Below are 144179 nucleotides of genomic sequence, written 5' to 3'. Positions count from 1 at the left end.
CCCGAGCAGTGATGGTGGTGATGATGATGATGATGGTGGTGGTGGTGGTGGCGGTGGTGGTGGTGAGGAGGATTCGTAGGCTACTCTTAGCTATCAACGAAGGAAGAGGCAACACTGTTGATTACCTGCAGTCAAGACACATAGGCATACAACACACATATTTCTTTCTTTTTGTTGCTTTTATTGTTTTTTATTTCTTTTAGCATCATTTGAATTCAGTTTGAGGCAAAGAGTTGTACTTAAGAACACCTTTTTAAATTTATGCTTTTAATTGAGACTAGTACTTAATTTACAAGATATATGGTTAATTGTATGTTTCCATACAATATTGCTTCTTTGATGCTTGAAATCTTGTGCTTGAAATATGCCTTAACTGATCCTTTAGGTCCTAGGAATGCCTTGGAATGGAAAAACCATGCTTAAAACAGGGGAGAATGAATTTTTACCAAGACCTGTGCGTACATGGGGATAGGCCTGCGTATGCAGCTTTGGCTTCACATACGCGGAGTTAACCTTGCATACGTGGGCCGTGAATCAAAGGAAACCCTAGCCGCCCCAATTAACTATAAAAGTAGCCATTTGGGTCCCAAAACCTTCACCAACATATTTTCAACTCAGAGAGCCCATTTCTGAGGTCCCCCAATTGCAAAAAACTCTCCACTCGATGTCTCGGCTTGGATTATGAGGCTTGGTCTTGATTTCAAGGATACCATCACCCCTTATGGTCTTTCTTATGTCTTTCCATACCATCAAATAAAGGTGAATGAGCCTCTTCTTTGTGATGTTGCCAACTATTTGGTCCCTACTTGGCATTTTTTCCGCTTCAATGGAGTAGAATTATGCCCCACTATCGAAGAATTTGGTGCCATCATGGGTGAATCAAAGATTGACGATCTCATCTTCCCTACCACGGGAGGGGATCTCCCCTCTTTCCTATAAGTTATGTTGGGCGTCCCTCTTGCTACGGCAAATAGGTGGTGCGTCTTTGGCAAACTCAACCTTAGCTTGGTTTTTGCACACTTTTCTGACTTGGACATTCCAGTAGATGAAAGGCCACATTCATACTTTCTTCGTGCCTTTTGCTTATGTGTTCTTGCAAGGTACTTCTTAGTCCAAAGGTCATATTGTGTGGACCTTCAGATGTGCATGGTGGTTTTTTAAGCTAAAGAGAGGTAACCTAGTGGGCTTGATCTTGGCAAAAATCCTCAATGATTTGGATGCCTTTCATAGGAAGGAAGCAAGCTTCTTTGCGAGAAGTCCTCTTCTTCTTCAAGTATAATCCCTAACTTTTGCCTAGGTTCTCAACTTAGCAGGATTTCTTTAATTTTGCATGGATTGCCTTTCAGTTTTCAACCCATTGAGTCACCTTATTTTGCCTTTCATTATTATTTATATTTTTTTCACTCATGCTCTCTCTTCTTCTTTTTTGCATTTCTTTTCTTCTTCTTTTTACTCCCTCCTCTCTCAAATATGGCTATAAGAGAGGCTTTGGTTGCTTCAACCTCCTATCGTACCCCCTAGCACATACCTCCCTAAGCATTTTAGGGACCATCGGCTTTATCAAAATGACATGAGCTTTGAGGCATACATGGAGCTTATAGGTCACATTAAGGAAACCGACATTCAATGGGTCGTGGAATGGTGACACATCTCAAGCATGGTTCACCGTTGCTGCAAGGACTATTGTGTGCCTTTAGTTGGACTTCGTTGCTACTCATATTACTCCACTTGTCGTATCTCAAGGCAAATTGGAGAGCGTCAAGAAGCTCCAAGTGGTGAAGATGTCATCCACATCGAGGCATTCACTAATAGGATCTTGGGTAGGCTTCGTGATGCTTGGCCATGTCGTAGGGTGACTAAAGGCATTGCTCCTCCTCAATACATCTATCCCACTGTGAAGTACAAGCAATGGTTGGAGGATGACATGAAGTGGATTCTGAGAGATGAGAAAGCTTAAATGAAGACTAGCAAGAAAGCAAGGAGGGCTGAGTGACCACCTTCATATGCCCCATATTTTACTTTTTTGTACTTTATGATTCTCAGGTTTTTGTTTTCGAATTTAATAAAGGATTTGAGTGTTCCAAATCTCCTATGAAAACAATCTTGTTACCTTTTAATTTGAGTAATAAGAGAATCACTTTTTATTATCTTTGCTTATTGTTATCTCATTCCTTTTTTTTTTCTTTTCTTTTTCCTTTGCCATGTAATTGTTTCCTATGATGTCCCTTCAGGAATTTTTGCCATGCCCATGGTCTTTTTCCCTAAATTTTTCTAGACTAGTCTTTCAGGTTTTCAATCTAGTGGGGTTCTTTTGGCTTAATTTTTGCCTAGGCCGCTCTTTCGAGTTTTCAACCTAGCAGGCTTTTTTCTTTTCTTTTCTTTTTTCTTTAAATGTTGTATTTCCAGTCTATCCATCTTAATTGGGTGAAGCATCTCTTCCCTATCCAAATCTGTGATCTTTGTAACACCTCCAGACATGATCTTCTTAATGATAAAAGGTCCAGACCACCTTCTCTTCATCTTCCCTCCTGGATCAAAAGTCTCATCTCTAAGCACATTTTGGACCAAATCCCCTTCTTTAAGGTTTCTTGGTTTCACTTTCTTGTTGAATGCTCTAGCAATCCTTTTTTGGTACCCTTGTGCATGATATTGTGCCCTAGCCCTCTTCTCATCTATCAAAGCCAATTGTTCATATCTTGCCTTAGCCTAATCCTCTTCTAGGACCTTGGTTTCCACCAATACCCTCAAAGATTGTATCTCCATCTCAATAGGAAACACTGCCTCACTACCATGAACCAAAGCGTAAGGTATTGCTGATAGGCCACAAACTGAATGACCCCTTGTGATAGAAATTAATTAATTAATTAGCCAAGTTATTAATTAATCAATTTATCATGCAAAGCGTGGTAGCACAAACAAATCACCAATAAACTAAATACGCAGCGGAAAATAAAAGACACGGTGATTTCTTTACGAATGGGGAAAACCTAACGGCAAAAACCCCATCGGGTGATTTTCAGGTCACCACTCCCGAAACTCCACTATTATCACAACAAGCGGTTACAAGTAAAGGAATCCAAGTACCTTACCAACCTACAGTTAAACCCTTACCCCAATACCCAATTGGACTTGTTCTGTAATGACAGTTCCCCTTTCAGATGCACGACTCCCAGTACGTGACTAACCAATTGCGCGGATCCTAGTACGCGACTTCAATCACCAACTAAGAAGGTTGTTGGTTGTAAAGTTCTTCAGTTCATCCACACGATGAAGATCAAGAAGATGATTGGTCATAAAACCCTAAGGTGCACATACACAACAACTTCTTCAAGAGAAAGAGATGAACTAGGGCAAGAGCTTCTTCTCCGGTCACAATTTGCTTGAACAAAGTTTACTCAAAGCTAGTGCAACTTGTGAACACTTTGACGGCCCTTAAATTGATCCTTTTATATATCTAGGTTTAGGAGAAAAGAAGGCCCAAAGACACATTCACGGATCTCAAAAAAATCATATTGAAATTATGAAAATCTTAAACCTCGACAGATAGCAGCTGTCGAGCAGGTGTCGAGCACACCGAATGAAGAACAGCTTCCTTAAACTCAATAGATGCAGCTGTCGAGACAGCTGTCGAGTTTTAATGATTTTGCACTCTTAACTTGTTTTCTTGAACAGACTTGAAAGCTTCAATACTTGATCTTGACACAAGGTTTCTTGAAGTATTTAAAACATCCTAAATCTACCCAAATACAAGTAAAGTGCGTTTTGTCAAAGGATAAGTCAATTACATAAAATCATGACATATGTTCTTAACAAGTGAAACACATATGTCCTAACAGTTTCCCCAGTCGATACACGGATAAAAGTTCTATAACCTCATAAGGCAAACGGAAGCTTCTTGGCCCAATCTTTGTATGTCACTACCATCTTAGCTAGGATGTTCTTCACATTCTTATTAGCTGCTTCTACGGCCCTATTAGCTTGTGGTCGATATGGTGAAAACTTGTGATGCTCAATGCTATATTCTTCCATGACTCTCCAAACTTCACCCTCAAAGTGGGAACCATTATTGGAGATGATCTCTTAGGGCACCCCAAACTGACATATGATGTTGTTTTCTAAGAATCAAAGAGGACCTCAAGTGAAGCATTTTTGCCATCATTGTGGTATTTGTGGTCACACTAGACCAAATTGCTTCAAGCTCATGCACCCAAGAGAGCCAATAAAAAAAAACGCTCTTCGAAATGGAAAAAGGGAGCCAAGAGGAAAGCAAGTTAGGGAAGAAAATGGTGGACCTCTCATTGACCATGTCGTGGAGATGCTCAATAGCATATCATCATGCCTAGCTAGCTTCGCCTCGAGGTTAGCTAGCTTCTCCCCGAGGTTAGAGCGTTATGTTTCACATACCCCACCTATTAAGGATCTCATTCACAACACCTTTGCGGTATGGGTGAAGAAAGGTACTCATGCATAATTTCTATGCCATGTCCAAGCATTAATTCTTTCAATGTTTAGGGACATAGTTTCATGCATGCTCTCATGTTCATTTGTTTTGGGCAATATCTTTTGTCTATCATCTTCCCTCTAATGTGTTTCTTTTACTTGCTTTTGTTGAAAAGTTTTTTTGTTTTTTATCTTACTTTATTGCATTTATTTTTTGTGAGTAAAAATCCAAAATCACATAAAAAGTATAAAATCCAAAAAGTTTGATCTCTTGTGTTTATGTTCATATGACATGTTGAGTTTGGCCTAATACCTTTGTACTAATGTAATAGTGTATTTATGAGATTAGTCTTGTTATGTATTCACATATATTGAATGTGAGTGAAATCTAGAAATCTATGTTTGATTGTTGTAAATAGATCTTCAAGCTTGTCATGCATATCTATTTAATATTCTAGATTGATCTTGATACATTCGTAAACTTGATCTTCTATATCTCCTCACGTTTAATTTTCTGTCAAAAAATTATTCAAACGTCAATCTCTAAAAAGAGAAAAAGCTGAAAATTTTTACTTTGAAAAATAGTTAGACTAGGAAAAGGCGGAGCAGAATGTATTCAAAAATGTATGATGCCAAAGCCAAAGGCTTATTCTTCAAAGGAATATCAAAAATTTCATGGCATCGATGCTCAAAAACTGAATTGTGTTGATCAAATTATGAAAAAAAAAAAATTTGAAGCCAAATGAAAAATTTTCAATCAATGTAAACACTTTGGTGAGGAGTCATATATATTCATTTCTATTCATGAGATAGGTCTTTTGACTTAGTGCTATTTATGTATGTCTTAATCGAATTGACTAGACTATGGACTAATTCATGCTTGATACTCACATACAACACACAAGTCTAATGTTCAATGAATATTTATTTCATTTATGCGATTTGTTAGGACATATGTGATTCACTTGTTAGGAACATATGTCACTATTTCAAAATCAAATGTTAAAACCATGCAAGTCTGTCCAAGAAACAAGCTAAAGAAGTGCCTGTCATTAAAGCTCGACAGCTAGCCATCTATCGAGCTTAAGAAGCTGTTCCAACCCCATGGCTTGACAACTGCTCAACAGTAGCTCGACAGATAGGCATTTGTCGATGTTTATGAAAAACAGAGTTTCAGTTCTATTTTGACTCCAATTCGTGATTATGTGTTTGGATTTTCTTTTCTCACAACCCTAGACATATAAAATGATTATTTTAAGGGCCGTCAAAGTGTTCACAAGTTGTAAAAGTGTTGAGCAAAGTTTGTTCAAGAAAATTGTGACCAAAGACAGAATTTGTCCTAGTTCATCATTCTTGAGAAGAAGTTGCTGTGTTTGTACACCGTAGGGTTTTGTAACCAAGTATCTTCTTGATCTTCATTGTTGGGATAAACTAAAGAACTTTGCAGCAAACAAACTGCTCTAATTGGTAATTGAAGTCGTGTACTGGGATTCACGCAATTGGTTAGTCACATACTGGAAGCCGTGCATCAAAAAGAGAAACTGTCACTATAGATCAAGTCCAATTAGGTATTCGGGTAAGGGTTCAACTGTAGGTTGGTATAAAGTATTGGGATTCCTTTACTTGTAACTGCTTGTTGTGATAATAGTGGAATTTCGGGAGTGGTGACCTTAAAATCACCCTGTGAGGTTTTTGCTGTGTTGGTTTTCCCCATTTGTAAACAAATCACCATGTCAATTTATTTTCCGCTGCATAGTTACTTAATTGGTGATTTGTTTGTGCTACCACGTATTTGCATGTTAATTTGATTAATTAATAAACTTTGCTAATTAATCAATTAATTCATCACAAGGGGTCAATACGTTTTTGGCCTATCAAGTGGTATTAGAGCAGGCACACTCTGATTAGGGTTAATCTTTGCTGTGTTGATCCATTGACCCCTATTTGTCATGGATAGAGGATAGTCATTAATTATGCCTCCTTTATTTGATGGCACTAACCATGCATACTGGAAAGTACACATAAGAGCTTTCTTACAGTCTCTAGATGAGAAAGTCTGTAAAGATTGGTTAGACCAAGCTAAAGGAAGCGCCGGCCGATTGGGATGATGCCAAGATCAAGGCGGCAAACTTCAACAACAGGGCATTGAATGCTTTATCCAGTGCAGTCACTAATGAGGAGTTCAAGAAGATATCCTTTACTGAAACTCCTAAGGAGGCTGGACCATTCTCCAAACAACCTATGAAAGAACTTAGGCTATCAAGGATTCGAAGCTTCAGAGGCTCATTACAAGCTTCGAAGAGATTAAGATCGAAGAGGATGATTCGTTCGATGAGTTCTATGCCAAGTTCAAGGACATAGTGAACTCAACTTTCAATCTTGGGGAAACCATCCCTGAACCTAAGATTGTGAGAAAGGTGCTCAGATCTCTACTTGAGAGATTCCATGCCAAGATTACGGTGATTAAGGAATCAAAGGATATTGACAAGATTCCTTTGACAGAGCTGGTTGGCAAACTACATACCTACGAGCTAGGGTTAACTAGAATTGGCAAATCGGGTAAAGGCAAAAACATGGCACTGAAGGCCAAAAGTAGTGACACGGATGAGTCTTCAGACGATGAAGATTCTAAGATGAAGTCCAACATCACCAGGCAATTCAAGAAGTTTATGAAGAATGCCAATGGGAAGGGCTTCGATAAGGACCGTAGGCAATACAGTTCTTCCCAGTTCAAGAGCCAAGACAAAGGGAAGAAGTGGCGGTCAGTACACTGTTCCCGTAGGACCTAAGTGCTTTGGGTGTCAAGGCTTCAGTCACATGAAACAGAAGTGTCTTACATATCTTAAGAGCATTAGGAAGAGCAAGGCACTTGCTGCTACTTTAAGCGACACCGAGCTTGAGGATGATTCTGACAATAAGGATGACGGAATACTGAATGCCTTAACTGCCACTATCAATCCTACTGAGGGGATTGTTGAAGATATGGATGAAGAAGAGGAATTAGAGGAGTCCAAGTTTGAGAAGATGGATGATCAAGATGATATCCATACAGCCTATGAGAAATTATACAAGCTTTCTGAGAAACATGAGAAACTTTATAGGCTAGCCACCAAAAAGCTCAGTGATGTGGAACTTGATCGTGAAGAGCTTTCCACAAAGTTTGATGAAGCTAATCAAACTATTGGAGCATTGAGGTTTGAAAATAATTTCTTGGCTGAGAAGACCAAGAAGCTTGAAGCGGAGCTATTTTAAGTCAAAGCTCAATTGGAGAGGACTTCAAGTGCAAAACTTGATGAGATGCTTAGTCTTTAGAAATCTGCTTCTGATTGAACAGGTCTAGGGTATAGTCTCTCTTCTTCTAATATTGCTTCTACTAGTACTATTGTTTTTGTTCCTCCTACTAATAATGTTGAAATAGAGAACACTAATATTAAAATTGATTTAACTAGTGAGAACATAGACAAGGGTAAATCTATCTTAAGAGCACCCCTTAAGCAAAATAAGAAATAAGTTAAAAACCCTAGGGCTAAAAAGGCTAACTCTCAAAAGCCTAAACAAAAAAAGCAAAATCTCTGTCATCATTGTGGAGTTGCCGGTCATACTCGACCAAATTGTTATAAGTGGTTAGTCACTCAACAGAGCAACAGCATGATAGCATCTGGAAGCCAGAATCAGCTTCATTCCTCTCTTGCTCCTCTTGGAGATCTTCTCAAAGCCCTAATGTTCCTTTCGAACTTGAACGGTTTTAATTCTTCCCCCTCACCGCCAGTTTAAGGGTTCACTCAAAGGAAAGTTTCTTCCAAGGTGTGGAAAGGAAAAGGGCTCCAAGTGATTCTATCACTTTTCTTTTTCTCTCTTCTTGTTTTTGTGTGTGTATTACTTGTGTGTTTTGTTTTCAAGTTTTGAGTCACTTTAGTTTTATGCTTTGCTTTATTTAACATGTTTGTTTGTTTTCAGTTTTATTTATTTTGTTTTTCATATAATAAATAAAAATAAAAATAAATTGAAAAATAAAAAAAAAATACCAAAACAGTGTGTGTTTTGTGTACATTGGTACTTGTGTACCTTGGATGGCCATTGAAACAAAGTTTTTCTAAACTTTGTATCTCTTCTAGCTTAGATGAGTATCTCTATGCACAACTAAGCAAGTGAGCTTTGTGGCTCTTGTTTGTGATGAATAAGATTAAGTAATCTCTTGTACTTAACACTCGTATCACTCTTTTTGATGGGAAGGACTAGAAAATCCTAAGAGAAAGGCATAAATAACCATCTTACCACTGTTGCCCACCAATCATGAAATGACATCTGTATGCTTCGGCATAGTAAAAGTGCAATGTCAATGACATTTGTGTGCATCGGCATAGAAAAATTGGAATGTCAATTGCTTAACATAATTGGGTATTTCTTTTCTCTCTTTTATATGTCCATGCATGATTTGCTCAAAAAGAAAAATATGCAAAGAAAAATAAAAAGTAAAAAGATCAAAATGCTTTAAATATGATTGCAAGTGTGTATTCTAAGAGATGTGGGAGTTATAGGATGTACCTCGAAGGTGATAGTCCCCATCAAACAGTTATGATTGTGCGTGAGTTAAAAGTGATTTTCTCATATCTCAAATCGTCATAACATGTATACACTTATGCAATCTTGTGATGTTTTTACACACAATATTCTTTGCTACTCTTGATACATGTGCAGGTACAATGTGATTTGGCCATCACAAGATTTACATGTGTTAATGTATACTCACTAAACTATCTTAACTTGTTTTTGAAATATAAAATTGGTTAGACTTGTTTAGTGTGTGTGTGTGTGTATTTGGGATCCATATGCTAAAAAATTGTTGTTGAGAGATGTTTTTGAGAGTTTAAAATGTTGATTGGATCATTGGTTGAGTTGCATGCTTGATTGCATTCATATCTGTGTTTTTCCCTTCTTGAAAAACTGTTTTTAAGCAACCTCGACACCTCTTCGACACCTCTCAACACCTAGCCTATCTGTCAAGATCTTAAGCTATTTCTTATCACAATCTCATTAGCTGTCTCAACAGTTGGTGGATCGATCGAGAAAGTTCCTGGACCCTTAATAGCTTCTCGACAACTGGTGGATCAATCGAGCTTCTTTTTAGCTTTTGTTGAATTGTCCCTCGACAGCTCCACGATAGCTTCATCTGTCGACGCCTTTTTTCCTCGACACCTGTCTCGACACTTGTTTCGATACCTCTCGACACCTCTATCTATCAAGAATTACTGAGGATCTATATATAGGTTCTGTGCAATCCAAACTTCATTTTCTCGATCTCTCTCGATCTATCAGTGGTTGTTCACCTCCCAAACACTCTCCTCTCATCCTTAAACCTCTTCCTCAAGCATTTTTTGAGATTAATCAAGTTTTTCTTCACTTGATAAGTCTCTAATCCCTCATTTTCATGCATTTCATTCTTTAAAACCTAAGTTTTTGGGACTTTTGCAAATTTGGGGTTTTTCAAAAATTTTGAGTTTGTTTTTTTAATTTTTAGGATGGGTTTTGAAGATTTAATCTTAAAAACTTCATTTACTGCATTACATGTGCATTATAACTGTATTTTCATGCATTTAGTTGTGTGTTATACATGTTGAACTGTTTGTGTGCTGGTAGGTTTGGATTGGGCTGAACCCATGATGCTTTTACTTTGCACATCACATGCTTATGCATTTTCATGCATACGTACCTTACATTCAGTATATTTCTATATATTTGAATTGTTTGGAGCTTTTCTGATTGTTTCTTTCTTCCCCCTCTTTCTCTTGTTTACGTTAATGCGTCAATGGCACCAAAACGTAAGTCTACTCCATCCCAGAACCCTTTGCATTCTAGGGCCTCCACTTCATCCTCTGATCCTACCCTTTCTTCTATTCGGTTCCGTGATGAGGATGCCCGAAAGGACTTCTCAGAGAACTTTTCTTGACGAGGTGTTCATTCGAAACGCCAAGTCATTTTGGCAAACTTCGCCAACACTGACTTACCCGATGTCATTCACAGTCGGGGTTGGGAGTCATTATGTGACGTCCCGGTCACATGTCCTTCCGTGCTGATCCAGGAGTTTTACTCCAACATGCAAGGAATTCTTCAATACCTCTCTTTTATACTCGCATTCGAGGTACGCGCATTGTTGTCACATTGGAGTTGGTATCCAATGTGCTTCCTGTCCCGAGTGTAGAGTTTCCTAACTACCCTGGTTATGAGCGTCTGAGGACTATGTCCAATGATGAAATGATTTCCGCTTTCGACGAGCACCCTTCTGATTGGGGTGATCTTTAGTTTACACCATATAAGGCCTTTGCTAAAGGTCCTAGATTCATGAACATGGTGATGACTTTTGTTTTGCACCCACTCTCTCACTATAACTCTATCGCAGAGCCTCGTGCTCAATTTTTGCTTTCTTTGTTAGAGCACCTCACTAGATTTTCCTACACATTTCAGTCTTTCTTTTATAGATGTGTATAGGGATACGACTACCCGTGATAAGCTCATTTTCCCTTTGGCTATCACGCAGATTTTATGCCATTTTTCTATTCCTTTTCCCTCTTCCAACCACTTCCCCGTTATGTGTGCCATTGACTACGCTACCGTTAAACAGAGCGAGGCGCAATTTCGATTGAGGTGGTCCAGTATGGCAGGTCCTCCCACTCCTTCTACTCCATCCACATCTGCTCCCTCCTTTTCTATGAGCGGAGTGACTCTAGAGGACATCATGGCGCTGCTTCAGTGCATGGATGCTCGCCTTGACACTCTCAATGATAAGTTGTGTCAGGTGAACACTCATGTTGGATGCATTACTCGACGCCAGGCTGAGATGGGTGGTTATACTATGCCTTCCACTCCTGTGGCCCCTATGGATGAGAGTGCTGTTGATGATGCTGATTCTGATGATAAGGATGATGGCGATGCTAGCTCACCTAGCGATGAGGAGATGTCTACTTGACACTCTTACCCTTTGTCACTTATGACAAAAAGGGGAAGTAGTTTTGATTATAAGAGTAGTCATACTTAAGGGGAGGGTTAGTATAGAAGATTTTTGTTAGGGGGAGAGTGCATATTGAGGGATGTAGTGAGGATTACTTGTATCTTTTTCTTTTCTTTGCTTTAGATACATTTATTCTTGTACCTTAGGTCTTGTGACCGTTATTGACATACATTGTACTTATTTTCTTTATATGTTGATGTATGTTTCTTTCACCTATCCTTACATGTGTTGTTTCTTTTCTATCTTTATACACATGATTCTTATTACTTGTATGCAATCTATTACATCTGTTTCACACAAAGATGCCTTAATGAGTTTTGTAAAAGTGTTACAGAAATACAGGTTATCAAAGTTTTCTTCCCATAAACTCTCTTCTTGCAAAGTTTTTCAAGAGTTTGTGTTAGGATAGATTTTATTGTATTCAACAAGTGAATATGAGTTGAGTGATTTTTGACTTCTCCAATATCTCATTTGTTTGTTGTGGTTTTGTCACAGATTACCAAAAGGGGAAACTGTTAAAACATATGTGATTCACTTGTTAGGAACATATGTCACTATTTTATGTAATTGGCTAATCATTTGACAAAACGCACTTTACTTGTATTTGGGTAGATCTAGGATGTGTTTAATACTTCAAAAAACTGTGTTTCAAGATCAAGTGTTAAAGTCATGCAAGTCTATCCAAGAAACAAGCTGAAGAAGTGCCTGTCATTAAAGCTCGACAGCTAGCCATCTATTGAGCTTAAGAAGCTGTTCCAGCCCCGTGGCTCGACAGCTGCTCGATAGCAACTCGACAGATAGGCATCTGTCAAGGTTTATGAAAAACAGAGTTTTAGTTCTATTTTGACTCCAATCCATGATTATGTGTTTAGGCTTTCTTTTCTCACAACCCTAGACATATAAAATGATTATTTTAAGAGCCGTAAGTGTTCACAAGTTGCACAAGTGTTGAGTAAGGTTTGTTTAAGCAAATTGTGACCGAAGATAGAATTTGCTTTAGTTCATCATTCTTGTGAAGAAGTTGCTGTGTTTGTGCACCGTAAGGTTTTGTAACCAAACATCTTCTTAATCTTCATCGTTGGGATGAACTAAAGAACTTTGCAGCCAATAACCTTCTCTAGTTGGTGATTGAAGTCGTGTACTGGGATCCGTGCAATTGGTTAGTCGCGTACTGGGAGCCGTGCATCAAAAGAAGAACTTGTCACTACAGAACAAGTCCAATTGGGTATTGGGGTAAAGGTTCAACTGTAGGTTGGTATAAAGTACTAGGATTCCTTTACTTGTAATCGCTTATTGTGATAATAGTGGAAAATCGGGAGTGGTGATCTTAAAATCACCCTGTGGGGTTTTTACCGTGTTGGTTTTCCCCATTCGTAAACAAATCACTGTGTCAATTTATTTTTCGCTGCATGCTTAGTTTAATTGGTGATTTGTTTGTGCTACCACGCGTTTGCATGTTAATTTGATTAATTAATAAACTTGGCTAATTAATCAATTAATTCATCATAAGGGGTCAATACGTTTTTGACCTATCATGATTGTACGTGTTTAAATGTGATATGTGTATGCTCAATCACTTGTTGATCAAGCCAAAAATATTTTTGGGTGTTTTATTTGTTTTTGGAAGTGATTTGTGTCACCCTTGTCTTTAAAAGTTTTTCTCAAAAAGCCAAATTTTTGTGTTAAAAAACTTTGTGTTTAGCAATTTTGCAACTCATCTTGCGAGTGGAGTCAATCCCATCCAAGTCGTAAGATGAAATGAGAAATTTTCATTTTCTTCACAAATTCAGGCAGTGGATATCGCTACTCAGCCGCGAGTGCTTCGCAACTCAGACTTAACTCGAGAAACTAACCTTGTGCAATTACACATGTCGCAAGTTGGCTCGCAAGTTACTGACTCATGAAATGCGTGTTTTGCCAAATTTTAAAGGGCACGAAATGACAGTTTTCAAAAATTTTGTTTCTTTGCTCTTCGCAACTCCCTCTCCCCAAATCATAAAATTTCCTCAAAACTCAACCAATTTCCTTTGGATTTAACTTCTTGGACTACTCTACGGTAATTTCTAACACTTTTTCACTTTCAAATCCTTAGATTAAGTTCTAGATTGCTTAAAACCTAGGGTTGGGTTTATTTTGAATGGGGGTTGGGGAAAACTTATGTTTTGTCAAATTTTTAAGATTTTGTTGATTAGGCTTAGTCCCATTTGTGTTTTTGTTGATGTTGTTAGCCCCATGTGGGATTTAGAACATGTATTGAGGTAGATTTTCATATGTTCATGCATTTCATCATATAAAGGGTTTAAGGGTGCACGCTAGGTGTTTGATAAAAGCCCCTAAGGTGTTTGATAAAATGCCCTGAGGCATTTTTTCATTCGTTTGGCCTTCAATGAGTACCAAGCTTTGGGGTTTGCAATGTTTCCTCATTAGGAACATGTTTTGATCACTGAATGTGTGTTTAACATACTTTTCCCATTAATGCTTGTTCATGCATTGCACACATTCCCTTAGTGCACACACCCTATCACACTTGACATGTCATGCTCTTAATCATGGTTTTAGTCTATTTTGACCATCTAGCATCTATAACATGTCATTGTGTTTTGCTTATTCTCTTTTAACTTACTTTTTATAGTGTTTTTGCTTTGTTTTTGTACTAAATTGCATTTAATCAAGTTTGTTGCCATTTTGTGTATGTTTGTGTTTATGTGTCAATCTTATAGATGTCTCAAAGGTCTTCGTGTAGGAAAGCACCCATAATTGATCTCACATCTTCTCCCATATCAAAATGGACTTAATAGGCGTTAGTTGCTTTTGATAGAAGGAGGTTTAAGGCTTTGTTAGACTTCCAATCCTACAACATTCATTTCAAAAATGCCCTCACTATGATAGAAAGGATTGTGAAGTTTGACATTTTAGGATCAACTTTCATCCTAAGAATCTTTGCTAATAAAGGGGAAATCTCTTTAGGATGTTTAATGAACCAGTTGAGGAGCTAATCAAAGAGATCTACTCAAATGCTTGGTTCACTGGAGCTAAGTTGAAGTGTTGGGTTCAAGGAAAGGACTTCATCATCACACCAAACTACTTAACCAAAATTCTACAGATAATTCTTCCGGTAAATGTTGATACAACTCCATATGTTGACATATTGGGACAACTTAATCTCATTCTTGAAATTCTAGGAGCTGATCTTGAAATTTCCACCATGGGTACATCTACTGGCACAGCAAGGTTCTCTCTTCAGATCACGACACTTGCATTGATCGTGTACTCCAATCTATTGCCACTAACCAACACTGGATTCATCAACCTAGGAAGAGCAAGATTCATTGTTGATCTTATAATTGGAGCTCAAATCGACATCTGTGCACACATTTTACAAAATTTGGGAAACACTACAGGCAGATTAGCTACTCGAACTTGTCTTCCTTTCTGCAGTCTCATAATGAAGATTCTGCTTCTCAAGGGAATTCATCCTCCCAAGGACAGAACTATCCTAACACAACAAGGTCCAATCTCTTTGCAATCACTAAAGAGTAGCAAGTTTCACTTATCTGCGGAGAGAACAAAGAAGAGTGCTAGTGAATCAAAGACTCTTACTCTTGAAACTACTAGTAGACAATCTACTACTGCTCCTAGCTCCTCCCAACAACCTGAAGCTGAAGCATTAACTCCTAAAAGCCCAAAGCCTCAGCCATCTCAACCTTAGACTCCTTCTCAGTCATCCATTCCTCAGCTAGATAGGATTGTCTCTGTGATGGAAGGGACACATGATCATATATCTGGATTACCATCTATCATGTACTCTCACAACAATCTTGTTAAAACTCACCTCATGACAATTGAGATGTAAATGGATCAAATTCAGCACAAGCTTGAATTAGACCTTTAGCCATTCGTGACAAAATGGGGAGAAATTTTTTGTTGTGAATATGACAAGCTAGCATATAGTAAGGGGGAGAGCATATGAAAAGGGGGAGCACAGTGGGTATACAAAGAAAGTTAAGTCATAGCCACACAAGATAGAAGTTTCTAACTGTTTCTAACCTACCTTTTGTAGTGTTATTTACTTTGCTTTATTTAAAGCTTTCAATATTTTAGTACTTTTGTACTTGCTTTTTATAACCTTTATGATGCTTTTAGTTATCTATTGCTTTCTTGCTTTAGCTTTCTTTATTGCATCCTATGCTTGTTTGACATGAAATTAGTTTTTGCATTGTACTTAATTGCTTGCATGTCCGGATATTCATTCACTCGATAAATGTTCAATGTAGTCATTTCTTAATGACTATTCATGTTTGATCAAGTTGTGCTTTAAGCTATTTTGGTATTTACTTGATCACATTTTACTTGATCTATATACGTGCCTTGATTTCTACTTGTCTCAATCTTAATGAAATTATTTGTTATATGCAAGTGTTTCAGGTTACAGACATATATGTTACAAGTTCTTCACAGGTTTTAGATTTAGGTGTGAGTGACTTTTGCCACTATTCCCAAACTCACATTTAAGTCTAAAGTCTGTTTAGGGTTTTGTCATGAAATAGCCAAATGGGGAGATTGTAAAGTTGTAATTTTCAATTACGTTTTGTTAGCTTTAATTCCATGTCAAATTTGATTGTATTTCTTCAATCATTTCCCTGTATGTTTGTGGGATTCAATATAAGGGTTGAGTGTGATAAATTGGTTAAGAATTGTGAAGAACAAAGTGAAAGTTCAATACGTGTATAAAACACTATGAACGTTTAGACCCCCAATTAACAAATTACCAATTCAAGCTTCATATCAAACAATTAATGTGTGAAATATGAACATAAGCTTAATATAGAATTGATAAACAATCTAAATCAAATAAAATCACATCCACAACAAAAATTAAATGGCAAAGATTAAGGGAAGAGAGATGCAAACACAATGACAACACAATGATGTGTTATCGAAGAGGAAACCGAAACCCTCAGCGTAAAACCTCTCTGCCGCCCTCCAAGCGGTAAATAATCCACTAAAGAATGTAGTTGGGATACATGAACAGCAAAAGACCCTCCAAGCCTAATCTACCCAATGTACCTAAGCCCTCTAAGCTCCTACTCCAATGAGGTTACACTGAACTTATTTCTTCTATAGCTTACCGGATTCCGCTACTTGACCATAGCATCAACCAATATGAAATTGGTCCCTTCTTAACTGCTTCCCAAACACTAAATGGCCTTCTCACAGATATGGATATGGTGAGAAAAGGTTTTGGTAATGTACCTCTCAAGGATGTAATAATGGAGAGGAAGAAAGTAGAGGAATTTGAAGAGTCTTTATGTGAAGATTGGGGATAAATCAATCTTGTGTTTTTCTCTAGGGTTTCTCTCTTAAAATTATCTCTAGAAGCTCTCTATATTTTGTGGGTATAAGGGTCTATATATAGTGGGGTGAGAAAGGAATGCGAAGAGTCAGTTTTTCCCAAACAGGGTGGTCTAGCGACTTGGCCTCATGACTTGACTGAGTTGCGAGTTCAAGTCATGAGCTAACGGCCTAGCCAACCTGGGACTTTTGTCTTGTAGTGTAACAACTGGCATGACTCTTCAGCTCCCCTACATGCTTCACACGTGTGCCAGCTTTGGCAGCTTACCAGTCGCGAGTCAGCCGCGAGTCTCTGCATCTTTGCACAATCTTGAGCATTTCTTCATACTCTTTCATTTACTACCCTTACATGATTCCCACCTAAATACAGGGTTACTAATTGCTAAAATACAAGCAAATTTGGCACGGAATAAAGCCAACAAGATGGTTGATAAAATTCAACCTTACAATCTCCCCCTTTGGCTATTCCGTGACAAAACCCTAAAACAAACTCTAGACTTAACATGTGAGTTGGGAACAGTTGAACAAAACTCACTCACACCTAACTCTAGAATCTGAAAAGCTCTTGAATCATATGAACAAGAATCTCCTGAAATACAACAACACAATATGATCATTGTATGTAGAAAAACTTGTAATTGCATATGAGGCAAGCACAATGCGATCAAGCAAAATGGAATGAGTAATAAACCATGGCTTGACCAAACAAGCAATCACTATAAAATAGTGACCACAATGCTCATTCACACTTGGAATGAACATCCGAACATACAAGCTAATAAGCTCAGTGCAAATCACTTGCATGCCCAACACTCAACCAATGCACAATACATAAAGTATATGCATCTAGGAACAAGATCCTACTAGGGCACAAGAGTGAGAGTACTTAAAGAAAATGCATAACATTTAGTTAGAAGTACTAGGCAACAAAACATAAAGGCTACATAAACATGGTACAAACCATAAAAGCCTACAAAACACATGGAAATAAACCCTAAAAGCTTACAAAAGCAACATGGGTACAAAGCACAAAATACTGAATATAAACTTAAACAATATAAACTAAAAGTGCTTAAATTTTCTCCCCTTCAAAATGATGAGAAGCTGTGATGCACTTGGAACATATATACTTGTAACCTGAAACACTTGCACAAAACACATTAGACCTTCAAGGTAAAGCAAGTAATAAAAGGACAAGTATAATGTAATAAGTAAATTGCGATCAAGTAAACATGATGTGAAGCATGTGAGCAACTTGATCATATACCAAAACAGTCATAAAGAAATGACTACAATGATCACATAGCAAAGCAAATGATCATCCGAACATGCAATCAATGAAGCACAATAGCATAGGGATATATGCATGTCCAAAACACAAACATGATGCAATGAGAACAAAAAAGCATCACTCAAAGCACCATAAAGCCAACAAGAAAACAAATAGAACAAAGTTTTCTAATTAACACAAAGTCTTCTCCCCTTGGTATATGCATCTCCCCTACGGAATATCTCTCCCCCTACAAATGTGCATGAGAAATAGAATTTCTCCCCCTAAGGATGTGCACAAGAGTCATATAGAAATGACAAAACACTCCGGTATATTCTCTGGAGTATACTATCCCCCTTTTTGTCAAGAATAGACAAAGGGTCAAGGAGAAACGAGGGTAAGAGATGAAGGTATGAACAATGATAATGATGCATGAGGGGTGCGAGATGAATGAAAAAATGAAGCTCAAACCTAAGACAAAGTAAAATGCTACAAAGTATAAGGTAAACATGACATGCTAGGATAAAGAAGCAAGGTTTAGACCAATGCATAACAAGGGTAACAAAGGTGTATGCAAGAGGTGGCTACCAATGAACCAAACATGTTCCTAATGAGGAAACATGAGAAACCCCAAAGTTTGGTACTCATCGGAGTCCAAAAAAGCAAGAAAATGCCTAAGAAGCATTTTATCAAACACTTAGCATGTACAATATGAACAACAATGTGAAACAATGCATGAACATCATGAAATCCACCCTTAATACAAGTTCTTTATGCCACAAGGGGCCAACATCCAAAGCAAATCAACAAAAGAAACCAATCCCATGAAAAAAATTTGACAAAAATTAAGTTTTCCTAAACCCTATAATGAAAATCTCAACCAAGAGCACAAAACTCTCCAAAACATAATCTAAGGATTAAAATTAATGAAAAGAGTTTATAATTACCTTAGAGATGTTAATGGAATGAAAAACCATTCAAATTAATTGGGTTTTGATGTAAAAATATTGAAAGAGGGATTTAAAAGAGGATGGGGGAGGTTTAAAACAGGTTTCCCATGAAAAAACTCTTTAAAAAGCTGATTCTGGGCGTTTCGCGACTGGGCGAGTCGCCAAGTTCAGTCACGAAAAATTTCGCGAGTCGCAAGTAAGTCGCCAAAGCTTTTGGATGAACTCGCGATTGGGGTTTCGCGACTAGGGAGCCGCCAGCTGAGTCGCGAAAAACTCTAACACTTGTTTTTCAACACAAAACATGTTTCAACAATAAAAAACAAAGTAAGCACTAAACATGAACACAAAGAGTGATAAAAATCACTATAAAAAACATATAAAATGATCAAAAATCTTTTTGGATTGATCCATATATAGTTGAACATACACACATCACATTTAAACAAGTACAATCGAACAAATGAATAAGGCATTCATTGAACATTAGGCATGTGTGTTGTGTGTGTGTATCAAATGTGGAATAGTCCGTAGTCTAGAGTGAAACTTCAATGATCAATTCAATCAAGTCATACACAACTAGTACTAAGTCAAGTGGTCTATCTCAATTATAGAAATGAACATATATAACCTCCCACAGAAAATGATTACATATCTTTGAAGCTTTTCATTTGGTTTCTTTACAATTCATAACATTTGATCATTTTGAATCAATACATCTCATTTTGAGATTGATGCCTAAAATTTTTTATATTTCAATTTGATGAACAAGCCTTTGACTTTTGGGCATCATACATTTTCAATATAAGTCGCTTTCCCTTTTTCCTAGTCAAATACTAATATGTGCAACGGCTTTTGTAGCTCATTATCTCTTTTCATTTTGAGATTTACATTTTTTGAGCTCTTTAAGCAAAAACAATAAAAAGTGTGGGAAGATATATAGGTACAAGTCTATGCAAGTATCAAAACCATCAAAACTTTTGACCAATCATTCATGACAAGCTTGAAGATCGATTTACAACAATCACACATAGATTTCAAGATTTTTCCCACAAAGAAATAAGTGCATAAAGAACAAGCTAAGCTCGTAAATGCATAAAGCCATTTGTACGAAGGTACAAGGCAAAACTCACATGTGATATGTGCTCAAACATATACGATCAAACTTTTTGAATTTTTTACTTTTTATGTGGTTTTAGATTTTTTACTCACACAAAACTAAAACATAAAAGTAAGATCAAAACAGAAACAATGCATAAAAAGAAATGCAAGATGCACAAAATGCATAAAAATATGACATTTAATGTATAAAGGGTCCTACAAAGATCGAAAGAATTAGATCAAGAACCAAAAGAGTAAAAACTCAACCATAGGAACCCTTCCTCATCCAAACGGAACAACTGTTTGGAATGAGTGTCTCAAGAGAAGTGAGAGGAGGGTTAAAAGAATGAGAACCGGAGATGCACATAGTCAAGGAGTTAAGAGCATTAAACATTTTCTTTAACAACATACTATTTTCACTCAAAACTGATTTACTCTTTTTAGCACAACTTCCAAAAAACTCAAGTTTTTCTTTTCTTTTGATTCCTTGAAAAATGTGAAACTTAGAGCATTAAGGTTTTAAATGACCAAAGGCACCACAATGGTGACAAACAATGTGTTTAGGTCCACTAGGCTTTTTGGGAAGGGATCTAGCAACATGGTTTTGTCCCCTCTTCAACTTATGACATTGAGGCCTTATATGACCAATCACACCACAATGGTGGCAAGTTGGAATAAACTTAGATCCACCCAAAATCTTAGGTTGAGACCTAAACGGAGACTTTGACTTAACAACCTTTCTCTCCACCTTTTGATTTCTTTTATGTGGAGGAATGTACACTGATTTGTCCTTTGAGATAGAACCCACAATAGGCACGAAATCGAGTACCACAACATGATTGCAACATATATTATCATCCATTTTAGCAATAGGTTCAGCAATCAAACACTTGGCATGCATCTTAAGAGATTAATTTTCATATTTTAGCTCATCAACAAGTTTGTTAGACAAAACAAGTTTAGCATTCAAGTCCATATTCAAACATTCAAACTCTTTTAGTTTTTCAAGAGAATTTTCAGCAAGTTTCTTATATTTTTCAACCAATTTGTTTACTTCATTGAGCTTAGTAATCAAATCATCATTTTCACAAAATAACTTGCTCAAATCCTTATTAAACTTCTTAGCCTTTTTCTTCAAGAGTTTGATATTAGGAATATCAACAACATCCAAATATTCATGTAACATAGCATCACAATCATGAGAATTATCACTCATAAAGGCATTTTCACAAACACATGGCATGTTTCATTAATCACCAATCAAATCATACAAAAAGGCATACAAAGCACTATCCATGGCAAATAAACACAAGGGATCAAGGATCACACTTAGGTATTTAAACCATAACAAGTGTACCCGCTCTACTACCAATTGAAAGTTCAATAAGTGTATAAAACACTATGAACGTTTAGACCCCCAATTAACAAATTACCAATTCAAGCTTAATATCAAACAATTAATGTGCGGAATATGAATATAAGCTTAATACAGAATTGATAAACAATCTAAATCAAATAAAATCACATCTACAGCAGAAATTAAATGGCAAAGATTAAGGGAAGAGAGATGCAAACACAAGGACAACACAACAATGTGTTATCGAAAAGGAAACCGAAGCCCTCAGCGTAAAACCTCTCTGCCGCCCTCCAAGCGGTAAATAATTCACTAAAGAATGTAGTTGGGATACATGAATAGCAGAAGACCCTCCAAGCCTAATCTACCCAATGTACCTAAGCCCTTTAAGCTCATACTCCAACGAGGTTATGCCAAACATATTTCTTATTTAGCTTACCGGATTCCGCTACTTGACCATAGCATCAACCAATATGAAATTGGTCCCTTCTTAACTACTTCCCAAACATCAAATGGCCTTCTCACAGATATGGGTATGGTGAGAAAAAGTTTTGGTAATGTACCTCTCAAGGATGTAACAATGGAGAGCAAGAGAGTAAAGGAATTTGAAGAGTCTCTATGTGAAGAATAGGGATGAATCAATCTTGTGTTTTTCTTTAGGGTTTCTCTCTCAAAATTCTCTCTGGAAACTCTCTATATTTCGTGGGTATAAAGGTCTATATATAGTGGGGTGAGAAAGGAATGCGAAGAGTCAGTTTTTCCCAAATAGGGTGGTCTGGCGACTTGGCCTCGCGACTGGACTGAGTTGCGAGTTCAAGTCGCGAGCTAACAGCTTGGGACTTTTGTCCTGTAGTGCAATAGCTAGCATGACTCTTCAGCTCCTCTGCATGCTTCACACATGTGCCAACTTTTACGGCTTATCAGTCGCGAGTCAGCCGCAAGTCTCTACATCTTTGCACAATCTTGAGCATTTCTTCACACTCTCTCACTCACTACCCTTACATGATTCCCACCTAAATACAGGGTTACTGATTGCTAAAATACAAGCAAATTTGGCACAGAATAAAGCCAACAAAATGGTTGATAAAATTCAACCTTACACAGAGCAACTCACAACTTGCGACTGGCTCACAAGTGGACAACTCGCGAAAAGTCACATGAGAAGCACATGCTGGAATCTGAAAAGTCAAGTGCCAGGAGGCATCTCGCGACTTATCTCGTGACTAGGCTAACTCGTGAGATGCATTGCTAGCCTGTTAAGTGTGCTTTCCTCATTTCTTTACCCACACTATAAAAGCCCTCATTACCCATGAAATTGAAAGGAGAATCTCATAGAGAAAACCTAGAAATACACTTGAGAGTTAGAGATTGCAAACCCGCAATCATCTACACATTTCTCTTAGTTTTCCTCTACTCCTACCTCCCTAATTACAAATAAGAGGTTCTTAGCCCAAACACATACCTCATCCAATTTGAGTGTTGAGAGTTGTTTTGGTGCCTATGGAAAGCATTGGATGAAGCCATTTTTTGGTGAATGCAATTTGGAGCTAATTGCGGAATCCGAATAACTAGTGAAAACAAGACTCACTAGAGTCCGTTGGGAGTTGGAACTCGAAGGGTTCAAATACAATGGTAGATTAGGCTTGGAGGGTCTTTTTGATATCCTTGTACTCCAACTTTATTCACTAGTGAATTATTTTGGCTTGGAGAGCCACGGAGAGGTTTTTACGTACTTTGGTTTTCCTCTTCGATAACACGTCTCGGTGTTATCTCGTGATTGCATCTCTCTTCCGTTACTACTTGTGCTTTAAAATTCTTGTTGATTATGTATGCCCCTACACTAGGTTGTAGTCTCAGTTAATTGCGCATTAATTACTCTTATTCCGCACTTATTTGAGTAGATTAAAAACAACTTAGTTATAATTATAAAATTGAGGGTCTAAACAAGTTTTAGTGTTTTGCACTACTGAGCTTTCAAAATCTTTGGTTGCAACTGGAGTTTCATCATGTTGCTCAATTTTGGACCATAAAGGGTTTTCTATTGATTGGCATTCGGTTAGCTTCTATTTCTTAAGAAATGTAAGTCAATATAAAATAAATCTGATAGAACAGAAAACATTTTTTAGAACGTCGCAATACTCAGTATATTATTTTAAATAACATTTTCAATGTTAGCTTCTCTCTACTATTTACCCTGACTCCCCGACCTCTCTCTCTACAAATCATTTTTTTTCTTGCTCAAAATATTCGCATCAACACTTCGTTGTTTGCATAGATTCTAAATTTTGGGTCTATTTTTCATGATGATCCCAAATAGCACTAAAAAAATATTTTCTTATTTATAGTATATTTTTCCGTCAATGAAAGTTTGTGCTTATATATTTATTTTGAATTACAAGAAACAAACAACAATAAAATGTATTCTGGCTCATTTTCAAGATCACTACAGAAAAACAAATCAATTTTCTGAAAAAATTGTTCAAAACATAAGTCCTTTTCAAGTAAGCATTTTCCACTTTGTTGTGTTTGTTTCGAGTGAAAAACATATACGGAAAATATTTTACAACCCGACTAGGTGCTTAGGTAGACCGGAAAATAACGTCAAACTAAAATCAATTTCAATTTGACCATAAAATTGTGGTCTTTTCAGTGTAAAATCTTTTACACTTCTATTTTATCTTCAACTGATTTACACTACTATTTTCTAGCCTCTACCATAACCAAGTGAGAGAGAGAAGCTCACCGTCCAGCATATTTTCCAGCATATATACAAATTTGCCAGTAATAATTTTACGTGCAAACCAAACACTAAAAACTATTTTTTTAGCATATTCTCTAGAACGCAATCAAACAACTGAAAATACTTTTCTTTCCAAAAAATATTTTTACCTAAAAATATTTTACCCTCAAAAAATATTTTATATCAAGCCAAACACAGCAAACTTAGCATGGAAATTTTAATATTTGGCTTGGTTGGTCAATTTTATTTAAGTATGATTGCTCAGGGATTCGAGTAATCCAACCCACTCGACCTGCCCAATCTAATCCAAAAGGATCTTGGACAAATTCATCTAACAAGTAAGTCAGGTGAGTGAAAATCTCATTCGACTAACACAACCCACACAAGGCTCATACCTCTCTTTCTCTCTCTCCAAAGCTTAGATCAGCCCAAATGCCACCAAGCTTATAATGAAATTGTCGTGCCATAACAGCAACAAAAGCTTTGTCTGTGGCGAACATAAGCAACTATCACACTCTTCCTCTTCAGCTCTGCATCCTCTCCATCAACAGACGCTTAGACAAGTGGTGGACGGTTTCTACCAATCCATGTGTCCACAATATGTGTAAGATATGCTTGCCCAAAAAAGTTAGATTAAATGGCAAGTGTTGTAAAAGCATAAGCTCAAATACCAGGATTGATAGTGAAAATACTTTAGGTTTTAAAAAGATTTCGAAAACAAACAATAGTAATATGAACAAAAAATAAATCCAAAAAAATAGACAATACCATGGTTTTGTTAAAGGTTTTTCCAAATGGGAAAAACTTTGGATTAGTTTGAGAAAGCCGTAGAGAGATTTTGTTATTTGGAAGTTCTTATTTAAGCATGTAAACATTAATTATGTAATTTTTTTTTATATAATGAATTTCTTTGTGTGTTTGCATCTATTTTTTCAGGTTTTCGGCTGAAATTTACTATATAGGTGTTTGGGTTTGTTCTCTCAATAGAGTTTTTTAATTGGTTTGTAGATTTGAGTGTCTTGACCCAAAAACTTAAGTCAATGAGTTTTGGTCTAATTTTTTTCATATTAAACACTCACTTTTATCAATAGTTGCCCATGTGGGATTTCAAAAATTAATTAAAAGTCTTGCTACAAACACAAAATCACAGTATTTTTCACAACTTATTCACATATTCAACTCACTGGGTCAAAAAATTCTATGTAAAAGTATGCCTTCTTATTATTATTATTATTTAAAATCAAGTATTTGCCTTCAGACTTACTCCTTATTTAATCATACATGAATATTCTAATAAGTTAACATTAAGCCCAATCCAACTCGACCCAAGTTCTGCCACGATTTGGAAATAATAGTCCTTAGTTTGAGAATTGACAACCAACTTAATTCTCTAGTTAGCTCAATTGGTAAAGTTTCTGATGATTAAATAAAAGATTTGGGATTCAATCCTCACCTACACTAAAAACTAATTAGTGTCTTGATTTGATGATAAAGAGCTACTTATACCAAAAACCGATTGATGTCTTGATTTAATAATAAAGAGCTATTATCTGAAGCGGATGCCATAAGTTAAAAACCCTCTATAAAAAATAAAAAAATAAAAAAAGCTTAATTCTCCCCATAGCCTTGTCTTCTTCTTCTTCTTCTTCTTCTTCTTCTTCTTCTTTTTTAATCTTTTTTTTAATTTTTAATTTTTAATTTTTAATTTTTAATTTTTAGAAATACTAATATCTTGAACATCACCCCAAACCCACCCTCCAGGGCTCAAACCCATGAATATAGAGATGGCAATAGAGCAGGGCGGGGCCGAAGAATGAAGTCTTCATCCCCGCCACATACGATAGAACAAACTTCCTTACCTCATCTCCACCCCTTAGGATCCCTGCAAAGCCCCACCCCACCCTAGCACGTTCCACAACTCATTTCATTAATATAAATATACTTAAAATGACAAATAAATTTATTATATCAAATAAAACTAATTTTTATCAATGACAACATAATAATATCCAAAGTGTTTAACAAGACAAAACAACATAATCCAAACTCCCAATACATAACAAAATTAACATTGCCTAGTTTTTCAAAAATAATTTTCACTTTCTTTCACCATAATGCAGGCAAGGCTAAAAAACCTAAACTCATACTCATCCCATCCCTGCCCCACAACCTATGTGGGGAGGAGAAAACTCATATGAGAGCGAGATAGAACAGGTCAAGATAAGATAAGGCAAAATTATCATCCCTACATAAATACCCCCGAACCCTCAAGGTGGGAGGGGGTACCACTTTGCCAACATTGGCGGTGGTCCTACAGCCCTCTCTTATTAGATAATACTAGCTTCTTTTTTTCTTTTTCTTTTCTTTTTTTGGAGAGAATCCGGTTAAGTGTCATCACTTATAAATGCACACAACTACACAAGCAAAACAGAAGACAGCTGGGTCCTGCTTAAGAATATCACAAAGAGGTTCCAACACAGTGATCTCATCTGCGCTACTATTCATTTTGCAAATCACCATAAGAGTAAAAAGTTGCTAAAAATGTGTCCATCTATATATCTATATGACATTGTCATCCTATTCCTACCAAATGCTGTTAATTTGTAATCCAGGACCAGGTGCAATGCAAGTCATTTATGTTTAAATTTCCCACGTGTGCTTACATTCACACAAAAATTGGTTGGTTTGGTTGAGCCAGTTCTATCTGGCTTGGCTTACTCACCATGATAATATCCACATGGCAACCACAGTTGTACTGCAATGGAGTAGGACCCCACCAGTGCCATGCAGCCAATTAAATGGATATGGGACCAGGATGTTTTTCCATGGAAAAATCTCTTTCCAAGTTTCCACACACACAGTCACACAGTGTGAGTGGTTTTATTATTATATTGTAAAGTGGGTTGGGTTAGAGGTGGTGCTGCTGATATTTGAATAGTTGTTCGTAGATTTGTATTAAATGAGTGAAAAGAAAGAAAGAAAGCAACTTGGGGCTCTGTCATCTCTTTCCTGTCCTTCCTCCCTTTCTTTCTTTCTTTTTCCTTCTTATCTATTAGACTTTAGACCACTGATCTTGATCTTTTTTGGTTCTTGACTACTTCAGCAACTTGATCCCATAACAACTCTCTCGGTTGCTTTTATGATTTTTGGCATCATATAGTAAGAAGAAAGAGAGGCTGGAAGAGGAAGAACAAGCAACAGGTAATCATGGATGATTCTCTCTTGCCAAAGCTGGACAAAGAGGTTTCAAAAGAACTCAAACCAGAAACTCAGGCATCCAAAAGAAGGTGAGTTATTGGAGTACCTTAAATTTTTTTTTTTTTTCAGGAGAAAAAAGGTGGTGAGTCAGTACCTTAAAAAGGTGTTTGTACTCTTGAGTTACTATAGTTTGGGAAATACATATTTTCTATGATTGTTTTTTTTTTTTTCTGGTGGATTCTTTAACTTGTCTGAATTTATTTGACATTTAGTACCATTTGTTGTGTACTGTTACAGGAAAATGATTCAGAAAACTGCTGTTACAGTGAGAATTGGAGCAAATGTTGGGAAACTAAAGAATGAAGGACCACCTTCTGATTTTTGGTCTTGGAGAAAATATGGCCAAAAACCTATTAAAGGATCTCCTTATCCAAGGTTTACATTGCTTTAAATTATCATGTCATGTTTTGGTTTTTTCTTACAAGCTTTTATTATCTGGATGGATTCATTTTCTTCTTCTTTCAACTTAAAATTTCATATCCCAAGATAGTAACTTTAACCTTCCTGGCTGTTACTCATTTATAGCATGAATTTTAAGGTCAAATTGGATTTCCTTTTCCTCCATTACCTTAAGGTTTTACCAAAAAGTGATCCAAAAGACCTTCTTTTTCATTTTTCGTTGGCTTTCTCTCTTTCCTCCTCATCTACAATTCTTAATTTCTTTTTAATTTTTACTTGTAACTTCTTGCAGGGGTTACTATAGGTGTAGCACATCAAAAGGTTGTTCGGCCAAAAAACAAGTAGAGAGATGCAGAAATGATGCTTCAATGCTCATCATCACCTACACCTCTAGCCATAACCATCCAGGTCCTGATCTTTCCACCACCAACCTGATCCAACTAGCAGAAGAACCCAAAACCCATTCCACTGTAGATCTCCAAACACCCTTAAAAGAGGAACAGCAGGAGCTAGCACAAGAAGAAGAAAAACAAAATGAACCCACTATGACAACTAAAGAAAAAGAACCAGGTGAAGATCATTTCCTCTACATACAATCCCCTATAAGCAGTTCCCAAGATATAATAGTTAACCAAGCAGAAGACCCTTTCACAGTGAACCTAGAAAAACCCCATGAAACAATGGGTCTTGTCTTGGATGAAGAACCCCTTTGTTACTCCCAGCTCATGAACTTCTCCACACCCATGTCAGAGGAAAATGACTTCTTTGACGAGCTTGAAGAATTGCCCACATCTTCATCTTTCACAAGCTTCATGACCAGCAATTTTTCCGAGGAAAGGATTCCTGTTGTCCCTTCTTGAACCAAGTAATTCTTAGTGCTTGTAGCCTTAGAAAATGTACTTATGTTGTCCATATGGAACACCCACTACCTGTAGTTGTTTACTTGCTCTCTCTCTCTCTCTCTCTCTCTTTCTCTAGCATTTGTGGGTTCACAAAATGAGAAAGTAACGTCACTTTGGCATGAGATAAGTTAGTGGGTTGATGTTATCTTTTTATGTGTGAGATGGGGATTAATGCTCTTGGCAGATGGAAAAAATCCGCCATCAAGTCCCACATATAGAGACAGAGAGAGAGTGTGAGTGGTTGTTCTTTGTATATATTTAATTAAAGATAGCACGAGGTTCACGAGTGAGTGCTCAAAGATCTCTTTGAGATGAGGCCCTTTTTCTCTTTTTTTCATTAGTGGAGATGACAAGTTCCTTTCCCTTATTTTTCTTGGGTGGGTTGGATTTGGTGGATGAGATGTTTGCTTTTTTGGCAGTTCTCTTAGATTGATGAAGAATTTGGATTAGGCTACCAAAAAGTCTAGTACTTTTGTTTGTAGGCGTTTGCAGTCACAGATTCCCTACACAAAGTGCCAAGCTACAAGTGAAGTACCCCTTTTCATTGGGAAGATTGGCACAAGCCTGTTGGCATAAAACGCCCTGGATATGATTCTCTAATTTCTTACGCACGTGCCAACCACGTCACTTCATTTAGTTTAGAATATAGGATGCCAAGTGCCAACTAATTTAGCGGTCGGTGAGTTCTGTTTTTTTTTTTTTTTTTTTTTTGATTAAATGTGAGTTCTGTTTATTATTGAATCTGTTTTACAAAGTTTTATGCACAACCAAAAAGCAATTAAAATCATATTTTGAAGTGTGTATAACAGTTTATGTGCAGCAAGTTTGCAGCAAGTTTGACCCGTGATAGAACGGGTAGTACTCTTCTCCTTGAAATTAAAAATATGAAAAATAAAATAATGGGTAAAGGGTCTTCCTACTCTCCTTAAGATTAAAAATAGCAAAAATAAAATAAAGGGCAAGGTTCTTCTACTAGATTCAAAGTGTCACCTCTTATGATTAGGCAATAATTATATTGTTCATCATTTTTATAGAGTAGGAATGGGAGATATTTTCTTCTTAAAAGGTCAAGATCTGTTAGGGTCAGGATTTGACTTAAGATGGCAAATTTATATATAACATGCATTTATGCACATGTATATGAACACACGCGCGCACATATATTTAAGAATGATTTGATAAATAAAATGTCATTCAATTGATACATTATATATTTTAATGCAAGAAAACACACAAAAAAAAAGTTTTATTGTATTGTGATTATATATTCGGTGTTTTTCTACGAGTAATGTTGAAATTCCACTTATGAAACCTACGAGTAATGTTGAAATTCCAATTATGAAAGAAAGATTTATAGTGGCTTTTTTTTTTTTTTTTTTTTGGGAAGATTTATAGTAGTTAGATAAATACAAAGTAAAGCATATGTAAATTTATCTTGTTGTGGTTAACATAAAATCATAAATGTTCAAATTGTAATAATTTAAAACAATTTTATGAATTTTTAGTAGTTAGGTAAATACCAAGGGTAACTTATGTAAAAAATTTCTATTGTAAATCATAAATGTTCAAATTGTAATATTTTAAAATTATATTATGAACATTTATGTACTTGAAAATTCAGTGTTTAGCTTGGAAGCAATTTTACAATTTGAAATTTTGTAATTATCTCAAAATTCATTGTTTATACATAAATTTTCTTTAAAGAGAATAAATATTTACAAAAAATATTTGAGGTTTTATTATAATTTTTTATAACATTTGAAATGTAACTATTAACATTTTTTCTTTTCTCTTTGCTTATTACTCTTGCTTTTTTATTTTCTTTTTTCTCTCCTAATATTATTTTTATTTGATTGGTTTTACTTTTAACTATAATAGACGTTGACAAAAATCAAAGTTATTAAGAGGTTTGGTTTAAATTTTCAGGGAAATAAAACAAAGCTTTTAAGGATTACATAGATAATAATTTAACAAAGGGGGATCAGAGTGAGCTCAATGGACAACAGAATGGAATAGCTATTGAGGGTTTGGTGGTTAGGACTTTCTTTTCTCTTTCTTTTGCAGTTATTCTTGCGCCTTAGATCTGACAGTTATGGTACTATAGACATATCTAGTTAGTCTTCTTCTTTCCTCACATTTGGTATTTTTTTTTTTTTTTTAAGCCAACGCTAATATAAATTAACTACTAATAAGTCTATTACAAAAAAGTTCGGCCTTGTCAAAAGCCAGCAAGTCCTCCACCACAGACGATGGGTTAACAAAATTAGCATACTCAAAAGATAGGGTAGCTCCAAGCTTAGCCAATGCATCAGCACATTGATTCGCCTCCCTAAAAATGTGTTGGATGATTGATCTATGGAATTCCTTTAATAGGTGTAGACATCGTATTTTGTACCCCTTACAACTCGGACTCCATTTCCCCAATGATGCTGAAATTCTAAAACCCAAGGTTGGTTTATAGCCTGATCAGATTACAAATTGACTTGAGAAATGTTCAAATGGAAAATATAATTTTTTATGAACAAATAAATTTATTTTTGGAAAAGAAAGGCCAAAGAAACCCTCGGTTTGCGTATGTAGGTCTAATGCATGCGCAGGCACGGACCTACGCACGCAACTAGGGTTTTAGAAACCTATGAAATGCAAGTTTTCTGTATTAAAGACTAAGGTTTGGAACGAATTCCACATTTTCTGGGAGCTGTTCCAAACCCCCATTTTTCAACTATATAAAGCCTTACATGGTATATTTCAAGAACACAGAGAGAAAATCCTAGGGAAAAATTTAAGATTCACTAGAAATAGTGAATCAACAAGGGAGATTTTCACAAAATATCCTCAAGTCAATTTTCTTTTAATTGGGACCATTTTTGGTCTTAATCTTTCAAGTTTAAGATTACTAATCACTTTTGTATTTCATTGTGAATAAATTGATTGAAGGAAACGGTTAAAATCAAGCTTGAAAAGCTTCTTGTTTGAGGTATTGAATTCTAAACTTTTTCTTGTCATTTCTTCATTTTGATTATATTTTAATATGTTTTCTTGCTTTATTTATGTGTTAACATGTTTGCTTGCCTTAGGTTTTCTTTGATTTATGATTTCATGCATGTTAGGTTATTAGATTTAAGTTTTGTTCGTTTTCTATGTTTCTGTGTTTCTAGGTTAAGGTTTAGGGTGTGTCTACGTGCGCATGCTTCCTACATGTGTACGCAAGCTCGGAGTATGCGTACGCATACAACTGACCTGCATACGCAAGCCTATGTATGCGCATGCATACTCGTGCCCAGAAACCCTAATATGAGTTTTCTGCTTCTGTTCCTTCATTTCTTTTACATAATATGCCTCTGTTTTGGCCTTCTTGTATGTTTTTGAGTCTCTGTCCCTCTGTTTAATTACTTGTTTGCCTTTAACATGCTAGATTAAGGTTTCTTCTTTATTTCTTGCTTGAATATCATGAACATACATTAATATGATCATGCATTGATGCCATAGGTGCTATGATGTAGTAAGATAAGTGAGGTAAGTTATGCATTCACATGGACATGCATTTTGATGATAAATAAGTTTGTTGAATGCTTGATTTCATGTCTAGATGTTTGGGATATATTTGATGATTAATACGTTGTTGTGATGCCTACGTTTCTATCTTGATTTAATTACTGCCTTGGATGAGATGATTAGTATGATAGATGTATGTTAGGGTTTGGAATGAACTATCATGTTGTATGCTTAGTTGTATGCCAATGTGTGTGTGTGAGTATAGAATGCAATATTGAATATTCCCTTAATGAGATTAAAACGTAAAACACAAAAAGTGGAAGCCGACCCACGGGTCGGGTGGTTTTGGATGCCTAACACCTTCCCAAAATCGTACCTAAACTCCAAACCCATACTCTGGTAGTAAGATCAGTCCTTCCATGTAAGGGTGCTATAATCATGGTTCCTAGACCATAAAACTAGGTGGCGGCTCCTTTTTTTCTCCGCCTCAGTCCACTCGACCGAGGTGTACTCCCCAAAAAGAGTGGCACCAATTGTGCGTTGCGCCCATAATAGGGTCCTGCAATCATCAAGCAGAGGGTCCAACATAAGATTATTTATAATGTAATTAGTAAGCAGTAAAAAAATAAGCTCAGCATCAAGATCTACACATATGGAGGAAATCCTAAGTTGAGAAGCTAGGGTAGGACCATCCTTTAGAGCCCATAACTCAGCCATGACTCCAGAGGTTATGCCCAACGATCTAGCAAATCCCATAACCCAATCACCATTCTCATTATGAATGAGCTCTCCACCACCTACTAACCCAGAATTACCAATAGCAGATCCATCCGTACTAAGCTTTAGCCACCCCACAGGGGGTTTGTTCCACTTCACCTGAATATTAACTATTGGATGCTTGTTGGGTTTGTCGCCAACAATTGCAAAGAATTCAGCACTTTTTTTAATACAAATGTTCTGAATATTTCTAGTAATGGTACTAGTAGAGAAAAGAAAAGAGTTTCTTTGATTCCATAACTGCCATAAACCAAACGGGAAAACAATCTTCCAAGACAACTGATGGTGCTTCGATATGCTATTAGAGGAGCAGTTTACTCTCATCCACTCTTCAAGATCAAGTAAGAAAAAATCATGATGTTTACTGGAGATGCCAAGCAACTTCCAGAAATTTTTTGCAACAATATAATCCCCAAGGACATGGGATATGGATTTCATGGCTTGTCCACACATTTCACATGCTATGTCAAGGTTTATGCCCATCGAACCTAAAATTTCACGTGTTTTTCCTTCTTCATCCTCTTTACACTTTGTTGCTGATGTAGGGAATTTAACCCGAATTCCCAACCTATGAGAAACAAAGAAAAAAAATAGAGAAAACAAACACCAAAGAAAAACAATCACACGCACAAGACAGTATTTACGTGGTTCGGCAATTTGCCTACGTCCACAGAGTTGCAAAGATTTCACTATTATCAGGGAAAAAGAAAATACAAGAGTGCGGCTACAGTTATTCCTCACAATAAAAAACATGGCCACAACACCCATAATTAAACCCTAATCACCAAAGTCAGTTTCTATATAAAAACAGGCCAAAAAAACTTGTCCATGAGCGCTCCGGCTTGGGCCTATCGGCCCAAGCCTCCGCTCCATGGACTAAACCTCAGTAAATCTCCCATTAAAAACCATGCAATATCATTCGGGTCGTCGGACCGAATCAAACAAAACTAGGCTCCATAAAGCCCAACAAATCTCCCACTTGGAGACTAGTTCAATCACCAACATCAACCGCAATCCTCCAAACACACAATCCCCTCATCCCAGCAACTCATCCCCCTGTCCTCAAGCTAGAAGGCCAACTGAAGCTGCACACAGCTTCAGCTTCTCAATAGTGACACCCTTAGTCAACATGTCTGCCGGGTTCTTAGATCCACAAATCTTCTCAAGTATTACCAACTTATCTTAAACAATGTAACGGATAAAGTAGTATTTTATCTGTATATACTTCAACTTTGAATGAAAAGCCGAATTTTTGGCAATAAAAATTGCACTCTGACTGTCACTGTGTAGAATGCCCATCTCCTACTTCTTATCCAATTCATCTAAGAAACCATGTAGCCAAATCATCTTCTTTCCAGCTTCAGTTGCTGCAACATACTCAGCTTCTGTAGTAGACAAAGTAACAATCTTTTGTAGATTTGAAACCCATGATATAACTATATCACCCAGAGTAAAAACAAACCCAGTAGTACTCTTTCTACTATCAATATCACCAGCAAAATCAGCTTCTACATAACCCTGCAGTTTCAAACTTGCACCAGTGAAGTAAAGACATGTATCTGATGAACCCTTTAGATATCTCAGAATCCACTTGACTGCCTCCCAATGCTGCTTTCCAGGCCTACTCATGAATTTGCTCACAACTCCCATCGCATGTGCAATGTCTGGCCTTGTACACACCATAGCATACATCAAGTTGCCAATAGCTGAGGCATAGGGCACCTTGCTCATATGGTCCCTTTCTTCTTCTGTCTTTGGTGACTGTTCTTTGCTTAGTTTGAAATGACTACCCAATGGTGTGCTCACTGGTTAAGCTTCATTCATGTTGAACCTGCTGAGAACCTTCTTCACATACTCTGACTGTGAAAGCTTCAATGTACCATTAGCCTTGTCTCTAATGATTCTCATACCAAGGATTTACTCTACAGCTCCCAAATCCTTCATTGCAAACTGTTTGGACAACTGCTTCTTCAGATTATTAATCTTCTCAATGCTAGACCCTGCAATAAGCATATCATCCACATACAACAGTAATATGATGTAAGAATTGTCAAAAAACTTAACATAGCAATAGTGATCAGCTTCACATCTCTTGAACCCAATTCTATGCATAAAATTGTCAAATTTCTTTTACCAGTGTCTAGGAGCTTGTTTTAGGCCATACAAGCTCTTTCTCAGTTTGCAGACTAGATTCTCTTATACCTGAACAATGAACCCTTCTGGCTGAATCATGTAAAGGTCTTCCTCCAAGTCACCATGAAGGAATGCTGTCTTCACATCTAACTACTCAAGATGTAAGTTTTCTGCAGCCACCATTCCTAATACCAGTCTGATTGTTGACATCTTCACAACTGGAGAAAATATCTCTGTGTAGTCAATTCCTTCCTTCTGCTGGAACCCTTTAACAACTAATCTGGCATTGTAACGTTTGCTACCATCATACTCATTCTTTATTCTGTATACCCACTTGTTGTGCAAAGCCTTCTTTCCTACTGGAAATTCAGTCAGTTCCCATGTCTGATTCCCCAACAAGGAATCCATCTCATCGTTCATGGCTAACTCCCACTTGCTTAAATTCTCATCTTGCAAGGTTTCATTATAACACTCTAGCTCACCACCATCAGTCAACAGGAGATAATTTAAAACAGGTGAATAACGTTATGGAGGTCTAATGTTCCTGGAAGATCTGCGAACTTTAGCTATAGGTGTACTCATATCTACCTGTGAGTTTGCATTCTCCTTATCTTCTTCACCCCTTTTCTGGACAGTACTTTCAGTAAATTCATCTAAGTTGACAAAATCAGATTTTTTTTAATCTATCTCTGTAACATCTGACACTATAGTTGACTTGTCCTTGTACATAACCTGTTCATTAAATATCACATTTCTACTTCTGATGAATTTCCTGTTTTGTTCATCCCAAAACCTATAGCCAAATTTCTCATCACCATAGCCAATGAAAAAACATATTTTAAACTTTGCATTAAATTTACTACGAGCATCAGAATCAATATAAACATAAGAAACACAACCAAAAACTTTTAAATGTGAAAACTTTACCTCTTTACCACTCCAAACCTCTTCAGGAAGTCTGAACTCCATGGGAACTAATGGTCCTTAGTTTATCAGGTAAGCTGCAGTGCTAACAGCATCAGCCCAGAAAGTTTTTAGTAGTCTAGCATGCAACCTCATACTCCTAGCACGTTCATTGAGAATTCTGTTCATGCGTTCAGCCACACCATTCTGCTGTGGTGTCCTAGGAATGGTCTTCTCCATCCTAATTCCTTGTGCAGCACAATACTCATTGAACCTTCCATCTGTGTACTCTCCTCCATTATCTAACCTCAAATATTTTACTTTCAAACTTGTTTTTGTCTCAACCATGGCCTTCCACTTCTTAAAATTTTCAAATACATCAAATTTATTTTTTAGAAAATAAACCCATACCTTTCTGCTTGAGTCATCAATGAAAGTGATGTAGTACCTTGAACCTTCAAAGGATGCAACCAGAGAAGGCCCCCACAAATTAGTATGTACTAATTCCAATTTTTCAGCCTTCAGTGTCCTGCCAGTTTTCAAGAAGCTCACATTTTTCTGCTTTCCTAAGATGCAACTTTCACACATGTCAAAATCAATGGACTTCAATTCTGGTAGTTTTCCTTTTGACAGCAGCATCTTCATCCCTTTCTCACTCATGTGACCAAGTCTACGGTGCCATAGGCTTGTATCAGTACTTGCATCAGCAACTGCAATTGTGTCTCTTGGACTTAAGGGCATATATAGAGTACCAGTCTTCTTTCCACGAGCCAATACCCTAACTCCTTTTGTAACCTTCCAAGTACCACCAACAAATAGTATTGCATGTCCTTTATCATCAAGTTGTCCAACAGAAATCAGATTCCTCCTCGGGCCAGGAATATGTCGAACCTTCTCCAGTAACCAAACAGATCCATTGGGCAACAATATCTAGATGTCTCACATACCTACAACATCCAAAACTGAACCATCAGCCAAATAGACCTTACCAAAATCACCTGCAACATAATTCTATATGATTTCTCGGTGTGGAGTGGTATGAAACGAAACTCTCGAATCCAAAACCCAATCATCAAGTGGACTGTCTATTGCAAGAAGTAATGCATCATGTACCTCTTCTGTTACAGCATTAGCAGAATCATCTTCATTCTTTTTCTTAGGACTTTTGCATTGCCTCCTAAAGTGACCTATTTTCCCACAGTTCCAGCATTGTACTTGTTGGCCTGATCTAGATTTGTTTCTGTTCCAATTAGAATTTTTGGATTTTAATCTGCCCTGGTTTGAATTTCTATCATTACCTCTGCCTCTTGTCTCAAGGTTTAGGGCAGAACCAGATCCTGAGGTTTCGCCTGCATCTCTTCTGCGAATCTCCTCAGCCAGAATTAAATCTTGTATATCATTATACTTGAGCTTTTCCTTTCCTGTAGAATTGCTTACTGCCATCCTCATTGCCTCCCAACTGTTTGGCAAAGAAGCCAAGACAATCAGAACATGAATCTCATCATCAAAATCAATTTCTACATACGACAATTGATTTGTGATAGTGTTAAATTCGTTCAAATATTGTGCTACTGATGCATTCTCTGCCATCTTCAAATTGAACAATTTCTTCATCAGATGCACCTTGTTGTTTGCGGACGGCTTTTCATACATACTGGACAAAGCCTTAAGCAGATCTGTTGTGGTCTTCTCCTTTACAATATTGTGTGCAATAGACCTAGACAGAGTTAACCTAATAACTCCCAGAACCTGTCTGTCAAGAAGCGTCCATTCCTCAGCCTTCATAGTCTCAAGTTTTGTCCCCAAAAGAGGCAGATGCAATTTCCTCCCATAGAGATAATCTTCAATCTGCATCGTCCAATACGCGAAGTCTGTGCCATCAAACTTTTCTATTCCAAACGCCTTTCCTGCTTCCTCTGCCATTACTCCCACTCAAACCTAACCCTAGACTCTGATACCAGTTGTAGGGAATTTAACCCAAATTCCCAACCTATGAGAAACCAAAAAAAAAAAAAAAAAAGAGAAAAACAACGCCAAAGAAAAACAATCACACGCACAAGACAGTATTTACGTGGTTCGGCAATTTGCCTACGTCCACGGAGTTGCAGGGATTTCACTATTATCAGGGAAGAAGAAAATACAAGAGTGCGGCTACAGTTATTCCTCACAATAAAAAACACGGCCACAACACCCACAATTAAACCCTAATCACCAAAGTCAGTTTCTATATAAAAACGGGTCAAAAAAAATTTTCCCGAGGGCATTGCCCCCCGGATTCCCAGGAGGCTTGTCCATGAGCGCTCCGGCTTGGGCCTATTGGCCCAAACCTCCGCTCCATGGACTAAGCCTCAGTAAATCTCCCATTAAAAACCACGCAATATTATTCGGGTCGGGTTGAGTCGTCGGACCAGATCAAACAAAACTAGACTCCATAAAGCCCAACAGTTGACATCTCTTGTTTGTCGATGAGTGATTTCTTGTATGTGTAAAGATGCGTAGGCTGTCTCATCTCTTTCCTTAAAGTATTGGATCAAACTTCAATCATGTTACAAGAGTGGATTCAATTGGTTTCATCGATCATTTTGCAAACCTACCAGCTATCCTTTACAATATCATAAATACATTAATTTATTGAGGTAAATTACACCTACACCCACGAGGTTTAAGTGAAGTTAAACATTCCATTATATCCAATTTTTCAAAAATGACACTCCACCTCTAAATGATCAAAATAATTAACATTCCACTCATCATTTTTTTTTTTAAGGTACAAAATGTTAATTATTTTGATCCTTTGAGAGGTGAGAAAAGGGGTGGAGTGTCAATTGAAAACACTAGAAGGTGTCAGTTAAGCTACAATGCTCTTAGCAATTATTTTGATCAAGAATAGCAAATCTAATTTCACTATACCTCAAAAATGTCAGTGTAAGTTAGCCAAATAATTAAGCTAATTCTACTATTTGCAAAACTCTATTACCCAAGTTTTAAGAAGTTTGAATCACTATTTAAAATGAAATTATACCACTAGCACCTTTTTTTTTATATACCATATCTACATAATCTCATCTTAATTATTCATCTATTATTATTCTAAGATATCGTCTACCTCCATCCCTAGTGAAGCCATATGAGGCAAAAATTCCACGTATAGCTTTGAAGCCGGGCCTTTCCAGCAACAAGGCCTAGGGACCAAATGATGATTCGTTTAGGTAGGGCAGCCGGCCTATTGTGGGTACATAATAGGGATTAATGCTGAGACTACGATCCACAAGTAGATGCATGAGACTTACCCTCTTTACTTGGGAGTGAAGAGACTCAAGGGGGACAATAACGCTAGTACCACACACTTTAATATATACTTTATCACAATTATCTTATGTGGCAAATTATGAGTAGTAAAAAAAAAAAAAAATGAGTTCATATAACAGTGACAAACAACCAATTATAATTTGCTATATAAGACAATTATAGTAAAGTGTGTGAAAGACACTTAACATTATTGGCGGAATAATACCACTCCGAAATTCCAACAAAGGTAGGTTTTTGTATGGTGGATGCAAATTTTATGATGTCTCATAGTTGGTAGGGGACCACACACTCTTTTGGTTTTTTTATTATTTTTTATGAGTAAACGCACCCATCTACGACTAGAGAAATTATAAAGGGAACATCTGATTTATACAAAATAAATACAATGAGTACTTCAATAAACATGGAATGTCCAAGAAATCAAGTGGAATATCGAAGCATGGCCGTGTATGATTTCCTTGAAACAAAGCAATAGATGGGATTATGGCAAAATACAAGTTTGTGTTTCTTTCCCAAAAATATCATATACCACCAAAACATTTGAGTTACAGAGATTCTATACCTTTGTGTGCATCTCTGAGAGTTTTGATAGAGGAAAAGATTTAGCTTCTAACTTTTATGTAAATGTAGAATCGAAGATATGATTTATTATAAAGAAGAAAACAATATGAATTGTCGGAGAGATTATCTTCTTAAAGGCAAATTACATATCTAGAATTTGATATATTTCTCAAGCGTTTAGTTCAGGGGTAAACAGCAGCAAAATTCAAGGTTCTTAATTCTCTGCTACAAAGAAAATCAGCATCGTGAACTAATATGAACTCAGGCACACCGAAAAGATCATCCTTCATTTAACTCTTCTATAAAGCCATGTCCTCCACTACAGCAGTCACCCAATAGAAATTTACACACCAGACTCAACTTTAGTCTCGGCCTCTGCCATTGCTGCCAGTGGCTGAAGAGCTTTGAGAGGATTGATAATGATACCATCTATAAGCCCATATTCTTTGGCTTCTTTTGCACTCATGAAGAAATCTCGGTCAGTATCCTGATTGATCCTGTCAAGACTTTGACCAGTGTGGTAGGCGAGATACCCATTAAGGTTAGCTTTATGATGCAGCATTTCATTTGCCTGAGAATCATCTCTTGTTTAGGATAGTGTTTATAAGATTAAATCATAAATAATAAGAATAAAAGAGATGACAAGTAGATAAACAGAAACTGCAGCTATTATATAGTAATAAGACTGTCCTAGTATTAAATATGTCACAGGCGGGTTTCCATTCCTTCAATTTCTTTATTGTTTGACCTCCAACTAGAGCCAAGCAGACTAAAAAGTTGAACAATCTCTCAAATATGCATTAAGATGTTGACCCGTTTTTTTTTTCTTTGCTGATTCCTCTCAATGAAATTTTCCATGTTGCACTAAGTTCCTTACAGATGTATGCATGCAGTCCAGGAACACTTCGGGGTGAACATCCATCCGAACAAGTAGAGTCAATAGTTCAGCAGTTAGGCCGTAACATTTAGCAACAATAAAATCTTTAACACAACAAGTGCTCTCCAAACCAAGCTAGATAGTCTCCTATCACAAGGCTCACCAACCAACCTGGACTTTGATTCTTATTATTCCTACCGGATATAAAAACCATAAGGATTGTTTCCAGCCATGAGTTTCATAATATCAGATTTGGCTGATTTAACAAACCAAAGCACACCACACTCTATCCATGATTAACCATTAAAGAAGTAAATACTAAATTCTGATCCATAACAGATTTACGGTTAATTTAACATACTAAAGCACACCTAACTCTCACAAGCACACGAGTCAAAAACCCAAAACCCAGCTCATTAATATAATTGTGTCACCATAAACAATAAAAAAAAAAAAAAAAAAAAAAAAAAAAAAAAAAAAAAAAAAACTTCATTTGGGTACCTCAGAATTATTCTTGAAAGAAAAATATAATTAACAATTTTCAGAAATGAAGCAATTAAAATAAATACAGCATCAGATTTGTGAAGGCTCTGATTACCTCCTTAGCATTTCAAAATCCAAATCCCATTTAAGCTAAAAATTCCATATTTTATTAACAATAAATAAATAATTGAACTTGAGTTTACCAAACCATGAGCTTTGAGATCCTCTCTCTCCAATCAATAAAAGACCACAGTAGACAGATGGAGTTAGACCACTAGCATCATCTTTATCTCCAATCAATTGAAATCCACTGTAATGTTTTCTCCAGTCAACCTGATTCTATGCTCCCTAAGTGATGCTCTCTGAGGTTCCTCCCTCGTTTGTTTCTCCCTCCCTTTGCTCCAATCTATCCCTTTACTCCATCTTCTTCCCCTTTCTCCCTCCTTTTGCTCACTTTTTCATTACCTACTTCATTTACTCTTTCCTCTTAATACCTTATTCAACCTTACCCACTTTCTTTATCCATTTCTCTGCTAGACTGTCCTCTTACACTCTGTTGGGTGTCAATACTTTAATCCCCACTTAACTTTGTATTCTCCTGATGGAAGATACTACTAAGGATCTGACACAGCCCTAACCCAAAAGCTCAACTGTGAGACCAAACATTATCTATAACACCCAACATAGCAGCAATAGGAGGTAAGTAGATAAAGCTTTGTCTCAACATTTATTTCATTCGTTTGTCCAAAAAAAAGCCCTTTGCTTCCATTTGAATTTTTAAGATTTGATGAAAATATCCATGCTCAGCCAACTCTGGGTACTGCATCTCCATTTGATGGAAATCTCCATTAAAAGATTCGAGAAATTGAGAGGGCAACAAAATCAACAGTCTACTTTTGGCATTGGACCTCAACATCCTCCAATCCCTAACGTCGCCAATCCCATTTCCCAACCACTCTTTGGCAGTAATGAAACCGTCTTTGTCATCATTGTGACAAAGGTCTTTTGCAGAGGAACAACTCTAATCAATAGTATTCACTTTGCCACACAGTTCTCAGGTTGGTAACGGTGTTCTAGTTGGCTAGGATTGTCTGGACCTCTTGATAATGAGGCATCAAGTAGGGGTCTCTGCATTTTTTTTTTTTTTTGTTGGACACCTTGTTGGGAGGATTTTGGAGAGAACATATATCTGGACAGAAATTCTAGTCAGAATTTTGAGCCCTTAGATCCTGGATAAATTTCTTCCCATGGTCCACCCAAACAAGGAGCTTTCACTGACCAATTTCAAAATTCTTGTTATCCACCCAAATTCCACCTACAATTCCTTACCCAAAGACACTGTTGGTGTCTAAAATGATGGATAAAAAATTCCACAAATGTTTAGTGGAATTTCAGTTTCAGATATTAATACTTGAATATTCAAGTACCACCAAAACAATAAATAAACATAAACATAATAATATGCCCAGTCTCAAATGTTATTACATATATATATTATAATTCTTTTAAAAAGCCATGGACAGAGGATTGAAAAAGCCAGAAAGAGAGCCCACCTGAATATCTATATCTGTTTGGCCACCTTGTGCACCACCGAGAGGCTGATGGATCATTATCCTTGAGTTTGGCAAACTGTATCTTTTTCCTTCATTAATGAGGTAGAAAATATTCTCCTTTTTAGCAAACTCGAGAAACATAAATCATGAAATAGAGCGTCAAACACACTACAATGACAGTCAAGGAATCATTTACCTTTGGTCCCAGCACTAAGCAAAAAAGCTCCCATACTGCTCATGGAAAACAAAGATACATCCATCACTAATGGTAAACATTTTAATTTGGTAGACAAGCAAAAATTATTCTCATTGGGAACTGTGTTTTTGAACCCTGGCAGCATTTTCACTGAAAAATTTGAACATTAAGTATATTCCTACAAGAGTAAGCTTTTTTTTTTGGGTTTTGGGGGGGGGGGAACGAGGAGGTGCAAATAAAGGATGTTCATCACCCTTTTCATATATTAGTTTAATTTCATTGACCTGCAATGTATGCAATTGCATTACATGCATATGGAAAAGAAGCTTTTTGGAGGACCTTTTAGCATATCATAACAGAAACCATTTTTTTCTTATTCTCAAGCCATCAAGAACAGAATATGTCATTCCAAACACCAATTATTCTGTTTCAATGTAATGCAAAACAACTCGACCTAACCATCTTAGTAGAAAAGAACTGTCACAGAATCCAAGAGACTGCATTAAGAACATGTCATACCAAATCAATGCATGCCTTGAGAGAGAGAAAGAGAGAGAGAGAGAGATGCAAAGCCTAATCTCGTACCTTGCTGCTAGTCCAACACAAACAGTGGAGACATCAGGTCGGATATGCCTCATTGTGTCAAATACAGCCATACCTTAAAAATTAAAAGCAAGTCAGTCTATAAAAAGGCAACACTACCTCACAAATTTAATTGCAAAAATAGTAAATGTGAAATAGACACAGTTTTTGTACCAGCAGTAACTGAACCTCCAGGAGAATTCACATACATGAGAATGTCCTGTTCAAAACACCAGAAATTGCAGTAAACAGCTAAGAACTTACACAGTGATATTTAAATATTAATATTGTTAAGGAAAAATGAAATGGGGGAGGGGAGGCAGGGAGACACGGAGAGAGGGAGTATATAAGAAACGTAACTAGTAGGAGCATTCATGCAAATGCCAGAACATAATTATTTGATTTTAAACTTCTTAGTTGTGAATGCATATCCTAGAGAGAGAAAGAGAGAGAGAGAGAGAGAGAGAGAGGCTCACCTTGTTGGGGTCAACGGCATCAAGATACAGAAGTTGAGCAACTATTATGTTCGCCATGTCATCATCAACAGCTCCACCACAACGTATTATTCTCTAACAGTTTATTTATACACAAATATCAGAAGCTAATAGAGAGTAGAGACTAAGCAGCACTTAAAATACTCAACCCAAAGTAACCAAAAAAAAAAAAAAAAAAAAAAAAAAAAAAAAGAAGGAAGAAACCAAACCAACTCCCTTACATGCTGAAATAGCTGACTTATAACACTCTGGAAGCGCTCTTGTACCATTGGGGGTGGCCCTTGGCCTTGCGCATATGCAGGGAAGTATGCAGAAGATGGGACTTGCAAGTCATCCCTAAAACATCATATTCCAAAATTTCAAAATCATTAAAATAAAAACCAAACAACAATAATATATGTGGGCATTCCTAAATAATCATGCACAAATAAGCATTTAAAAACTACCTTATGGACCAAATCCCCTGTTGAGAACTCCTCTCTGGTGCCCAAAACTTCTCAGAATACATGGCTCTCACGGGAGAACTCTGGAGGTTCTTCTTATAACCAACTAACTTTCCTAATTTCCTGAAAACCACAGAAAACTAAAAGCTTTGTTTGCCCACTAAAGAAAACAGACTAAAAGAAAATGTAAACAAAAATAAATAAATAAAATAAACAAAACACCAAAAAAATGAAATTTCGATTAAAACCCAACTCAAAGTACAGCTTTTAACAGCTAAACTTCAAAAATCAGCAAAAATAAGTTGCACCAAACGAGCACTAACCCTGATTAAAGCATACTCTCAATTGAGCCAAAAATAATCATTTAGCCAACAGGAAGCTACATTTCTCAACTTTATAGAAACCAAAACAACGCAAATATGAATCATGATTTCTTCTTCTTTATTTTTTTCTATTCATTTTCTTTTTATTAAACTATTGGTCCTCTTTTATCCAAATATGAAAAATCCTTATCCAAACAAATCCAAATAGCTCTACTAAGCTAAGACAAGAATTTGATTCGTCCCCTCAGCACCACAACCACGAATAGTTCTTAAATTCTTCAAATTCATAACAATTTGTAAACATTTTCTCAGGAAGCAAACAGAACCTAAAGCAAATCGAATTCTTATAGAGCATCAATAAGCACCAAAAAAAAAAAAAAAAATAGATAAATAATTAAATAAACCAAAAGTTCGCAAATTTACACTACCAAACTTACTTGAGCTTCGAATTTGAAAAATAATAATAAAATAAAATAAAAAGCTTTAGCAAAAAAAATTACGGAGAATACAAAAATTGAGTACCTGGAACGAGAGGGATGGAGAGAGAGACTGTGAGAATCGGAGACAGAGCTAGGGTTAGGGTTAGGGGAGAAGACTAGAGAGTTGAATCTGAGAGACGAGGCTGAGCAAGTGTGAGCCATTTTCTCTGTGTGAAGTGAAGTGAAGTCTGAACCTTTTTTTAATTTTTGTTTAGGTTTTGGGGATATTTATTTATATATATATATATATATATTTTAGAGGTAAAGAAAATTAGCAAAGGGAATGGCTGTAATGTAATGTAAGAGGAGATAATATCTGCTGAAACAAGAAGCGCACGGCGGCGAACTATGGACTGGGGAGATTATACAAGAGTGTTCCAGCAAGCAAAGCAAGGCCTTTGGCAGCGACTCCTCAATTATCTTTCAGTCGAATTTACGGTTTTGTCCCCATTTCGATTTTTTTTTTTGGTGGTTACAACTTTCAAGAGCAAATTATAACTTTTTGTTAAACCTCTCATCCCCAACTCCTCTCCTCCCCAACTATAGGGGAAATATATATATATATATATATATATATAAATATAAAACAAAAGTTCAAATCTTCACTCAAATTATGGAATATAAATACTTTGGTATTTCATATTTGATTCTATTTGCTTATTAACCCTTCATTAAAAATCTAAATGTTAAGTTTTAAATAAGTGTCACTCTTTAAAATATGTCACTCATTAGTTTATTTCTTTTAGTTATTTGATCTTCAAGTACTATACAAGTGTTATCTATTAAAACATGTCACCTATATAAGTATATTTATGTTAGCATTATAACCATTAAGTACCAAATAAGTGTCTCCCATTAAGACATGTCACCCATAATGTTAGGTGTAATTAGATTTCTAAAGGAAATAAACAATAGAGTTAATATGAAAACATAATTTAATAAAAATGGCCAAAATGAAAATTTTGAAACATAAATGACCAAAACGAAAATAGTCTCAAATTTTAAGGGCCAAAATTATACTTTAATTAAATTTAAAATGCTTTCTACTTACACCCTATTATTTTGGAATGGCAAAAATGACTTATTCTATCCGATGCAAATTTTCTGGTTTAGAAGAGAGGGCAATATTATGCCCCAACTGTAAATATATTTATATATAATTTAATTTTTATACACACATCTTATTTATTATTTACTTTTTTGTACATATTCAATGATGATATATCTTAAACACATTTATATCTCTTTCTCAACCTGATTAAAAATGGCAAAATGTCATTAACATACTTTTATCCAAACCTATTCGACTCTTGCCAATGTTTTCCAAACCATAAAAGGAGATGGGGCTCACCCCGTTACTATCCCTACTTAGTACTTACTATCTCTTTGGGAAATTTGTTTTTGTCAAATATTCATTATTAATGACTATTGAATAACTTAAGATAATATCATTTTTGTCAAGTTAGAAGGTGTAAAGAGTAATTTTACATTTTTCATGAAAACTTGTGTTTTGGAATTTGGAGTAATCCCTTTCCCCTACTCACCTCTCCTCCCCTATCCGTCCAAACACAATGTTGGAGACAATTGAGCTTCTAAGAAGATTATTAAACTTTCATAAGAATGACTATTGAATCTATTTAAGTACTGTAAGTATGGTCCTACACTTGCTGCTATTATTCCATGGAAGAAGGTAATAATAGATATCACAATTAGACAAACCTTCCTGATTTGCACGTCCACTCTCTTTCCTAAATCCTAACCTTCCTCTGATTTGGATGACCACTCTTTCTCAAGTCCTAACTCTTCCATTTGGATCTAAAAAGAAGAAGACTCTTACAGCAAACTACAAAACACAACAAAGTCAGAGAACCAACCAAATGATGACGGATAACTCACTTTTTGTATCATTGGCTCAACGCAATTTTGTTTTCACAGAATGTGAAAGAAAAAAAAATAGCTGTATAATTACAGCAAATGAACAATTCATATTTTGTATTGATCTCTCTACCAAAAATTATGACTTTTCACCAATCTCCGAATACAATATAGCTGAGTAGCACTCCCTAAATGCACCAAGCTGCCTACAATATATTCGGCAACATTAGTAGGTAGTTTCTTTTCTTCTTCTTTTTTGGGTCATTTACACTCACACCGGGTGGGTGGTTAAACCAAGAACCCCACTCTCCACCTTGATCCCACTAAGCAAGGAGGAACCATCTATACAATACTAAAAGATAAAGCGTAGCATTTAATGTTGCTATGCTCACGTTGAGCCACATCAGCAATCATATCATCTCCATTCTATTTTTTGTATTTTCCCTACCATTTTAAAATAGTTTTTATCAATTTTTAAATTACTCACAAATATAAAATATTTCTCAGCCATATCTCCAACATAAAGCCCACTTATAAATTTAATTCCATCATAAAGCCTAAGCACAAAGCCCTTTTCAACCTAAACCCTTTGGAGAACCCTTTGAGAAACACGGTTTACTCAAAATTTTAGGTTTCCTTTTGTTGCACGTATCAGGATCCTTCCCCTTCCCCAACGTTCACAGTTTCAATCTCTCTATTTTCCTTTTATTGCACGGTTTCAGATTTCCTTTTGTTGCACGGTTTCAAATTCCTTCCCCTTCCCTTGTTTCTATTCTACGGTTTCACCCCTTCTAACGGCAGCCTCTACGCCTTCCTTCCTTCCTGACTTCCTCACCTCACAGTATATAAATATTGATGGAAGTTTGATGATTCAGTTTAGGTATCTCTAAATCTAGTTTATTTTGTGTTCTATTCTTTTGTTTGATTTTTTTCCCCCCTTTTTACATTTTGTTACTACCTCTTTTGCTTGATGATTCAGTTCACGTTTCTGTTTTCCTTTTGTTTGATGTTGTTTTCCCCTTTTTGTACCATACGTGTAGTGCAAAATAAGGGTATGTGTAAATAAAGATTTTTTTTATTATAAGTAATTGAGTTTATTCAATCTGTAAAAACACAGAGTTTAGGAAAATAAAAAGAGAAAAGCTATTAATTCATAAAACAATTCTCTTTAGTATTGTTTTATATACTTGCCCCTGGATCCATTGTATTGTAAAAGAATTCTGTTACCATTGATTTTTTTTTTTCTTTTCTTATTTATTTAATAACAAACATACGTTGATTTTGAAATATTAAAGGATGAGTTTGAAAGGACTAGAGAGCTTTATGAAAGAATTTTGGACTAATTAAAGCACCTGAAGGTATGTATAAACTATACAAAGTTAGAATACAGTGTTTAAACATTAGAATTGTTTTGTATAGTTTTTTTTTTTTTTTTTTTTTGGCTGGGTTTTATGGTTTCTGTTGCTTGCTTGGGTGGTGTTATTTGATTACTATTCTTTGTTGAGAAAAAAAAAATGTTGATGGGCTGATTACAATTTGGTATTTTTTATGCTTTCATTTTTTTTTTTTTTTTGGGTGTTAGCATTTGAACCCACAATAAGTATATTAGCCAGGTAGTTGTCCGAATGGCCAAATCACTAATACACTAGCACTAGACTAGGTGTAGAGTAGCAACCTGTGAATAGTGTAGCAACATAGCAATAAGGGAACCACACATGATCGACTCTATAACACACTAAAAATAGCTTTTATATGAATTTAAAAAGATTTCACAAACAACTATTTCAGGACAGTACAACACAAAATTCTGCTATGGACCTACATTTTATTGCTGTCATGATTTTTTTATGTTACCAAATGTGAGGCTTAGGGTCTAAATTTGGTGAATTCTTTGATTAGTTACAATTGCTTTCATATTAGCCTACCGTACTTTTTGCACAAATTCTTCTATTTATGGATATGCTTATTTACCTATGTTGATTTCAAGAGAAGGGTGGCACTAACAAACTGTTACTTGCTAATTGGAAGAGTTAAGAACATGATCCTATTTGGTCAATTTTGTTTTTAGTATGTTTAATCTTTTTAGAATATTTGAAAATGAACCAAATGCTAAAATCTTAAATCTGGGTTGCTCAAATGTATGTGTATATGTGTGTTTTTACATTATTCTATTTCCCTCTTCCATTACAATGTTCACATCAATCTTTTCTTGAATAAATGTCTTGGAGACATTGGTTTGCCATTGCCCAAATTTCTTATTTGGGGTTTTGTTGTTTTTTAGGTAGAAGATGTGATACCCAAAAATTGGCCATTATACAAGTCAAAGATTCAATAGTTTTGCAGGAAACTACAATTAAGCAGGGATATAATGTTTGAGCATGAGATTTAATGTTATTTATGTGTTCCATTTACATTCTAGGAAACATAAGATATACCTGAATTCACAAACTATTTTGAGAAGAGTTTCTAATTACGAAACAAACATTGAGCACTAAAATACATGTTTTATCAAACATAATAAATAAAAGACCTAAATCAAATCACATTGTGATGCTTGCATTTTGGCATCCAATAATGCAAAAGATAAGTAATGATTCTGCGACTACCAAAAAAAAAAGTAATGATTCTGCATGTATATACAAGTTACAAGCTTAAGTATTATAGCTGAAACTATGATTTCACACTTGAAAGCCCACGAAAGTGCATTGGTTTTTGGGTTTTATTGAAAATTTAGGAGAGACCTCATGACTGTATACCCAAAGTAAACCCCAAAAACCTCAATAAAAACTACAGACAAATGCATATCGTTTGGGCCAAGTGTGTGAGACCACTCCATAAACACATTCATACATGATAATTTAATCATTGTAATTGAGAGAACTACACTGATAAATATCTGATTGTTTCAATCCTATAAATTGCCAAATTCCAAACATAAGGGCTGAATGTTTAAGTTGGAGGTGATGCTTGCTATTGATACGAGTTTGAATTCTTCTAGAGGCCTTCATTTTTCTGCGTTTAAATTAGCCTTCCTCCCTCTACCTTTCTTTATAGTTCTTGGTTTCTTTATGGTTCTTGGATATAGCACTAGGATATTTAAATTAGTCAAACTACACAAATTTGAATAGTGGACAACATTAAAATAGTCCTTTATGAAGAGAGATATTTTATGACAAAATTAAGTTGGATAAAAGGGACAATCACATTTAGTTTTGAACTTGAAAAATTTGTTCTAAAATTTTATTTTTCCTAACTTCATGGCTTATATTATATTTGTTTTAACTCAGTTTTATATTCAGATAGATGTTATTTTTTCTTATTTTGTTGAAGGTGGAAACTTGAAATCCCCAAAGCCTTAAATAGGCTTATGGAGCACAATTCAAGTGCGGGGAGTTCTTCACAATGTTGCATTGATATTGCCAAAGCCTTAAATACCCCAATCCATATAAAACCTGATGATATGGAGATTGTTAATGTTTATGAGCTTCGAATTTAGTGGCACGAGACTTTCCACTTATATGTGGTTTATTTAAACTGTTGTCATTGTTATAATATGTAAGATATTTACATACAAGAATTGTTTGATAATTAATATTTAGTATGAGTTAATTCTATAACTCTTCAATTAAATTGTATTCTTTTGATATTTTTCCTTTCAGCTTTTATTTTTTAATTTTATTGTCCTCATGCAGAATACAAGTACCATGTACTCTTTTCTAATATATTTGCTTATTAACATTTGTATATTAGAGGAAGCTTTCAACAAATATTCTTAATTCTTCTACCATTTTGCTCTATTGATGTGCCACAATTTTATTTTGTTAAACTATTTCATGCATTACACGGGTTAACGACTAGTTTAAGTTAAAAGCGAATTAAGCAACATCAGCAGGTAGTTTCAGCCAGCATCTTTTGTTGAATGGCCTTGTAACACTGGAGACTGCAAAAAGGAACCATAGACTCGGAATCTCGATATTTGTATAGGTTAGTACAAGAGGGACTAGCACACTTTTCACGCGGAGGAGGATAACTGTAAATCCAGAACAAAAAAGGTTTTCAAGCCATCAGCAAAGAACATTGATGTAATTCGAAATACCAAGTATTAAGCACGCTGATATGAATCGTCATGTGTAACTTTCAATGCACAACGGAGGAGATTATACCTGTGAGGTTTAGAGTCAAATATACGGCAGACCCATATCCTCGGAAAACTTCAATACAGTCCCAGTAGGACCCATTACCAACCTAACGGTGTTAGATGGAAGCATCATAACATTGGCAGCCCTCCCCTGTAACAGAATATTGTAACAACAATTAACAGAATAGCTTTATATCAAAACCAGATCGAGAAGAGAGAAAATTCATCCAACCTTATGCAATACCTGTGCCAATTCTCCCTTGCGCTTTTTAAATTTATCTTCCCGTTTTTCCCTGCTAGACTCTTGACCAAGAATTTTTCTGATAGCCTCACCCTACAAGATTCAATCCAAACAGAAATGTTTCTATTACTTCTTACATAAGATATAAAAAAGGAGGACAAACAGTGAAATAGAATAACACAAAAACAAACCTCAGATTCCCGAGCAGCCTTCTCGACTTGCATCCGCCGTCTCTGAGCAGCCTCCGCTTTCTTTAGTTGCTGCTCTAGTTCTGAGGGTTTCTCCTTTTGCTCTGGAATCAATAAAAGCCGCAATTAAGGTGGAAATTGCAATTAGTAATGCTACTACAGAATTCAATAAGCTCAAAATGTAAGAACGTAAAACAGATACAAATGCTCACTTCTTGATGGGGCAGGGGGCAATCCATTTGGAAACTCAATGACACTTGTACCAGGTGCTGAATCTTTGCTTGACTGAAGGGCCCATTGACGCGTTGTGAGAGTCATTTCCCTTTTATTATCCATAAAAAGAATCAACAGATTCCTTTTTCTGCTTCTTCATTTTCTTACCTTCAAGTTCACCATCAGATCGTGACTCTTCATCTTCCTCATAATCTGTGTCCTCAGATACTATATCTGATTTGGACCTCTTACCATCTTTGCCCGATCTTGATGAGCCAACATTTTCCACATTAGAAACCCTTGAAAGTTTCCGATGTTTCTTCAGTAGCGACTCCAGGAATTTTGTCCATGGTGCTCCTATTCCACTTTGAAAATTTTCGGATAATTTCAGTCTGTTTTGGGACGTTTCAGTAAATACTGGCCGAAATTCAAGATTTGGCCAACATGAAGTTTGTACTTGAAAAAAAAAAATGTTCTTAAAACCAAAACAAATTTGCATTCTGTACACCGAAAAACCTCAAAAGGAAAAAAAAAATGAAAAAAAAAAAAATGAACAAAGGTACCTGTACAATAAACTATAAGTTCATTTAAAATATTAATAAAATTATTAATTATTATTGTTTAGTTGTTTCATAAATTTGTTTGTCTCTTATAAACTATAATTTGTTGTATTGTTATTTCATTAACTATTAAATTATTAATTGTTGTTTAGCCTAACATAATTTAATTTGTTTGTCTTTTATAATGTATTAGTTAATTAAATTATTAATTATTGATGTTTAGTTGCTTCATTAATATTTTTTACTAACTACTAGCAGTCTAGCACACACCCCACTGTGCATTAGCACACACTAACACACACCTCATGTTTGCACACACCCTTGCCTCTCCGATACCGTACCAAAGGCCGTTTTGGTTTAGCTAGAGAAATGAAATATTTCAGTACCGGTTAATACTGGTGTACCGTTTTGAAATTACCGCTAAATATATATATTCTCTTAAAAATATAAAATGATTTTAAAGTCTGGCATAATAATTCCTTTAAGTATTAGTAATAATTATGGTTGTAGTATAATTTTTTGTTTTAGAAGAGTTGTAGTTTAATAATAGTACTAAGTACATGTGCTTACTAAATGCAGTAATGAAAAAACAAAAGAAATAAAAATCAATGTGCAAAAGTTAAAGCTAGGACACGTGGGTGCTTGGAGATAAGTTTGAAAATTTTGAAAACTTTTGACTCATTTAACGACTTCAGTATTCAACCTAAGAAAAACTATCAACTCTTCCTTCTCCTAAGGAGGCAGCTAGACTCCGACCTGGAAAAATTTATACTTATCATCACCAACAATAGCTTTTTCTAATTCCTTACACTTTGCCCCTTCTATCACCACATCTGTGAACAGCATTGGCATTGTTGATTGCTATAAACCCTGTTCAGTAGAGACTGAGGATTCAACCCCATTCTGATGTCTAATTGCAGCCACCAAGCACTACCTAGCCATAAATTGGCTCCTAACCAGCTCCTCAACCTGGTCCCCAAAAGGATACTTCACTTTCAGGTGTAGGGTGGAAGATACGGCTCTCATGGCATGAAGTCAAGGTCTTGCCACAATAGCAGTATAAGGGGAGTAGGCATCTACCACGATGAAGTTCACCTCCACAACCTCTGTCCCTACCTAAACAGGTAGTCCGATTTGGCGTTTTGGAAAGACAATCTTCCCGTCAAACCCTATTAGAGGGGAATCATAGCAGGCCAAGTCCTCGGACCTTAGCTTCAGCCCCTTAAATAGGTTAGGGTACATGATCTCTGCGCCACTGCCTTGATCTACCAACACCCTCTTCACATCATACCCATCTATACCGAAGGTGACCACCAGGGCATCATCATGGGGCTGCAAGGTTCCAACCTTATCCTCATCCAAAAAACTCAAAGCCAGCCAGACTTCCATTCTACTCCTCTTCAGAACAAGGGACAAGCCCTCTGCTGATGGCCGACCTATAGACATCACCCCTGAATGGTTGAGAACCAGTCATTCCTGAAGCAGCAAGAATGACACTGATTATACCTAGAGGTAGTCTTGTAGAAGCATCTCTCTGAGCCCTTGACCCTACCTGACCACCCTGTCCGTTGGGTTGATACAAGAATTGCTTTAGCTTTCCCCATCTTAACCAATTGCTCTAAATGACTCCACAACGTCCTACAATCTTCTGTAGTATGCCCTTATTCCTGATGGTATTGGCAATGAAAGGTTTGGTTGCGTTTCGTAGGGTCTCCTCTCATCTTATTTGGCCATTTAAAGTATGGCTCATTCTTAATTTTTCCTAAAATCAAGTGCACGGTTCTCGAAATACAGTGCTAACCACTTGAGCAATAGCTGAGCCAGAATGCCCAACAAAATCTTTCCGAGGTCGATTGTTATTGTACCTGTCCAACCTGAAATCCCTCCGATCCTGGGGGACCAACTTAGCTTTTCCCTTTCCTTACTGTTAATCCTCCTCGACCCGCTTATACTCATCAATATGAACTATGAGCTAACGCACACTCCTAACAGGCTTCCTTGTCAAAGACTTTCTCAAATCATGCTCGACAGGTAGGCCGACCTTGAAAGTCCTTATGGCCACATCATCGAAATTCTCATCGATCTCATTGAGCATCTCCCAATATCTATTAGAGTATGTTTTTAAGGTCTCCCCCTCTCGCATGATCATGGACAACAAAGAGTCCAAGGGCCAAGGAACACTGTTGCAAGTAACAAAACAAGTTCCAAATGCCCGAGTAAGCTCTTCAAAGGAATTAATAGAGCCTTCACCCAGGCCATCAAACCATCTCATCACTACAGGCCTCAAACTGGATGGGAACACCTTGCACATCAAAGTCTCATTCTTGGAGTGAACAGCTATTCTCTGGTTTAAGTGGTTCACATGCTCCACAGGGCATGCTCGACCATTGTACATAGAGAATGTTGGCTAAGTAAACCACCAAGGAAGTTTTCCTCCTTCAATTTTGCGTGTAAAAAGTGATTTGGAAATTTGATTCAACGCCATACTCATAGCATCGTTTCCTAAACTTTTGAGAGACGGGCTCTTATTTCTACGCTTATAATGGTGATCCTCATCACACGAGAAAGACTCACTGGGGGGAGTCCTTGACCTGGACCTGTAACTGTCATCTCTATCATCATTAGAAGAAGGGTCAGAATTTGAAGAAGTCCTTCTCCGTCGCTCGTGGCGCAGCCTCCTTCGCAAGCGGTCAATCTCCAGCTACATACTTCTAGTATTCTCTTCATGGAAGAGGTGACTCCCACTTCAAGAATAACTTCTACTAGAATGCGTGGTATGCACGCTAACCTTTTGGTCCCTTCTTCGCTCAAGATTGAGGAATTGGTCTTGGCGCTGGGAACCAACAAACTCCTTCCAGTTTGGCCTTGAACCCACCATAGCTGGACGTTGAACTCACCAAAGCTCAAGTTTCCCACAAATGGTTCTAATTGTAAGGGCAGGTTTTGGATCCTAAGCCCACAAGGTAAAAGGATTGAGGCTTAAAGAGCCCAATACAAAGAATTTGTAGAGAGTGGGCTAAAAACTAGGTTTCAATAAATTGGACAACGTTCACAATGGACTAAAGATGGTAAGAAATCAAGGAAAAGACAAAGGAAAACAAGTTTTTGCAAAGAAATTCTTCCTCGGCTAAGTCCGAGGAGAGTAGTTCTAGATTATATTATTCTTAGACTTGAGTACAATTTCAATTCTCAATGTTACAGTGTTTCCTTTACAAATTCTCCGATCCCCTTCTACAATGGGATTCTTCTTCTTTATATTACCCTTCTTCACTCCATCTCAGCCATCCAGCACCTTCCTGAAGTTTTTCTAGAGATAGCTGTAAGGCTGAATATCACTATTCAGGTATCACTTCCATATTAATGTGGCCAAAGAGATAACTACAGAGCATTCAATGCAATGACAGCAGATTTCCTTTAGATATTTCTTACTTTCCCATTGTCTTACCCCTTCTTAATGCTCGTCCTTACTAGTAGAACAGCCCAGAACGCTGCTCTTGGGGGCAAGCCCACCTTTCTGACCTCTGCTCTATTAAGCCGAGGTGGCATTTGTCCTCAGACCTCCTTCTTGGACCCTCATGACCAGACCCCTTTCTTCATTCACTAGTGCGCCTTTCCACGATAACCTTTACCCGTCTTCGGACTATTAAGTGTCCTTGGACAGGGCCCACGGCCCAATATACATTTCTGGGCTTGTCATCCCTACACCTATATATATAATTTAAATGTCATTGATAGTCATTTTTATGTTTTGTTAACTCTTTAAAAAAAAAAATTGTAAGGATATTATTAGGTATAAAATGTAAATTGTCCATGTTTGTTTTTTTAAATTATTGTGAAACACTTTCTTCTTCTTTTTTCTTTTTTTCTTTTTTTTTTTTTGCGATTCATTTATTATAAATTCTTTGATTTTTGTACTTAATAACTCATTTAGATGAATATTTATGATGTGGTCCCACATTTGATTCTAAAATTAATAAATAAAACTCTTTAAGAATAAATAATTTAGGACACATGGCACAAAATTGGAACTCTAATTTGGAATTCTAATTTGAGTTTCTCTCAGTTTCACATATTATTATATATATAGAAATTTGAGTTTCTCTCAATTTCACCTATTATTATATATATAAATTATTATCTATTAATGCGCTCTCTCTTAGAATGGGATCATTAAGTGTCATTTTGAAAAAAAAAATAAGAGTATTTATGTCAATTTATTAATTTTATTCAATGGTGAAATAGTTCACTAAAGAGTTTTATGGTAAACTTCTAAATTTCAACTTTAACCTTAAACTGTTTAGCCATTTCTATTTTGGGTAAGAGTTAGCTCTAGTGTAGTAAGTGCACTAAAGCCAACACGATGTAGACATATGACAAAAATTGAATATATACCCTTATTGTGTTAACTCTAACTCCAGTACACTAAAGCATTGAAACTAACCCGTATCCTTCTATTTTCTACTAAATATGCTTTAAGAGCCTTAAAATGTACCTTTCCTTCTTTTAAGACGACACAAGACACACATTGGTTTATAACTTTATACAACAGATTAGCATTTTCAAAAGATCTGAATTTTTTATTTTCTTTTTTATATTGCACCCACTTAGAAAATTTGCAGTGTTAATTATGAAAAACCACTTTTGAGAGGGGAGATTTTCACATATTCAATATGGATGGATTAGATTTTAAAATATAAAACTAAAAATAGTGTTTACGGCGATGATATAACTAATGATTACTCCATCTCGTAGCTTAAGCGTGCTAGGCCTTCGTTTAATCTTTGCTATAATGCCGCTAAGCAAACATGTGCAATTCCACGAACATGGATTTTGATTACCGTCAAAGAAACCAAGCAACACTACAAGTCTACAACAACCTGAAAGTAGTACTATCAATAGGAAGATTATATTAAAGTATTCATTTACCAATATAATTCTCCTTCTTAGGTAGCACTGCAATGATAAGAACAAACATAAGCCATAAATAATGAATGACCAGCAATAGAACAACACGATCTCCTGATGAATTGGCTTAATGGAGCAACGTAGATATGTCCAAGCAAATGGCACCCAACAAATGAATGTAGGCATTGGCCTCACCCAAAAGTGACCCGGGTATCCCAGCATCGCTAAAACCATCATTACAAGTGTCAGCATCAGTAATAGCAGCACTAAGCACACTATTTAAACGGCCAGCATCATGTGCTTTAATGGCGACCAAGGCAGTTTGAAAATTGTTGAGGGCACTGTCGTAGTTTTCTTGGCATTGTTCTATGCACTGGGACTCGAAGTTGGATGTGGAATGGTGTGTAGCAAGTTCGTTTGCCTTAGCAATGGTTTTATTGGTGAAGCTTATAGCTGCTTGAATCTCGGACACGAGGATGGAAGCTGGGTCAAACTCTCCACTAAGGAATGGAATGATGGTGGTGGCACAAACGACAGGGTCTTTAGTTATGCCACAAACTTTGTGGACAGCAGGATTAACATTTGCAGTTGGTGGAGTGTGCAAAATGGGGGAGAATGAACCGGACACTTTAGCTTCAACTGAACCAGAGACACCCGCCGCAGCTGAGACATCTGCATGAGGCAATTTAACTTCAGCTGAGACATCTGCATGGGGCAATTTAGCTTCAACTGAACCGGAAACACCCAACGCAGCTGAGACATCTGCATGAGGCAATCTAGCTTCAACTGAACCGGAGACACCCGACGTGGATGGAACTGAGACATCTGCATGATGCAAGGCGGGGGCTGAGGATGGATTGGTGGAGACAGCAAAGTCGCTGTGCTTGCGAGGTACGCAAACAGCATTTGCTGAGAGGAGAAGGGAAGAAAGGGAGATGAAGAGGAGAATGTGGTTGATGACTTCCATTGCCCTTTCTCTTGGAGGAAAGCAAAGAGGAGAGACAAAGGAGGATACTTTAAAGAATGGAGCAAATAATGTTCTCTTGGGGGAAAGCAAAGAGGATACTTTAAGGAATGGAGCAAATGATGGGTGGGACGTGGGGTTTTAGAAGGAGGATCGTTATGCATGGAATTAGGATTGTCATACAAACTTTACTGAAAATAGGATTGTAGGTTATACCAGTTTCGTATGGATCGATTTAGAAACATTTAGTTTTGCCCTTTAGGATAGTTTCTTGTGCATTTGGACCATAACGTCACCTCAGTAGGTTAGGATTATGAAAAATATGTATCATATATAGAGAACAAAGGGCAAGACAGAGACAACCAGGCTTGACCAGGTAAAATAAGTTACTGATTTTGTTACCATTAACAATATATCATGCTGTAAACTCAAGTATATACGTGTTAAAGAGAGATATATATCTCTTACTAACTAAAATAATAAACTGACAATTCATTAACACTATATCATGCTGTAAACTCAAGTATATGCGTGTTAAAGAGAGAGATATATATCTCTTAGTAGCTAACAAATTGACAATTTATACCAATATATCCAAGCCCATACACAAAAGAAAATAAGATTCTAAAATAAATGAAATTGATCAACTGCAACTTCCCTTTTTCCAGAATAAACATCATGGTAAAAATAAAGAAAGAACCGAAACCTCTGAAAAGTAACAGCATATCACGTCTGATTCAGAATGTAGATCGAAAAAAAAAATAGAGAATTAAATTAATAGACCCTTTAAAGCCAATCTGATGAAACAATCTACAAGGCATATTTACAAAATTTATCCAAGAGGGAGAAACACTGCCTAGGGGAAAACTGAACAATGGTTCTCCACCAGGGACAACACAAAAGCACCCATCATTCCCAGCCCCCACCAATCACACTTACAAAATCTATGCCATTCTCATAAAAAAAAATCTTGTTCCTTATGTCCACCTCCAACAGGAACACTCTTCACATCGTTGATTTTTGGCAGTCAAAAACTATACAATGAATGAAGACTTCTGGCTAACTTACCTTTAAGGTCTTCATCGTCCTTCATGAAGATCTTCAGAGAAAACCGCTGTCCTTGAGATGTTGTCATTGTCAAAGGTGCTTAGACCAGAGTAAGGGCCAGAAGAGAAAATTGATGATGTTCCATCGGACTCAAAGGTAGTAGATGACTGCCTCAGGTTGGGCCGGTTGTTGGAAGAAGTTAATGTGGAATCTTGATATTCTGTGACGCGCTGCACCATTTTAAGTGACTGCACCACTTCACCCATTGTAGGCCGTTGGCTTGCCTCAGGAGCAACACAAGCTGCAGCAATCGTGCAAACCCGTACAAAATCTTCCTTTGGATACTTTCCTCCAAGACTTGGATCAGCAAGCTCTTCCAGCCGATCCTTGTCTCTAAGAATTGGTCTGGCCTGCAAGCAATACAACTCACTAGTTTTGATTTCTGTCTAGAATTATAATTCTATAACAAATTACAATCAATCAGATCATAAAAGGCCTAATGCAAAAAATTAGGAACCACAAACAATGATTATTAAAATAGAAGTTTAAAAAGAAGAACAAAGGATTGCTTTAACAATAAGACTAACCCAAGTGACAAGATTTTCCTGTCCAGAAGGCTGTGACATATCCACAGGCTTCCTTCCTGTCAGCAATTCAAGTAGTACAACCCCATAGCTGTAGACATCACTTTTAACAAGTAGATGCCCTGTCATTGCATACTCTGGAGCTACATACCTGTAAATTAATTTGCCTCCATATTAATACCAATTTAAATTATGCAATAACAAGGTTAAGGATGGGAGATAATGAATCTAACCCAAATGTGCCCATCACTCGAGTAGACAAGTAATTTGCTCTGCCTTCAGGTGCCTGTTTGGCAAGCCCAAAATCAGCAACTTTAGCATGGAAGTTGTTCTCAAGCAATATATTGGATGCCTTGAAATCTCTGTGAATAACACAGGGCTGTGAGTCCTCATGCAGGTAGGCAAGTCCTCTTGCAGCATCAAGTGCGATCTTCATTCTAGTTTCCCAATCCAAAGGACAATTTACTCCTAGTGGACCTGAGTTAAATCAGAGTCAATGTCAACTGTATACAAGAACTACTTTACAAATGGAATTGCTTCTATGTTTTAGTTTCCGCTCAAAGAAACTCCAGTAGAAAGAGAAATATCAAACTCAAAATGCCAGCAGAATCTGTGACTCAGGAAAAAAAATTACCATGGAGCCAGGCCTCCAAGCTTCCATTTGGGACAAGCTCATAGCAAAGTAGGTTTTGTGAAGAGTCGCGATTGCTATAGTAACCCACAAGTTTGACAAGATTACGGTGATGCAGCCTGCTGAGCATCTCAACCTCTACTAGAAACTCTTTATCCCCCTGTTGGCCTCCACTAGTAAGCCTTTTGATTGCTACAGCTGTACCATCACTTAAGACACCCTTGAAAACTCTACCAAACCCACCTTCTCCAAGTATGCTTGCAGATTCAAAGTTGTTTGTAGCTTCCTTGAGTTCTTCATAAGCTATAAATCGAGTGCTGGTTGGGTGGGGAAGAGATCCTACTGTAGGAGCTGTATTCACCGTCCTTGGCTTTTCTGAGGGAGAAGAAAAGAAACAACCACTGATTGAAAAGAAGAGATGAACAAAAGGTTTCATGAAAAACTTAAACCAAAATAGTCATGCAGTATCAATTAAAACCAAATCCACTTCAAGTATCTGTATTGGTGTTTCAGGCTTTCATCATTTATCACAGAGCTTCTAAGTCTATTCTTCAGCTGCTAAGTTGTTTTAGTCTGATGCGTCCAATGACGTTATATTCCATAAAGCAATCTTTACTAATCAAATCTTGAACAAAATAAGTTGAAATTTGTTAAAGCTATGCCGACATAACAATGTTACATACTGTTAATTTGCTTTCTAATAAGTAAAAAATTGTCATAATCAATCGCCCACTGTGGGGCTCAAACCCAAGACCAGAGGGTTAGGACTTAAGAGAACATACTGTTAATTTTTCTAAGGGTTAAAACTTAAAACCATGAGGCAACCTTTGGCAAACCAAGTAGCAGAAACATTTTTCTGCAAACAGGAATCAAAAGCAAGCATGCGTTCACCAATGCAGACTTTTAAGGCATTGTCAGAAGCTGATCTACATGAGGGTTTACACATTCTACCACTAACAAGTTGTTACAGAGTTACTGTTACGATTATTAGAAGAGAAGTAAACCATAAAGACAGTGTGAGATGTATGACATAAGATTCGAGATAAATACCAGTTTCTACAGGAGATGCTTTAGTCTTCCCTGAGCGGTTTGTGCATAAACAAAGTACAAGCACAGATATAATGGCTATGAACAGTACACCAGTGCCAATAACAATAATAATGATCAAATTTGAATGCCTCCCTCCGTTTGAAGTACTGAGTGGTTTAGCAGTTGGTAACTTATGTGGGGCTTCCACAGGTGACATAGCGACTAGAGGAGCTGTGTATCACATGCAAAACAATGTCAATATTCATAGAACAGGGTTACATTCTATAGATCAGTCATCAAACATAATATTAGAGACAAAGAAGTTATTAAGTGTGTAAATGAGACATACCAAGGAAGTCAAAACTAATTATAAACATAGCAAGAGGAAGTCAGGATTAATTTTCAGAATCAATATTTTAAAAATTTTCTTCAGATTCAACCCCCAAGACAAAACATAAAAAAGTTATTCTTGGCTTACCAATTTGAGCAACTGATTATTATTAACTCATTTTTGGGGAAAACTGGAAAAATTAATTTGTATATATGCATGCACACACACGCACACATATATTTTATGTTATATGAAAGAAAAAAAAAAAAAAATATATATATATATATATATATACATATCTCTAAAAATCAGCAGCTGTGTGAAGTTTGGATTTGGAAGAAATGGGAAGACTAAGACATTACATGGACAAGATCCTAATTTTTAATAAGTTCAGCCACCAAACCAGTCATCACCATTTTTAAATCTCTCTCTCTCTTTAATTTGTCTGAGTGGTACAAATAAAAAAGTACTAAGTTCAGAGCCAAATTCTCAAACAGTAACAGCAATCAGGAGCCATGAGCATAAGCAATGATCCTGTCACTGTTGATATACTAAATGCTCAGTGGAGGCAAGAATACATTGGTTCAAAAAATCCTTAAAGCATTATATGCCTTGTAAGAAATACCTGGAGCAGGCGGTGGAGGCTGAAACCAGGTCAAATTGAGAAGTTTATAATCACCCACTAATGTAGGGTCTACATGAACCTTATGCATGACAAGCGAAGAGTTTATTGCATATGCCTCACTTGCAGAGAAACTGATTCCCTTGAGTGGAACTATATCCATTGAAATATTCAACCTTGATAAGCTGACTACATTAAAGCTGATCAGCTCTATTTGAGAAACTTCCAATCCAAGTTGCAAAGCTAGTTCATTTAGAAACACATTCCAACTAGGATTTTGGGAGACATTTAAAAGGAGAAGGTCTAGCTGTATCGGATACACACAGTGGCAGCCCCGAGTCCCTCGCTTCAATACCATGTCTGGTTTGCAACAGTCTGGCAGAATAAAAATAAGCATATATGTTAATCAAAGTAAGGACCATGCTAACTACAAGATTGATAAGAGCAGAACCAGGAAACTTTAAATATGACTCAATTATGAAGCCAAGCAGATCATTCAATGTGCCACCATAAACTTGGTAAAGTAAGGAGGAAACAAATTAAAAATTATATATTAAGAGGAAAATTTAATACATTATAGGATCATCCCACTTTTTCCATGGAAGAGTTGCTCAACATCTGATAGATAAATCAAAGAAGAGCAAGATTATATATATATATATATATATATATATATCGATTGAGAATATAACTTACTGGATGCATAAGGAGATAATGGTGGCTGAGGCAAACCAGAAGGAACAACACCAGCACCAGCCTCTGTTGGGGAAATATTCTCAAAACCAGCAATAGGCGGTGCTAAACTATTCCTCTTCATTAATGGTTTTGACAGATGTGAACTTGTAGGGGGGTGAGTAGAAGTTACCAGTGGGCCATAAATAGGAGTATGGGCTGGTGATAAAGCAATTGTGGGTGCACCACGTGGAGAAAAATGCTTATGTTGAGGTTTATGGGACGGAGGAAGGTCAGCTGGCAGAGGCAGATCGGGAATAGCAGGTGCAGCCAAAGGTGGTCTAGTTGGATATACTGAAGGGGCTTCCAATAGACTCCTGGGTACATCAGCATAGACGATGGATATCACATAAAATATAAAAAGAATCCATTTCAGCAACAACCGTCGAGGTTTGTCGAATCCTCCTGCAACATTTGTTCAATATCAACATTCAATCTACTGAGAAAATGGAAGCCATAGCAGCTATCGTTTTAACATAAGCTCTTTATTCCATAAAATATTAATAATTCACACAACCAGTGCTTATGCAACAAATTAAGCGCGTATCAGAATGCTCATATACATTTGCTCCCAAAATCCTAAAAAGAACATGCACACATGTGCACACCAAACTTCAACATCTTGTGCGAATTTCACACACACACACACACACACACACACACAAAAAAAAAAAAAAAAAAAAAAAAAAAAGAAGAAGAAGAAGAAGATCTTATAACAAGCCAATTGTTTCATTTGGTTGCTAAATATTACACGAACATAAAAGGATTTTTTTTTTTTTTTTATTTATACTTTCACAAAATAAAAGAATTTCAAATACCATAAGTTATTAGATACTTTACAATACTAGGAGACATAAAACAATGTAACTATCCAACCAAGCCTTATTCAACTCATTGGCTTATGACTAGCAAGAACTAAATATTTAATAAATAATTTTTTTGAATATTACTTTCAATTTCTCGCTTTTTTACACAACTAAACAATAAGAATTGTACAATTCATTGTTACATAATTTACATAACTCAACAAAGCCACAACACTAACAACCATAGCCAACCAATTCAAGCAAGTTCTCTTCATTTCCAGTGAAAAATCAATAAAGTAGTGAAATTTATGCGTCAATTTCGCTTCTTCATTTTTTCCATGTTTGTATTTTCAGTTTCCAATTAGAAAACAATGAATACTTTTTAGTAGCAAGTAAACTCTAAGGTTTTTAACTATATAATTTGGAGCCTGAAATTACAAAACCACAGCTCCACTAAACCTAATCCAAATTATTTAGAGTCTCTCTGTCTCTCTCTCTCTCTCTCTCTCTCTCACACACACACACACACTCGGTTTCGCTAAGCTTAAGCATATATATATATATATATATATAGGTACAAAATTTTCGTTTCGCACATTTTCTCATCAGCAAAAAACGGAGCCGCTAAGAAAACACTGAAAAGGAATTGAAAATTTAAAGTACGCAAACAAAGAATTACCGGTAGTGATGCAAACAGCGAGCACCGACATCATCACCGACGCCGTTGATTAAGCGTTTCAGATCTGTGAGATTCGATGGGAATCAACGGCGAGATCAAACTGTGAAGAACCAAATGAGCATGAACAAACTTTTTGAGTTTAAAAAAAGCAACAACAACACTACTAGGAGCTGAAACAATTTGTGGCCGTAAACGGAGGAGGATCCAACGGCGGAGATATAATGAAAATCGGAACTCGGAACAGTGGACTCAGAGTCAAACTCGTCATTACTGAGTAGGAATCGGAGAGGCTCAGTTTGAAAAAACTAAGAAATGAATTAAAACTCTCGAGCTCCGAGAGAAAGGTTTTTTTTTTTGGTGACTGTTGGTGGAGATGTCGTTGAGTTCACTCTGTTATCAGAGCTCCAGAAGCTTTTTTTTTTTTTTCTTTTTTTGCTTTTTTTGCTTTTTATAATTTTTTGTTTTCAGCCTTTTTTTTTTTTTTTAATAATTTGGACGTGTCAGAAAGCAGATTACGTGTGCCGTTAACGAAAACGAATAAGAACAAATTAACGGTAAAAATTAAAAAATAAAATAAAGTACTTCCTTTTTGCTTTATTATGGGTATGGAAATATTTAATTTTTATGAATTTTAATTTTAATTTGAACAGAAACTCATATATATATATATATATATATATGTGTGTTAAATTATTCAAAATTCTATTCCACAATTGTAATTCAATTAGCAACTTTATTCTCCGCTTTCCATTATAATTTTTGAATTATAAAAAAATAGTGAAATTTTCACATTTCATTATAAAATATAGAGTAATATAATTTACTCTTAAATACCTTAGAGTTGGTTTGTCAAGACTCTTTTTTTTAATTTATTTAGTTTATTTAGTTATAAACTTATAATTATTAAATTATAAAAAATATATTGAAATTTTCAACTTTGATCTATAAAATATATACTAATATAATTAACTCTTAAATACTTTAAGAGATGGTTTGTCAAAGACTTTTTTATTTATTTAGCTTATTTAATCAATGTATAACTAATTCTCAAAAAAAAAAAAATAGTATAACTTTTTAAAGTTTTGTTTTTGTAAAAATAGTTATGCTCAACTTATTTTTAAACTCAATAGAGTAATAAAATAAGAGCTCAAAATATATATTTTAACTATAAATTTATTCATTTCCTTAGAAATGAAACAAAATACTATGTGGTACCAGAACATGGGTCCTCTCTGTAGGCTATTAAATACTAAGATTTGGGTTCTCTCAAAAATAAAAAATAAAAAATTCTTAGCGTTGGCATGCTATGTTTATACTTTATGCACTTTTATAGTTTTATAGTGAAAGAAGTATATAGCATATTCTTTTGCATATTTGGGTTGGCGGGCGCAAATTAAGAGTAAGTATATTGCATATTCACTGAAATTTTTGAAGGTATAGTTTGGTTGCACACAAAATAATAATTTTGTTTCATTTTAGTTAATTATGATGGATTGGTCTATTTCTTAGCCTAAACTATATTATGCTTAATGCTATTTTAATGAAGACCAGCTACGCCAAAAACAGAAGTGATGAAAGTTATGAATAATGACGTATTATATTGAGTAACTTTCTACATTTTACGCTTTTACCTTATACTACTTAAATTAACTAGATAATACCTAAAATAGGGAAGTTAAGTAGATTTTTACCTTAAAAAAGTGTTTAAATGAACCAAAGTAGAAAGTGTGACTATTTAGAAACATAATTCTACTTCTAATTAGTACTACTACTTCATTATGTCCTATATTTGCACTGTGCATTAAAAACAAATTCTTTTTAACCCATATTTTGGTAAAGATCTCTATGCTATAATAAAAAATAAAAATAAAAAATTAATTAGATTAGTGATAATAACAAACCCAGAGAATTATTGAGGCAATTCAACAAAATCTCATAATTAGAGCTCAAGTCTCTCTCATGAAATCAATGTTGGACAAGCAATGTTATAGATTGATTATAAAATCTAACCATCACACCAATTTTAAAATAATAAATTACTAATCTTTAAGAAAAATACACCATTATATATTTCTTATACTAAAAGACTGTGCATGAGGATCACGTGGCACAAGCCTTGACCATGAATCTTGGAATTAAGTCCAACTCCCTTGCCAACAAGGCAATGTCTTTTTTTATTTTTTTTTATTTGGGATACGCACAAGGCATTGTCTTTAATCCATAGATGCTGACATTTGAAAATCTTTTTTCAATATTTGGAAGTGGAACTTGATGCTAAAGTTATTTCAGATGTTATTAGTTCTGGAAACTCCCTTAACGTTGCTTATTCTTCCTTGCTTTTTGATTGCAGATTATTGCTAGAAAAGATTCCCCACATCACAATGAAGCATGTATTTAGGGAGGCAAATAGAAGTGCTAATGCACTTGCTAGAATAGGTTGTAATTTGCAAGAAGATCTTGTATTTTTTTTATTATCCCCCATCTGATGTAATTGCTGCCTTAGAGCACTTACAGCAATGGTGCTAAAAAGCTAAAAAGCTATTTTTAGCACCACAAACTACAAATATTGGTTGCAGTAGTGGAGCTATATCTAAAAATTTTATCCCTTGAGCTACAGTGCACATCTATAGGATGTGCACTGTAGCTCAATGCTAAACCCAAATAATATTTTTTATTCTTCATTTGCTTTAAAATATTGTTTTAATTCACCCAACACGTTTTACTCTGTCTTTCTTCATTGAGCTTCAAACACCTCTCTCTTCTCATTCTCCCTCATTGAGCTTCTCTAGCTTCTCTCTCTCGTGCCTCTTTGAGTAAATCGTTGTTGTCTTGCCGTTGATGGGTCGCCGTCACACCACTGAGGATCGCCATCATGCCGCTGGATGGATCGTCGTCTTGCCTCTGATGGGTCACCGTCATGCCGCAATGGATCCCGTCATGCCATTAGATGGATTGCCACCGTGCCACTAGGTAGATCGCCATCGTGCCTCCCTTCTTTGGGTGGATCGTGGTCGTGGGTTGCTAGATTTTGTGGTGGGTTCGGGTGTGGATGAATTTGCAGTTGGCTTGTGCTGGCTTTTGATGGTTTGGATTGGTGGTTAGTGGCGGTGTGCCAATTGGTGAAGAACATGGGTTTTGTGTGTTTGTGGTGGTGGATCGTGGCTAGTGGCAGATCAATGGTGGGTTTTGCCATGGATTGGTTGTGAGTTGGTGGCTGGGTTGACTTGACACAACAACGAGTGGTGGTGATGGTGGTGGTGTCGTAAGGGGCTGTGGGTTAAAGAGAGGGAAGAGAGGGAGAAGACAGAGATAAAGATGAATAGTGAGAAAAAAATAATAAATAAGTGTTTGTGGATATATGTTATTTTATTATGATATTTATATTATTTTATTGTGTTGAAAGCTAAAATAAATCCACTGCTTTAGCATGTGAGTAGGTAAGATAGATAAAGTAATTTTTTGTGATGCCAAATAGCTAAAATTATAACTTCACTGCTGTGGATGCTCTTAGTGAGTGCAGATAAAAACGGGGAAACATTTTGTAGGCCTGTTGCCAACTTAGCCATTTTGGCTGCTTAGTTTATATATATTTCCTTTAAACCAAAAAAAAAAAAACCTTTTTTTTTTTTTTGAAAGCTAGTAAATGCACATGTGTTGTGTTCCGATAATACGGATCATTTATGGGTCACTGGTAATGACAGCTATGTCATTCCCTACACTATCAAATCATAAAAGATTAGTATTCATCTTTTGAATTGAGATTTCGTGCAATGTCTAGGGTATTGCATAGGGTGCAATAGCTCTAATCCCATCCCTTGATATAATCTAATGGCTAGAATGAAAGGACATGTCAGCGATCCTTGTTACATTATTTTTCTTTTCTTTTTTTTCCCTTTCTTTTTCTCTTCAGATTTACCAAATTCAAAAAATATCTCTCTCTTCAACTAGAAAAATTTGTGACTAAATCCTTTTTCTCTTTGTTGCCGAATTTCAATGGTTGCAGCTAGCAACCACCGAGTCCACCACACCACCACCTTGTGCTATTTGGTCTAGCGTTTTCTTTTTTTAAGGCTTCTCTCTCAACCCCCGTCGAGCTTCTGCTTGCACCTACACCACCGCTGCTGGCGGCGCTTCTCATTAGCATCACCACGAGTCAACACCACTCGTGGTTGCCAAGTTCCCTCTCTCTTTCCCTCTAGTGTCTTTTCTATCTAATTTTTCTTTTTGTTTCTCATTTTGCTTGCTGATGTAGATGCAAACTTTCCATCTATTTTGCACAAAAAAACTACTTTTTCTATTTTACACACCCATTTTTATAGAACACCCACATCAGTTTATCTATTCTGCACATTTATTCAATAAAATATTCATTCTTTTACAATTTTTTATTATTCTCTCCCTCACCTCCTCTCTCTCTCTCACAGACCTAGTCAAAAACCCATCTCTCCCTCACTGCCTCTCTCTCTCACTTTCTCACCAACCAAACAATAATTACAATCCTCCATTTCATAATAAAATAACCACAAAACATCCAAACAACATCCCAAATTTTCTCACAAACCAAACAACTCAGATTTAAGACAAATTAAACAAAATTTTCTTAAATCCTCCCAACTCCACCACCACCACCACCACACAAACCACCATGAACGATTGTGACAAATCTTAAGATTTTGGCTCCTCCACGAGCCCACACCTGCACCACCACAAATCTTAAGATTTTAGCTCCGATTTGACAATCTCTTCATCTTGATTCCTAGCACCACCAAATCAGAGAAGACAACGCGATAGGAAAGAAATAAAGGAATTTAAAATTCACAAAGCTAGAGAGAGAGAGAGGATTGGAGTTGTCGAGACCCATCATCACCCACCCCGATCGGCAAACAAAGCCATTCAAGACCCATTAAAGTTGTTGAGACCCAAAACCCCGTCGCCTCGTCTCTTCAAGGCCATGGAGATGTGGGTTCCAATGAAGCCAACGACGCTAGTGACGAGGACAGTGAGGCTGGTGATGAGGACGGCGAGGGTTGGAGCTAGAAGGAGAAGAGAAAAGGAAAAAGAAGCAGAGACAAAAGAGAGAAAAATGAGAAAAACGGTTAGCAACCAAAGACAAGAGAGAGAAAAAAAATTAATAAAATAATAAATGCAAGTGCTACAGTAATCGTGCATATATGCACAGTTACTGTAGGAATTGTGCATTTATGCACATTTTTACACCCACTGATGTGGGTGTTTTTTTATTTATCAAAATGTGTAAAATGAAGGATTTTTTTTGCATTTTGCAAGACTTTGCATCCACTGATGTGGATGCTCTAAACATGACAAAAAGCTTGATTTTGCTTAGGTTTAAAAAATGGGTATGGAAGAATGTACTGTGATTAAACGGAAAATTGTATGCTTGTAGTTGTGTGTATGGGTTTCTTGGCTTTGGCATTAGGGAAATTTTGATATCGGATTTATAAATTTTATTTTTCTTTCCCTGATTTCATTACCAAAGATTCATTCATTTCTTTCATTTATGTTTTACAACACTAAATATTATCACTTTAGTTTCTTTCATTGAAATACTACTATGCTTCTTAGCTTAATAATATTTCTTAGTTTGTTGCTATTGTGGTTTGGGTTTCACATTAGTTCATTGTCTTATTTTAATATTGATTTTGGAAATACACATAAGTTGTTTGTGAAAATTTCTATTCAAAACTTTTGAAGTGAGGTTAATTATTTTATATGCATACTATGCGGTCTTGAGGACGATTCATCAAATTGAGAAATGCACCAAGATATTCTCCAGTTGGGCTGATTCCCTTCACTTCCTACTCACAGAAGAGAAGATGGAAGAGAAGGATGTAGCTGAGGTGAGGAATAGAGTGTAGGAAGATGGTCAAGTTCTTGCATTTTCTATCTCAATTAATCATTCCAATTCCAATTTTAGCTGTGGGGAATGCAAGAATTAGTCTATGGCTTTTTCAACAATAATGAGGACAGATAGACAAGTTTTTGTATTTATCACCATATATGTATAAAAGTGGGAAAAAATGAAGTATGTAATGAACTTGTCCCAGCTATTGTGTTGTGCCTTTTGTTGTTACTATGTAATTGAATCACTGAGCAAGTTGCGTCTAATTTTGTGTTGATGAATGGATGTATACAATTTTGTTTTTGTTGTTAACTTTCTTTGTGTATGAATATACATGGACCAAGTACTAAAATCTTGGATAACTTAAGAACACAAATTACATCCAGGTGTTCACACTTCACATGGATTTTATTTTTCTGCAAATAAGGATTACATATCAAAGGTCTTCCAATGAATACTTGACCTCAAAAGAATAGCCAAGAAAGGAAGGAATTTGATTAAAAAATGAACAAAATTTTGTTAAAATGTACACTTTGAGCACAAGGCCAAAATAACAAGAATATTAATGAATATACACATTATTGATAAGAAACAACTTTACCCACCATCATACATAAAATTCTCAAAGAAACTTAGTATGTACAAGTTTATATGCACATAGGTAGAGTGAATCTTTTAAATTTAAAAGAAACCTAGCCGTAACCTGCTTTGGCTATGGAGTTCCAATCTATAAATGCAATTTAAAAAATAAAAAAACTTATATAACAAATCTGAGAATTACAATTTCTTCCCCCTCCAGAGGTTTCGCCAACATTGAAATTTCAAGTTCTTAAGTAGGTCTGCAGTTATTCTTTTGATAAAGCCCTTTTTCCTCCATCTGTGTAGTCAAAATGAAAATTCAAGTCCATATAAGTACAAGTAAAAGACATACAAACAAGCATGAACATATACAAGGATCTGGGAAACAAAAAATCAGAATGTGGCCAACAACTCTTTTTTTTTTTTTTTTTTTTGATAGGTAAGTAAAAATGTGGACAACTTTATTTTTAACAATTGGATGATCCTTTCACACAAAAGGAAGTTTTTGATTCCTAAGCTTTGCAATCATGAAAGTCTAAAGTACAAAGCACTCACTTTTTTCTCTAATTCTTTTTCCCCTATACATCATAAAGATGAAACATAGATAACCCAAAAAATTATTAAGAAAAGAAAGGAAATAGGAACAAGATAGATCTATTAGTCAAATGTTCTTGTCGCCCACATTGCCTCATAATACTGAAAAAATAGACAAAACCTCAAATACAAGGAAAGATAACACTAAAATAATTTTTATGAGCTATTGAATCAATGAGAGATGGAAGAGTGTCTAATATTTGACCATGGATAAGGTGTTTCTCATAAACAATGCTATATTTACCTTTTCTCAGCAACTAAAGGAAACTCAGACTAGATGCAAGAATGAAAAGAGAAAATATTTGAGCAAGTGAACATTTCCAAAAAAATATTAATTACTAACAGGGAAAATCCCAAAGAGAAAAACCAATAGAAGATGATAGAACCATGTAACAGAAAACAAACAAGTGATAGCCAACATATATATGAAAATCTAATAACAACTAAAGTTACATTATTGGAAGAGTAACTCTCATCCCTTTTACCAAAAACTCAGTGAGATTGTAATAAAGCACTTGTTTTAATAATTTCAAAATGAATCCAAACAGAGGAGGAAAAAAAACACATACCAAAACAACAATACATCAACAAAAAAACCACGCCTATTTTCCTAATCAGTGAGTTTTAACATCACTTCAAAGTTTCAAATAGATATTTTCACAAAACATCTTTTGTGCATTTCCAAAATCAAATGTTAAAATAAAATAAGACAATGAAGTTCTGCTAAACATAAACAATGAACATCAGTGGTGATGATGCCAGTGAGAAGCACCGATAGCAGCAGTGGAGTCGGTGCAAACACAAGACTCGAGAGAACAAGAAAAGCAAGAGAAGCCTTAAGAGAGGAGAAAGCCAAACCAATTAGCACCGACTGAACATGTCGTGGACTCGGTGGTTGCTGGTTGCAACCATGGAGATTCGGCGACAAAGAGAAAAAGGATTCAGCCACAAATTTTTCTGGTTGAAGAGAGATATTTTTTAAATTTGATAAATCTGAAGAGAAGAAGAAAGGGGAAAAAAAGAAGAGAAAAATAATGTGACAAGGATTGATGACGTGTCCTTTCATTCTAACCATTAGATTATATCAAGGGCTGAGATTAGAGCTATTACACCTCGTGCAATACCCTAGGTATTGCATGAGATCTCAATCCTCATCTTTCATAGTTAGGAATCTACATCGGAACAATTCAAATTCCATTGTTTAATTTCTTTGTGGGCTTGGTTAATGGGTATCTTGTGAAAATCAAAATTGTTAATATACCATTTTTAAAAAGTTTGATGTGGTCCAATTAGGGCACACATTAATTATTTATTTTTTGAAACATTTTATGCTAAATTGAACAAAACTGTCAAAAAAGTTGATATCTTTTCCATTTTTCTATAAAAAATTTTCTAAAATAGTTTACTATTATGTGTTCTTAGGGCACACATTAGTAGAATCCTATGAAAAATATAAAAATGTCCAGTTAATATATATTCTAAGAGTATATATTAATTATTTATTTTAAGATATTTTTTATGAAAAATTGAAAAAAGTTGTTAAAAATGTTAGTCATTTTTTCACTTTCTCATAATTTTTTTATTAATGGTTTACTAATATGTCCTGAGGACATACATAAGTAAAACCCAATATAAAAAACCATCAAAAAAATTAATTACTTTTTTATTTTTCTATAAAAAAATTTCATAAATTAATGCTCTTAAGACATTCATTAACTTATTCATTTATATATATATATATATATATATATATTCGATAGTTATATTATAATAAAAACAAAAGATTCGAATCCTATATATTTTTATTGAAAACACTAAAAAGTATGATATAAATTTAGTGACATTATATGTAAATAAAAATAATGACCTTTCAAAAATATCTAAATTAATTAATCTTTAACATAAAATACTAACATAATATTTGATTTGTTAGTCAAATGTGCATAGGATTAATTGTTGTAATTGGATATCATCGCGCACCTTTGGTGTGGTGGTCACTCTACAAGTATAAGTGCTTGTGGGGTGTGGGGGGGCAAGGGCTGGAGTTCAAGTCTCCAAGAGGTAGCTTTACACGTATATATACACTTAGATTGGGTTAAAGTAGAAATTCTATCTTGCATAAAAAAAAAAAAAAAAATGTTGTAATTGGATGTTCACAGACTAAATTAGTACTCACATTGTGAAGAGTTTTGTAACTTAACTGATTGACACATCTCCATTGTATATATTGAATTATCAATGAAAATTGAAAATTTAAGGGTGATATTTGTAAAAGCCCCTAATTATTTGGAGCTTTGAACTCGAGACCTCACATACTCCAAAGTTGAGTATTTTCTAATTCTTTATCCTACACATTAAGTAATTACAAAAAGATATCATTAAAGGTGATCCCAAGATGCAGGTTAGGAGTTTTGAACTTAAGACCTCATATCTCAGAATCATTAAATAACCCATTAGAGTTGTACTCAATGGAAACAAATTTGATGCAACTATTAGAAAAAGGCTATTATTTTAATAATTGATAAATGGAAACAAGTTGTTAGAAAATGGTTAGAGCGTTTGGTAATATTTTTAACAACAAAAAATGTTGTTTTAATAACCCAAGTGTTTTGTTAACACTAGTGGCCTAAAAGTGTTGTATATAAATAAGCAAATTACCATAATAATTTGTCATCTATAAAGGGCAACAGAATAAAAAGGGCTAAACCAAAAGGATATTCTACCATCTCAATTCTGAAGCTAGGGAGACAAGTCGGCTAAAAAGTCCATTAGCTCATTGACAAGCTGACGATTTGGATAGACTGTCTCCGTAGACTCAAAACTCAAACGTAGTTAATGAATTCATACTAATTTGTACATGTCGGGCCAGGCTTGCTCTACAAAAGGCAAGGCCCAAACAAAAATTCCTCATCGGATCCAAACCCGACTCAATCCAGACCCTCCACCGCCAACCCATCTCTTTTCTTTGTGCCTTCACTTCACTTCACCTCTCCCAAATCACAATCCCAATATTCCAATCTTCTTCCCCTTCCAGCTCCAAAGCTTAAACTTAAAACCCTAAAAAGTAAAAACCCTTCAACACACAGAAACCAAATCTAACCCTAGGAAGCAGAAGCAACATAGTCATGTCGAAGCGAAAGTTCGGGTTCGAAGGGTTCGGCATAAACCGGCAACCCACTTTCAATTTCGAGACCTCCCAACAACCTCAGCGACTCTACGTCCCTCCGTCCTCTCGTTTCCACCACGACAACTACGAAGACACCGACCTCGACAACATCGATTACGACGAAAACAACAACAACAACAAGGAAAACCAAACTAACACCGACGACGAGGACGACGACGACGACGACGACGACAACAACAACAACAACAACAATGATCGAAACGAAGGCGACGAAATTGACCCTCTGGACGCGTTCATGGAGAGCATACAGGAAGAGGTGAGGTCAGCGCCGCCTCCGAAGCCGAAAGACAAGGCGGAGAGGTACAAGGACGACGAGGAAGATGATCCAATGGAGACTTTCCTCAGGGCTAAGAAGGATTTAGGGTTAACTCTCGCCTCCGAGGCTCTTCACGCCGGGTACAACTCCGACGAGGAGGTTTATGCTGCTGCTAAGGCCATCGATGCCGGTATGGTTGAGTATGACTCTGATGACAACCCTATTGTGCTAGACAAGAAGAAGATCGAGCCAATTCTGCCTCTTGATCACAGCGAGATCGACTACGACCCATTTACTAAGGATTTCTATGAGGAGAAGGAGTCCATTTCGGGTAAATGAAAAGCTCAACACTCACTGTTTTTGGTTTACAAGGGATTTTTTTTTTCCTGATTTGAAAGGCTGAGTAGTGGAATTAGAATTGAATGGCAGGGATAAGTTTGAGAAATGTAATTGAATTTGGTAACTATTGCCTAAAACTTGAACACTGACTGAATTTGGTTTCATGTCCAAGCTCTATGTGCTGTTAGTGTAGGCAAAAATTTGGTTTTTTCTGAGTTATGTGGATAATTGACATGAATGAAACGCTAAATGAGTTGAAATAGGGAAATTTAGAGATGGAACATAGAATTTTTATAGCAGATTGCATCGAATTTCAGAGATAAATTTGAGAAATGCAATTCTACTCAATTGAACGAATTTGTTGTATTTGTACTCTAGAAATAAAATTGTAGGTGAATTTAACTCTTTTTTTAAAAAAATAATTTTATTGAGAAGAAGAAGAGGAGGAAAAGCACTATAGTTTGGTAATTTTGTTTTGGCTTTTTAGGTATGAGTGAGCAGGATGTTGCAGAATACAGGAAGAGCTTGGCTATTCGTGTATCGGGTTTTGATGTCCCAAGGCCAATTAAGGCATTTGAAGACTCTGGTTTTTCTGTGCAACTCATGAATGCCATAAAGAAACAAGGGTATGAGAAGCCTACATCAATACAGTGCCAAGCTTTACCAATTGTGCTTTCTGGGAGAGATGTCATTGGTATAGCAAAGACGGGTTCTGGTAAAACTGCTGCTTTTGTGCTTCCCATGATTGTTCATATTATGGATCAGCCTGAAATTGGGAAAGAAGAAGGTCCCATAGGAGTGATATGTGCACCTACTAGAGAATTAGCACACCAAATATTCTTAGAGGCCAAGAAATTTTCGAAATCACATGGGATATGCGTCTCTGCTGTCTATGGTGGTATGTCAAAACTTGAACAGTTCAAAGAACTCAAGGCTGGCTGTGAGATAGTGGTTGCTACACCTGGGAGATTGATAGACATGATAAAGATGAAGGCACTGACAATGTTAAGAGCAACTTACTTGGTTCTTGATGAGGCTGATCGGATGTTTGACCTTGGATTTGAGCCTCAAATTAGGTCTATTGTTGGTCAGATTAGGCCAGACCGCCAGACCCTATTATTTTCTGCAACAATGCCCCGTAAAGTTGAGAAGTTAGCTAGAGAAATTCTCACTGATCCTGTAAGAGTTACAGTGGGAGAGGTGGGAATGGCCAATGAGGATATTACTCAGGTAGTTCATGTTATTCCTTCTGATGCAGAGAAGTTGCCTTGGCTTCTTGAACAGCTACCTGGAATGATTGATAATGGAGACGTTTTAGTGTTTGCTTCAAAAAAAACCACAGTGGATGAAATTGAATCACAATTGGTTCAGAAAGCTTTTAAAGTTGCAGCTCTTCATGGTGACAAGGACCAGGCTTCTCGCATGGAAATTTTACAAAAATTTAAATCTGGCGTCTACCATGTTCTTATTGCAACTGATGTTGCGGCTCGTGGTCTTGACATCAAGTCAATTAAATCAGTGGTGAACTTTGATATTGCTAGAGACATGGACATGCATGTTCATCGTATTGGTAGAACAGGTCGTGCTGGTGACAAAGATGGCACTGCATACACCCTAATTACTCAGAAAGAGGCACGGTTTGCTGGTGAATTGGTTAATTGTTTGATTGCTGCTGGTCAGAATGTGTCCATGGAACTGATGGATCTTGCTATGAAGGTAACTCTTTTGTTTATTGATGTTTTATGTTTTAAGAACTGGTATTATCATTTTTAGCTGTGACTACACTTTTCTAAATCATGCTACTACTCTCTCTTTCTTACTCTTCCACATGACCAAATTACCGCCTTTCATCTTTCCGATATTATCAAATAGGTGACAGTACCATGATGGTGCTATATTCTAAACATGACCAATACAAACCAATCTATTTCTGTTTATAATCAAATCATGGTTATTGTTTTGGATGGCAGTATCTCATCTCATGCTTGGAACGTTTTCAAATCTGTCATTGTTCTGTTTGATAGGTTTAAATTTGGCACAAGTTTTTAGGTCAGACTTAAGTGTTTTGTATGACTAATTGACATTTACTTTGCAAATCATTAGGATGGGAGATTCAGGTCCAAACGCGATGCAAGAAAAGGAGGTATGTTATTTTTGGGTGCATTATAGTACTTACTAAAACAAAAGGTTTTCTATCTTGTTGTAACATGTGCCCATGTGATCATTCTAATGCCTATGGGATTTACCTAAAATGTTATGAAACTAGATTTTGTCTTCCAATCAGCATTGTGATTGGTTGAAGAAACAAAGATGGTTAAATATTTGTTAGATCCTATTGCCGCCCATGTTCTTAAGATTTTTTTGCAAGATAAGGAGCTTGGTATTGCTGGATTTATAAAAGAGCCCTTAAGATTTTTTTTTGCTAGCTTTCTATTTGATGTGTAATGTCTATGCAAAATGTGCAGGAGGGAAGAAGGGCAAAGGGAGGGGGGGTGGTGGTGGTGGTGGTAGTGGTCGAGGTGTTCGTGGGGTTGATTTTGGTTTGGGCATTGGATATAATCCAGAATCCAATAATACTTCGCCAAGCTCTGTTCCAAGTCGATCTGCTGCTGTTAATTCACTCAGAACTGGAGCGATGGCTCACTTTAAGAGTAAATTTGTTGCTGCTTCATCAAACTCTCAGAATCAGGGTTTGAGTAACAGTTCAAGTGCGTACGCCAACAAGAGAACAGCACTACCAGGCTTTGTGTCTGGGGGTTCAATTGGTGGAGATGTATATAGACCACAGACAACTATTTCATTCTGTCCTGCTACGTCAGGTGTAAACACCACCAGTCAAATCTCCACAGAGAATGCAACTCAAAAGAACCCAGAAAGGTTACTTTTCTGAGCTAGACTTTCATCATTTTATCTAGTTGTATTCATCTAAAATAAATTTTAGAATGTTATTGTTGTTTATGTTCTTTCGTTGCTTCTTTTGCAGTTCAAGAGATAAACCTAGAGAAAGGCGGAGGCCCTCTGGTTGGGACCGGTAATTTGTACAATTCAGTGTATCTCACATGACTTGAGAACTTTTTTTTTTTTTTTTTTTTTTTTTCTTTTGGGATAAGCATGAAATGATAGTCTGTATTGTTATTTATGATTGCAAGTTATTTTTTGTGCGCTTATTTTAGTTCTTACTTCTGTATGATTCTAGCCATTAGTTCATGAGTAATTCGTGCACCATATAAGTTCAATATTAAACATTCTTTGTTTGTTTCTTCAGCCATGTTTGGTATGAGGGAAATAAATTAAGGGGAAATTTACAACTATTTGGTTTTGTGCACAAATAGGTAGGAAAGAAATATTGAAATATTTCTAAAAAGTTGATAGGTCCTATCTTTTTGCATAGGGTTTTGACAAAATAAATTAAATAATACTATTTTGGATACTATTTGACTGTGTAGTGTGTACCACTCATGCAATCTCATTGTCAATTTTGCGCTAAATAAATTTTTTAATTAAAAAAAAAAAAGCAATTTCCTTATGAAATCTGCAATCTTATTGTCAATTTCACTGAAGAAAAATAATATCAGTGTGAAATTGGCAAAAAATTGTTATATTCAGATGGAATTGGCAAAAAACAATATCATTGTGAAATTGTTATATGAGGGATAACAACCAAAAAATTGTTAAATTAGGATCATTTTGCCAAACCAGCTGCTTCTGCATGTGGCAGTATGTGCAGACCATGTTGGTTGGGAAATGCAAATATCTGTTTTAGCTAATCTCGTGGTAATAACATCCTGGCCAGATTGTAGAGATAGAGAAAGGAAATGACATCCAAATTTGACATGATTAGCAGTTTGAGATTCTTCAAGTGTTTTGTACTACACCCCAAAGTAAAACTACAAATGTCCATGGTGGTGGGAGTTGGAGAGTGTAACTCAGTTCGTATTTAGGCTTTTGGGCATTGTGGTACATTCATGGCTCTGGTGACCTCTCTTCGTCGAGTGGCATCTGGGCATATCTCTAAGCAAGGCTCCTTGAGGGCGATATCATCTTCAGCCAATGGAGGAAGAATCCCAAATTTAAACTGCCATGTTAGACCCACAAAAGAACGAGTAAGTCAGGGAAGTCGTACATTTGCAGAAAGATGACAGTTTGGGTGACAATCTTTATCTAGCTACTTGATATTCAGCTAGATTACAAGTGAGAACTGGGAATTTGGAGTCAACAAGGATTTAAAAGCAAACTTGGCCCCAATTCTCCTTGGAAAATGGATTGATTGCTTAGCCAAACTGGAATATAAACAAAAGAGCAACAGGAAAAGAATTTGGTACTTTTTGTCTTTAAATAAGGGTATAAGATGTTTAAATAGTAAACCAAAAAAAATTAGAATTACCTGATTAAGGGCATAAAATGTTTGAATAGTAAACTAATCAATTCTGCCTATACACGGTACTCTCTTTTATGATATGGGGCATAACGCATAAGATGTTTGAATGGTAAACAAATAAAATTAGGATTACCTGACAGGTATAATCACTAAAGTTTGGCTCCATTAGTAAAGGAATTCCCATGTAATCCTTGAAGAAATTCTAGAGCAACAAAAACAATTTGAGATTATAAACGACCAAACCTGATAGATGCAGTCAAAGTGCACAAGAATATTCTTGTTATAAAACTCATATGGTTACCCAAATTGAGAGGGGGGGGGGGGGGGGGGGGGAGAGAGAGAGAGAGAGAGAGAGAGAGAGAAGATGCTATAGAAATAATTTGAAAATGGCTCACCTGTGTTGGAAGCTTACAAGTATTGATACAGATCCCAACACATTTGCTTTCCTCTAAATACTTGCATTTGTCTACAAACACCTACATGAATGACAAACTCACCCTTAGGAGGATTAGTATACTAGTTGTTCATGAATATATCGCCAATTAAGTATGAGGTAGAATGAATAGGAAGGTTGAGGCATCACCCCACTTCTGCAGGAGGTTCCATCGGGTAGATCAACAGAATTAACGGTGCATGTGCCCATGAGCCATTGACAAGTGAGTGCAGTCACCCTTGCTTTAAAGAACAAAGAAACACTTGACTTGAGGCTTTTCCATACTTTTGAGCTCATGTAGTTGTTTAATTAAGAACAAAGGGAATGTAAATAAGCTCTCAAAGACAAATACCCATAAGGATTGTAACTCACCCACCATCATTGCAGCTACTTTTCCTCCTCCTATAGGTGTTATGAGTATTCGATAAAGCTCCAACAGAAATGGAGGAAACAACGACACTAATATTCGTACCTGGCATATACAAAAGGCACATGCAATGAATTGATTACATTTTATCCTCTACTTACACATTATAACACTAACCTTAATGCACATACACCTACATATATCTACTAACAGACACATATATACATCAATTTATTTAGTTGAAGTTTTATAGCAACTGTACATTCGCACAATGTTTAGTGCTTACAATAATAAGCTAATTCATGCAATTACAGATATTTTATGTTATTGACTATATGCAATGTTACACTTATCATTCATGGAATTGATAGACTCACTTTTCTCTTTATGATGGGAAATGTTCAACTTAATTAAGTGGCTAGATTATTACTTCCATATGGCGGGAGTCATTAATTCAAGTCAAATAGTGGGTAGAACTTATTAGGTAACACAGATTCTCAATTCATTGTTGCACAACAAAAAAAGAACTATAATAATTTGTAAGCAATGAGAATTACCGTTGCTTCTCTGGTATCAGAATTGGTTCTGCCCTTCATCATAAGTCGATTTGCGACTTCAATTAGTCCATCATACCCTGGCTTCTCTGAATCCCATCCAACCTCCTGGTTTTTAACCACTTAAAAACTATAATATAGTAAAGAACACAACTAAAAGCACATCCAACCCCATGTCCAGTTGCTAAGAATCAAAAATTTTGAGATTGATAAATTTCTAAGAGTTTAGCTCATAGCTCATAAGAATTAAAATTTCTGAGAGCTAATTTCTAAGTTCCTTGGATATTTAAAATTTGAGTTTATATCATATTATAAAAAACAATATCTTTAAAAAGATAAATTTCAATTGTTTAAGATAATCTTTTACGGGTTTATTTGGGATCCGCTTATTTTTCTAAAACTAAAAATTTTTTGTTGAAAGTACTGTAGATAAAGGTAAAAATTAGCAAAAATAGTAAAGTGAAAACCATGAATAGTATTAAAAAGTGCAGTGGATCCATGAATAGTAATAAAAATAAATTAAATAGTAAAATAAACTGACTTTTTTATTTGGAGCCAAACGCAAACTACATATTCTTTTGCTAACTTGAGAATCAAGATTAAATTGAAGTGTGGTTACATAAAAGATATGTGAATTGACATTTCCTACCAAAAAGGGGGAGTCAGGATTCTTGTGTTTCATAGGAATTTAGATATTCATTGATATTCATGAATATAAAATTTCTCAAACTAACAAACAACTTTTTCATGAATTGTCCAGAATTAAGTCATTAACAAATCCTAAGTCCTAACCCAAATCCCTGCATAAACAACAGACACTAACAACATATTAAATTTAAAATCATAGAATTTTTTTTTAAAATTTTTTTTGGAATAATGTTGGTTTGGAATTGAGCATGTAGAAATAGAATAGAAGAAAATAAATAACGAGTATATGCATATGGCATGGTTGAGAAAGATAAAGAAAACCCACCTGGACTAATTTATTACGGAACAAATTGAGAAACAAGTGATCTAGGAATCCGGGCTTGTATTCTGGCTTTGAACTTGAAGCAGCATCTTCGACTTTAACCTGAAAATTGGTGTAGATAGATTAGAATACTCATGTAGGACCTATATTGTAGGAGTTGTAGAGAGAGAGAGTGGATTGAGAGAAACTCACTGGTTTGGATTGGAGAGAAGAGTATAAGACGCGAAAGACACGGGTTTGGGGAAGAGGTTTTGGTTGATAGAAGAAGAGAGGGTATGACGGGTTTGGGAAAATGGAGATGGGACGAAGAGGCAGAGGCAAAGCCAGTGGCTTCATTTCACTCTGCTGTCTTTTTGCTATTACTCTGACTCAGCCTCCAAAATGAGACATACATAGATAATGACGAATTCTATTAAACATAATATTGGGTTCTCTTTTTTTGGATAGTACTCAGGTCTATTAATGACAAAGGATCTGGACCTCGGAGGATAGATGATTGATTGTTGGTTAGACTGGTCCCGTTCTTTGCAACCTATTAGAGTCGTTATATGAATCGGTTTGTGTGCAAGCCACATATCTTTAAGACAAAAATGTGATTTTTTCCTAAGTAATAAAATGTCGTTGTAAGTGTTTTAATGTCTTAAAATGATCTTTTTCCTTTACAAATGAGTAAAAGAATTATTCATAATATTCACAACGAGAATGAGATAAAATAGATTTTTTTTTTTGAGAATCAAAATAGAATATTTAAGGCTTATCTTTTATTATGTGAACATTTAAAAGAGTTCTTTCACTTGGTTCCTCCATGATGGTTCCTTGGGAAAGAAGTTGCAGTGGTTCCTCCACTAGCAATTCCCAAGATATGGGAAAGATATTGCAGTGGTTCCTCCACCAGCGGTTCCCAGGACGTGGGAAAAATGTTGTGGTGATACCTCGGTGAAAATGGGAAACTAATTTCATTTTCCTAACTATATAGTTAGTAGGCACGGTTGCAAAAGTATATTTTTTATTAGCATCTCGAGCCTCAGGAACTCGATTTTGGGCTATAAATCGAGTTTTCAAAGACTCGATTTTCATGGTCTAATCACATCTGCTGTGGCATTTTTTCCATGTATAGTCCACCTGGAAATCGAGTCTTAGAGACTCGATTTATATCATTTACAGTCAAAGAAAGTGTGAATAATTTAATGATTGGTTTTTGTTTGTCTGCTGCCCTTGAGATGGCTTCACTATACACTCAAATCGAGACACATCTTTCTGAAACCTTCCACTGGCTTTCTCTAGCAATAGGATTCGCCTTTGCTTGCTTCTTTGTTAGCCAATTCATAAAGTCCAAGTCCAAGTCCAAGTCCAAGTTCTTGGCGATAGCCCAAGTGCTCCAAAAATTTGGCGTATTCTTCATCGTAACTGCGTTTTTCATGACCATTACCATTCCATTACCTCTTTACTTCAAATTCGCTACCTGGGCCATCTATGCAATTTTCGTCTTAACTATTATTATCTGCACCTGTTTGTAGCTTTGGGGTATAATTACTTAATTATTATTATTTGCAATTGTTTGTAGATTTGGGGTATAATTACTTAATTGGGGTTTGATGAGGTATTGAGGATGCGTATTTCTGACACTGAATAGAAACCTAACCTCAAAACCAGAAAATCGGCACACAAAAAAAATACCAAAACCTCATTGAAAAAACCCAGAAAATCAGCTTCCAAAATACCTAGAAAAAAAAAAAAAAAAAAAAAAAAAACACAGAAAAATAGCTTCCAAAACCCAGAAAATCAGTTTCCAAAATACCCAAAAAATCAGCTTCCAAAATACCCAGGAAAAAAAAAACGAACACAAAAACCAGCTTCCAAAACCCAGAAAATCAGATTCCAAAATACCCAAAAAATAAGCTTCCAAAAACAAAAAAAAAAAAAAAAAAAAAACCTCAGAAAAACAGCTTCCAAAATACTAGAAAATCAATTTCCAAAATACCCAAAAGGGGTAAGAAGTGTTTTAGGCTGATGCAGAGGGTGAGAAGTGTTTTAGTCCGATGGAGCTTGATGGTCAGCCATGGAGCATGGGCTTGAGAGCAAATTAGAGACATGGAGCACGGGTTTGAGAGCAGATTAGAGAGAGGGAGAAGGTTCTAGTCTTCTACAGAGGGAGAGAGGGACATCTTTTGATTTTTGACAGAGGGAGAGGGAGAGAGAGACAGAGAGAGAAAGATCGAATGAAAAATGAATAAATTGGGCCAAAATTGGGAATGGAGGGGTCATGTCCACAAGGTGTCTTAAGGGTCATAAATCGAGTCTCTAAGACTCGATTTCCAGGTGGACGCCATGTGGAAAAAATGCCACATCAGATGTAATCACATAATCAGACCATGAAAACCAAGTCTTTGAGACTCAATTTATAACCCAAAATCGAGTTTTTGAGGCTCGAGATGCTAGTAAAAAATATACTTTTGCAACCATGCCTACTAACTATATAGTTAGGAAAATGAAATTAGTTCCTTTTTCGCCTTATACCTCCACCAGAGGTTCCTAGGATGTGGGTTCGTGATTCCCTGAGCATAATGTCGTGGTTCCTAAAGGCATTAAGTCTTTAATCCATGGAACCCAAAACATTGGTTCTTTGAACCATGGGGCCTTTTAATCTAGGAACCCGAAATGCTGGTTCCCTAGCCACATGATCTTCCTCCATGTTTATTGGATTTTGTCCTTTCCCTTTACCTTTGTAGATCCTACATAAGAACTATACAACACAAATATTCTCAAGTAATTGTTAGTTCCTCAAGTTAGGATATACATTCTAAAACACACACACACACACACACACACACACACACACACACACACACACACACACACACACGTATATATATATATATATATGAATGAACTTCATGAAAATGAGTCAATCACGAGGATCTTGGCCCCAATTCTCACTAGCTTAATGCTTTAGCACAAGACTTGTGGGAAACTCAAGTCCAAGTAGCTTTGCTTAGACATTTCCTTCCAAGATAATCAGGTAAGGAGGATTTTGTGGGAGAGAGTGATGAATGTGTGCATGTTTTTTGTACATGTTTTTTTGGAGTCTAAGTGATATTTTAAAGGGTTTCAAGGATATGGGACGAAGTCCTCTTTCTTTGCTTTCTTATTTTATTCTTTATTTCTCCCCTTTCCCTTACTGAACTCTTAGAATTCTTAGAATTATCAATTTGAATCTCTAGAACTGTCCCTTTTTTCTCCGAAACTGACCCCTCTATTATGCTTTGGTGTTCTTTTTATAATGGACATGGTCTGGTACCCCAAGCGAGGACGTCTTTGGTCTACTGGGTAAAATCATGTCCTTTGACAAGAACCTGAAAGAGTGCATTGGGCAGAGGTTTAGCTTAATTTGGCAATTATAATTCAAAATGAGTATTTGGCTTTAGCTACAAATGGAAAATGCCTTCTTGGAAAGTTAAAGGAGTAGGTGGGATATTCAATACAATGGGTGATAGCTTTAATTGAAAATAACAATTGAGAGGAAATTGTGGGGAGATGTCATGCACATGGAGGAACTGAGATTTCCATTGGTTAATGCATTCCAAGAAAATACATTAACCAAGGGAAAACTTCAGGATTTTGCTTTCACCAGAAATCACTCCCCTACTAACCAAACCGCTTCTCCTTTACTATCAACTCGGGATCCCATGGGCTTAGACCATGGGTTACAAAGATGATACTTGGATTTATTGGATTTTTAATGACTTTGCTAGAAATCTGAACATACATCTTGGTTTTCCCATGTGTCAGTCAAGGTCCTCTTCTCAAGGCTTTAAAAAGACACATCAAGGTCCTAGGGCCTTGATTTTGACTCTTCCTGGTTTGGCCTTTTTCTAGAAATGACATAAATTCCTCATTGTAATGGGTGAGCTTGGAAAGCTTCTAACCATCCTCCCCTTTGCTGCATGTCCTCTACGTTGATCGAGATCCCTCGGTTCCTACATTAGGTACTAAACCCGAGGATACCACTCGTTCCTTTCACTTCTCTCTACCTCTTGATTTTGATAAGACATCTTATGAATCTTTCCTTCTTTCAAGGATACCCGTGAGTGATTTGTTCTATCTTCTGGGTTGCTCACGTCCTTCTCAGGATCTTCTAAGCTGTCCACGTCCTTCTCAGGATCTCCTAGGCTTTCCCTCAAAGGATTTGCTTCCTGGAGGCTGGGGATCCCGCTCGTGGCCCAAGTTTAGGTCCTCTTCTTTTTTTACTTTTTTCTGTCTTTTTCCTTCTTTTGGGCCTTTGGGCCTTCATGGTCCTTCTTAACTTCACGAGCTGAGCCTTCTTTTGTCAAGGCCCATGGTTTTGCTTTGATTTTCATGGAATGGGCTTTCTTGTCAAATTTTGGTCCTCAACAATAATCTATGTAAGAATCTTCCATCTTAGGTTTCGTTTGGGAGTTCATAAGTGAATGAAATGATCATAGAAGAATGGAATGGAATGGAATGTATTTAAAAAAGGGAAATGAATGGAAAAGAATGGAATGAAATTGAATTAAGTAACCTTGATTGGATGTTTTAAAAGAAAGGAATGGAAATGAATGGAATGTAAATAATCTTATTTGGGAGTAACATAGAGGGAATAAAATGGAATCATTTTATGATAATATTACTATTAGACTCCTATTTTAAATAAAAGGTTGAATATATAGAGGTATTTTTGGAGTTTTAGTAAAAAATTCATTGAATTTAATTTCATTCCCTCCCATTCCTTCAAATTTTGGAGGAATGAAAATTTGAGGTTTTAAGGGTATAGAGAGGAATGAGTGTTCCCTTCTACCCATTCCATTCCTAAACTCCCAAACAAGGAAATGGAAGAATATTCTAAAATTATTCTTTTCATTCATTCCCATTTCATTCCATTCTCTCCTCCCAAAGAAGGCTTAGAGTGTTTTTTTTTTTTTTTTTTTTCTTGGGAAAAAACCTTGGAGAGATCAAGTCAGACTATTGGGCCACAAATTTCTTGGATTTTTTTTTTTTTTGGGGTGCAAAATAACACCATTTTGCTAACAATTTCATTAGTTAGCAATTTTTCTAAACTATTTAAGAAATTAGCATCTGAAGTTTCTTAGACTCTAGTTCCATGTGTTGGCAGAACTGATGTGGAAAATTATCCACATGGAACTCAAGTTCCTTAAAAAAAACCAAAAGAACAATTTCATAAACACCTTCTACTCCTCACACTCACAAATTCAGGTCTCACCTTCAATTTCTCACAGGTTTGTATAGCATCCTTCCAGGTCTCACTTTCAAATCCTTCCAGGTCTGTGTTTGCTTAACAAGTCCTCACATAAACATCTCACCAATAAAACCAAACACATACCCAACAAACGCATGGATCGGAACCTGCAAAACCAAACCCAACAAATGCACCACCACCTCATCATAATCATAAAATGCAAACCCAATCCCAACAAACTCATCTCGATTGGAACCTACAAAGAGAGGGAGAAAATTCATAGGCTTTGATTTGGGGTTTTGACTAAGAAAGATAGGAAATGAGATTGAGAGAGAACCTCAGTGGTGAGCTTTGTCTTGGAGGCCTGATTTGGGCTTGATCTACTAGAGAGAAGAAAAGAGGTTCAGAGGCAAAGAACAGAAATTAACGGAGAGAGAGAGAAGAGAAGAAGAAATTGTTCGTAAGATTTTTTATTTTTTATTTTTTATTTTTTGTTTTCGTTTTGTTTTGTTTTGGTTTTGTTTTGTGAAACTCAAGTCTCTAATACTCAAGTTCCATGTGTATTTTTATTCCATGCCAGCTCTGGCACATGGAACTTGAGTTTCTAAGACTCGAGTTGCTACAATGAACTTGAGTCTAAGAGATTTAAGATGTTAGTTTCCTAAATATTTTGGAAATGATGCTAACCAACAAAATTGTTAACATTTTGGTGTTAAATTGCAAAAAAAATCTAAGTTTTTCGGTCAATGTATTGTATTATTTTTTAACACTAACATTATTTTTACTCATTTAATGGAATAGATTATATTGATTTTCATAGGTAAAAAAGGGGAAATATTAATTTCTATGAGAAAACATCTATAATAAAACTAAAAAGAATAATATTATGCAAATTTATTTTAATCAAAAAATGTATTTATAATATAATAATTTAACATGTAAAATAAGATATGAAAAACATGAATTTAATTGGTTAATTTTGTTTGAGAAATAAAAAATTTATCCTCAAATTTGATATGATTTTATCTTTTGTGTCAGACTCATTTCTCATTTTGTTAATAGGAGGTGAGTATGACCACATGCAAGTCACATGTAGCAGGATTAGATGAGAGTTTGTTAAGGCATCGCATGCACAATATGCGAACATATAACATGATGAGTTCATATACACATCTACTCTTATGTAAAATCATCCGCATATGACTCATTGCCTCTAGTCTCTTGAGGCTTCATTGGTGGTCCTATAATCCTTTTTTCGTGGACTTTAGTGGATGACTTTTATTAATGATTGTGTTGTTTCATTGATGTTTGGTCCCGTTGTAATGGATACGAAAACTATTTTAGTGATGGTTATTCACATGAGATAGTTACACCATTTGAGATTAAGGTAGTGGACAATTAACCTAAACAAATTGATATAGGTGGGATATTTTATAAATTGCTCGTCACACATCTTTTTTCAAAGAAGTGGTTATGGGTTTTATTTTGAACAGTATCTAGACCCAAGTAGAAACAAGGAACCTGGGCCTAATACTTGTTGTTTGGTGGACTGGGCTTGGTTCACTATAGCTGTGTTAGGCTAATTACGAACTAAGTTGCGCACACAACATGGGTCCTACAACACATACACATCCATACATACAAAATATATACGTATTGTACAGTAAGGAACAATAAAGGAATAGTAAAAAAGTTAAATAAAATGTTAGGGATCCTCAGAAAATAGAATGATATTTCATTGTATTAAGTTTTAGTACATCAGGTCTTTTCTTCACTAGGATATGTCACAAGGTCCAAATAATTTCAAAAGTCACAGACTTAGATAGCTCTTTTCTAGGCTTCTAAGACTTGTGAGGTTTGAATTCTTTTGAATCCAAATGCATCCTCTAGTGCCTGTCTTAGGATCCCTCACAGTCATGGTTGTCAAAATCGCGATTTGGATCGTAGGATCGCACGATTTTACGATTCTACCTCACCAAAATGTTTAGAATCGCACTAGGATCGTAAATATGGTAGGATTGTGTAGGATTGTGTAGGATCGTATAGGATCATATGGGATCCTACCAATCCTACCAAAAACAAAAAATTTTGGTTTTTTTATTTATTTATTTTATTTATTTTTTTTATGGGATAAATTTTTTGTTTTGATGAAATTTTAAGGGTTTTTATTTTTTCATGTTAAGATGGTATGGCTTTTTATTTTATTTTTATAAAATTATATTAACCTAAGCAAATGTTTTCTAGTTTCTAGTTCACTTGTAATCAAAATGAATGAATGCTTCATCATTTCTAAATGAAGAATCTGATGTTGGCTTTGCTGCCTTTTAAGTTATAATATTATTAAATTTGTTTAATCAATGTACTAATTTGTGTTCTAATATTACTACAATATTTTTATATATATAATTTTATCAGTTATGCTTGTATTTGTATATTGATTGATTGATTTTTTTAAGCATGCTCTTTAACTATTGCTGAATGATATAACTTGAATAGTTAAGTGTGAAATTGTATCTTGATGTCTTTTGCAGCTCTAGTATACAAATATATAATGTTTACATAGATGATGAAATGGATGATGATGATTATGCATTTAGGATGGTGGTTATAATAACCTTAGAATGAGAATAATTAAATGTTCATTTCACCTTAATATTCATTTTGCTTTTGGATTTCATATTGTAGTTAGCTAGTTTCCATTTGCTAACTTATTTTGAATTCCAAACTTGGAACTTAGAACTTGGAAAATACTTTCCATATGTTTTGATAAATATTTTGGTATTTGGTTGCTAATTAAACATTTATTGAACTTTTTAGATACATTGGATCAAAACTTAAATATATTTGTTTCATTAGTATAGACTTAGCGATGTATGACATGCAAATTACATCATATGATGGAAATTTTAGTTTTTTTATGGATGGATTTATAATTAACGTGATTATTCAACATACAAAGTCATTATCAATGTGTTTTTTTGCTTTAAATCTGAAAATATGTAGGATCTTACGATTCATGATCCGATCCTACAACCTATGATCCTACCTACCTTCAATGATCCTACGTAGGATCTTGATTTTGACAACCTTGCTCACAGTGTTTTCACCTTTTTCTATTTTTCTGAGATTTAAAGGAGTTTTTCAAATGGTCTTTGTGCTCTGATTCACTATTACTGAATGATTTTTGTTGTTGGCTCCATCCCTTTTTATAGTGCATTCGTAGGGTTTTTGGTGTACTACTGATTCCCTCCATTTGCTGCCCTAGGTACCAGAACCAATGTTGTGTTAGCAACATTGGTGGTTGGTCCCTTTCTTATTTTCTCGTTATTTTCCACTTTTGAGATTCCCCCCCCCCCCTCGTCAAAAAGTTCCCAGTTGACCTTCCTCTTTTGGGAGGTCCTAGGGCTAACTTTCAATCTCCTCTTTCCAAAACTTAGATGCTACTTTTCAGACTCACCTTTTTGGTTGCTTCACCTTTTGTCTTTTTCTCTAAATGGGCAGACTCCTTTTTGTCAGGTTGAAAGATCCCCAACCACTATCCTTGTCAACCTCCCTACATTGCCCGAGATACTAGGCTTCCTCTTTTGAAGTGCTGATTCTTAAGCCATCAGTCTTTTTCTGAACCATGGATGGCTGATGAGACATATCCACCTTCATTCTTTGTGTCCATGAGCATGCTCCCTTAAACTATTCCAATCCTAGCTGACTTCTTTCTGCATATCTTGAGGATCCTGGGCTTCTGGGAGTCCCAAGGCATCCTAGTCCAGTTCCTTTCTGGGCTCCCAACAAGTTTTCTCACAAGGGCTGGGCTGAACTTCCTTTTTTTTTTTCCCCTTTTTTTCTATTTTTTAAGGCCCAAAGTTTGCCCATTCATGGGTTTGGACCCCTTCCTACTTACCTTAAGTGGACTTTGATTGGCGGATTTAGGCTTTATCCCTTCTTTGAAGGCCCCAAATGGGTTCTAAACTTTAATTTTGCAATGTTTTGGGTCTTGAAGCAATGCTTGTGATATTTTGGACCTCAACAATGGTTTTTATGCTCACATTGTTGGTTTCCTCCTTGGATGTCAGAGAGGTTTTCACATCACTTGATTTTTTTGATGTAAATGGTTGTTTTGATGTATGCTAAATTAATAAAATTTTCTCTAAAAAAAAAAGGATTTAAAAATTTAAAATACAAGTAGGAGTTGGGGTATGTTTAAGAAAGTCCTAAAACCTAGGGGGTTTATGCAATTTTTCTTTAAAAGAAAAAAGGTTAAAATGCAAAACTCACTTTCTAACGCTGTGTTTGTTTCGGGTGTAAATAGATTTGGGAAAATATTTTATACCCTGATGTGTGTTTGGGTGCACATGTAAAATACGGTCAAACTAAAAATAATTTCATTTGACCATAAAATAAGGCCCCTTGACTTGTAAATTATTTTACACATCCCATTTACCTTCAAATGATTTTCCGAACACACACGAAGAGAGAGAAAGAGAGAGAGCACCAAAAGAATCGGATTGCCGTGCAAGCTCCGTCCGCCGTCCTTATCTTCCTCCTCTCGGCTTCTCTCTTCCTCTTCTCGTTCTCTCTCTTTCCCTCTAGCCAACCAATGCCAAATCTTGAACTACATGTCACCGATCTACAACCCGCTGCCCACCCACGTTGTCACCACGTCAACAATCTCACTGCCCTCTTTGGATTTTTTTTTTTTTTTTAAACTTTTTTAATTATAAAATAATATTTATTTTTTGTAGGATCAGTGGTTGGGGTGATTCGTGGGTTTCGTAGATATGATGAGTTGGGGGTGATTATGATTTTTTAGGTTACATGATGGGTTTGTTATGGGTTTCATTGGTGGATTAGTGGTGGGTTTGTTGATTATGATTTTTTCAAGTAATTTGGTTATGTGGTGGTTGATGGTGGCTGCTAGTGGTTGGGTTTATAGTGGCCAGTGGTGGTTTGGTTTATGGTCGTAACTATGGTGGCTAGGCTTATGAAAATAGGTTTTTACATGCAAAACCAAACGTAGAAAATGATTTTTTGGAGAATTTTTCACAACACAAACAAACAATTAAAAATATTTTCCTTTACGTAAAATATTTAAACTTGAAATTATTTTACACTTGGAAAATATTTTACATATTACCAAACATGACATAAATTTCTTTAGAATTCATTTCAGTCCTTTAAGTTTGGTTTTGTTCATTTCAGTCCTCTAAAATTCAAATTTATTCAATTAAGGCACTTCCGTCAACTTTTATTAAAAATCTTTGAAAAAAAATCTTGAAAATATTTTTGAATCATTAATTGAATTTATTTTAATTTAAAAAATTTGAAGAAAAATGTAAAAAGAAAAAAAGAAAAAAAAGAAAATTAACCACAACATATAACAAAAGTTGATGAGAACAAACTTGAAATTTAGAGACTTAGGGAATTGAAATGAATTCTAGTGAAACATAGAAAGTGATATTGTATTTTAACTTAAAAATAAAAATAGCAGTAATAAAGCTTTGGTGGGAAAAAGGCTAAACGGTGCGTCTGGTGTAATTACACTACACATAAAATCGCTTTCGAAACCCTGTAGTAACAAACTGAGACAGTGAGAGTTGAGAGTTGAGAGTTGAGTGTGTGTGTGTGTGGAAAATGAATGGGAGGCGTGGGATATCGCTGGGAGCTGCGTGGGTGGTGAGGCGTCTGTGCACGGCGGTGGAGGCGGCGGAGAAACAAAGAAAACCAGGGAAGCGACTGTATCGGAGGCTATCGGCTCTGGGAGCCAGCGGAGGGAGCGTGGCAGAGACGTTAAATGGTTACGTCCACGAGGGCAATTCCGTCCATAAAGCAACTCTCGAAAAGTGCGTTAAGGAGCTCCGCAAGTACGGCAGGTTTCAACATGCCCTCCAGGTACCCTTCCAAATTCAACTATTATAAATTATAATCCACATTTTGTTATTTCTTGGAGAGAGAGAGAGAGAGAGAGATGCGCTTTGTTTTTATGCCAACAATAATTGTTATTCATTATGAGATTTTCGTGTTTTTCAATTTATTTATATATTTCATTTGTGAGACTTGAGCTATGTTTTTATGCCAAAAATTCTCTCTTGCTAAAACTTTCCAACTAGATACTTAAATCTCATTGCTTCTAGTTGATTCTTGTGGTTAGGAAAGTAGTAGTATTTTGTTTATTCGAATTCGAATTGAATTTGAAATGGATTGATTCCGTACGAGCTTACACATCATTTTTATTGGCCCAATAGCTCTCAACTGGTCTGGCACCTCATTGGTGTTTTAAATTGAGACTTCCAGAGTTCAAATCCGTCTTCCTTATTGAAATTATCGAATGTTCAAAAAAAGACTTTAGTTTTTATTGGTTTTTCAAATTGATTTATATTCTTGGTGTTTAATGTCATCCAAGTCATGGGACTTTTTGTGTACTAAGATTTAGGATCCGCTCCGTTTATTTTTGAAACAAAGTGAGACCATTTCGTGGCGAAGATTTAGGTTTTTTTTTAAAGAATCTAAATGATTATATGGAAATGCAGTTGGTGTTCCTTAATGGTGGAATAATATTTCAAATAATGTGGCAATATGAAGACCCTTTAGATTTGTGAAAAGATTAAATCTTTACCGTTGAATAGATTATCTCCATTTCAATTCTTGACCCTGTTTGGTCTTTGGTGATTGAATATCATATCGTTGCAATTTCGTTGAAGGGAAGTCTCAAAGAAAGACAATATGCCTTTATGACTGTTTCTTCTTATCATTATGTTACTTGTTATTTTGAATAATAATTTTGAGCAAAATGGTTTTTTGTTAGTTACATTCCTGTGTTGAGAGTAAATTTCTTAATCGGTTTATTGATGAATGCAGATTATGGAATGGATGGAGTTGAGGAACATCAATTACTCACCCATGGACCATGCATTACATTTAGATCTTATATCTAAAACTAAGGGGATTCCTGCAGCAGAGGATTATTTCAATGATCTTCCACCAATTGCAAAGAACCGATCAACTTATGGAGCTCTCTTCAACTGCTATTGCAAAGAATCTATGGAAGACAAGGCATTAGCTCTCTTTAAGACGATGGATGAATTGAACTTTGTTTCCTCTGATTTGGTTTTTAACAATCTTATGTCTCTTTATATGAGAATGAACCAACCAGAGAGAGTGCCTCCCCTAGTAGAAGAAATGAAGCAGAGGAACATCCCACTGGGTACATTTACTTATAATATATGGATGAATAGCTATGCATCTTTAAATGATGTTGAGGGGGTCGAAAAGGTCCTGCATGAAGATGGAAACAAACCCAATTGGACAACATATAGTAATTTGGCTGCGATCTATGTGAAGGCTGGCCTTTATGAGGAAGCTGAGTCAGCTCTTAAAAAGCTAGAAGCGATGAAACCCCTCAACCGTGAGGCATACTTTTTTCTAATTAGCTTGTATGCTGGTACTAATAATTTAGGTGAGGTTATTCGGGTATGGAATTCCCTAATGTCAATCTATCGGAAACCCAACAATATGAGCTATCTTGTTTTGCTTCAGGCTTTTCGCAAACTAAAAGATGTCAATAGCTTGACAAAATACTATAAAGAGTGGGAGTCTAGTTGCTCCAGTTATGATGTAAGGTTACCAAATGTTGCTATCAGTACTTACCTAAGTCAGGACATGTACAAAGAAGCTGCATTGATCTTTGATGATGCCAGAAAAAGGTGTAAAGGACCTTTCTTTTCAGCTCGGGAAATGTTCATGGTTTACTACTTGAAGACTAGTCAGGTGGATTTGGCTCTTAGTCATCTGGAATCAGCTGTTTCTGAAGTCGAGGCTGATGAATGGTGTCCAACCCCAGAAACGGCAACGGCATTTTTTAAGTATTTTGAGGGAGAGAAAGATGTTGATGGTGCTGAGGAGTTTTGCAGGGTTCTGAAGACTTTTAACTGTCTCACTTCCAATATCTACCATTTGTTGCTTAACACTTACATAGCTGCTGGCAAATTGGCTCCTGAGATGCGTCAGCGGTTAAAGGAAGATCATATTGAAATAAACACTGACTTAGAAAAATTGCTTCAAACGGTTTGCCCTGATTAGATTTACTTTGTTGGGTAGGCCCTTGGATCAAATGTGTTGAGTTCTCCCTGTAGCTTATATTTGAAAATGTCAATTAGTTATAAGTTGTGAGCAATCTGCATATGGAGATCTTCATTGGTTAATATTAGTGAGCAATCCGCAACATTTGGATGCAATGTCTGCACTTTGCATTCTGGCAGTTTTTCCAGTTTTGGGAAATTTTGGGAGAAAAATTTTGATTTACTTTTGAGGACTGAGGAGCCCTTGAAAAAGTACTTGTAGCTAAAATATAAACAAACCGAGGTATAGAGTATCATTATCGCATGCCAACATCCTAGATGCCAGCACCAATATAACCCTTCGTACAAATATGATCAGTTCCATGCGTACTCCTATCTCAGATGTTTGAATCACAAAGCATGCGAATGGAAAAGAGTATCATCATCTTTTATTTCATACATTTCCAACCAAATCAGATTCTTTTAACTTGAACAAATCGAGAACAATGCTAAACCTTTCAGTGTCCAACCAACTAACAAAATGGTATCCCTTACAAGGGAATTTATAAAAAATAACAGTGATTCAACTACCCATTGCCCCTCTACCCCTCCATCCCCCCCCCCCCCCCCCCAAAAAAAAAAAAAAAAAACACGACACACCAGATAAATCATTCTCAAAACCACAGAAACCTACTCTAGCCTCATTAACTCATGTGAAAGTTACATCCAATCTGTAATACAAAGTAGAATTAGTGTCTATCAAGCCTCAGAAGCATGCTCACGAAAGGAATTGATAAGCTCTTCTTTATCAGCCATTACATATAACACCAAGAGCAGTATCTTGGTTTAAATCCTCCATTGATGACTAGAGATGAGAGTTTCAATGAGCACTATAGTCCATGTGAGCTACCTAGAAAGGAGGAAGTAAGCTATAATGCACCTAATTGAGCAGGGCAGCCTCATATTTTCTGTCTCAGGCTCACATTGATGATCCCAATAGAAGATTTAGGTTCATAATTTTCGTCTGTATCCACCTCTTCAATTTCCTGGGTACAACATTGTGTGACAAACAATCAACATTCACCATTATTGCGACAGTCTCACACCAATAAGTAAAATTGTAAATTAGATAGCATGCATCACCATTATTGTTTCAAGAACATAAGTTTTACCAGAATTATATAGTGATAAAGTTACTAAAGGCACTTTTGCTATACCAACAAAGAAAACATCACCAACGTAAACACAATTCATCCATGTCAATTCTGAAAGGTCAGTCGCTACAACATGGTATTTCAGTGGTATGATATATATACTTGGGCTGTTGGGCAACGATATATAATCTTAATTCATGTTCAATGAAGTCTCATTTGGCAATGCATAAAATCAGACACATCATCACAAACAGAAGAAAATTTCAGTCATTTGTCACCTGAACAACATCCTCTCCCTTGATGACCCGCCCAAATACAATAACCTTCTCATTTAAATTAGGGATTGGTGCAGTTGTAATGAACAGCTCAAATCCTTTGTTATCACGTTTACCCTTAGAAGTTCCAAGCATGAAAGCTTCGTGTTTCAGACTGCTTAAAAATTACAAAATTCACATATCAGAGGAGAACAACAAATTATAATATCATCAAATAATCAAATCCTTTTTTTCAAAAATAAAAATGAACCTTGAGTCAAGTTGACTGTAATGCTTTCCTCTCGAAGTCCAATCTTCTGATGCTCCAAACTCTTGGTTTTTTCCTGCCTGAATCAGAGTGTGTTTTATAACATGGTTAAAAGGCATCCCGTTGAAGTGCCCCTTTTGACTGCAAAACCGATTTCATTTAGATTCAGTAACAAGTTGTAGCATTTCGTGGACATGTGCAACAAGCACAACACATCAACCACTTACAATTTGACATGAAAACAATTAATGATCTAAAATGTTTTTTGATGTCTACTAATGCATCTATGCATGGGCCATAAACTTAAACTATATGCAAACCCAATCCATTAAGTTAGTCAGTTCAACTAACAGTTTTGAATTACCACATACACAATCCCAATAAACCGTTTGATCTATAGAACTTCCAATAACTTTTTAGCATTCAGTATTGATTATATCCCCCCACCCCCTATTTTTTCTTTCCCCAGAATCTCCTTTTGGCCTTTGGCAGGGGACACGCCACAGTGATAACAACAACAGCACTGCTGCCTACTCGAAGGATCTCCAGGCAAATGGATCTGATAGAAATCAATCAAAAGGGAAAAATAAGGAGACTTACCCTGTTCAATGTCTTGTAAATCACAATTGAAGAACATATATGTTTGTTATCATTGAAAATGGGTCAATAATAATATTTTGGGAAAATTACAATTTACCCTCCATGTGGTTTGCTCCTATCACAATTTATTGACAAACCCATTTATCAAAAAAATAATAATTGACAAACCTTCAATTGTTGCAATTGACACCGCATAGTATGAATTATAAAGAAATCTTCAAGGTTTTATCAAAATTTAGCATATTTTGCATTTTGTGGAACAAAATTTCAATTACAACTTACTCACTTTTAGTTTTCCCTTGTCTCATTTTAGTCCCACAAAATTGTACATTTTTCTGAGTTAACAATTTTATATAAGTTTTCAGGCACAAGAACCAAACTATGGAGAATTTGCTTTGTCCATGGAGAGAGAGCAGGGAGTAGGGGCTATGTGAAATATCAGCAATATGAACCACATCCCCCCCCCCCCCCCTCCTCTTTTTTTCTTCTCTAAACAATCATAAAATATAGGCAGAAGTGGCAAATTGACTACTCACCATAAGTCAATGAATTCATCAACAACTTCAGGAGAACTTTCCTTGTAAAGTTCCACTGCTATATGGCCTTTTGAGGTATTCAAAACCTATTAGGAAATATATGTAACAACGTTAGTAGATGAATTCTATCCAAAAATACTTAATGAAGAAGCACAAACTTGTAACAAAGTAAAGGCTCCTCATCAGATCTAATATTTGAAACTTGGCAACATATCAAAGTAAAACTGCAGTGAGTGAATGGAGAAACCTACAGCATATCCAGGGACATCAGATTTCTTTGGATCCCCAAATTCATTCTCACCCTATAGCAAATTAAAGGAAAAGATTCAGAAAAAGAGGCATTATTAGTATGAACATTTGAACTCTAAAATAGCATTAAAATCCTATAACACATATGCATGTGCGCGCACACACACATACAGTACCTAGAGGGCACAAAGAAAATAACTTGTGAACTACCAAAGCCATTATAGGAATAGGATCAGTATAAGGTTAGTTGGTAAGACTCTACCTCAGAAATGAATAAGCCATTGCCTGATTGTAATCTTGACCTAAACAAAGGTTAGCAAGTAAAAGTTATCAGCCAACAGATAAAATGGTGTCAAGTCATTCCAATACCATACATAAGGATAAAACTGAATCTGCTGAAACAAAAAAATTTGAAGCATATATTAAACTCCCAAGTCCTTACTTGTTCTGAGCTTCACTAACAATTGTATACATGGACTTTTCCAGTATAATTCATATTCAAAAGCTATAATGATAATATATATATGTGAAACACTCTTTTGGTGAAGAAAGGTTCAAGTACTATAAACACCACTAAGGCATTATTCAACTTAACCATTTAGTTAACCCAACAACATCCAGGTGCCAAGTTCCTGGTTCAATCAGTTTGGCCAGTCCATATCTTAAAACTCTGACCTTTTCTCATCATGCGTAAACAGCATTAATTTTCACACCAACCCATATAGAATCTTTCTTAATAATTTCAAATATTTTCACAGAGATTCCGAAATTTTCATGACTACCATTTTCTAACAATGAATCCCACTTTATCAAGATTCATATACAACCAGAAAACAAAAACAACAAAACTTCACAAACCTGTGAGTCCAATGTCTGTATGTAGAAAACAGAAAAAACACAATCAACACAACAATCAAACTGAATAGAATGATAGTAGTGAGACTCATTCGAGCCGGCCCCTTCTTCTTTTTGCTTTGTTGTAGCAGAGCTTGAGGTTTGATTCTTGCCATATGGTCGAAGCTTTACCTTCGAAGTTTAAAGAGCGACCAACTCCCACAATTTCCACAAAACCCTAAAGGGCAAAAATTGAAGAGGCATACCATTTACAAACACCAATACAAACATTAACAAAAACTACAATCCAACCATATCACAAAGTAACCATAATTTTGCATATCAAATTTTTTATTTTTATTTTACCATGAACACCATTATAGACCAGAACATTTTAATCCAAGTTTGCAATCACGATATTTGTAATTCCAGTTCTTCATTCGGATTTGTTTTTCACTTTTTAGTTTAAAACAGCTTAAAGGGTTACTAAATGCGTGGATTTGAAATGATTTAAGTGTAAGAAGATAATTCAAATTCAGAACACAGTGTTTTCGTCAAAGCAAAATCCTCGAAGCTCAAACTCCATAGTGGTGTTAAAAATATCATATCTAGAAACTGTTATTCAAATCCCTCGTGTAATTCACATACCTGACTTTTATTCTAGAACTTGAATTCCCGGATTTTTTTTTTTTTTTTTTTTGAGAAACAGAATTCCTGGATTTGAAATCCAAACATATACACGAGTAGTTTTTAAAAGTATTAGAGTTAAAAGGAAAGAGTTTAAAAAGTAAAGTACCTACGACAGCGATTCCTTGGTGGAAGCGAATCTGTTTCGGCAGCGCAGAGAGCAAGAGAAATAAGACAGTTGAGTTAAGGATGTTTTGGGAGTTGGGATTCCAAATTCGATGCCACTTTCTTCCCAAATTCGATGCACGGGAGAGTTAAATAAAAATATTTATTTTGCGAGTAATTCTACGGGACCCAAAAAAGAGGTACGGTACTGTTAAAATAGGTTACTTTTTTTTTTTTTTTCTCACTTTTGATAATTTCATCGTCATATTATATTTCATATTATACCGTTCCAATATTATATGTAACAGTTTTTTCTCATATTTGATAGTTTTTTTACTTTTTTTTTTCACATTTGACAGTTTCATCCTCACATTATGTAGTTCCAATATCATATGTGACAGTTCTTTTCTCACATTTAGTGGTTTCCTTACTTTTTTTTCTCACACTTGACGATTTCATCCTCACATTGTGCAATTCTAATATCACATGTGACAGTTTTTTTCTCACATTTGGTGGTTTCCATACTTTTTTTTCTCACATTTAACAATTTCATCCTCACATTGTGCAGTTTCAACATTATATATAATAGTTCTTTTGTTACATTAGGTGATTCTCTTACTTTTTTCTCACACTTGACAGTTTCATCCTCACATTGTGCAGTTCCAACATCACATGTGACAGTTCTTTTCTTACATTTGGTGGTTCCCTTACTTTTTTCTCACACTTGACAGTTTCATCCTCACATTGTGCAGTTCCAACATCACATGTGACAGTTCTTTTCTTACATTTGGTGGTTCCCTTACTTTTTTCTCACATTTGACGGTTCCATACTCACATTGTGCAATTCCAATATCACATGTGATGATTTTTTTCTCACATTTGGTGGTTCCTTTACTATTTTTTTTTCACATTTAATGGTTTCATACTCACATTGTGCGATTCCAACATCACATATGACAGTTCTTTTGTCACATTGGGTGGTTTCCTTACTCTTTTTTTTCACACTTGACAGTTCTATCCTCATATTGTGTAGTTTTAATATCACATTTGATAGTTCTTTTCTCACATTTGGTGGTTCCCTTATTTTTTTTCACATTTGACAGTTCCATTATTACATTGTATAGTTTCAATATCACATTTGACAGTTTTTTTTATCACATATAGTGGTTCTTTTATTTATTTTTTTTCTCAAATTTAACGATTCTATTGTTATATTAAGCAGTATCAACATCGCATCTGTTCTATTTTTGTCACATGTGACAGTTTTTTTCTCACATTTAGTGATTCTCTTTCTTTTTTCTCACATTTGACTGTTTCATTCTCACATTGTGCAATTTTAACATCACATGTGACAATTCTTTTCTCACATTTGGTGGTTTCCTTTTTTTTTTTTTTTTTTTTTTTCCCTCACATTTGACGGTTCTATCCTCATATTGTACGGTTCCAACATCACATATAACAGTTCTTTTTGTCACATTGGATTGTTCCCTTACTTTTTTCTCACACTTGATAATTCCATCCTCATATTATGCAGTTCCAACATCACATGTGACAGTTCTTTTCTCACATTTGGTAGTTCCCTTACTTTTTTCTCACATTTGATAGTTTCATTCTCACATTGTGCAGTTCCAACATTACATGTGACAGTTTTTTTCTCACATTTGGTGGTTCCCTTACTTTTTTTTTCTCATATTTGACGGTTCCATCCTCATATTGTACAGTTCCAACATCACATATAACAATTCTTTTGTCACATTGGGTGGTTTCCTTACTTTTTTCTCACACTTAACGGTTCCATCCTCACATTATGCAATTCCAACATCACATGTGACAGTTTTTTTCTCACATTTGGTAGTTCCTTTACTTTTTTTTTATCATATTTGACGGTTCCATCATCACATTATGCAATTTCAATATCACATGTGACAGTTCTTTTGTCACATTTGGTGGCCCCTTTACTTATTTTTTTTTTACATTTGATAGTTTCATCCTCATATTGTGTAGTTCCAACATTACATGTGACTGTACTTTTGTCACATTTGGTGGTTCCCTTATTTTTTTTTTTCACATTTTATTGTACAATTCTCACATTATGCAGTACCAACATCACATCTAACTATAATTTTGTCACATTCGGTGGTTCCCTTATTTTTTTTTCTCACATTTGATTGTACCATTCTCACATTGTGCAGTACCAACATCACATGTAACTGTACTTTTGTCACATTCAGTGGTTCCCTTATTTTTTTTCTCTCACATTTGATGGTACCATTCTCACATTGTGTAGTACCAATATCACATGCGACTGTGTTTTTGTCACATTTGGTGATTTCCTTAATTTTTTTCTCACATTTTATTGTACCATCCTCACATTGTGCAGTACTAACATCATATATGACTGTACTTTTGTCACATTCGGTGATTTCCTTATTTTTTTTCTCACATTTAATTGTATCGTCCTTACATTATGTAGCACTAACATCACATGTGTTTGTACTTTTGTCACATTCGGTTGTTTCCTTATTTTTTCTCACATTTGATGGTTCCCTTATTTGATTGTATCATTATACCCTTGAAACCTAAAAAAATGATCAAAATACCCTTAGAACCTAAAAAGGACTAGAATGGCCCTAAAACTAAAACTAAAAAAAATAAAAAATAAAAGAACAAAATGACCAAAAAATGATCTAAATATGCATAAAACCTAAAAAATGACCAAAATACCCTTAAAATCAAATAACAAAAATTGAACAAATGGCCATGAAACTTAAAAAAAAAAAAAAAAAAGACCTAAATTACCATAAAACCTAAAAAAAAGACCAAAATAATAATGAAACCTTGAAAATGACCAAAATACCCCTAGGAAAAAAAAAAAGACCACATGACCTTGAAACTTAAAAAATGACTGAAATTACCATAAAATCTAAAATTGACCAAAATACCCTTGAAACCTCTATTTGCAAGACCAAATGACAATAAAAATGTTATACAACCATTCTATTTGCTTGATTTGAAACCCATTAATTTTAAAATTAATAGATTTAAAAAGCCTTGATTTGAAATCTGTAGGGAGGTAGTTTTCGAAGAGAATGAATAGAGGAAAATGATCGCCAAAGTGTGTAAAAGGAGCACTAAAAGGACAACATATGGCTTTGAAACCCGATGTTAGGGTACTTTTTTTTTACACCTAATTTTATTTGAGTACCACCTATTTATTTTCAAACACCACTAATAAGTTATTAGGTTTTTCCAAATATTTTTTGCTTTATTATTATGTTAATCACAAATGTTTCATATCTCATTATCTAAAATTGGGTTATGATATAAAACATCACAAAAAAGCCCAATTTTCATTGGCAATATTAAAGCCCAGTTCTCGCTGGCAATATTTAAAAGCCCAAGCTAACTACTTGACACTATTCTATCAAAAGCCCAAGGTTATTAATACTTGGCAAAATACTATATCATAATTATTTCACTTAAAAGTCCAATGATCAACAATGTTTTAAGTTCTTAAACCTATTACTACAATATTACAAGCCTATGAAATCTATCTTATAAAACCCATGGTAATCATTTATGTTACGTGACACTATTCATTTTTCTATAACTCATGGCAAACATACATCAAGCCCATGAAGAATTATGAATTTGTGTTACTAATATAAAAACCCATGGAAAGTTATGATTTATTTTAAACCCATAATATTTATTTATTTCATACCTTATTATAAACCCATGGTAAGTATTTATATTACGTTACACTATTCATTTTTCCAAAACCCATGGCAAACATATATCAAGCCCACAGAGAATTATGAATTTGTGTTACTAATATAAAAGCTCATGGAAAGTTATGATTATTTATTTTGGACCTATGACATTTATTTATTTCAACCATAATATAAACCCATGGAATTTATATAAGAACTAATGGCCACTATTTATCTTACATCACAACATTCATAATATTTATTACCAAAACTCATAGTAATTATTCATCCTACATGTCCATTATGATTATCTATAAAGAAACTATACAAGTTGTTATTTAAAGCCCATAAAAATTAATACCCAAAATCTATCATAAATATTTCATAAAAGCTCATGGATTCATTTTATTTCTTCTAACAACTAAAGCCCATAAGGAGTAAAAAACCCATGGCAAAACATGTCTTTAATGCCCATTTTGTAGGCTCAAGAATCCCATGAAGTAGGGAACAAGCCCAAGCAAAGAAAGGGCCATGTGGCCTAACTAAAAGTGTTGAAATGGAGAAGAGTTCCATCTCAAAAAGGTCCCCCAGCAAGAGGCTTGAAAGTGGGCAACCAGCCCTTGTTCATTCCTAACCAAAAAGAGCAACTAGGTACTCATACAAGGGAACCAAGCCTTTGAGAATGGACTAAAGGCTGTACCATCAGTTTTCTGCCACCCTCTGCCTGACGTGAACAATATCCAAGGGCTGTCATATCAGCTAAAGTCAAAAGGATGAAGGGACTCCATCATCTTCCTCAAGACTGCACCTCCAGCGGAAGGGGAGCTGAAACCAAACTTTAACAAATTGATGCTATAAATGTTAAAAATGTTCAAGACATGATTCATGTACCAAGCCCATGAATCCTAAAGGGGAAAAATTGGGAACATGTGGTTTGGAGGGCATAAAAGGATCTCCAACGGAACCCCCTAAAGTGGATTTAGAGTTTGACACCCGGCTTAGGGTGTTGAATCTTACTTCTTGGGGGACCAAATCCCAATTTGCAGCATTAGGATTCGTTCTTGATACACACCATAATCATATTGATTCAGCTCAACCCCAGAAATCATAGCATTAAATGCAAAGCACTCTAAAATCCCATCATTACCCAAAGAAGCAAGGCAGCCCCTAAAGTGAATCTCTTACTTCTGACCAAAAATTCTCAAGAAGCTTAACCTTGATTCGTCACCCCTGATGAGTCATGCATTTTTGGATTCTTGTCAATCAATGCTTCTCTAAAACTCCATTATAAAAACATACACACCTCAGCCCACTGGGGGAGGAAGAAGCCTCTCTAAAAATTTCCGTCATTGACTACTCTCTGCAGAAATTCAATTCCTATTAGCTTTCTTTAAGCTTCCCCAAGCTCTCTTGAGCTCACTCACAACCTTTCTCAGCCTATAGTCACCATAACACCAACATTCACCACCTTGCTTACACCTTTCTACTCCATAAACATCCCATAACTGACCAAGACAACCATTCCCTTTGAAACCCTTGGTTTGTTTACTACTTTACTCGTGGTTTAGCTTTCCTTAAGCTCACCACTCATTATCTTCAGCCTACACTTATCTGATCCCAAATATTCTTCCCACCCCTCTACATAACCACAGCTCAAAAATGTCCTCCAACTAGACACAAACAGCCCATTACTCACAAAAATCTTCAATCTTAGTGATAATCCCATCTCACTCACCAAAATCTTAGTTTAATACTTGCTGCACTGAGCTGGGGATTTTTCTCTCCCTTCATTACATCCTATTTTTCTTCTTTTATTTGTAACTATGGAGCTTTTAATCATTGTTTATTATTATTATGATGAAGGATATAATGTATTTGTAACAATTGAATTTTTCCTTCACATTGATGTAATGATGGCTGAAAGTACTATAAATTCCCCTGACCAAGACACACGAGGACCCTCAGGATTGAACACGTTCCTAAATTTATTTAATCATTGACTGCTGGACTCTAAGTATAATTTCATTCCTACCGCTGGAGATAATACCGTACCGCTAGAGTATTGATTTGAACTATGACGCCGTAAAAAGATTAATAATATAACAAACTAACAATACTAACGTGTTTATTGGGCTTTATTGTTGTCTTCTTGTTAGGGTGCAGCCTCTATCTCTTACTTGGGCGGACTTACACCACACCGATAGCCTTTGGGCTTTATTTCAAGGGCCCATCATTGAGTTTCGGCTTGGCTACCCCATATTCTATTTGGAAACATCAAAATTTTTCCCTCAACACCTGAGAAGAGGAAAAAGTCATGGGGTCAAATAGTATATACTTCAGAAATTTAAAGAGAAAGCAGGACATTGGGATAGGAGAAGAAAAAGTTGACACAACAGGGGAGCTCCCTACTCCAAAACACCTCATCACCGCATTAAATGCCCTTTACCTGCTGCTTTGGCCACATTAATGAGGATAAGACCCCTAAACAGTGCTTCTCTAGCTAGCAAGATCACTATTACCTTTTGGCAAGCCAGATGTACAGAAATATCTAATTAGTCTGCCTAACCACCCTACACATGGAAGGTTAGGATGTATTAAGAAACCCTATTTAAGCTGTAACCTCCCTCATTAATGTGGATGAGAAAATTTGGTAGAAACAAGACTGTCTTTAATGCCCGAAGTGTACATAGATAAGAGATATGAACTTTGTCCTCGGAAGCTTACCCGAGGATCAAACTTATTAAAATTACCAACATTGTATAATTTATCTCACTAGTTAAAATTCCCATCTATGCTTGGTTATTTGGACTAAAGTTTCCACCTCTACAAATTCATTGTAAAATCCAATACAAAAGGACTGTGGAACTTACAAAATCCATTAATTTTTAAATTCCTTGTTTGGGCCATTTTGTACAATGAAGGATTTGAAATTCCATTGTTTGGATATCTAAATTTGGATTTGGATTTAAGATCAATAAAATAATTCTCCCAATTATTATTTTTCTTAAACTTTCTACATTTTAATTTTAGTAACATTTTTTAACTAAATATTAAATTTCATTCATTTTTAACTAACTATAACATTGAAAATATTTAATCGCTAACTATTGAATGCATCACATTCAGTGCATCACACGAGTTAGTGATTAGTAATCTAAAAAAATTAAAGACGTTTGATTATTAGTTAACCTTATAATACTTTGTCACGTCACTTTCGAGGTCTAACAATTTTCCACATTATAATGATTTTATTTATTTATTAAATCACGAAATACCCTTAAACCCTACCAATCCCTCTAAAAGATGCAAATGATGCAAATTAACATATTGTCACTCACACACCTGAACAGAACTTGCATATCATCATAGCATCCATGAGATTAGTCTAGGTATATCAATTGACATTTACCTGAAAACTGCATCCATTGTAATCACTATCAATGGAGAGGACAAATTATATCTATATTACATTGAATATTAACACTGAAGATTAGTATTATATTGATCAATGTAATTATGTGTTAGAAATTAATTAAAGAACCAAAGGTACAACATGTTTTGCTACGTTTACATATTTACACATCAATATGACGAAATCAAAACATACAAAGTAAGGTATTCAATCCCTAAAAAAGAGTTACAATTCTCAAATCTCTAAGTACAACACACTTCTGATGGTTGATGCTAACATATTCATGGCACTTAATAACTCGAAGTAATGATAATTCCCATGCTTGTCATTGCCAGCACCCATGACATAGTAGAGGTGTATGTGTATTTGATAAACATGACAATAGGAATAAGGGCACAAATTAAAAATAAAAACACAAACTTAAGCAAGTAAACTAAGTTTAACCACATTTAATTCCTCTTATTTGACTTAAGAAAGAACCCAAAGTATAATAATTCTTGCACTATTGTTTATATATATATATATATATAAGTATGATTTGTATTGTTATATAATTAAATCGGCTCAATAAAATATATAGTCCAAAAGTATAGTTAACATGACTTAAATTGTTGAAGGCATAGATTATATCGTCAGAAAGTGATATTTCTTCAAACTGATACATCCAAAAATTAATAAGATAGGCTCACAATGGACCCTTGCATCATGACTATGAACCAAATGCATATGTAGAAATGAAAAACAACAAATTCTTTTTTTTTTCCCCTAAGAAATGATTGGATTTTATGGAAATAAAAGGCTGCCCAATTACAATGCCAATTACATCAAAGCAGAAGCTACTAGCAATATTCAACTATAAGAAAATTGACAAGAAGCTGCAAGATGTGAATATATTAAAATACAACATTTAGAATTTAATCCTTTACACAAAACAATAGCACTGTGTAAGTTAAGGCCAAAACAACAAGTAAAAGGAACAATAGGTCCAAACAAGATCTTAATGACCTCCCAATTGTCAATAACTTTGTTTTTATAAGCACATGCTTTTGAAATTTTCTATTAAAAAAAAAGAAGACAAGCAGTGAGTTAGCACAATTGAAACAAAACTATTGAAATCTACTAATTTATAATAGCAAATCTCAATAAGTAATGTTTTCACAAAAGACCACAGTTTAACATAAAATTCTAACAGTTTCAGAACTTGTTTGCACTTTGCAAATAGTTGTCAGGCTTTCCAAACATACCCTATAATTTTCAAACTGAAAGGCCAGCACATTGTAACCACTTAAATTATTTACATTTGAAATCTACTTTTTGTAGAACTTGCATTTTCAACATTATTAGTCAGGCAAGGAATCCATAGAAATTCAGTTTCATAAAAACTTAGACTAACACATCAGTAACAAAATTTTGTATTTTAAATTTTACAGCTACAATGTTTTTGACTGCCTCTACAACCCCTACAATCAGAATAGTACACATCAAAGCAAATAAACAAATTGAGAAACCCAGCAAACAAAGCAATTGAATCTTAAATTCACGGAAATTACCACAGTATGTAAAAATATAATCAGAAAAATTCAATGCCCCAGTGCAATGGCCAATGGCACTCCCTTAACAGTATAACAAGAGGAAAATAAAACCATCCAGGTAGTATAACATAACCCAAAAAACAGACCAACCAGTTCCAAAATTACAAATACAAAGAATACCCCATCATAATTTAAGCAAAAAAAGAGTCATAAATTGGGACCATACCTTGGCATAAGCATCCCACACATTGCGATTAATATAAGGGAGAAAAACTATGAAAGAACTACCAAGAAGAGAAAAAGAGGATGTTGGATTGAGATGAATTGATGTTATCTACTCAACATTACAAATATATTTCAAAGCTATTCCAGGGTTAAGCAAAGCCATCAAAATGCTTATTAGGCATGAAAAAAAAAGGTTCTACATGTTCTATGGAAACAAAAGGAATCAATTACATAATTAGCACTACGCAGTCTTCTTTCATCACAGACTAGGCATTGATACAAATCTACCAACAGGACAAACTTTGAAATCAATGTAGCTATACACAAAGCAAACATCTTATGTTAAACTAGTTAAAAAGTTATCACTATTGTCATCCAAAAAGTTATCATGCGCTAAAATACATAGCTCATAGAGGCATTTCATCAAACAATTCATTGCATTTCAATTAGACCAACTCAGAACTCTAAAAAAATATCTCCAACAATTTCTTAACAAAACTAAACCAACCCATGCTTACCAGTAGATACAAACCCACATAGAAAAATCCAAACGAAACCCACACAACTCAAATACAAACAAAAACAGAAATACAGACAAACCCAGAACGAACTTAGATAGGCTAAGAGAGACAAACCTAAACACCATGGTGGTTGCGGCTTTAACATTGTTGTCACAGCTTGAGGCAGTGAAGACGCGAGCGTTGTGGAAGGATTTCCCGAATTCCACGGTTAGTGAGGGATTTGAAATCAATAGATTTGGAACTTGAATTCCAAGATGGATTTGGGTCAAATACAAATTCTTCTCTTTTTAAGTTACCCACCCAAATCCAAATCCTAAACGAAATCCCATGCCATCCAAACAGACCAAAAGAAGATTGAGGACTCTTCCCCACCCACCCCATACACAATACCCACAAGAAACTAATAAAGAAAAAAGGGAAAAAAAACAATAGCAGTGAAAATAGGGTTTTATCGTTTTGATACTTACCTTTAACAATATCAAAACGATTATGATCCTTTAAAGAAACCTTCAATTTTTTTTAGAAAGAAAGAAACCTTTACCAAAGAACGCAAGAGGAAGCGAAGAACGCGAGAGAGGAAGAAAAATCGGAGAAAGCGTGAGAAAAAAAACTGAATTTTTTTTTTTAGTTTATATACACTGACTTGCTTTGCCAGTAATCGTTTTCTACTAAAATTAAATTAACGGCTAAGATGATAACAACACCAAGTCAATGGTTCAAATATGGGTGGGTACCGTACCCCCTAAAACCCCCCAAAAATAATAGTGGGTACGGTAGAATGACCCTTATTTTGCTACTATAACTTGGCTTTAAAAAAAATGATATGGTGATGTCTTCATACAATGTTCAACTGCAATTAAATCTACTATTCACAACCAATATAATCTATGTTATCTTGCACGTTTGTTTGCATAACAAACGGGTCATTTTCACTTTCATAATAAAACAATGTATGGTAGAGGAAAGAGATAAAACTGTTCCATTAAAGGATGCATGACGAATGTCAACTTTCCCAACTTTTGTAGTGTAGAATGATGTTCTCTTTCCTCTTCTTTTGCACTGCACTACATTTGGGTAGTGTTTAGCCCAAAGGATTGTGCAAAACTGCTCCTAATCACAGATGTTTTGGTTGTACCTATGCACATATCATAAAGAGTAAATCCTACTTTGGATAACTATTTTATACAATTATTCAAATGGTTAAATTAAAAAGGAAATAAAGAAGAAAAGTTGCACTAGCCACAAACTCAATTAGATTTCTTTTGAATAAAATAGTGTTATAAAGTGTTAAAAAAAAAAAAAAAAACTGAGAAGGGGGAAGGAATACTTACACTTGAAAATAGAAAAATTGAAAATCTACAAATTCAATGCTTGATAATAGATCTACAAATTGCATTCTCATGTCCTCCATCTTCTGCAAGTTAATTGGATATAATTAAAAAAAATTTCCTAATAGAATGCTCTTTCCTTTCCATTACGCTTTGCATATTTTCATCCTAATAAAGTTTAAGAAGTGATCTCTTGTACTTAACACTCGTATCACTCTTTTTGACAAGAATGACTAGAAAATCCTAAGAGAAAGGCATAAATAACCATCTCACCACTGTTGCCTGCCAATCATGAAATGACATCTGTATGCTTTGGCATAGCAAAAGTGCAATGTTAATGACATTTGTGTGTTTCGGCATAGCAAAATTGGAATGTCAAATGCTTAACATCATTGGGTATTTCTTTTCTCTCTCTTATATGCCCATGCATGATTTGCTTAAAAAGAAAAATAAAAAAAATAAAAAGCAAAAAGATCAAAATACTTTAAATATGATTGCAAGCGTATATTCTAGGAGATGTGAGAGTTATAGGATGTACCTCGAAGGTGATAATCCCCATCAAACAGTTATGGTTATGTGTGAGTTAAAGTAGTTTCTCATATCTCAAATCGTCATAACATGTATACACTTATGCAATCTTGCGATATTTTTCACACATAACACGCAATATTCTTTGCTACTCCCGATACATGTGCAAGTACAATGTGATTTGGCCATCATAAGATTTACATGTGTTAATGTATGCTCACTAAACTGTCTTGACTTGTTTTTTAAATATACAATTGGTTAGACTTGTTGTGTGTGTGTGTGTGTGTGTGAGAGAGATCTTTGTACTTAAAATTGCTGTTAAGAGATGATTTTGAGAGTTTAAAATGTTGATTGAATCCTTGGTTGAGTTGCATACTTAATTGCATTCATATCTGTGTTTTTCCCCCGAGTGAAAACTGTTTTTAAGCAATCTCGACATCTCCTCGACACCTGGCTGTCTGTCGAGCTCTTAAGCTGTTTCTTATCGCAATCTCGACACCTTTTCAACAACTATGTGGATCGATTAAGAAAAATCCTGGATCCTCGATAGCTTCTCGACAGCTAGTGGATCAATCGAGCTTCTTTAATCATGTCTGATGAATTCTTCATCGACACCTCTCGTCAGCTGCATCTGTCAATGCCTTGTTTCTCGACACTTATCTCGACACCTCTATCTGTCAAAATTTACTAAACCTCTGTATATAGGTTCTATGTGATCCGGTTTTCATTTCTCTCGATCTCTCTCTTTCGATAGCTTTGTCTCCTCACCTCCCTAAACACTCTCTCTCACTCCAAACCTCAATTCCAAATGTTCTTCAAGCTTTCTCAAGTTTTTTTACTCACTTGGTTTGTTTCTAATCTCTCATTTACATGCATTTAGATGTGTGCAAATTGATTGTGTGCTGGTAGAATTGGATTGGGCTGAGCTCATGATGCAATTTCTTTTGCATGTTACATGTTCATACATTCCCCATGCATACATACTCTATTTTCAATATACTTGCTATTTTTGAAATGTGTTGGGACTTTTCTAATTGTCTCTTTCTCTCCCTCTCTTTTCTGTTTACGTTAGTCGTGTCTATGACACCTAAACGTAAGTCAGCTTCATCTCGGAACCCTCTTCATTTCGGGGCATCGTCTTCGTCTGATCTTACTCCCTCTTCTATTTGGTTCCGTGATAAGGATGCCCGAAAGGACTTCTCAGAGAACGCCGAGTCATTTTGGCGGACTTCGTTGACACTAACCTACTCGATGTCATTCACAGTCGGGGTTGGGAGTCACTGTGTGACGTTCTGGTCACATATCCTTCCGTGCTGATCCAGGAGTTTTACTCCAACATGCATGAACTCAATTCTTCAATACCTCTCTTTCATACGCGTTCGAGGTATGCGCATTGTTGTCACACTGGAGTTGGTATCCGATGTGCTCTATGTTCCGAGGGTAGAGCATCCTGACTACCCCGAATGTGAGCGTCTGAGGACTATGTCCAAAGATGAGATGATTTCTTCTTTCTGTAAGCACCCTTCTGATTAGGGTGATCGTCAGTTTACACCATGTAAGGGCTTTGCTAAAGGTCCTAGATTCATTAACTTGGTGATGACTTTTGTTTTGCACCCACTCTCTCACTATAAATCTATCACAGAGCCTCATACTTGATTTTTTCTTTCTTTGTTAGAGCACCTCACTATAGATTTTCCTTCACATTTTATTCTTTCTATTATAGATGTGTATAAGGATACGGCTACCTGTGATAAGCTCATTTTCCCTTCGGCTATCACGCGGATTTTACGACATTTTTCTGTTCCTTTTCGCTCTTCCGACCACTTTTCTATCATGTGTGCCATAGACGCCACTACCATTAAACATAGTGAGGCACAGTTTAGGTCACGACAGTCAGATTCAGCAGCTCCTCCCTCTCATTTAGCTCCATCTCAATCTGCTCCATCCACACCCGTTCCCTCCTCTTCTATGAGCGACGTGTCACTTGGGGACATCATGGCGCAGCTACAACGCATGGATGCTCGCCTTGATACACTCTCTACAGAGTTGTATCAGGTGAACGTTCATGTCGGCCATATTGCTCGGCGGCAGGCGATCATAGGTGGCTTCACTCCTGAGGCTTCTCCTCCACCTTCTCTAGTGGCTTCTAATTCTGAGGAGGAGGATGATGATGATGGTGATGACGATGATGCTTCCGATGATGATGATGGAGATGCTAGCTCTACCGATGAGATGTCTACTTGACACTCTTACCTTTTGTCCATCGTGACAAAAAGGGGAAGTAGTTTTGGATATGAGAGTAGTCATACTTAGGGGGAGAGTTAGTAGAGGACATTTTTGTTAGGGGGAGTGTTGATTTTTTAGGGATGTAGTGAGGGTTACTTATATCTTTTTCTTTTCTTTCTATTTGAGATACATTTATTCTTGTACCTTAAGTCTTGTGACCATTATTGACATACATTGTACTTATTTTCTTTATATGTTGATGTATGTTTCTTTCACTTACCCTTACATGTGTTGTTTCTTTTCTCTCTTTATGCACATGCTTCTTATACTTGTATGCAATCTATTAATTTTATTTCACACAAAGATGCCTTGATGAGTTTTGTTTAAAATGTTACAGAAATACAGGTTGTCAAAGTCTTTTTGCCATAAACTCTTTTCTTACAAAGTTTTTCAAGAATTTGTGTTAGGATAGATTTTATTGTATTCAACAAGTGAATATGAGTTGAGTGATTTATGACTTCTCTCATATCTCATTTGTTTGTTGTAGTTTTGTTACGGATTGTCAAAGAGGGAGATTGTTAGAACATATGTGATTCACTTGTTAGGACCATATGTCACTATTTTATGTAATTGGCTAATCTTTTGACAAAACACACATTACTTGTATTTGGGTAGATCTAGGATGTATTTAGTACTTCAAGAAACTTTGTTTTAAGATCAAGTATTAAAGTCATGTGAGTCTATCCAAGAAACACACTGAAGAAGTGTCTATCATTAAAACTCGACAGCTAGCTCAACAACTAGCCATTTATCGAGCTTAAGAAGCTATTCCAGCCTCGTGGCTTGACAACTGCTCGACAGCAGCTCGACAGATAGGCATCTGTCGAGATTTATGAAAAACAGAATTTCAGTTCTGTTTTAACTCCAATTTGTGATTATGTGTTTGGACTTTCTTTTCTCACAACCCTAAACATATAAAAAAATTATTTTAAGGACCGTCAAAGTATTCACAAGTTGCACAAGCGTTGAGCAAAGTTTGTTCAAGTAAATTGTGACTGGAAACAGAATTTGCCCTAATTCATCATTCTTGTGAAGAAGTTGCTGTGTTTGTGCACCATAGAGTTTTGTGATCAAGCATCTTCTTGATTTTCATCATTGGGATGAATTGAAGAACTTTGCAGTCAATAACCTTCTCTAGTTGGTGATTAAAGTCGCGGACTGGGATCCGCGCAATTGGTTAGTCACGTACTGGGAGCCGTGCATCAAAAGAAGAAATTGTCACTACAGAACAAGTTCAATTGGGTATTGAGGTAAGAATTCAATTGTAGGTTAGTATAAGGTACTGGAATTCCTTTACTTATAACCGCTTGTTGTGATAATAGTGGAATTTCGGGAGTGGACCTTAAAATCACTCGGTGGGGTTTTTGCCATGTTGGTTTTCCCCATTCATAAACAAATCACCGTGTCAATTTATTTTCCGCTATATACTTAGTTTATTGGTGATTTGTTTGTACTACCATGCATTTGCATGTTAATTAACTTAATTAATTCACTTGGCTAAATTAATTGGTTAATTTATCACAAGGGATCAATTCGTTTTTGGCCTATCAAGTGGTATCAGAGTAAGCACACTCTGATTAGGTTTTAATCTTTACTGTGTTGATCCATTGACCCCTACCTGAGCAAATATCAAATGAATTGTGTAACCTAGGATCCTGAATGTTGGTATCGTTTCTAAAGAAACTTTGGTATTTGCTCATATAAATTTTGGATAAAGATGAAGAAAAAAAATTGTAAAGTTAGTTATAGTAGGAGCAACAGCTTGACCCAAAAAGAAGAAGAAGAAGAAGTAGAAGAAGAAGCCATAACTCAACGTTAAAATGGGGGCAAATTTGTCCTTTGTCTTTAAGCTATCAATTATCTCTTATTTTCTCTCAAAATTGGAGAGATTGATTTTTGGTGATTCCGGAGAGAAAATTTATAAGTCCACCAAAATAACTCCTATTTTCTCTCATAACCAAATAACAAAAAAAGTCAATTTTTTTTTCCTTATTTGCTTTCATCTCTTTTCCATTCTCTCCGAAATCATTCCAACCAGACTCTTAAGAAATGAGGAGATGGCATCATTGGGTTGAGGGCCAACTTTGGTCAATTAAACGAAAAAATAGTTGATTTTAAGAAATTAGAAGGGGGAGGCCGGAGGCGTGAGACTGGAAGCTATGTAGCCCCAAATGGGTCCATCCTTGGACACACAATTTTAATTTGTGCGTAAACCAATAAAGTATTAAAACAATTATATTTTCTTTTTTGAAAAATGTTTAATAATTGGGAAGACCAGGCTAATTTGATAAGGCAAAGGCAAAGACCTATACTCATAGTATAATCAATTTGTCATTATTTGTAAGTGCATAGGTGCAACAAATCACCAAGAGCGTTGACCAGACCAGGAATAATGATTGTTCTTGACTATTTATACCTCCATTTTCTTTAAATTTGGTGCCCTCTCCATGGCAATGTGTGACGCTGGTTTAACTCAGCAAGTACTCAATAGTCAAAACTACCCTCCATGAAACTCGGCATTTCAGGGCTCTTTGTGGTTTGTCTTTGAGTGAAAGGAAAGAATAAGAAAGTAAAAGTCCCTAAGACAGCGATTCCTTGGTGGAAGCAAATCTGTTTCGGCAGTGCAGAGAGCAAAAAAATGAGACAGTTGAGTTAAGGATGCTTCGGGAGTTGGGATTCCAAATTCGATTCTACTTTCCAAAACAGTAGTGCCTTTTGTAATCAAAATCTTCATATGACTTTTTACCAAAAAAAAAAAAATCTTCATATGACCATAGAGCTTAAGCTTTTAATAATGAAAAATCCTAAAAGTATTTTAAGAAAATTTTTATAAAAAAAGATAAAAAGTAATTAATATTTTAATAATTTTTTAATTTTTCATAAAAGTGATATAAAATTTTTTCTAAAATAGTTTATTAATAATAGTTTTACTAACGTATGTCTATGCCCTAAGGGCATACATTCGTAGACCATTTTAAGAAATTTTTTTATGGAAAAATGAAAAAGTGATTAACTGTTTGACAGGTTTTTCCATGGTTTTCAAACCCAAACCGTTCAAAGAACTGGAGAAAAGAGAAGTTCAAGATTTTTAAGGTCGGACCGAGATTCAACCGAAATCGAACCGTGATAACATCAAATTTAATTTAATATTAGTTAAAATACAAATAAATGAATTAAATGTGTAAAAATATGGAAATTTACCCTTAAAAAAATATTAAGCAATTAAATCAACTTTCAAATGTGTAGGGGTATTGGGGTCAAGAGCTCATTATCTATGTATATAGTGGGCCTAAGGCCCAAGCCGAGGATTAGAGGGCATCCAAGGAGGGGTAAACATTGTTAAGGGAGCCTATGTTAGTAAATGAAGAAGTTAGTTTTGATCATAACGACCCAAGAGATTGGGCCCAGGATGAATGCTTCCTCGGCTAACCAAAGTCGAGGTCCGTAGAGGTGGTTTGCCATCCGGGGGAATGTTCCAGGAAGTTCTATTGGCACGGATAAGCATTGCAGAAACAAATGATAGAGGGAAGTCTAAAATATCTAAGGAGAAAGATGCTACTACCGCATTAAATGCTCTGCAGTTAACTCTTTAACTGTATTAATGTGGAGGTGATACCTGAACAGTGGTTTTGAGCCTTACAGCTAATACTTAAAGACTTCAAGAAGGTGCTGATGGGACAAGTATCAAGCACCAACCATCTGGTCTACACGTGAAGGGTAGAGATGAAAAGGGAAAAGAGTATAAAAGAAGAGGGAGCAATGAGAGAAGGGGATCGGGAAATCAAAAGAAAAACACTGTAGCAATCAAAAAACAACTTGTAATCAAACTTAAGAGAAATATATAAGAATTGATCTTCTCAAACTGTACCGAGGATGATTTTCTTTAGTTGAATCAATCTGTTTTTTTGTTCTTGTCATTGAAACCCACTCTATTGGTCATTCAACTCGTTTAAGCCCAATTTTCCAACCCACTCACTACAAATTCATTATTTTGGGCTTTTTGGGCTTGAGTCCATCTATCATTTGGGCTAAGATCCAAATCTGGTCCTTACAATATATATATTAGCTATGGTTTTTCGATACAATTTCTATTAACAAATAAGTCACCCCTATAATTACATCTCACACAATACACCCCATGTTTTTTTTTTTTTTTTTTTTCCAAATCTCACTATTGAAGGATATTTACATTTTTATTTATCAAAAAGATATTTGCATTTTTGAGTAGACATGAAACATGCAATTTTTAAATTTGTAAATACATATAGTATGATCAAATCACTATCTTACGCTTATTATTTTTCTATTTTGTCTATATAAATAGAACACTGAATATTACAATTTTTTACAAAGAAAATTATTGAAATATTAGAGGAACTATAACAAAATGCACCAACTAAATATTACAATTATTTACAAAGAAAATTATTGAAGTATTGGAGGAAACTAATAACAAACTGCACCGCACATCGTGCAGGAATTCAACTAATAATTTTAATTCTCAGTCCAACCCCACCTCTGTATTCTTGATCAAGATGACAATCAATGCCTGTTTTTCATTGATATGTTAGTGCATGTTTTCCCCATCAATTAATGATTTGCACTATCATACTCGTTGTAATAGGATTACTACTCAGAGCTCTGCAGTTGTACATTGCCTTGTTTCAGGTTGTTGATAAACCGTTCGAAAGTCGTCTTTATTGACTTCTCGACACCTATCATAAAATCATATTAGGCTGCCTCCAATGATTGGCCAAAGGTTAGAATTACGCTATGCAGTATTTTAATTGTTACTTGTATCCATTTTACTGATGATAAAAAAACCCCCAACACATCAGAGGCATGGGATTGGATTGGCAGTTTCAGAAGGCAGTAACATAAGAAAGTTTAGAAGATGGGCAGATTCACTTGAAACGTTGTAAGATAAACTAGTCGTTAAACCATGCGATGCACGGGATAATTTAACGCAAGTTGTTGACAATTATTTTTGTTGAAAGTAAGTAATTAACCTACTAAAAGAAATAAGTTTTTGTTGACATTTTTCCTTCAAAATAATTTTCATAAACTTAGAAGAGTAGGTGTTGCATTTCGTCAATGATCAATAGAATCTTTTTTTTTTTTTTTTAAATCATACCCAACAGCTATATAAAGATGGCCAAATCCCAATTACACTACCAAAAATAACCTAAAATTATATATATAAATTGCATTCCCACTTTTTTTGACTGACCACACAGATGTCATTATTAAAAAAATAAAATAAAATAATAACGCAATGATACAAAAAGAGAGAAAGGGGGGGATGAAACATAAATTTGACATAGACACCAGAAATTAATATCGAAAACTAAGAGTATACTCAGAAACTTCAAACTTCAAAGAGTCTCTCAAGTATATAGAACCCCTAAAACAATTGGGGTAAAAAACCATTTTGAGAGCGGAATATATTCTTAGATCCCTTCATAAATTAAAATAATAAATGAAATGAGCCTTTCATAGTCATCATTATTATATTTTCGCAGAAACTAAACATGATAATCACAATAACAAACTACAAAATGTGTACTAAAATTATAAACTTTAACACTTTCAATGATGATAACTATCAAACTGTAGCAGGAAAAATTAATTTGAAATCATAATGGAGATTAAGGGTCTGTTTGGATACCGCTTATTTTGCTGAAAACTGAAAACACTATAGCAAAATAATTTTTAAATGTGTGAATAGTGCTGTGAGACCCATTTTGGAAACATCATATAACCAAGTTTCAACCAATATAATCAAATCCAATGACACCAACACATATTAGAAAATTCATATAAGGTTAGCACAAAATGTTGCTCAGATAAGCATATCAAAGCACTTTGCAAAATAGAAGTTTTATCAAAGATGTGAAAAAGAATGGCTTACTAAATGGGCAAATAATGTCACCTACTTAGGATTATTAGGTTGCAACCAATTTGATCAACAGAACATTGTAGAATATAAAACATATTTTGCTGAAAACTGAAAACACTATAGCAAAATAATTTTTAAATGTGTGAATAGTGCTGTGAGACCCATTTTGGAAACATCATATAGCCAAGTTTCAACCAATATAATCAAATCCAACGACACCAACACATATTAGAAAATTCATATAAGGTTAGCACAAAATGTTGCTCAGATAAGCATATCAAAGCACTCTGCAAAATAGAAGTTTTAGCAAAGATGTGAAAAAGAATGGCTTACTAAATGGGCAAATAATGTCACCTACTTAGGATTATTAGGTTGCAACCAATTTGATCAACAGAACATTGTAGAATATAAAACATTGCAGAATAAAGCTGAAAGAAGCAATCTTTTTAAGCAAAATTTTTTAATGTTACAATGTGCTCATGCTCATTATCTTGAGCATATATTAATCGTTTCCATTAATAAAATACCATAACTTATCAAACAAAAAAGTACTAATTTTTATTTAATTCTTTAGACTATCTTGTGTGTTTATTATATAAAAAAAAGATTGATTGAAATGGTGAAAATTTCAACTGGGTTTCACACTACAAACAATGTTGCATGTTTAAAAGCATAGAAACAAACACAATATACACACTCATATTAGACATGTATTGTGCATATTTTGAAAGATGAATTTTATCAAACAGCTGAATTGCATTCAACTGAGAAGCAAACCTTTTAAAGTCATATAAAATTTAAATAGTCAAGTCATTCTAAAGACATCATATAACCAAGTTTCAACCAATATAATGAAGACACAATAGCTACTAAGAGGAACATACACCATAGTTAGCATCCAAGAGGGGCCTGTGGACTATTTACAAAATATTGTTTGTCCCTAGCTGCCAAAGTTTTTGCTAGTGCAGATCAACATAGAGACAGCCACACATGATAATTTGAAGAGAGAACAAAGTATAGATGATGATCAAACCATATAAGAGGAACCCATGCACAAACACAAACAATCAGAGCTGTAAGAGCCAAATATTTCAAAACCCATCATATGCACACCCAACTTTGATAATACCCACTTTTGTCAGATTCTCTTATGGTTTCCTGATATATTTTGAAATTTCAAAGATGAAAAACATATTAGATCAATTAAACTCAAGACTTATTTAGAGACAAACAAAGATTAGCAACTCAAGTAAACTCAATGTAAGATCACAAAAACTATATATTATATAAAATTGTTGATAAATTTAAACATTTGTGACAAATTTAACGCATCAGATATGTTGATAGTACACCAAGTTTCAACCTAATGTAGATTTTAGGGTTTGAGAGAAGAGCAGAGTGAAGCATGACTAAAAGATAGAAGCAGATGACAAAAGGGGCTACCGTGGGTTTTAGGGTTTTATTACTTTTTTTTTTTTTAATATTGTGCTGACGTGGAAAATTGTGGGAGATTCAGAGGCTTCGGTTTTATATATATATATATATTTATATATAAATGTATAGAGCATTGTTACCATGTCAGCATATATCAAAAAAATTTCAATACTTCATTCAAACTATTGTTCACTATAAGATCATATCACAAAAGTCCAGGGTGTGAAATGCTATTACTTACTACACTATCCCATCAGCGTCACCCCATTTCCATGTATTCTGAAAATTTTAAAAACACCACTCCATAATTGGAGCATAGCACCAATATTTTATAAGAAAAACATAGAATAGGATAAAAGGAATTTTAGAAACACCACTCCATAATTGGAACATAGCACCAGTATTTTGTAAGGAAAGCATATAATAGGATAAAAGGATAGGTGTCAATCAAATTAATATGTCATATACTTCCAACAGTGACACCCAAAATTCTTCTGAAGCTTGGGTTTTGCTAGAATTAAAAGAGTTTGGGAAATTATTGTATACTCTCGGAGTACCATAAATGTGTACTCCCTTCTCTCACATGAATGGTGGGTCCCACTAATTAAATTCATGGTAGAACCCACCATTCATGTGAGAGGAGGGAATACACATTTATGGTACTCCGGAAGTACCTAACCATTCATGTGAGATGAGGGAATACATATTTATGGTACTCCGGGAGTACCTAATAATTTTCCTTAAAGTTCAAGTATCATAAAATTATTCTCGTCATCAGTTGGGATGACTTTCCCACCATGAAGTCTCTTAAAACACCCAAAATTTGTCTGAAGCTTAGAGTTTTGCCAGAATGAAAGCCCAGGTGTCATAAGATGATTCTAGTTATCAGTCGTGAGGACTTTCCAACTATGAAGGCTCCAAAACGACCAACGAGCCTTTATAGAGCAGTATGGTTTTAACAGTGCCACAGGCACCACATTACTCGTAAACTCAACAAGTCTTCTGTCACAAACATTTTAAGTCGACCAATTAATCCACAATTGGCTGACAACTCTATCTAGGGCCATTTCTACCTTACCTCTAGGCCATAATGTTTATCTCATTTCATTCCATCTTTTTTGCCTTCCCTTGCCCATATGCCGCCCTAAAGTTGAATCAAACTACTCCTCTTTAATGCAGCAGTCATAAGACTTGACTAACCATTTCAAACTTCATAAAGCTAAGAAAACTTTAATAAGATTTTGAATGAAATGGCTAGTTGTATTAAAAGAGTGGTTAAGAAGTACTCGGAGAATGAGAAAATCTAAAGGATGTGAGCTACCAACTAAAGAGACTTGGTGGTAGAATGAGAAAATTCAAGCAGCAATGTCACTGATGAATATTATTAAATGACTAGGAGAGAAGCAAAAAGGCAGTCCATGAGGTTAGATTTAAGGCTCATGAAGAATTATATAGCAAATTTGAAATGGAGTATGGAGAAAATAATATTTATAAATTTGCTAAGGTGATGGAAAGGAAAACAATAGACTTTAATGGTATCAAGTACATTAAAGAAGAAGATAAGAGTGCTAATAAAGAAATAAGAGATGGAAGAGTTGTTTTAATAAAATTTATTATAGAAGCCATACGGGAAATCAAACAAACTGAATAATCCAATTAAGGATAGAAACTGAAAGTTTATTGTGAAAGTATTGTGAAAATATTGTGATACCATTTCCTCTTCTTCTTTTTTTTTTTTTTTCTTTTTTTACCTCTTTTTTTATCCTCCACACACGTACCGCTTTTCTTTTTTTTCCTTTTTTTCCCATTTTTTTCTCCTCCACACACATACCCTTACGCTTTTCTTTTTTTACTTCTTTCCTCTTTTGTAACCTACCACTTCCTCCAAACTCCAGAACCAGCTCTCCTTCTTCCTCTTTTTTTTTTTTTTTTTTTTTTTTTTTTTTTTTATATTTTTTTTTATATTTTTTTTAATTCCTTTCTTCCTTTCTCCCTTTTCTCTTAGCACTTACTTTCTCCCTTTACTAAAAATATACCCTTACTCTTTTCTTTTTTTTCCTTCTTTCCTCTTTTTTTCCTTTACTCTTTTCTGCTCTTTGTTTTTCCCAGAACGTTCCACAGACTCACAGAGCTCTCCTTCTTCCTCTTTTTTTTCCCCTTTTCTCTTAGCACATTGTCTGTAACACCCATGCAAGGGATTGATTTTTTTTTTTTTTTTTCCTTAGTTGATTTGGGAATTTGTTATAGATTTTTTTGTGTTTGGATTTGGAAATTTGTTATTGAGAGGGCAGAGCAAAGAGATGAGATGAGAGGAATGAGGGACAACGTGAGAACTAATGATTTAATCAAGGGTAATTTGGTAATTGCTGGAAGAGCCCAACGGATAGCTTCAGAACGCGCATGGACTTTTTGTTTATGGACCTCCAGAGCTCCATAATTGGCTTGTACGTTTTATGCCTTGGCTCAAAACGCAACTTTTACCTAAAAGTTGCATTTATGCTGAACCAAATGTGCGTTTATGTCCAGCTTTCTTCAAAACATGCATTTCAGCCCCTAAAAGTTGAAACAAATGGGCACTTAGGATAAGCAAGATAAAGGACATACTGAGAAGGGCGAAAACAGATAAATTACTAAAAAGGAGTCTAGCTACGGTAGAAATTTACATCCTATTTGGATGTTATTCCCTAATGGCCAAGGAGTCACTAACAACTTAAGCATCTCTGTTAGTTGTACCCATCATTTTGTTATAATCTAGACATTTGGGAAAAGATCCCTTTGTTTTTAATACATTTTATATCAATACACCTTAAAATTTTATTTTATTTTTGATAATTCAATAGTTGAGAAAGGTCAAAAACCCTTTGTTTAGAATTCTTTCTTCTGACCTTTCAATCAGTATTTCTAACAATGGAACCGTTGTCGTTTCCTATCTTCCCAAATAGTACTAGTCTACCTTTCTTTGGTAAGCTACAAACTTTTTTTTTAATTACAAGAGAGGTCAAAGTTTTCCTCTTAAATGAAGGAATATTCTCTTAAGTCTTATCCATTAGGTGGTTTAGAAAATCATTTACATGTATTATAAATTACTTGATTTATAAATGTATTTTCTTTTTTGAAAAAAATGTTTATTATAGCTCATAATTGGGTAGACTAAGCTAATTTAATATGGCAAAGGCAAATATCTACATTCGTAGTATAATCAATTTGTTCTTGACTGTTTATACTTCCATTCTCTTTAAATTTGGTGCCCTCTCCATGGCCATGTGAGACGCTGTTTTAACTTACTCAAGTACCACCCTCCATGAAACTGAGGCATTTCAGGGCTCTTTGTAGTTTGTCTTTGAGTGGAATCTTTTTTCCTTAATACATCTTTTTTTTTTTTTTTTTTGGTCTGATACTAGATACTACTATAGTCTATATCTGCACTCAATCAAAGTGTGCGTACCACGGTTCTTTGTATATAAAGTAGAAATTTGTGCCCCCTGAGAAGGTTGAGATATTGCTCCAACCCACGGGTGGATTGGGAAGGATAAGGCCAAAAAGCCCACATAGGTGATTATAAAATCAAGAATTAAAAGCACAAGACTTTGCAGTAACGAATTTGATTCAAGTAAAATACCAAATGGAGGGGAAAAGTGGAGTAACACAAAGGCCAGTAAATAGAGAACATGGAACTAAACAAATCAATGAAACATTGACACGCATATAAAACCCACTAATAAGGTGCAATAAAGTAACACTCGAATCTTTATAAATAAATGGAATGCAAGTGCAAGTAGCTGTGAGTACAAAGTACAAACCTAGAAGTACAATCTCAATTGATGGTACAATCTCAATTGATGGTACAATCTCAAACACTGCTATCCTAAAGATTTTCCATGGGTGTAAAGGGGATGCTCTTAGGCCTGAAAAGCCTATACCCCACAAAAATTGACACACATAATGACACTACTGATAACAGAAGGGCAAAGGCACTAGAAACATTCCCAGAGGCACTTGGTCCAGTACTGGTTAGCATAGAATTGCCAGAAGAGATATCCAAAGATACCCAATCACAGTCAACAGAATAGTGTCCAGAACCATGCCATGGTTGTCCATCAACTGGGTACCAGAATGCTACTGACATCTTACTCGAACTGCCAATCATAAACTGAGCATCCTGCAGGAACCAGGTAACATTAACAAATTAAGGTTCTGTTGCTGCAATGTAAATATGTAACTTTTGAATGTACAGGTAGTGAAACGGTGCCCATAAATGAATATCATCTGTATTAAACATTGGGTTCTCTTCAAGCTAGAGAGCAGGTTTTACAACAAATTTCAACCCAATAAAGAACAATGGCATCATGAATTTTAACAAGATAAACAACACAGAGTTTAGAAAATAATTCCATTAAATATTTTCAGAAATCAAGGTTTTGTTGTTGCAATATAAATACGAACTTCAATGGCAGTTAATACAATGGTAAGATTCTGAGATTAAAACAATATCGCCCATTAACATTTTGAGTTGTCTTCAAGCTATAGAACATCACTTGAAACAAATTTCAACAAGATTTAGCCTGCTTGGTTTAGCTTTATGAGCCAGCTTATTTTTCACCATCAGCTTATGAACAGCTCTTAAAGGTCAACTTTTCTAACCATCCAGAAAAGGGTTCCCTAAATATGGCCTATTTTCAAACAAACATAATCAAATTAATGTTTCAAAAGATGAAACTTTTTTTTTTGGGGTGGGGTGAGTGGAGTGAGGTGGGGGCGTAACTCATTTGACTAATATCATAAAGGTCCATAATCAAATAATTGAGGCAATGTAAAACATTTGTAAGGGCAATTTTTACTGGTGGTATTATGAACTATCAACCAATAACAAGGATTTTTAGCCTAGGCCATACTTCATCATCCAGTTATCCTTTTCTTAACAAGCACCTGAAAGATCAATGACTTTGCCAGCAACTTACATGTCATGGATAAATTTTTTTTCTCTTTTTTTATTTTTTTATTTTTTTGATAGTTACATACAATGGGCAGACACATACATAGATCATGCACTTTCATTTTTTATTTTAATCCCAGATTCCTAGAACTCTGAATGCAGCAGATGACTTTCTAACCTGTTGAAGGCGATCCACTGTTCTCATAGGTCTAGAGAATTCAAAATAATATGTGCCTTGTTTACCATCTGTCGAGTACGGACTATCTTCCTCCACAAAACCTGTAATCGGCAATTATCCTATATTAATATTGACACAAAAAATGTGCAAAATATACAGTTCATAAAATGTGACTATCAACAAAGGTGAAAATACAAGGCACCATATGAGGAACAGAAGTAAACTAAATAATCAACCAGACAACTGTGATATGACAAAAACCAAAACACTCTTAAGAAACTTTTCATCAAAACGGTTGTGTGAACTAAGTGAAATTATGTCATGCATGTATTTTCGATTTCGAATTACTTGAATTTAGACATATAGCAGGCTCAGGGGTCTTGAGGCTCTCCAATAGATTGGTCAAACCTTTTCTCCAAAATTTGGAGAGCCAACTACAAAAAGCATGCTCCGACAGCATAGCTTGTGAATAGGCAAATTTTGTAATTGCTGTAATTACTTCTCAAGTTTGGAGAGCTAAGAGTTATTGTGGCTTTCCAAAGCAGTATTTATATTCTCCTCCCAACACCAAACTGGTTTCAGAGAGTTAAATTTAACCCCACAGTAGTTTCTCTCTGGCTTTCTCAGCAACCAAACAAAATAATGAATATGGAAATAATATTAAACACAGAACAATAAAAAAAGCAAGATGAGTCAAAAATCATGAAAACCATTTTCTAAAAATAATGTCCTCTCTTTCTGAGAGCTAAATTCAACCCATTTTTTTGCTTTTTGAAATCAAGAAAATAACGTCTGAATTGCAAAAGGAGCAAAATCCTTTACAACAAACCAACGCAATTTTTTTAGGGCTATGGTTAGCGTAGAAGGATAGAAATAGTTGCATTATTTAAGATTCATAAATCTCAAAGGCCCAATTGGAATCTCTGTTCTTTAGCTCTGATCCCTGTTTGATTGGTCTAATGCTTGGGGTCTTACAAACATCAACTACTTACTAGTTTTTACGAAATCACTTAACTTTTGTGCATATTATTTTGTAATTTTTTTAGATTAAAGTTTGCTTATCATCATGAGCATGAAGTAATCTATTCTAATAATAATTTACCATTACTTACCCAAAAAATAAATAAATAGTCAAGGTCTACCACATGTATTCTTTTTCGCCATTCTATTCTACCCAAAATCATACTCTCTATCACATCCTTAATTGACATGTCATTTTTTACCACCTCTCCTAAAGTTATTTTTGGTCTTCCTCTACTTTTTTTTTTTTGTTCACTCAACTTGAATCAACTCACTCTTTCTCATTGGTGCATTAATCATCCTCCTCTAAACCTGGTCAAACCATCTTAAGCATTTTTCCCCCATCTTTTCATCAATTGGGGCCAACCTTATCTTTAAGCAAATTTTCTTGTTTCGAATCTTATATATTTTTATATTTACACTTATCTATCTCAACATTCTCATTTCATCTATGCTCATTTTATGGATAAGTTGCTTTTTAACAATCCAACATTCAATACCATAGAGCATAACTAGTCTTATAGGAGTTCTATAAATTTTTCTTTTTAACTTAATAGGTATTCTACGATCATACAATGCTCTTGATGTGCTTCTCTATTTCATCAACCTGCTCTTTTGATATGATTCACATCCTCTTCAATTTTATCCTAGAGCAAAATCCTTTAAAACCCCTAAATTAAAAATCAAGAAAAGTGTGTCTTAATCTTGACTCGGAATTGATCCAAACCCCTATAGTACCGATAAATCAAAAATCAAGAAAAGTGTCTTCAATCTTGATTCGGCATTGATTTAAACCATGATGGTGGTCATGAGTTCCACCAGGTTTGACTCCGTAATCACACAAATCCCATTAGTCAGAGGTTGTGTCCTTTATTTTTGGTAAATCACCCATGGTTGGTGGAGGTGATGGTGGTGCGATCGTGGGGAAGCTTGAGGCCAATCAGACAGTTTGGCTGAAGGATCATGTGGCTGCCCTGTGTAATGGTGAAGGCCAATCACACACACACACTCTTTCTCTCTCTCTCTCACATTCGACTAAAGAAGACGAGAAGAAAATATCCATGGATTTTAGAAGGATATAAAAGAGAGATTTTTTGGGAGAGAAAAAAGAATAAGAAGATTATTTTAAATACAATAATGAGAGAATAGAGTAGCTGTTGGAACTTTATTGTTATTATTATTATTTTTGAATGGGAGTAGCTGTTGAAAGGTGTATTTGCAAAAGTGGTTAGCTAAAATAAGAAAAGGGTTTTTGGCTAAATTTTGGGTGAAATTTCAGATAAGCTGTTGGAGATGCCCTTAACCCTACCTAAGCATTCCTGGGTATTAAAATAGTAATAATTATAATAAAAGGAATGAGAGATTAACACTCATGGATGTGCAGAAACTGAAATATATTGATAGAACAGTTCAAGTCATACATAACTTTTATAAGTGTCTTAATGTGCATGCTTATGTCATGTATATGGACCATTCAATTGATGGATCCTCCATCAACATTATGCATCCATTTTTTAATTGTTTAACCATTACTGTTTTAACTTTCTGCCATGACAAAGTGAAAGTTCTTTCTAAATTGAAAATCCAACTTGTTATATAGGTAAATAAATAATATTTGATAACATTAACAAAAGATAGATAATTACCTGAGTTAATATCAAAGCTACTGTGCCACCATGCACCTTTCCAATCATTCTGTGCACTAGTATCATTTCCTGACAATTGGAAAAAGATAAACCATTGATATATTCAATCACTGATTCTCATAGAAGAAAATAAATCATTAAAGGAGAAGGTAGAGGAAGAGAAGGAGAAATACAGGGAAACTACAATTTTCTTTTAGCCATATGCAACTCATGCACCCAGAACCTCATGCTCCAACCCTTATAAGGGAAAAGGGAGTTGCCCTTTGATCCAAAGACCATTTGCATAGCGGGAAGGGCGATAAAACAATAGATCATAGTGAAACTTGGGAGTTTCCATTAGTCTTGATGGGGTTATGTATATCAACAAATAAATAAATAAATAATTCAGGTGCTAAGAGAGCCTCCTTTCAAAAGCAATAAACGACATGATATGCTGTTTGTTACCTTCATTGTATAAAATCTATCAAGAATTCGGCATCTAACTTTTGTCATTGGCTAGTGATTATCTTAGTATACATTACAGAGTACAAACCAAGAAAGTAACAGTGATCTTGTCAACTGAATTAATGGATAAACTTCACCAAGATTCCAAGATTCGCATTACAAGTAAGAACTAAGAATTTAATTAGTTGAAACACCAAAGTGTTTCACACGACAAACAATTTTGGATGCTATTTGGTTGGGTTCTCTATTAATAATAATAATAAATAAATAAGGAGGCCAAAAAAAAAAAAATACATCTTTGCTTCTTTCTTTCTCTCTTCCCTCCCTTTTTTTTTTGAGATTTTTTTTAACAAAAGAAAAAGTTAGTTCATATTATATGCAAGGGTATTTTAATGAAAAATAAAAAAGCGTATACGTCATATTGATAGCAATATCAGTGATCATGGTTGAAGATGGTGGTCTAGGGGATAAAGGAGGATAAAGGCATCATTGAACAAAAAACCAATAACAAGGTGATAGTGGTTATGGTTGCATTAGCATTGATAACAATGGGATTTTATTTCATTTATCTAATTGTGTCAACTTAAAAAATAATAATAATTAATAATCTTACCAACCAAACTTTGACTAGATCCACTGACCAATAAAAAACCCATTTATCCTTTCAAGTTGAAAGGTTTCTTTTCAGCCTAATTGGAAGATATTGTTTCACATGTTATTGAAAATGTCCTAGAGTGGCCTACTTTAATGGACACCTGATCCATTTACAATTTACTGTCTGCTCTGAAGGGGTGGCACTCCTCATATATATATCATGTACACATAATTCATTCGAGCAATTAATTCTCTCTCTCTCTCTCACACACACACAAAAAATCATTCAAGCAATTCTAGCAGTTCTTTTTGTTTGAATTTAGTGCAAAAAACTAGGACAGATTTATACTTATGAAGAAACCAAATTTATTAAAGGTAAACTAAAGTAATACAATAAAGAAATTTTTGTCATTGAACTCAAAACCAAGTCTAATATGAAAAATTAAAGAATGTGGTGAAGATGAATCTCACAATCAACTAATTTATAATGTTGTTTGGAGGAAAATCTTGCTTTAGAGTATTTCAGTTGTAGATAAAAAAGGGAGTATTAAAAAAAAAAAAAAAAAGAATGAAATGAATTCGAAAATTCATTGCAACACCATAGTTTTTCAAGTATAAATACTAAATAGAAATGTAAACACCACTGTAGATGAGTGATTTTCTTACTGTTGAAGCGACTTAAAAAGATAGGAAGGCTGGAAGAACAAGGATATAGGCTGTTAAAAAAAAAATAAAAAAATTTGAGGATAACAAGGAGGAATTAGAGTTGTTTTGGCAGGCATAAGGGAAGTTACCCTACGTTCCTAAGGTAATAATTTAACATTGCCATGTTAAAGCTAGTTACAGAGGCCCTTGGTGATTTTTCAACAAGACAACCAGTCATTTCAAGAGTTCTTCTTAGGTGGGTTCCAAGATCTGCAAAGCATGATATGGACTATCGGATAAAAGTGAATTTTAATTTTGGGGGAGTCATGAATTCTTTACTACTTTATTAGCTTTTTGTATTGAAGTCACTTCCCTTGGTGCCTTATCCCTCTTTGTTTTCCCTTCCTTAAAAGTTGTCCAATCTTCTTTTCAGCCTCATAACATATATCACTTTTCACTGAAAAAAAAGAACAATAAGATATTTTATTAATATTTTATGAATCCTAGAAATACCTGAGGGGCCAAGTCCATCTAGATATCTGCAGTGCGGGTTCCAAGCATAAAGATCAACTAAATGACCAAACCTGTTCATGAAAAAGTAGCAAATAAATATACAAAGTGGAAAAATTATTACTCATATAAGAAGGTGGGATTGTACATTTGTACTACAACGGTATGAAGCTCAAAAGATGGGATGGTACTACATTGTTGTGAAAGTCAACAGTTGATATTGTACTGTATTGCTATAAAGGCCAAGAGATGAGATTGTACTACATTGCTGTGAAGGTCAATGAATAGAATTGTACTACACTCCACACTACCTGTCACCTCCATTCCCCTCGCTGTTGTCTACCAGGTTGCCACCATAGAGCCGTCCAGGAATAGCAGTTCCAATTGAGAAGTGCATTATATCAACTTCATGCCCTTTGCATGTCTTGTTGGTGCATGAGCCTTTCCCTTGACTACATCCACCCATCTAACAACACATATCTTCTCAGTTTGAATCATAAAATACATAAACGGAAAGCAAAATGAAGAGACTGAGAAATTGTAAAAAGTTTATACAAAATTAGAAAAGACAAACCCAAAATTTGATAATCAGTGGAATGGAGTAACTTACATCATGGTAGGTGGCACTGTCTCCAATTTGAAACATAAGAGAAACAGATGGGCATTTTTTGCTATTACTGCATCATTTACAAAAGAACCGATTCAACAAGAGCCTTTCTTGTTACGGAGTCAAAGTATGAAACAGATCAGTCATTGAATTCAACAAAGCATGCACCTCTAATTTTTTCAGCCAGCACACCAAAGTTGAATAAAAAATTCACAACCAGTCACTAGAAATGAACGCAAAAGGCTAAATTACCAATATCAAACATGTCCAAAAATATCAATCTTACACAATTCAATCACAAACATAACAAAATATTCAAATTCTGAAAAATTAAAACATACCCTTTAGAGTACACATAGTCCCCATCAACTTGTAACATAAAGAAAACATCATGACCATCATGCAAAGCCTGTAACATATCAAATTAGCAACACAGACAAGAAAGAAAAAGCTTGGTACTATTGGTACAAGGATTTGAATTGAAACAATGGTACACACAAACCTTAACGGTCATTTTTCCGGCTTTGTATTCGTGATCAGGATGTGGGTCGAGAGCAGGGAGGAGAGAGAACTCGAAGCCATCAATGTCCTTCCAATCTTCGGCATGACCATCGAGGGAGATGAGGCCAGGCTTGAACTCGGCATCAACTCGGATCTCGGAGCCGGACTCGCAGCTCCACTCGCCCGATTCTTGGTGAGAGTTGACCGGTCCGATCGAGACGGAGATAAAGAACAATATTGGTAATTGTAGTTGTAGTAGTAGTAATAGTTTTCGAGGCATTTTCTAGATTGAATGATTGTGTGTTGAAATAAAAACAATGTATTTTGTGTTTTGTGTTTTTTCTGTTTTGCGTGTCGTGGTGGGCTTGAACTTATTGAAGCGTAGGGGCGCTTTGCCTTTGGCCGTCGTCGTTTTGAATTTTATATCCCTTCCAAAATGCCCGTAAGCCGTATGTGCCCCTCAAAAAAATAAATAAATAAATAAACAAACTGAATTGGGTAAAGTAATTTAAATAACTAGTCAGTAAATGGTATAATGCATAAAATAGTTTAATAACATACTATTTTTTTTTTCTCAAAAAAAGAAACATACTATAATATTTTTTTAATGTTTTATTCAAATATAAAATTTAATTGTGGGGGATAAGTGAGCTAAGAAGGAGTGTTGGGCCATGGGCCATGCTCGAGGACATATAGGAACCCGAGGATGGTCAAACAATGGGTCGAGGACAGGGACAAATAATAACGAACGGATGGTGTCTCTTGAGGAGCCAAACTTCCTCAAGAAAGCATTGTGGAAGATTGGAACCCGATCTCCTAGAGAATACCGTGAAAGGGGCAACCATACTTCTGAGAATAAGTTTCAGGGAAAGGAGCCAACAGTAAGCTAAGCAATATTTGAGAAGAAGGCTGAGGTTTCAACTGGCCGCATTTATGTGGAAATGACCCCTGAGTAGAGATATTTTAGTTTATAGCTACTCACAAACCTTTTAGGAGGTTTCTGATGGGACAAACATCCAAGAGATCACTTACATGATCAATAAGTGAAAGGCTAGGATGAAAAAGAACAAGACTATGTAAGGGAAAGGCCCCCGTGAAAAATGGGGCATGTAGTCTAAGAGAGAAAAAAGAAGAAAGAAAGAAAAGAACACTTTTTATTTAGATAAGTTGAGTAAATATAAGAACATTTCATCCTCAGATACAACCAAGGAGAGCTTTCCTTAACATTGTGTTTGTCTTCCTGGCTTGAATCCAAACAATTAAGGTCCATACTTGATTTATCGAGCTACTCTCTTATATAATCCATTTTCTAACAAATATATTGTGTTGGGCTTGTTGGGCCATCATCCACTATTAGTGGACCAGAGGTCAAATCTAGTCCTTACATTAATAATTAGAATAATTATTAATAGGTATTTATTATGATTGTATTTTTATATGGAACTAGATGCTTTACTATTTAAATTTTAATGAAGATTTGGTTTGGTAATATTTTAATGAAATGTTTAAATATACAATAGAATATAAAATTAATTATATATATATAATAAAATAATGACATGCAAATTATGAAGCCTCAAAAGTTTATATGGGAAAATATGATGGACCAACTAAAAGTTAAATATCTTTAGTTTAATATAAATGAGAATGTATCATCATTTGCATTATTTTGATATGATAAATTTGTTTACTACTCCTATAAAGGTTTGTATATATAAAATCAACTATAAGGATTGTTATTGAAAATATTTGAGTTTATTTGGCCAAATAATAAGTTGCCTAAATAAAATTAAGTAACTATCAACAAATAAAACTTAAGTAACAACATTGAAATACTCAATATACCTTTTTAAAATGCTTTCAAAAAGATTATTATTATTAGTATTATTTTATATATATATTTTGATAGCTAGGGATGATGAAATTTGAATTTTGAGTGTTTCTAAAACATTATAATACGTCTTATTATTTATTTTATAGTAATATATATATATATATAATATGCTTTCAAAATATATAACTTCTGGTAACAAGATTCTCAAAATTTGATATTGATTTTTCAATAAAATATTCCTTAATTTATAGAAAAATAAAAGTAGGGAGATTGGGCAAACAAAGGAAGATAGTGTTTAAATAAAAAAAATAACAAAATTTTTGCATACATTTAAAGGGTATATTTTGATTTTCCTTTTATGACTAAAGAGATAGGGAATATATATAAGAGAGATTCAACCTTTGACATCTGTGGGAATTGAACCCTAATACATCATATCTCTTATTTGAGAATAAGAGACTTTACCAATTAAGCTAACTGAAACCCACAAGAAATATAAAATATTATTGCTATAAAATGTGGATATTTTGATTTTTCTATGTGTACTAAAAAATGGTATGTTAGAAAAACATAACATTCAGTGACATACCATTTGGAGGATCCGCTACAAGCTTTCTGGGCTTGCAAAGAAGTGGAAAGTGCTTGGAGTTCATTTAATTGCTTCCACCACTCGAGCTCACCCCAACCTTTGAATTTCAGTGACTTACTGTCTCGGTTTTTGCAGGTCCAGGATGATTATTGAAAAGGAGGTGTTTGCTATATTAGGCTGGTTCTTGTGGAATAGGAGAAATGCAATTCACTTTGGCCACTCGGTGCACCCCACTGCAAATATCATTGATGATATGGATAATACTGCAAATATGAGTACTCACTAGCAAAAAGGCATAAAGCAACGTGCCAAACAAACCCGTCAGTCTTACTTGTGGCCATTGACAAGTGACGACAGTGGGGAGTCTACAGCTTGAAACTGACGAGGTCAACTTGGGAGGAGGTAGAAAGCTGACGACACTAAAGGGTATGCACGAGACTAATGACTCTGACATAAACTTGCTTAGCCTCCACATGCGTATGCAAGGAAATATCTTGTGCCCTACGCTTAGAAAGACTCCTACAAGGAAAGGGTTCCGCAAAATATGCTCATAAGGACTCTTATAAGGAAAAGACTTCTAAACCAAGGAAAAGATGTCAACCCTCTACTACTATAAAAGCCCCAATACCCTCACTAACCAAGGTACGCATAATTTCCGCTAGCTCTAGCACTCTAGAGTGGTGAAAAGTTATAACTTGACCTTCGGAGGGTATTTGGCCGGCACCACACTGGTGCTCTTCGTGAGGTCTTCTCCTTTTGTATTATGCAAGTATTGTTTTGAGCACGTGAGGACCATGTGACTTACTGTTGATTTTTCGGCATCATCAGTTGGCACCGTCTGTGGGAACTTTTAGCAACTTGTAAGCCATACTATCGCTTCTCTGACAAAAGAGTTGCATGGTACTTACTCACTCAATGGCAACCACCAACAACGTTCAGGGAGACAAGTCGCGACCCACTGTCCTGGAGAGGCAAGTCCAAACCTTTACAGCCGCAGTGGAACGTCTTACCAAATAGAATCAAAACCTTGAGGAACAACTACGGCAGAAGAACGTGGCAATGGGTACCCAAGAGGAAGACCAAGAAGGTACCAGCATTGAGAGAAGGGACCAAGAGGGGTCAGAGGGTAGCAATGCCCCAAGTAGATCAGAACGACAAGACATGAGCCGACTATCCGTCACAGATACGGCTCCACCTCACATGGTTGCAGAGATGAAGATGATGAAGGAACAAATGGACTTTACGATGAACGCCCTTAGAGAACGAGTATCTAGCGACCTCGACGACTTGGTCCATTGAATCGATTCGCCATTCACTACGTCTGTCAATTCATACCCCCTTCCGCCAAAGTTTCGTATGTCGCAGGTAGAAAGCTACGACGGAACTAAAGACCCTCTAGATCACTTAGAATCCTTCAAGACCCTGATGCACCTTCAAGGGGTTGCGGACGAAATCATGTGTAGGGCCTTCCCTACTATGTTGAAGGGGCCGACAAGAATATGGTTCAGTAGACTGACGCCTAACTCCATCAACACTTTCAAAGAGCTAAGCACCTAGTTTGCCTCACACTTTATCGAAGGGCATAGGTATAAGAAATCCACTACGTGTTTGATGAGCATCAAGCAACGAGAAGATGAGACGTTGAGGTCTTACATAGCTCACTTTAAAAAAGAAGCACTTTCAATTGATGAGGCCGACAATAAGATACTTGTAGCCGCATTCACCAATGGGTTACGGAAGGGTAAATTCCTATTTTCATTATATAAGAACGACCCAAAGACTATGTCAGATGTACCTTACAAGGTAACCAAATATATGAATGCTAAAGACACGCTTTTGGGCTGAGAAGAGAGGCCCAAGAAGAGAGAAAGACAGGAAAACACACAGCAAGACAGAGGGCGAAAGATGGCGAGAATGAGAGAACGAAGGTATGACAGATGCTTTAAGCCCCCTGCGAGGAGGTTTACGAACTTCACCCCACTGACTGCCCCGATCGACCAAGTCCTGATGCAAATCAAGGACAAGGGAGCCCTAACCTTCCCCGGCAAGCTAAAAGGAGATCCCAACAAGCGGTCTAAAGACAAATACTGCCGTTTCCACCATAACCACGGTCATGACACAGCCGATTGCTACGACTTGAAACAGCAAATCGAAGCCCTCATCAGGTAAGGGAAATTACAGAAGTTCGTCAGTAGAGAGAGGGGGGATCCGCCTCAAGAGCAGGGTCCCCGGCGGGACAACGAGCGCCCAAGGCCACCTTAGGCGACATAAGAATGATTGTGGGAGGCACGGAGACTATCGGTTTGTTCAAAAAGGCTCGAAAGACTTATCTCAGAATGGTTTAGAACGTCCAGCTAACGGGCGTCGTCCCGAAGATGATGCAAATCGATAACCCCATTATTGGCTTCTCAGAAGAAGATGCTCGATGTCTTCACCACTCGCATGATGATGCACTCATCGTTAGCATCCGGATAGGGGACTATAACACGCATCGTGTCTTAGTCGACAACGGAAGCTCTGTGAACATTCTTTACTACCCAACGTTCCAACAAATGCGGATTAACAGAGAACATCTAGTCCCAACCAACGCCCCACTTGTTGGATTTAGAGGAACAAAAGTATACCCCCTCGGCGCATTCACATTGCCTGTAACAGTTGGAGATTATCCTCAGTAAATCATCAAGGATGTGACATTCCTCATTGTCAATTCTTCCTTCACCTATAACGCCATCATAGGACGACCTACCCTTAACTCGTGGAAGGCTGTAACTTCAATTTACCACCTGATGATCAAATTCCCCACTGAGTATGGAGTAGGGGAATTGCGAGGAGATCAACTAGCTGCACACAAATGCTATATTGCGATGTTGGAGATGGACGACCATCTACAGACCATGAGTATAGAAGAACAACGGACGGGGCAGAAGCCATAGAAAGGCTCAAGGAGATACCCTTCAACAACTCCAGACTGGACAAAACCACAAGGATTAGCATTCTCGCTAGCCCGTCTATTCGCCAAGCACTCATAGCTTTCCTCAAGGAGAATCAGGATGTGTTTGCTTGGAGTCATGAAGACATGCTAGGAATCGACCCTTCAGTCATGGTGCATAGGCTGAATGTGTCGCCCTCTTGTCTGCCCGTTCGACAGAAAAAGCGAGTGTTCGCCCAAGAACAAGAACGAGCAGTAGCGGAAGAAGTTGACAAGCTACAAGAGGCAGACTTCATCAGAGAAGTATACTATCCCGATTGGCTTGTGAAAGTGGTGATGGTCAAGAAAGCCAACAGAAAATGGAAAATGTGCGTAGATTTCATAGACATGAACAAAGCATGCCCCAAGGATAGCTACCCTCTCCCTCGAGTCGACGTACTGGTAGACTCTATGGCTCAGCACCAACTACTGAGCTTTATGGACACATTTTCAGGTTATAATCAGATACGGATGGATGAGGCAGACTAGGAGAAGACTTCATTTGTTACCAGTTAAGGCCTTTTCTGTTATAAAGTAATGTCGTTTGGCCTCAAGAATGTGGGCACAATGTATCAAAGACTCATGAACAAGATGTTTGTGAACCAAATAGGCAGGAATGTTCAGGTCTACGTCGATGACATGTTAGTAAAAAGTCAAAGAGAGGATGATTGTGCACCGTAATCAAGGGACAGGTCGTCGCTAACTTCATAGTAGTGTTCACTAACAGGGAAGACAAGGGGGCACATGAATGCCTTCAATGGAGCATACATACAGACGGGTCATCCAACAGGCAAGCCGACGGAGCAAGTATCGTGCTTCTTTCTCCCGAAGGAGACAAGATTGAATGTATGGTTTGCAATGACTTCTCTACCACCAACAATGAAGCAGAGTACAAAGCTTTGGTGGCAGGACTCAATCTCGCCAAAGCGGTAGGGGCCGTAAGCGTGGTTCTTTATTGTGACTCTCAGGTCGTCACCAACCAAATGAATGGGGACTACGAATGCAAGGGCGAAAGGATGAAGAAGTACTTGGAGCAAGTAAGAAGAAAGGTGGACGACCTATAAGCCAAGATTGTCCAAATCCCTAGATAAGAGAATGAGCAAGCTGACTGCCTTGCTAAAGTCACCTCAGCAGAACACATGATTGCCCTTAATAATGTGCTCTCTTTTGTTCAGCTCGCTCCACTAATAGATTCCATCGATATGCAGGAGATAGGTTCTAAAAATGACTGGACCACACCATTAGTCTCCTATTTAAAAAATGGCATCTTACCAGACGGGAAGGAAGCCGCAAGAAAGTTGAAGGTCCAAGCAGCGCGATTCATTTTAGTAAAGGACGTCTTGAACAAAAGAGGTTTCTCCCGCCCATATCTAAGGTGTTTGGGTCCTAAAGAAGCGAACTACATTATGAAAGAAGTTCATGAAGGGATCTGCGAAAACCACTCAGGGTCATGGTCGTTGGTACACAAATTAATTTGAGCGAGGTACTACTGGCCCACCATGCAGAAGGATGCTTAGACTTATGTCAAAGCCTGCGACATGTGTCAAAGGTTCAGCAATATCATCAAACAGCTATCCGAAGAGTTGACCCCAATGACAGCCCCATGACCGTTCGCTCAGTGGGGATTAAACATCATGGTGACATTCCCAATAGCAGTACGGCAGCTGAAGTTCCTCATAGTGGGCATAGACTACTTCACAAAATGGGTAGAAACTGAAGCCTTGGCCACCTTTACGAAAAAGAACGTGCGAAGTTTCGTTGAGAGATACATTGTATGCAGATTTGGGATCCCTAGAGTCTTAGTCTTAGACAACGGGAAACAATTCGATAACAACTCCTTCCGAGATTTTTGTTTGCAGTTGGGAATCATAAATCATTACTCCTCCCCCACCCACCCTCATGCTAACAGATAAGTTGAGGTTACAAACCGATCCTTGCTTAAGATTATCAAGACTCGGCTCGAGGGGGCAAAGGGTATATGGCCTGAAGAGCTGCCAAGCACACTGTGGGCATACATGACAACAGCAAGGACACCTACGGGAGAGACACAATTTTAGCTAACATACGGGAGTGAAGCAGTCATTCCAGCCGAGGTCAGACTCGTAAGGTACAGGGTAGACAATCATAATGAAATAAAAAATGACGAGGCTATGCATCTACAACTCGATCTAGTTGACGAAGTCAGGACGATAGCCAAATAAAGACTCGCACGGTACCAGGACTGCATGGCCAAACATTACAATTCCCGAGTCCGACACAGAGACTTTCAAGTTGGAGATCTTGCTCTAAGAAAGGTCATGGGCGCTACTAGAGACCCTAGCCATGGGAAGCTCGACCCTAACTAGGAAGGACCCTACCGAATCACGTTATGCCAGAGGAAAGGCACCTACCACTTGGAGGCACTGGACGGATGAAAATTGCACCATCCATGGAACGCCGAGCACCTACGGAAGTACTACCAGTAAAGTTGACAACGGGAAAAGCAACACCTTTCATTTTCAGTTTACTTTAGTTAATTTTAGCTACACTCCTCAGTTTTCCAGTTTACCTTAGTTAATTTTTTGCTACAGATACTTTTTAAACCCAAAGGGCGGGTTTTTTTATTTTAAAGAACTAATTTCTACGAATGCATGATTTATCATAATAAGAAGAGTTTTATTCAGATATGACTAATGTGTTTTTCTACAAAATATTATAAAGTCCATAAAGTGTACAAGTTCATCAGTCCATAAATTGGACAAGTTTATTATCCAGTTCATAAAGTGGACGAGTTCATTAGTCCATAAAGTGAACGAGCTTATTACTAAGTCCATAAAGTGGACGAGTTCATCAATCCATAAAAGTGGACAAGTTTATGTTAAGTCCATAGAGTGGATGAGCTCATCAGTCCATAAATTGGACAAATGTATTACAAAGTCCATAAAATGGATGAGTTCATTAGTCCATAAAAGTGGACGAGTTTATGCTAAGTCCACAAAGTGGACGAGCTCATCAGTCCATAAATTGGACAAATTTATTACTAAGTCCATAAAGTGGATGAGTTCGTCAGTCCATAAAAGTGGACGAGTTTATGCTAAGTCCACAAAATGGACGAGCTCATCAGTCCATAAATTGGACAAATTTATTACTAAGTCCATAAAGTGGACGAGTCCATTAGTCCATAAAGTGGACGAGTTTATTACTAGATCCATAATGTGGACGAATTTATTAGTAAGCTCATAAAATAAACGAGTTCATTCCAAAAGAATGAATTAATTATTGTCTATAAAAGTGGACGGGTTCAGAAGTGGACGGATTTATGATTAAGGTCCATAGAACGAACGAGTTCATCCTGTAGGAATGAGTAAATGTTGTGAAGTCCACAAATAAACGAGTTCATAAAATCAAGAAAAAGGACGAGTTCATTGCCAAAGTGGATGGCTTCATTATGCACGGATGACTTAATATCTACAAGAATGACTTAACATGTCTTAAATATGACTTATAATTTAGGTGGACGAATCCACTAGTAGACGGGTTCATAACTTAGTCAATAAAGATGACGGGTTCATCTCCTAAGGATAAGTTAAATGCTACAAAGTCCACAAATGGACAAGATACATCACATAAAGAAATTAAAATCCACAAAGGAACAAGTTTCTTAGCCCACAAAGTGGATGAGTCTATTGTAAAATTTATTGGCCCACAAATTGGCGATTTTAGAGCAGACGAAACAAAATTCTCAAGTCAAAAAAATAGACGGATTCACAAGGGCAAGAAAGGAACATAAACATATATTGGAAGCAACGAATATAACATACCATAAATAAAATAGTGTTTTACAAACAGAGCCCATAAAACAAAAGGGCATTGAAACATTGTTCAAAAATTAGATTGAATTTACAACAAGGAAACAAAAAACAAGGTTCAAGAGGCCGGGGGGTCTTGTGGGACCTCGTCACCCTTGGGAGGAAGGTCTTGAGCTTCTCGAGTTGGAGTATTGGCTGACGGGGTCAGAAGAACGACGGGCTTATCCACAGCAGTAGGCTAAGCAAGAACGATGCCATCATCCTTTGGATTTGCCTCGAACTCAGTGAAGTCGTCGTCCTCTTCAAGAATAGCGACTCCTGTAGGTGTCAATAGCAAGGGGTCATCCATTGAAACCTTAGACAAATCCAGGTGAAGGTAGACGAATTTGACCTGTTTAAGGCAATCCTCAAACCCGTCACCATATTATTCGGCACAGGAATCAACAAATGTTTGTGATGCCCTGAATTCCTTCATGGAGTCAACCTTGGCCGTCTCCACCTGGCTTAAAAGGGCTGCCAACTCTTTCTTCGCCGTCTCCTTAGCCTCCTGCTCTTTCTTCTTCTAATGACCCTCCTCCTCTAGCTTCTCCTTCAACACTTTCACTTCCTGGTTAAGGGTTTGGAAGGCCTCCTTATACTATTTTTGCCCGTCAGTCATGTTCTTGATGTGCTTGTGCAAGCGGGTGATCACCCCTTCTTTGGTGATGCCCTTATCTTTCAATGCCTTCATACGAACCAGTGCCTACAAAACAAGACTTCCGTCAGCTTTTAAGCGTAAAAGAGAAATAAACAAAGAAACACTGAAAGAAGCATACTCGAGCAAGGTCAAAAAGACCCGACACCCCCAGCTCATCAATCCCTTGCTCAGCACAAGGGTCAACATCCTTGTCCCTAATGATGGACTCCACCATCTCCAAGGCATAATCCTTGTGAGTGAGAAGATGACGGTCAGGATCCTGAACGACGGGGCCTGACGTCGTCATTAGCCCTTTGCCTGCCCCGTGCTTAGGCTGGGGAGGTGATAGCTTCGTGGGAAGCTTCTCCCTAGGAGCAACGGACACCTTTTTGGATGAGTGGTCATCCTTCCCGTCACCCTACCTCTTGGCCGCTCCCTTAGTGACGGACGTCCCCTCCTTTTCCTTGCCTTTCCCCTCCTCTTTCTTGCGCGCAGCGGTAGCTCTTACCTACGCTCTCAATCTAGCTGCCTCCATTTCTACAAAAAGGCAAATAAAGGATTATTAAGACAAGTGACAGCCTTAGTCAAGCTAACGGAAAGAAAGAAAGTGTTAAAGTGGATGACTTACGCCAACGAGAGTACGCGTTAGGTCGACAAGCTTCTTGTGTTGGCTCGGGTCCCCCATAGTAGGCATGCAAAGTGTCAAGTGTAATAAGATCCCAACACTTCTGCTCGTCCAACGGGATCTCTGTTACCCTACGAATAAAATCCTCCTGCTCGCCTGAGATATGTGGACGAACACTAGCTGAAAGAAAAGAAAGGCAGACGATGTTAGAAATTTGAAAAAAAAAAAAAAAAAAAAAAAAAAGGGGCAAACAGGGTCAACTTGAATCCTTGACAAAAGCCTACGTGTTGTCAAAACCATGGGGTATCATCTCCCACTCTTCCTAACGACATACTCAGTTCGTCCCCTTAACAAAAAAGTACATGCCCTTCCAATTCCTATTGGAATTAGGAATATCAGATACCAGCCTTAGCTCCTTCTTCCTTGCGGAGAAATGATAAATTTCTTGGGACGAGACAATGTGTTGAGTACGGTAACACCAAAAGAACTCGTCAAGAGTTAGTTGACGGTTCCCTCCACTTAAACGACCCCACAAAATCTCAGCCCCAATGAATATCCTCCAAGCGTTGGGGGTGATTTGGCTAACGAACAAACCCAAAAAATTGGCCAACTGACGGTGAAGTGCCGTCAGAGGCAATCTCAATCTTGCTGCGAACATGGCATCATACATGCCGACGTTCGCAGTCTTCCCTGTATAACACTTCTCAAACTTTCCAGGGAGATAGATTGGGATGTTATTCGGAATTTGGAAACGGGCATGTAAAGTTTTGAAAATCTTTTCCAACATTGTCGGCAAAAAGTCATTAACTATCCATTCTTCAGGAAGAATGAAGGGACGGTCATCTCCTGGGCCTCTTAAGGTACTCTCTATGACCTCCTCGTCACTGTCAGTTTCATCCCCATCACTCTCTCTCCCTTCCTCCTTATCATCCTCTTCTCGCCCTCACTTACTACCTCATCTTTTTCTCCATAACTTTCCATTTCCTCGTCAGAAGATTGGGCTGACGTTTCCCTTTCTGACAACCAAGAGAAGCTCTCCTCAGGCTCTTGACCTGATGGGAAGACCTCATCGTAGTCCGTTCCTTCATGGATTGACGACTGTTCACTCATTGCTTCTCTAGACATTTGACTACCTACAAGCGATGGAGGTATTCTAAGAACCTAAGTTGATGGTCTCTCTAAGAAGTTTCACATTCAACTAAGATAAAAGTAAAAAAATGAATGAAAGGAAGTAAGAGTAAAAGTGACTTATCAAGTAAAGCAGACGGTTTTGTGAAAAGAGACGGTCCCAGCAAAAGCAATGAAAGCACGATGGCATGAGAGAAGTCCTTGAAGTGACGGGTTCTCTTTG

General features: G+C 35.9%; 9 protein-coding genes and 1 pseudogene across 13 annotated transcripts; 3 read left to right on the top strand and 7 right to left on the bottom strand.

Moving 5' to 3' along the window:
• The first annotated feature begins 27084 nt into the window (after positions 1 to 27084).
• On the top strand, positions 27085 to 29060 carry LOC115970088 (probable WRKY transcription factor 69). Its single transcript, XM_031089761.1, has 3 exons — positions 27085 to 27497; positions 27706 to 27843; positions 28160 to 29060. Exons 1-3 carry the CDS (start codon positions 27418 to 27420, stop codon positions 28725 to 28727), a joined length of 786 nt encoding a protein of 261 aa, XP_030945621.1. The 5' UTR covers positions 27085 to 27417; the 3' UTR covers positions 28728 to 29060.
• Positions 29061 to 40008: 10948 nt separating this feature from the next.
• LOC115971354 (ATP-dependent Clp protease proteolytic subunit 5, chloroplastic) lies at positions 40009 to 45860 on the bottom strand. The gene is made up of 9 exons (XM_031091224.1): positions 45421 to 45860; positions 44579 to 44698; positions 44354 to 44468; positions 44115 to 44207; positions 43813 to 43858; positions 43642 to 43714; positions 43057 to 43091; positions 42861 to 42949; positions 40009 to 40518 (listed from the first exon to the last, which is right to left on the bottom strand). Exons 1-9 carry the CDS (start codon positions 45537 to 45539, stop codon positions 40291 to 40293), a joined length of 918 nt encoding a protein of 305 aa, XP_030947084.1. The 5' UTR covers positions 45540 to 45860; the 3' UTR covers positions 40009 to 40290.
• A 5494-nt stretch (positions 45861 to 51354) lies between these two features.
• On the bottom strand, positions 51355 to 52266 carry LOC115970355 (annotated as a pseudogene). Its single transcript, XR_004087124.1, has 4 exons — positions 52032 to 52266; positions 51823 to 51923; positions 51635 to 51724; positions 51355 to 51541 (listed from the first exon to the last, which is right to left on the bottom strand). The product of XR_004087124.1 is annotated as an uncharacterized LOC115970355 (transcript).
• A 5358-nt stretch (positions 52267 to 57624) lies between these two features.
• Positions 57625 to 58464, bottom strand: LOC115970354 (pectinesterase inhibitor-like). The gene has a single exon (XM_031089999.1). The coding sequence runs from the start codon at positions 58462 to 58464 to the stop codon at positions 57625 to 57627; it is 840 nt and encodes a 279-aa protein (XP_030945859.1).
• A 706-nt stretch (positions 58465 to 59170) lies between these two features.
• On the bottom strand, positions 59171 to 65357 carry LOC115971297 (receptor-like serine/threonine-protein kinase ALE2). Its single transcript, XM_031091130.1, has 8 exons — positions 64923 to 65357; positions 63402 to 63842; positions 62709 to 63080; positions 61774 to 61983; positions 60727 to 61098; positions 60326 to 60569; positions 60096 to 60243; positions 59171 to 59918 (listed from the first exon to the last, which is right to left on the bottom strand). Exons 1-8 carry the CDS (start codon positions 64954 to 64956, stop codon positions 59541 to 59543), a joined length of 2199 nt encoding a protein of 732 aa, XP_030946990.1. The 5' UTR covers positions 64957 to 65357; the 3' UTR covers positions 59171 to 59540.
• Positions 65358 to 74859: 9502 nt separating this feature from the next.
• Positions 74860 to 79048, top strand: LOC115971348 (DEAD-box ATP-dependent RNA helicase 24). Its single transcript, XM_031091214.1, has 5 exons — positions 74860 to 75729; positions 76225 to 77453; positions 77841 to 77880; positions 78203 to 78614; positions 78721 to 79048. Exons 1-5 carry the CDS (start codon positions 75081 to 75083, stop codon positions 78770 to 78772), a joined length of 2382 nt encoding a protein of 793 aa, XP_030947074.1. The 5' UTR covers positions 74860 to 75080; the 3' UTR covers positions 78773 to 79048.
• A 389-nt stretch (positions 79049 to 79437) lies between these two features.
• Positions 79438 to 82874, bottom strand: LOC115972635 (beta-carotene isomerase D27, chloroplastic). Of its 2 annotated transcripts, none has more exons than XR_004087506.1 (8): positions 82632 to 82848; positions 82443 to 82541; positions 81473 to 81577; positions 80925 to 81020; positions 80699 to 80790; positions 80511 to 80591; positions 80249 to 80317; positions 79438 to 79812 (listed from the first exon to the last, which is right to left on the bottom strand). XR_004087506.1 is itself a non-coding variant. In XM_031092970.1 (8 exons), the coding sequence occupies exons 1-8, from the start codon at positions 82773 to 82775 to the stop codon at positions 79675 to 79677; spliced, it is 828 nt and encodes a 275-aa protein (XP_030948830.1). In that variant the 5' UTR covers positions 82776 to 82874; the 3' UTR covers positions 79438 to 79674. The 2 variants fall into 2 exon arrangements, 1 of the variants encoding a protein (XP_030948830.1); XM_031092970.1 differs by having other exon boundaries at positions 80921 to 81020; positions 82632 to 82874.
• Positions 82875 to 93199: 10325 nt separating this feature from the next.
• Positions 93200 to 96008, top strand: LOC115971377 (pentatricopeptide repeat-containing protein At1g02370, mitochondrial-like). Its single transcript, XM_031091262.1, has 2 exons — positions 93200 to 93540; positions 94507 to 96008. The coding sequence occupies exons 1-2, from the start codon at positions 93283 to 93285 to the stop codon at positions 95725 to 95727; spliced, it is 1479 nt and encodes a 492-aa protein (XP_030947122.1). The 5' UTR covers positions 93200 to 93282; the 3' UTR covers positions 95728 to 96008.
• Positions 96009 to 96371: 363 nt separating this feature from the next.
• Positions 96372 to 100544, bottom strand: LOC115971376 (peptidyl-prolyl cis-trans isomerase CYP21-4-like). Of its 3 annotated transcripts, none has more exons than XM_031091259.1 (8): positions 100397 to 100544; positions 99625 to 99838; positions 99029 to 99068; positions 98769 to 98819; positions 98518 to 98603; positions 97385 to 97522; positions 97138 to 97291; positions 96372 to 96751 (listed from the first exon to the last, which is right to left on the bottom strand). In XM_031091259.1, exons 2-8 carry the CDS (start codon positions 99774 to 99776, stop codon positions 96665 to 96667), a joined length of 708 nt encoding a protein of 235 aa, XP_030947119.1. In that variant the 5' UTR covers positions 99777 to 99838; positions 100397 to 100544; the 3' UTR covers positions 96372 to 96664. The 3 variants fall into 3 exon arrangements, with proteins under 3 accessions (XP_030947119.1, XP_030947120.1, XP_030947121.1); XM_031091260.1 differs by having other exon boundaries at positions 100401 to 100544; XM_031091261.1 differs by having other exon boundaries at positions 97138 to 97288; positions 100397 to 100542.
• A 24445-nt stretch (positions 100545 to 124989) lies between these two features.
• Positions 124990 to 132787, bottom strand: LOC115972013. Its single transcript, XM_031092151.1, has 8 exons — positions 132350 to 132787; positions 132189 to 132256; positions 131851 to 131917; positions 131552 to 131706; positions 131244 to 131314; positions 129048 to 129116; positions 126382 to 126482; positions 124990 to 125429 (listed from the first exon to the last, which is right to left on the bottom strand). The coding sequence occupies exons 1-8, from the start codon at positions 132626 to 132628 to the stop codon at positions 125136 to 125138; spliced, it is 1104 nt and encodes a 367-aa protein (XP_030948011.1). The 5' UTR covers positions 132629 to 132787; the 3' UTR covers positions 124990 to 125135.
• Between the last annotated feature and the right edge of the window lie 11392 nt (positions 132788 to 144179).

The sequence above is a fragment of the Quercus lobata genome, chromosome 12 (genome assembly GCF_001633185.2).
Source record: "Quercus lobata isolate SW786 chromosome 12, ValleyOak3.0 Primary Assembly, whole genome shotgun sequence".
NCBI classification, from domain to species: domain Eukaryota; kingdom Viridiplantae; phylum Streptophyta; class Magnoliopsida; order Fagales; family Fagaceae; genus Quercus; species Quercus lobata.
Note: the sequence above shows the minus strand (reverse complement) of the source record. Positions and strands in the feature narration are given on the sequence as shown.

Coding starts and splice junctions, on each gene's coding strand:
- LOC115970088 (XM_031089761.1), top strand. CDS start 27,418: ATGGATGATTCTCTCTTGCCAAAGCTGGACAAAGAGGTTTCAAAAGAA. Junction 27,498..27,705: donor ACTCAGGCATCCAAAAGAAG/GTGAGTTATTGG, acceptor GTACTGTTACAG/GAAAATGATTCAGAAAACTG. Junction 27,844..28,159: donor AAAGGATCTCCTTATCCAAG/GTTTACATTGCT, acceptor AACTTCTTGCAG/GGGTTACTATAGGTGTAGCA.
- LOC115971354 (XM_031091224.1), bottom strand. CDS start 45,539: ATGGCTCACACTTGCTCAGCCTCGTCTCTCAGATTCAACTCTCTAGTC. Junction 42,950..43,056: donor GCTTAGTGCTGGGACCAAAG/GTAAATGATTCC, acceptor TCATTAATGAAG/GAAAAAGATACAGTTTGCCA. Junction 40,519..42,860: donor AAACAGATATAGATATTCAG/GTGGGCTCTCTT, acceptor GATGATTCTCAG/GCAAATGAAATGCTGCATCA.
- LOC115970354 (XM_031089999.1), bottom strand. CDS start 58,464: ATGGAAGTCATCAACCACATTCTCCTCTTCATCTCCCTTTCTTCCCTT.
- LOC115971297 (XM_031091130.1), bottom strand. CDS start 64,956: ATGATGTCGGTGCTCGCTGTTTGCATCACTACCG. Junction 60,570..60,726: donor CTTGGAGGCCTGGCTCCATG/GTAATTTTTTTT, acceptor GATTTAACTCAG/GTCCACTAGGAGTAAATTGT. Junction 60,244..60,325: donor CGAGTGATGGGCACATTTGG/GTTAGATTCATT, acceptor ATTAATTTACAG/GTATGTAGCTCCAGAGTATG.
- LOC115971348 (XM_031091214.1), top strand. CDS start 75,081: ATGTCGAAGCGAAAGTTCGGGTTCGAAGGGTTCGGCATAAACCGGCAA. Junction 75,730..76,224: donor GGAGAAGGAGTCCATTTCGG/GTAAATGAAAAG, acceptor TTGGCTTTTTAG/GTATGAGTGAGCAGGATGTT. Junction 77,881..78,202: donor ACGCGATGCAAGAAAAGGAG/GTATGTTATTTT, acceptor CAAAATGTGCAG/GAGGGAAGAAGGGCAAAGGG.
- LOC115972635 (XM_031092970.1), bottom strand. CDS start 82,775: ATGAAGCCACTGGCTTTGCCTCTGCCTCTTCGTCCCATCTCCATTTTC. Junction 81,021..81,472: donor CTGATACCAGAGAAGCAACG/GTAATTCTCATT, acceptor TGTATATGCCAG/GTACGAATATTAGTGTCGTT. Junction 79,813..80,248: donor TTAGTGATTATACCTGTCAG/GTAATCCTAATT, acceptor CTAACATGGCAG/TTTAAATTTGGGATTCTTCC.
- LOC115971377 (XM_031091262.1), top strand. CDS start 93,283: ATGAATGGGAGGCGTGGGATATCGCTGGGAGCTGCGTGGGTGGTGAGG. Junction 93,541..94,506: donor GGTTTCAACATGCCCTCCAG/GTACCCTTCCAA, acceptor TGATGAATGCAG/ATTATGGAATGGATGGAGTT.
- LOC115971376 (XM_031091259.1), bottom strand. CDS start 99,776: ATGGCAAGAATCAAACCTCAAGCTCTGCTACAACAAAGCAAAAAGAAG. Junction 98,604..98,768: donor CTGATGTCCCTGGATATGCT/GTAGGTTTCTCC, acceptor ATTTCCTAATAG/GTTTTGAATACCTCAAAAGG. Junction 96,752..97,137: donor AGGGAGAGGATGTTGTTCAG/GTGACAAATGAC, acceptor TGTTGTACCCAG/GAAATTGAAGAGGTGGATAC.
- LOC115972013 (XM_031092151.1), bottom strand. CDS start 132,628: ATGCCTCGAAAACTATTACTACTACTACAACTACAATTACCAATATTG. Junction 131,315..131,551: donor GAGGGGAATGGAGGTGACAG/GTAGTGTGGAGT, acceptor TTTCATGAACAG/GTTTGGTCATTTAGTTGATC. Junction 126,483..129,047: donor TAGCTTTGATATTAACTCAG/GTAATTATCTAT, acceptor TGCCGATTACAG/GTTTTGTGGAGGAAGATAGT.